At 45.0% G+C, this 144,179-nt stretch overlaps 2 protein-coding genes across 4 annotated transcripts; both read right to left on the reverse strand.

Annotated features, from left to right (window-relative positions):
* Window positions 1–13,530: 13,530 nt before the first annotated feature.
* On the reverse strand, window positions 13,531–110,273 carry PAX3 (paired box 3). Of its 3 annotated transcripts, none has more exons than XM_037521908.2 (9): window positions 109,806–110,273; window positions 108,329–108,564; window positions 106,676–106,802; window positions 105,418–105,552; window positions 46,363–46,568; window positions 34,944–35,109; window positions 33,786–34,000; window positions 15,530–15,776; window positions 13,531–15,054 (listed from the first exon to the last, which is right to left on the reverse strand). In XM_037521908.2, exons 1-9 carry the CDS (start codon window positions 109,888–109,890, stop codon window positions 15,020–15,022), a joined length of 1,452 nt encoding a protein of 483 aa, XP_037377805.1. In that variant the 5' UTR covers window positions 109,891–110,273; the 3' UTR covers window positions 13,531–15,019. The 3 variants fall into 3 exon arrangements, with proteins under 3 accessions (XP_037377805.1, XP_037377804.1, XP_037377806.1); XM_037521907.2 differs by having other exon boundaries at window positions 106,676–106,805; XM_037521909.2 differs by lacking the exon at window positions 15,530–15,776 and having other exon boundaries at window positions 106,676–106,805.
* A 20,917-nt stretch (window positions 110,274–131,190) lies between these two features.
* LOC129146600 (RING finger protein 223) lies at window positions 131,191–132,192 on the reverse strand. The gene has a single exon (XM_054699464.1). It carries the CDS (start codon window positions 132,190–132,192, stop codon window positions 131,191–131,193), a length of 1,002 nt encoding a protein of 333 aa, XP_054555439.1.
* Between the last annotated feature and the right edge of the window lie 11,987 nt (window positions 132,193–144,179).

The following is a 144,179-nucleotide window of genomic DNA, read 5'->3' on the forward strand; positions in this document are numbered from 1 at the left end:
TATTCACCAAATAAAGAGTTACATCTTAGGCCCCCGTTCACATTCTAATTGTTAATGAATTTTTTTGCATTTATTCAAAATGTGATTTGGCCTGTCTGGTGCCTGCTGCCGTATGTCCCCATTTGCCCCCTCTCATCTTCAAGAGTCTGTCAATGATGTTATTGGAATAAAATTCTTCCTCCCTTCACTCTTGTGCTGGAATCCCCAGTACCTGGCTGCAACGTAACTGAAGAAAGTTGGGGTTCTTTCAGGAAAGCTGACAGACATAGGAATGACCATTTGGTGGCCAAACAGAGCACCCCATGCCCTGACCCATGGGGGTAAAAGTCACAGACTTGTACCTGCAAAAGTCTATCCCCAATGATTGCTGCTAAAATTCAATCCAAAAGAACTAGAAATGCTTCTCTCCAAGAGTCCTGATGCCCCACAGGGGCTCCCCGGTACCATTCTACCAATGTCAGGACTGAGTTCTGCAGTAAGATATTCCCTGGGTGTATAATCACAGGGCTGTGACATTGGGGACCACCGCCTCACCCCACCCTTGCTGACTTGCTCAGAGCATACCTGTTTCCATGACTAACGCTGCAGCATTTAATAAGCCGCCCACAATGAAGATTCTTTGGAGCAGAGGTCAGCTTGCTATTTTCTTATTTGCAAATTTAGTCCCCTTATTTTTGGAACTCTCAGTGGTGGGGGAGAGTCATTTAAAAACTATGACCTTATAAGGCCAAAAATAAAGACTATGAATACATTTTCTCAATAATTTATATTCACACAGAAAAGCAATTCTGTGACTTCTCCATTCATGGTCATTAAAAATAATCCCTCTATTATTTTAGGAACTTGGATAAGTTAATGTGCACGTTTAAAATCAGAGGAACACATTTTATAATCTGCATGATATAATTAATGTGATGAGACAATAATATTAATCACTAGCCTGTATTGATTGCTTGTTACCCGTCAGACACACACAAGCTCTCACTTAACCCTCAATAGAGTTCAATTAAAAAACCATCACCATTTTTCCTCCTTTACAAGATTTGAAATTAGAGAAATGAGATAATTTATTCAAAATCACACAGCTGTTTAAAATGTTGCAATTGCCAAAGCAGAGTTGAAAACCTAAGGTGTGATCTCTCCAAATCTGTAGCACTAGACTACACGCTTTTCAGAACAGCACGTTCAGACCAATGCAGTTTTTACGGACTCAGATATGCAAAGGACTGGGAGGAGGGTTGTCTCCTAAGAATGTCACTACACTGGGCCTCCCTGGTGGCACAGGCAGTTGAGCGCCACACTGTGAAGCTGTCCGCAGCCTCTGCAGCGTAGGTTTGATCCCGGTCGGCTGGTGAGAATCCCACATGGCGCAGCAGACCTCTCCTTTCGCACCCGCTGCTCCCCTCAACAGTGTATTTCTTCAGTCTGCCTGTTCTGTTCTCTGCTCTGTTTCTGGTGAATCCTCTCACCCTCCCGTGCCATCTGGTCTGAACCCGGGGTCTTGCATAAGAATAAAAATCGTTAAAAAAAAAAAAAAAAAGAATGTTACCACACTTTGGAGCTCCATCAAGTCCAGCTGCTTGGGGTCCATCCTCAACATATCTGTAGAATTCCAGGCAGAGGGAGGGTCACCTCTTCTCTCGCAGGCAATGGGTCCATCTTGGTTATTCTCCCAAACACTTTGCGTTTCTGCAAAGTGATCTTTCCAATGGTATATTTTAGGTTGTGTTTCTTCTGCTTTAAATCCCTAGTCAAGCAAGGAGTCCTTGACAGTCGTCCTCAGACCCTGCCATTGTCTCCACCATGACATCTCCACTCATCCCTAGATCATTAAGGTGCAAAGTCCCCCATAGAATCAATCCACTCTCCAGCTTGCTCAGTCCCTACACCTGACCCACCATGGAACAAGCATGGGGGCCCGAGGTGGGGAATCCCACCAAAGTGCTTGCCTCCCCCCTGCTGCTCTCAGCTCCCAAGAAAATATTATAGAAGCCGCAGGACGCCCAAAATTTCACAGGTGCTTCTCTATGCAACATGCCTGTATTCTCCTGTTTCCATTATTTAAGGTAGAAAGGTTCAAAAAGATGGCAGTTCCTCTAAATGTGCCCTCCTTCACACCCACGCCCTTCACAATCTCCAAGGACTGGCTCTCATGGTCACCTGCCATCCCTGACCTTGGCTGCAGCTTCAGCATCTCACTGGGCAACAAGGCTTAGGAAAAGTACTTCAACTTTCTGAGTATCAGCTGTTACTCCATTACTGAGTTGCTGTGAGACATGCTCTAGATAAAACAAAGTCTCTTTCTTAATGTTGAGGAGGCCAGTATTTGCAAAAGCTCAATAAAATATAGCTATTGACATCACAAAATCATTTCCTAAGGTGCTAATCTAAGTTGTCTTAAGAACTGTTAATAGAGGCCTCCCCAGTGGCGCAGCGGTTGAGCGCTGGGCTGAGAAGCTGTCCGCAGCCTCTGCAGCGCCAGTTCGATTCCTGGTCACCGGTGAGGGTCCCACATGGCGCGCAGACCCCTCCTGTCTCACTCACTGCTCCCCTCAGCAGTGTATTTCATCATTCTGCCTGTTCTGCTCCCCACTCTGGCTCTGGTGAATTCTCTCACCCTCCCGCACTTCTGACTGTACCAGTGCTTGTATAAATAAATAAATAAATCTTAAAAAAAAAAAAAAGAACTGTTAATAAGGCTCCACTAGCATTTTAGTACCATTGGAATGAAATGCAAATGCTTTGAACATGATGTCATCCAAGGTAGTGGGGGCCTGGCGACCTCCCCAACTCTTCATTCTGTCCTACAGACAATTGATGTTACCTGTGTGGATACGTTTCAGGTGCAGCCTAGTCCTCCCTTCCTCCCACTCCCCCTGCTCCCCTCCACCCGCCATAGCTCATCCGTACTTACAAAGTAACTCTGGAACTGTCTGTACCGTGCAGTTGTATGACACAGCCAACTGGCAATATCTTAAAGTCTCCTTCTGTATTGTGTTGGAGGGATAGTCAATGACACATGATTCCTTGAAAAACTCAGAAAGCCAGTTTCTCTTAGAAGTTTTAGTAATGTGAGCAGAGGTCTAGCAGACAGCAATGTTAGACTTGTTTTTAAGAAATTGGGGCCTCCCTGGTGGCACAGGAGTTATTTTTTCTTACATTGTTATTCATTTTTATGCAATAAATGAATAAATCCCCATACATCTCCCGCCACTTCTTTTAACATATTTGTGCTTTGAAGCCATCACCAGCCTCTGCGGCATGAGTTCGATCCCCGGCCAGGGAGCTACCCACATGGCACAGCAGACCTGTCTCCCACAACCCCCCCCGCGCAAACACACACACACATATACACACCTTACACACCTCTGGCCTATGCCCCAGCTCTTCCATGCATAAATAAATAAAAATAAATCTTTTTAAAAACAAATGAAGAAGAACCCACCAAGGGCAAGTCCTTACCGACCAGGGTAATATGGAGAGAATTAATCTAAGGGCCAGAAAACCTGAACTGCGTCCCTGACTCACTGAGTGTGGCCTTGGACAATTACCTGACCTTCCTCTTGCTTAGCATCCTATTGCACAATGAGGCTAGTATTCTAGGGCAGCCTTCCTCAAGAAGCTATTGGGAAGATCAAGAGAATGCACTTGAACCTTCCTGGAAGTCTAAAGTATCACACCGACTGTCACAGGTACCCGAATGCCTCACACTCTTTGATATTTACAATTGAAAAAAAAAGTCCACAAATACAGAGGCTTTTTCTTGCTATCAATTCTCAAGATGATATATGACTTCCAATGTTAAATTTGAGAATAAGGACAAAAGAGAAGGGAAAAAAATAAATCAGGTAAGAGAACAAAGCAAATAAAACCAAAAAAAAGATTTCTGGGATTTTGAAAAAAAAGACTGATTTTAAAATTTGATTTCTTATTAATATTTTCTTCATTGTGAACTCCAGGCAGAGAATGCATCTGAGCACAAGGAAGAAATTAAATGCAATAAAAGGAGGGCTGAGAGATTTGTGGGGATTAATTTATTGCATAAAAATTAATAACAATGTAAAAAAATAATTTTTAAATATATAAAAAACATTAAAAGCTCTGTAATTCAGGCTAAATCATGAGAGTAACCAAACTTGTTGAAATTATAGTAAATGCATGAAGAATTTAGACACCACTATACGTAGGAATTGGTTTAAATGGTAACTTTTTTCTTTCTAAAATGCCCTTCTGATTTTTAAGTTTGAAATGTTGCTATTAACTGAATGTTATGTCCCACTCCCCAAATTCACACGATGAAATGTAATCCCAGGGCCTCCCTGGTGGCTCAAGGGGTTGGGCACTGCAATGTGAGGCGGTCCGCAGCCTCTTCAGCACAAGTTCGGTCCCCGGCCAGCCAGGGAAGCAACCCACATGGTGCAGCAGATCTCTCCTGTCTCACCCGCTGCTCCCCTCAGCAGTGTGTTTCAGTCAGTCTGCCTGTTCTGTTCCCCACTCTGTCTCTGGTGGGCCCTCTCACCCCCCACATCTCTGGCCTGTACCCCAGCTCTTGTATGCATAAATAAATACATCTTTAAAAAAAATATAATCCCAGTGTGAGAGTAATATTGGGAGATAGGGGCCTTTGGGTGGTGATTGAGTCAAAAGGGTGGAGTTTTCATGAATGAGTTTAGTGCCCTTATAAAAGAGGCCCCCCCAACGCCCCTTTGTGCCCTCGGCCTTGTGAGATACAGTGAGAAGACCATCACCTATGGCCCAGGAAACAGTCTCACTACACAGTGAATGTGTGGGTGCCTTGATCTTTGACTTTCCAGGCTCCATAACTGTGATATACTTCTGTTGTTTATAAGTCCTCTGGTCTATAGTTTTCTGTTACAGCAGCTCAAAGAAAAATGTAATTGAATGATAATAAAAAAAGTGGTATACTTGGCTAAAGACTGGGAGGAAGGCAACTCTATTCCTAAGACTGCCCACCTGTGCCTATGCAGGTGTCTCTCGTTTTTCCTCCTTTTCCTAATAAACCTGTCCTTTACAAATGTAAAAAGGAAAAAAAAAAAAAGACTGGAAGGAAATATGCAAAGCTGAAGATGTCCCTTACACCTGCAGAGCAACATAACATGCTTGCCACACTTTCTCTATTGTTGGGCTATTGTCTTTATTTTTTAGAAATTGGTACAAAAATTTAAAAACTTTTTTTTTAGGAAAGGAAGTTTTATTATGTCTTATTATGATCAAATACCTATTATCTTAAACAAGCACGTATAGTTCAATCAATCCTTTTTAAAAAATGCATCCTCCTCAGAAATATAACCACCAATCATCATGTACTTTTGTTCTTTTTTTTTTTAAAGATATATTTATTTATTTATACAAGCACTGGGTACAGTCAGAAGCGCGGAAGGGTGAGAGAATTCACCAGAGCCAGAGCGGGGAGCAGAACAGGCAGACTGACGAAATACACTGCTGAGGGGAGCAGCGGGCGGCAGGAGAGGTCTGCATGCCATGTGGGACTCTCACCAGCAGCCAGGTATCGAACCGGCGCTGCAGAGGCTGAGGGCAGCTTCGCAGCCCAGCGTTCAACTGCTGTGCCACCGGGAAGGCCCATGTACTTTTGTTCTTAAAGTATCTCTTTTGTCATCATAATTGCACCATAATTTTCTCAGCAACTGCTCTTCATTTTCAGTGCAAAGGTAAATTAAAACTTAGTTTTCACCATATAGCCTTGCAAACTGTATCAAAAATTTACGACTGACTGTGAGCTTATTGAATATAGGAATCATGATTTATTTTGTCTTTTTAATCTCACCAACACCTGAGACCCAGAGCAGAAGCAATGAACTCATTGATGCTCTGAATACCCTCTTTGTTTTTCCACTTGTAAGGGACAGTCAACATTACATTATCAGCAAATTATAAAGAGTAAAACACACAATTAAGGATTTGAGTATTTAAGTCAATTGCAACTGAAAACAAGTCAATCTATTATAGTCTGGGTATAAAGAAGTATTCATGTGTTGCATAATAAGTCGGCGTAAGTGCTAAACAACAATTTGACTCCATTCAATAAACATGTCTGAAACAGATTGACAAATGATCAAAATTGGAAACACAAGAAAAACCAAAATAACAAAAAAATACTGTCCTTATCTTCCAGAAATATAAACTATGGAAGTTATAGAAAAGTTTAAAACAGTTATGAAAACACTTACATGGGCAAATCTGATGTTCCAGACCTCCAACCGGGTGTAGACTAGAAAGAACAGTCTTGCTTCCGTTTTCATGCCCTGTTTCTTAGAGTGTAAACACTCACCAAACTGAACCCCAAGAAGCCCGATCTCTGACCAGATTCCTCTCCTCCAAAGAGCTCCAGGAAGCGTTGGGAAGTGTGGTATATGACACATGGAATGTGGCTCTCACTTGGCGAGCTCCGGCAACCATCTGGCCATTTGGATCCACTCTTCACCTTCAACTCCCAATGTCAACTTCCTCAAGCACATTTCCTGGTGCTTCCCCTGTGTCTCCCCAACATACGTGTGAACCCCTTCTTAACCCCCTTACAATGATCGCGAAGTCCTGACTTCTTTGAAGGGTTGGTGTAGGTGCAGGAAGGGCACGAGCAGGTTTTCTATGACCAGAGCAGATGGGGTGAAGGAGGAGTCCTGCAGCCTTTGGTGGCTTTTCAGGCTTTTATTGGGATTACCAGGTACACAGCAGGCGGGGGTGCTGGGGGGCCAGAAGGCTGGCAGGCCTCCCAGCCCCCAGCAAGTCTTCACTCTTTCTGGGCTCTCTGGCGTTCTCTGGTGGTCTCTGCTTCTCTGCTCTTCTGCTCATTCGCTGTTTCTCATAGTTGTTCTCTCTGCTGGCATCCCCGTGACTCTGCCCTTATAAACCCAGTCTCTCAGCCCAGGTGAATCCACCTACACATGCCCACACCCTACTCCAGGTGCCCACCATCAGGCATGCATTCAGGATGGCAGGGATCCATCATCAGTCCTAATGGCAGGAGGGCAGAAAAGCCTGACAGTTGGGAACAGCAGAGATGACTGCCAAATGGAAGCTCGAATCCCAGGTACAAGCGCGGGTCCTCCCAGGTCCTCTCCACCCCTCCTCACCCTGCTCTCGTGTAGGGGGCTGCTTTACTAATCCTGGGCCTGCCACAGCAGGACACCCCCCTCCAGGAGTTGGAGGGGGAGGGCCTGAGGCCAGGGTGGTTGCCCCAGGGATCCACCTTGCAGTTGCCTCAAGATGCTTGCACCCCTTTGACAGAGCTCAATCTCAGGGCCAACTGCTCTACCCTATACTTTTTTTTAATTTATTTTTGATTACATAATTGTTCATTTTTGTACAATATTTGATTTAGCCCCTCAGATGTACTCCCCCCACCATAACAACCATGAACTGTCACCGTAGTCCCTTGTGCTCTTCCCTCCCATTTTTTTTTAAAGATTTATTTATTTATGCATCAAGTACTGGGGTATAGACCAGAGGTGTGGGGAGTGAGATAATTCACCAGGGACAGAGTGGGGAGCAGAACAGGCAGATCCACTGAAATACACTGCTGAGGGGAGCAGCAGGCGAGACAGGAGAGATCGCTGCGCCATGTGGGTAGCTGCCTGGCTGGGGATCGAACTTGTGCTGCAGTGGTGTCTTAACCCCTTGTACCATCAGGGAGGCCCTCCATCCCCTGTTTTGACCCCTCTCCCACCCTCTCCCCTGCTGTAGCCTCAGATCTATGGATTGCCTGCAAGTTTTGTCTTTTTCCTGATTCTTTGTTTGGTTTCCCTCTATTCCCGCTGTAAGGGAGACCATCCATTATATTTATTTTTCCATCTGACTTATTTCACCCTCTTACACTGCTGTGGGAATGCAAACTGGTCCAGCCACCATGGAAGCTGTGTGGAGGACATTCAAAACACTAAAAACGGATCTACCCTATGATGCAGCCACTCCTGGGAATATGCCCAAAGGACACAAAAACTCCCTCCCCACTCACAGCAGCCCTCCCACTTTCCCTGCGTTTCTAAATAAACCTTGGGACACCCTCCACCCCTCCAACTTTGTAAATAGTCTCTTTATTAAAACCCTGCTCTAAATTTCCAAATTCAAGTGTGGCATCTGTTTTCTGTTGACCCTGACTGATACAAACCATGATTGCCTGAGAGTCCAGAACCCCCAGACCCAAATACTCCCACAGGGGCTCGCAGGCTGCCAATGTGTTTGTGGGAACAGCTTGCCCCCCTGGAGGAGGGCTCTCATCTTCCAAGCCCAGAAAAGTATAATTGGTTTCCTACCAGTAAATATAATCTGCGAACATAAAACTCCATCTACAAATAGGGCCTTTGACATCCTCTGCAAGCTGCTTGCCTTCTTGTCATCTGCATGTGCATCTAAGTGTTGTGCATTCTCCATTCCAGAGTAGGCTGTGTGTTTTCTCTTTACGTAACTAGGAGACCCACTCTGGAGACCCACTCTGGTGTGTCTGGGCAAGGGGTACAGTTTGCCCCAAAGAAGAATATAAATTTGAAACTTAAAAAGTAAAAGGGGAAAAGGCAGTTTTTCCCATACTTACCCATCAAGGTTGAGAAAAGGGAGGCCCCTCCTCAGCAGCGTACGTAACTCCTTGCATTCGGATACCTAGATAGGATAGATATTTCCGATCGGCCTTGAACAGTGGGTAGAAGTAACAAAGTAATGCAGAGTCCAGACCTCAACAAAGAGCTCTCACCAATGAAAATGAAAAATGGGTCACCAAGAGCTGCCATGATGCCCCCCCAAGCTTTTGGGTGTCAGTTTAAGAAGGTGTAATCATGATGGATGGATGTTCCTTCTCCATGAGTTTCCAATGGGACCCCTCAGGTTGAAACCCTCAATTCATATGTAAGCAAAAAGATTTGCTCTTTTTGTCTAATCTCAGAGCCCCTGAACCTTGTCAGTGGGAGATTCCCAAAAGTCTCTGGCTTGGAACCTATTCTAAGGAATCTGGGCAGCCCCTGTCTGAACTCAAAGGCTTCTTTAGTCTGGCAACCCCACAGCTGGCATCATATAAACATGGATCTGGCATCCCCTTCAACACTGCATCTGTCCAGTTGCTTTCTACTTAGAGATTCAGCTCCAGGGTCACCTCTTCTGGAGACTGTCCCAAATCCCAGTGGAGCGATGTCCACTCTTGTTGGGTTCCCAGGCCACCTCTTCTGACATAATACTTGGACTCAGCTCTTTCCTCACCGGTACTGCTCATTCTTCTACCCAGGGTGATTTAACATCAGGAATTGTGTCACCCTTATCGCCCTACTATCCAGCCTCGTCAGAGCGCAGTAGTATCTCCAAAATTAATCAATTATGAAATAAAAATCACTGCCAGGGCCTCCCTGATGGCACAAGGGGTTGAGCACCACACTGAAGCAATCCAGAGCCTCTGTAGCACGAGTTCCATCCCCGGCCGGCCAGGGAGAATCCCACATGGCAAGGCTGGCCTCTCCTGTCTCGCCCGCTGCTCCCCTCAGCAGTGTGTTTCAGTCAGTCTGCCTGTTCTGTGCCCCACTCTGTCTCTGGTGAATCCTCTCTGGTGAACCCTCCTCCCACCACCCCACCCCCCGCGTCTCTGGCCTGTGCCCCAGCTCTTTTATGCATAACTGGATAGATCTTTAAAAAAATAAAAACTCACTGCCTATCTCTCTCACTCTACAAAAGCAGTGAAGGGGCCTCCCTGGTGGCGCAAGAGGTAAAGTAAGCATCAGCACTATGAAGCTATCCACAGCCTCTGCACCACGAGTTCAATCCCCAGCCAAGGAGCTGAACCACATGGCGCAGCAGACCACTCTTGTCTCACCTGCTGCTCCCCTCAGCAGTGTTTTTCAGCCAATCTGCCTGTTCTATTCCCCACTCTGTCTCTGGTGAATCCTCTCACCCTCCACACCTCTGGCTTGTACCCCAGTTCTTGTATGCATATATAAATAAATCTTAAAAAAAAAAAAAGAAAGAAAGAAAGAAAGCAAGCAGTGAAAAGAACTGGAAATGTGTGGGAATTATTTTCAGGGCACAGCAGCATGGGGTAGCAGGAGCCAGGGAGCAGGTACAAAAGGCAATCATATTTTCAGTTCCATGATTAAAACTGTCATAACTTCCACAGCATCACAAAAACCTGGGGAGCAAGATGTCAGCACACATCCTGGAGAAAAATCCAAGCACTACGGATTTTTGTGGGGTAGGGCCCTGTAATCTTCCCACTGGGATAGGATGGAATTAGAGCTCAAGTTCCGGCAAACTAACACATTCCACACCCTCAGAAAGCATCACTGGAATTGCTGTCTCTTTGTGTGTCTCCCTCTGGCTCAAGGGCTGGTGGAGAGGTAGAGGGTGGGGGAGATAAGGCTAAAGTATCTCCATATTCAAAAAAGACTTTTCTCACACAGCTGTGCTGTGGTCCATGACTCTGACCACTAACTCAGACCACAGAGAACTGGTAGTCACTTTTGGCCACAAGTGTGGCCAAGACGGCAGTGCATTTGAAGGCTTCTGAGTTCTTGCTTCATCAACCTTCCCTGAAACAGCTCTGTGGATTCCAAGTCAAGTGATCAAGGCACTAGCTTTTCTTTCTTTTTTTTTTTAAAAAGATTTATTTATTTATATAAGAACTGGGGAACAGGTCAGAGGCGTGGGAGGGTGAGAGAATTCACCAGAGCTAGAGCAGGGAACAGAACAGGCAGACTGACGAAATACACTGCTGAGGGAAGCAGTGGGCGCGGCAGGAGAGGTCTGTCACGCCACTAGCTTTTCTTTTAATAATTTCTCAGATTACTATACAGTCAGGGCTGAGAAACAGTACTCTAAACTAGTAACCAGCTATTTCCCTTTTCTGTTCTAACCTTCCCGGTAGCAAATCCAAAAATAAAAGAGGAGAGAGAGAGAGAGAGAGAGAGAGAGAGAGAGAGAAAGCAAGGGATGGAGAGAGGGAGGAAGGAAGAGGGAGAAGTCACCACCTTGCGCTCTCTGCTTCAATTAGAAACATCATGAATATGGTTTTCAAATTCCTGGTTAGGTCCCCAGCTTTCCTTAGACTTTGCGCCAATCCAATCTCAAGACAAGTGTCTTTGCTCTTACCTGAGCCAAATGGCCTTTCCCCAACACCCCAGCGATCATTGCAGTATCAGACCTCTTCACCATAACTCACACTCCCTTAAGGCTGAGCTCCTTCAGAAGATCAACAGAAGACATTATAAGGGAGTCAGTCTTCACTCATTTGCTTATTTATTAAAGTACTGAGTACACATTATTGGTCAGACATGGCGCTAGACACTTGGGATTTAAGAATCAATGACAACAAAGAGAGGATCAATGAAAAAGACAGAATCAGCTTATGCCACTGGAATTTGGCAGCAAGTCTTGCCCTCCCTCTGTTTCTTCTTCTCTCTCATGCATCTTCTAACACTGATTCTGGATCCATGAGTATCTGTCTAGGGCTGAGGCTGGCCTCGTGGATTTCTTGGCATAAATACTGTCACTTTTTTGTCCTGCTTGTTCCTTGATGTTTGTTAGGACCTCACCTTAGCCGTGAATGATTATTTTTTTAGCAGAATTTTTTTTTAAAGATTTATTTATTTTTATACAAGAGCTGGGGCACAAGCCAGAGGCGCAGGAGGGTGAGAGGATTCACCAGAGACAGAGCAGGGAGCAGAACAGGCAGACAACAGAAGTACACTGCTGAGGGGAGGAGCTGGCACGACAGGAGAGGTCTGCTGCACCATGTGGGACTCTTGCCCGCTGGCCGGCTGGGATCTAACCTGCACTGCAGACACTGCAGACAGCTTCACAGCGCAGCGCTCAACCACCTGCGCCACCAGGGAGGCCCCGCATGAATGATTAAACACCAAAAATCATTTATTCATAATGGTTGAGACCCAAATCTCCATGCTCAAAATAGATTTCCTTCCCATAGAGATCCTGGTTCTAGCTCCAAGTGGACTATAGTTTGAGAATTGATCTTCCACACAAAGGGCATTAATGATCCCTCCCTTCCCCCACTGAAGAGTCTTTCTATACACATAACTATGACCTGATGTCTTGTCCATTACACTGGTTCTACATGCCAGAACTAACACAGACCCCTTCTAACACGGGATGCTGTCCAAAGATCCACGTGTGTGTGTGAAAATGCACTTCCAAATTGGACTAAAGGCATAAAATGATGCATGTTTCCACCACAAATGTGAAAAATGTTGTTTATTCTTAGGAACATGGTTGCCAAGGAATGACTCAGCAGTTGACATGACTACATCTATTATTTAATCATTTTAAGTTCTGATTTTTGGTTTTTACTTTTACCTTTTCAAATTAAATCATGTCAACATGAGCCATGGGGAACGCCTCCACACATAATCAGGTTCACTCAGTTAGCTGAATGCCATGGCTTCGATGTCCTTGGGATGGTTTGTCCCAGGGATGACAATAGGAACCCCAACTGGTGTTAGGAGAGTTGGGGAATTCAGATCCCCATTCCCCAGGAGAGGGATGAAACACCAAATTTAAAAAAAAAAAAAAGTCAAAGAAAAAAATGGCCTACAGAGACTTTGAATATGAGAAATATTACCAGAACACCTGACCTCAAAAACATGAAAGAATTAGAGAAGAGCATAAATATGTTTGTCAAAACCATACACAACCCCCCCCCACACACACACACACATGTTCTGAGATCAGGAGGGAAGAGAAAATGGTATGCAAGATCGGTTTCTGTTGTATGACTCCACGTCCTGGCAACACTTCTTCATGTAATGGGAGTGTAATTCCTCCTGCCCCAGGAGGAAGGAAGCTCCGCCCTGTCCAGCAACAGCTCAGCCAATGAGAGAGGTAATCTCCTCCTTCCTAGCAACAGCTCAGCCAATGGGCTCTTTGTTTACAACAGCCCCCTCCCCCCCACACACACAAGGTTATAAAAGTTGCATTCTTTCTTGTCCTGGGAAGTGTGTTCCAGGCTTCTGGTGAGCCTGCGTGTTCTGAATGCTTTTCCACATAGACCCATTTGCTGGTGGAATGAATGAATGAATGCTGTGCAGAGGGGGTGGTGAAGGAAAGGTGACAGGACAGAGGCAAGAACAATAAATAAAGTAGGAAATGATGTTTTTAATGAAGAGTGAAGAAGCTTCTAAAATAATACATGAGAGTTTCAGTAAAAATCTCAGTGGTGATAATAAAAAAGATGAAGCTGGAGATAGGTAGTCTGCTTCCAAATGACAGTGGGAGGATCTGATAGTTCTAAGATAACCAAGGAGACAGGAGGGTGGACTTGGGTTGTTGGTTGGTTTGTTTTTTCCCTAGAGTCCACATCTATGAAAATACAGACTTCCCCCCTAAAAGAGTGTTCACCCGAGATTCTTCAAGTAAATACAATTGTGGGTGGTGTCACCTTATTTGTCCATGGACTAGTCCAATCTAAAAGGCACATTGGAAACGAGCCTTTGTTTGGCTGGGCTCCCCATTTGCAAGTTTTGTGAATACTACATCCACCAGTTCCCAAAAAGAAGCAGTGTTGGGCAAGTTTTCATAACTGTTTATTCATTATAAATAGTAAATATTTACTGCACTTTTTACATGAAAGACATTTTTACAACACATTGTTGTTGGTTGAGGCTGCAACACAAAGATAGCACTTCTCTTGATTCACCACCCTCTAAGACCAATGTATGAACTAAGCTCGGTACTATGTCTAGTCTCACTAACTCGCTATATCCTAGTTCTCAACTCTAACAGGAATGTATTTGTGCCTACCTCGTTCATGGTTTGAAGAATAGAAAGAAATAAATAACACTGCCTTCCACCTTCTTGTTCCTCTGAACATCTCAAAAACAAATTTATTGACATTCTAAAATGTCACCACACAAGTGTATGTAAACCTCAGTTCCTATAATCTTTAATATTGGATATCATTGTATAATTTAAAAGTACATGAGAGCCATGTGGACATTTCTGTTCTTGCCCTGCCTTTCATAGAAAAGAGAAGAATGTAAACGTAGTCCTTTCAAAAGCATTATTCTCAAACACGGCCTCTAATGAAAAGGAGCAAGCCGGGTGTTGGTTGTCCAGCAAATGGCAAACATCACTGCATTCTACCACAATGAATCATGGGCTGCGAAAATAAAGCACCTGCAAAAATATAGTTTTGATTCTGTTATATGGCCTTGGCCATTGCCAAAGCACTGGTGAGGTACACAGTATTGCACACTGATAAGCAGCTGTGGGCATGCATGTCAATCCTCTCCGCCATGCCCTCCCCCGCCCAGGTTGGTTTCCAAATGAAAATGAATTGGAAAAATGTCATGCCCCGCTCCCACACAGGGAAAAAAAGCAAGCTTTTCTTCCTGCTATCCCATATCCTATTAGCAAGACAGGTCCATTGAAGACATTTATTGACAACTGGATTACAAATAAGGACACGATAACAAATAATTTATTTGGGAGGTCCTTTACATCTAGTCTACCTTCCTAAAAATGGTAGCATTATGTTTGTATCAATTTCCAGTGTGTAAAAGTTAAGGGTTCCTCCATTTCTGCTTCATTGAGTGAGCAGTTTTAAAGTTGTAGAAGAATCAGCATTGGACATCAAACATGTTATAGTTTAGAGTATTCTCCCACTATATTTGAGAACATTCTGCTTGCTCAAACTAGTCCAGGTAAATCACACACACACATACACACTCACACACACACACTCACACACACACACACGGAATGTTTTCTCTCTCGATCATCAGCAATATAGTGCTGGGATAATTTGATATTGAGCCATGTCAAACCACTGCCTTAAAATGTTGCATTTGTCTTTTATTGTCCCGGGTCTTCCTTTTCTCCTTTGCTTTTGTCCAACATGTTCAAAAGTATTTGAAACCAACTACTGGAGAAAGCAAATCAATCACTCTCCTTGATCTCCTGTTGAGACTGCCCCATCAAAGGATGATTTTTGTTTTTTTCTGAGAAGATTCTTCATGGAAACAGGGCCAGTTTTAGCTCCTAGTGGACAGTTCACTTATGCAATATCTGGCTTGAGATAATGAAAGGCACCTGGAAGGAAACACACACAGCTTTTTAGGTCGTGCTGAGACAATTCACAGCAAGGGGCAAAATCAGCTACAGGCTGACAATGTCATATTTAATATTGTGGTATCAAAGGATCGAGGCTAATATTTTTATTCCTGAGACAAGTTTGACACAACTCTGTGTCCTTGGGATTATACCCCATATGATCCTTGAGCTGACCTCATTAAGAACATGTGTTTCTAATGCCAGGGGTTACTTCATTTTGGCCAACCCTCATGTTTTACCTAGTGGCAATCAGGTTTCACGTCTCAGAAATTAATAACCGCAAGATGTTGTTGACATCACTTAAGAAAATAATCATACAAGGGAGCCCTTGCTGGACCCATCAGCTGGCTTCACCACAAAAGTGATCCTGGAACATAAGGCTTATTCGTGTCACCTCCTCCCCTTTCTTAAGAAAGATTTGAAAATTTTCACCCCTAGAAAGTCTGAGGCTTACTTTGTCCATACTGCCCGTATTGGTAGCCTGTGACGGGGTCCATACTGTAACCCGTGGTGCTGTAGGTGGGTGGACAATAGGACTGAGATGTGGGCAGACTGTCCAAGCTCTTCATATGGTCTAGTCTCTGACTGCAGCTGGCCGACACCGTGGTGGTGGGTTCCAGGCCCCCAGTGAGAGGGGAGAGAGCGTAATCAGTCTGGGGCTGATGGGGTACCCCACCATGGTTGGTCAGGAGTCCCATCACCTAAAATAAACAGGCAGATCAGGAAGCATTAGAATGCAGGGAGGACCAAGTCATGCTAGAGTTGAAAGAATAACTGGAAAAGACCAGATTTTAGTTCCACAGAAATCTCCCACTAAAGAGGTACCCAGAAGTCAGTGACCTCAATTCGGCATGGAGATATGACATCACGCAATGATAGCCTCTGGCAGCTTTGCATAAGGAAAGGAGGAGGCAAGAAGATGGGAGGATGGGAAAGAAAAGGGAAGGGAGAGAGTACACCTTGCCCACAGTGATAAAGTCAACTAGAAATTCAAAGGAGAGGGAAAAAAGGAGGTACAGAGTGACACAAGGACAGGAGGACAAAAGGACATGGAGACAGAGATGCAGGGACAGAGAGAGAAATTGTATCTGTTCACAGAGAACAATACCTGATCATATATTACATCTGGAAGATTCAGGTATGATTTTAAACAAACATTTGCAGGGCCTCCCTGGTGGCGCAAGGGGTTAAGCACAGCACTATGAAGCAATCCGCAGACTCTGCAGCACGAGTTCGATCCCCAGACGGCCAGGGAGCTACCCACATGGCGCTGCAGACCTCTCCTGTCTCACCCGCTGCTTCCCTCAGCAGTGTATTTCAGTAGATCTGCCTGTTCTGCTCCCCACTCTGTCTCTGGTGAATCCTCTCACCACCCCCGCCCCATATCTCTAGCCTCTACCCCAGCTCTTGTATGCATAAATAAATAAATCTTTAAAAAAAATAAACAAACATTTGCTTTTTTTTTTAAAGTGAATGCAAATCAAATTCTGTATTTGAAGCTCTCTGTGTCTTTTTTCCTAGCATTGCTAAGAAAGTTCCCCGCCCTATCATGATCATCCTTCAGAAATTAGAAAGAATGACTCCCTCCCTCCCGGCTTACTCATTCCCACCACTGGAGAATCACAAGTTAGATGACCTACTTTGAATTGTGAGCGCTTTAGGGGAGAACCTACTCATCTTTTTATCCCCAGTGCTTAACACAGCGCGTGGCATTTCTCGGGGAATGAATGAAGGTATGAGGAATGGTTCTCCAAGTGACCTCCTCTATAACCTATCCTGTCTAAACTAACATTTAAACTAAACTTTCATTTCCTTTCTAAACTAACATTTCCTATAAGAAGGGTTAAAAGGAAAGAAATGCCTGAACTGCAAAGGTGTTATGAAGCATCTATCTGGTTTTATAAATAACCCTGGAGAGCAAGACAACTTTAAAAAAAAGTGATAACAGAACAATCTTCAGATTAGCAAACTGACATGTTTCTCCCACTCAGGCTCGCTGACCCTTGCAACTCCCGGGGATGGAAGTAAGTGGATAATTAATTTTGCAGCTGGAAAACTGCCACAGGCGTAAGGAAGTGATTTTTCTCAACTTCATACAAGTCAGTGGCAGGGCTCAAAAGGCATTCGAGGAAGAAATCCACTGCTGAATGGGGAGCCTTCACAAAAGATCACCTGCTTGTAAAGTATTTAATTGCAGGGGCCTACAATTGCCAGCCTGTCCCAATAGTGCTTCTGTGTTTGAGGACTGGTGAGGCACGTGGAGACTGAAGTGCACAAATAGAAGCGAGGAATGGAACTGGAGCTCTGATTCTATCTAGATCTTGGGCTGTCCACCAGAGTAATTCAGGCGAGAGGGTCTTGGATCTAGGGGGTCCCGGCAAGGCAGAAGGGAGGGGCTAGTCTTGCATTCCAGAAAGCTTCCTAAATTAGATTCTAAAAACAATGAGGCCACAATCCCCTTTGGGCAGAGTTTGCATAATCCTCAGAGCTAAACAAAATCTTCTTGAAATAGAGCTTTAAACTGATCCATCTTCAATTAGTCCCAGGGGATAATAAAATAGAGAGGCAAAATCTGTTGGCCACCTTCTCTGGGTTAGCATTTCTTCCTTCTTTTGAACCAGCCACTGACGTCCTTTGCCTTACCCGAGCGCCCCTGTGCCCCACTTCCTTGTCTGCCTGCCACTGAGCTGTTGTGCATGTGAGCTCTGGGGAAGCAGACCGGGTTGGGGAAAACAAATTGGTTATACCTCAATTTCCAAAGAACACTCCAGGGGATCTGAATGTTCTGAGCTTTGTAGTGAAATCTCTTTTTTTAATCTCTAGATATGATTTATGTTCCCAAAAAAATCATCACATGTGACAGAGCATAGTTGTGTTTTATTGGGGATCTAGGGAAGGTGAAAGTCAAATAAATTAATATAGTCAGTTGTATTCACAACTGTAGGCGACTGGAAGGCCCCCAGAGCAGGGGGCCACATAGGTTCCACCAATGCTGTTGCCTGAAAGTTAATAAATTCACTTTCCCATGTGAATCCCTTGAACATAACCTACATGCACTCAGCTGCTTCCTGAATGTTCTACCTACATGGGTTTTTCCTTTTCCCTTTTCTTTGGCCTTATAACGTTGATTTTACCGTGTACACTTGGAATATTCATAAACTTCAGTTGGCATACTAATTTATTAAATATTTTATTTATTACTCATGTCTATCAGAAGAAAAGAGAGATTGTTCCAGGCCAGACACACTTCTTTCCAACCAGCGGTATCTCTTTGTGTACTGGCCTGATGGGCAAGAATGGAACCAGGAAATCAAAATATAGAAAAAATGTGATTTTTTTTTTTAAATGAAAGGGGGATAATGGCACAAGGCACAAACTTTGTGCTGTAAATAAGTGGTGCCAAGAAAAAAACAAGCACTTAGGAAACAAATTTTGTAACTGTATTGATTTAGAGGGGGAAAAATAAAACGTGCAGACGTACTGGGTAAAGGGATATAGATTTTAAATGAATAGCGTCCTTCATGGAAATATGGCTGGGAACTCATTTGATAGTCTATCACTTTAAGGAAACATGGGCTACTCTATATGCAGTTACAGCTGAAGAATAAGAGCAGAATTTTATTCAAAACATGCACACTCCCCCATGAGGTATATGTACATTTTTGCGATAAACTTTTTTTCAATTCTCTGCCATACATTTCTTGTTTACATAACTTTGAAGGCAGCAATAACTTTGTTCATGATGGGGGCAGAAAGGGGGTGGGAATCCATGAAGATCCTAAAAGAGAAAAAAATGAGGTCTTCCTATAAGCAAAATTGGGTTTGTGATGTTATTCATGTAGCAACTTTTTGCAACAGTTGAGTCAGAAAATCCTTTAGGACAGGATTTAAGTCCAAGACCTTGCAATATATCTATGAGAGGATGGAGGACAGACAGGATGGTCTGCTAGGACCATATTCCAGGCAATAGAAAGATGGTTCCTCAAAGCTTCCAGGGCACAGTATCTGTAAGACATTCCAGAACAGGACCCAACGGGGGAATGGATGCTGGATGAATGGGAGGCGAGAAGCTGTCATAGCAAGGAACAGCCCAACACTCACATTGGCTAATGGGAGAAGAGAAAGGAGATCAGAGGCTGTTATCTGAGGTCCCTTTGATGTCACTGATAAAACCCAAGAGACAGAGTCACATTTTGAGACTGTGTTCTCTTTCTCAAGAGCTGTATGAGGCTTTTATATGTTCCTGTATTTAATATGTTCCTCCCAAAGAGGCTTTAATATGTTCCTGCATTTGATCTGAAACTGAGATTAATAAGTAATTAAAACTACTGTGATTTATTTCACTATTTCACATTGAGAAACCCTGAGAAATACACATCATAACTTTTCATTTAAAAAGGAATTCTGTGTTGGGGAAAAAATAGTGAATCTATCGATACAAAATGCATTACTTTCCCCAAACATAATTTAAAACCTCAAATCTCTGTGGAAGGGTCACATTACACTTTTATGTACATTTCTTTAAAGGCTATTGGGTATTTCATGTGGTTCAAGAGAAGCTATGGAAATTTCTTTTTGCTGCACAAAGAAATTGGTAAACAAACTTCTTAGACGCCCCCAATATGGTTATGGCGTGTCTTCCAGTCATATTTTCTTTTTAAGAATACTGTTAGCCTTTCTTTTCTACATGATCTTCCTACAGCAATTTGTAATTCAAAGCCTAAAATAAAATACTTGTTGCAAAGTGGGTTCCCCCACCCCGCATAAACCATTAGTGAACTATTTTTATGATAAGGCTGACAGCATTTTTGCTTGATTTTTTAAAAATTTGAGTTGGGGAGAACCCAACTGCTAGGTTTTCACAAACAAATTCAAAAGAAAAGAACAAAATTCAAGGCTACAAATTTCTAAGGAACACCAATCCCATTCTTATTAAAGACCAGGTAAGGGCAAGAGATTCAATGACCAGGAAAAGAATTTTTCTTTAATAAGATCTGTCTCATGGGGATGGGATATTGGGAGAGGAATTTCTTTTCATTTTTGGTTGAGTACAACTCTTAGATGAGGGATCTAAGGGATCTGGGAAGAAACAAATATCTAACAAGTATATTTATAAATTATTACCTCCAAAAAACATTTCCTGGACATGGCTGCTAAATTTTTTATGGATAACCTTGAAAAGTGAATTCAAAGCCTTAGAATAGTGGTCCAGCACGGTTCGCATTATTAGAGACATTTTCTGAAGATCTCTTTAAGCTCATTCTCAAGTTTCAGAACTCTAAATAGGTTGTTTATATCTTGATTGGAAGATTATATGGTTCAGGAAAAACTAACTCTTTACAATTGCTTCATGCCATATTTCTCTTGAATTAATTTTCCTATTGTAAGATTAAATATAAAAGATAAAAACCATGGACCAAATTAAGATTTACATTTAAAACAATGTGTCTGGAAAATATTTGTCTTGGCAGAAGTGTTATGGTTTTGCCGCTCAGAGCTTATCAGAAATCTGAAATGATTTAGCAAATTAGGATGTATATCGAGGCGCTTCATTTTTCCTTAGAAGGAATCCTGGCTCATGTCTTTATTTTCTTTTTGTTCTCTAGTAAACAGATGTTCTTCTGATTTGACATTTAATAATAGACATTTAATTGCATTTTAGAAATCCATTGTGAATTACAGTTTGGTATGATATAAAGAGTTTGTATTTTTTACTTCTTTCCTCCAAAAGTCTATTGACTATCCATATATATATTTTTTTAATTTGGATATCATTTATTTCCAGAACCAAAGAAAAATATTTCAGTGTTTCTCCAAATGTATTTTGCCCCGTATGGGTACAACAAGGGTCATGTAATGGTTAAACTTCAGTGACTATATCTTGGAGGCTGAAAAGCCTAAACTTGAACAGAGGAGATTTCCTCAAAATGTTGTCTTCAGATTCAAATGCCTTAGGAATTATCCTGCAGTTGATTAGCATCTAAATAATTAGATTTTTGGTCCTGTCTGTTTGAAAGCTGTAAGAGGGAAGTTGCCTGAAGGGAGAAGTTTCTCTTAAGGTAAGAACGGTGACCTTCTCACCCAGACCAGGAGTTATGGAAAGGGCATGACTGACCTTCCCCTAACCAGCTAGAAAGCCAGTGTGTGTAAAATGTCCAGCTAAGCACGTCCTTCTTTTGGCTTGAAATCCTTAGCGCCCATTTCACAAGTAGCTATGTTTAATGCATGATGAAAGCGCGTGAGTGTCAGACAAGTGTGATTCATGTGCTGCCTATATTTCCAAGTTTTACTTGGAAAGAGCACAGTTAGTACTTTCTCAGTTAAACTCTAAGTGATAGATAGGTTTTAATCTCCAGTCCTGGGATCATTGACAGACTTTTATCAATTCCTTAAAATACTTACATCGCAGCAGAGCTAATCTGTCAAATTAATAACACTGTTCTTTAGGGACTGATGACTAGTCTAAATCTAGGCAAAGAATTAGCATAGAAATGGTTTGCAAGAGGCCTGGAGACAGAGTTCACATCGAAGTAATGATGAACCATCACAGCATGCCCATTTATTACCAGTAAAATAAAGTCCATTAAGAAAAAGTTATTCCACCTAAATGAAAAACAATGCCAGTTAATACAGTTGGTATTTGACTGTTCTAGACCCACCATGGGCTGTAATAAAATTCTCATATGTTTTAATTCATTTACGCATGCCTGCATTTAATATGCTTTGTGACCATGTCTACAATTAATATGATTTATAAGAAAAGAACATGTGCAATATTGGGGGTGGGTGGGAGGGGTAGCATGCATATTTTTTTCTTCTATGAATGAAAAATATAACGAAACGGCTCAAGGAAAATTGTTGGCCCTTAGCATATTAAGATGGACTGACGGAGCCCTGAGTAAACTTGGGAGAGTTAATGATATCCTCTTATCTGACCCTGACACATTTGCAGCATGTAATTTACAGAAGCTCTGTCCAGGGAATCTTGACAAATGCTCCTAAGGATGTCAGGGCAATGTTCCATTCTAATGTAAAACAGATGCGGGTCAGATACCCTCATTCATCACTTAACACAAAGAGTCTCAAACTCTTTCTGGGAGGAATGACATTACCTGCTGTTAAGTCTTCTCATTTCAGGAAATTTCTCCCCACCTCAATAGCCTGCTAAAGGATATGCAATCAAACCTCTCACCGTTTCAAAAACCTGTCTAAAAACATGACTGTGGAAAATCAAACATATATCTTGGTTTAATTTCATGACTACTTCAGGACATGTTTGCTAAATATGAAGTGACCCTTTGTGACCTGGGATTCCAAATATAGAATGGGAAAAACTCTGTACTTGAACATCCCACTACAGTTCAATGAGATGGCCTTTAAAACTTGATCTCTATTTGCCAAAGATAAACTTGCATTTAAGGAAAAACAAGGCTGGCTGATTCACCCTAAAAAATCATTTGTAAATGCACGCCTTATTGAACTTTAACTGCCTGCTCTGTCTGAGATTCACAAAAAAAAAAAAAAAAAAAAAAAAAAAAAAAAAACCCTCAAAAACTAGAAATCAGCTTTGCAATTTAGAAGAAAGCACCCTCCGGGGCAGATGGATGTTGAGTTACCTCTACTCCCAAGCCCCTCAAATTTTCCCTTCCTCCCAGTCTCCAACCACGTGGAGAGCAGACATTCTAGCTTCTTGGGGAGTAAAACAGTGGCCCAGCTCCACCAGGAAATTTCTTCTTTCTTCCAGACCATATGTAATGTAGGCAAATATTTCTGCGGCTTCCCAAAGCCAATGGCACAGACTCCATTCCTGAATGCCCTAAGATCATAGAGGAGAAGCTTCCTTACACTTCCCTTCATGTGAAGGAAGGCATGTCCTTTGATAAAGAAAAGAGCCAACTAAAAAGACTAAATGATACTGATTTAATGAGTAGATATCAAGAACGAGCGTATCCTTGAGGAAATGTTTTCTGGTCTATTTCACAGGCTTTGTGATAAGACAGAATAAGCCTTCATTTAAAAAGGTATAGAAACTAGTGACTCTGAAGATCTGTGACACCAAAGAACACAACCTGGCAAGGACCAGAAGCTACTAAGCCACTAAACTCAAATCCCACCTACCTTCATTCCCTCCCTTTTTCTACCTGAACATGTCCTTGTATCCTTGATCAAGTAGCCTTGCCTCCTGCTGCACAGGCAGCTTCATGGAGGCTGGCAATATGCAGGGCCCACAATAAAGCCACATACACAGCTCTTTGATCTAGAGAAATTAAATCTGCCCCTGCAGATCTCAAGAAAATAGAGTCTGTGCAATTTGGTGATTAAAAGAAAGTTCCCCAAATGGTTAACTCAAAATTACTGAGATTGCCTTGTACTTTCTCAAACTTGCTATTGCGCCTGTCGTCTGAGCTACCTTTTTCCTTTGCTGGTGAGAGAAAAGCAAAGCATTTGTCTGATTCTCCAACCTTTAGGTAGGTAGCAGGCTTCTAATGTATCCAGTTATCTAGTATCCAAGAAGCTGGGCTGTGTCTTTTTTAATGCATTCATGACAATAATATATTGCAGAAAAAGAAAAGGAAACAATAGGATGACTCTGTCCCCTCCCCACTCTTAGCCCTACGGAGGACCTTTGATTCTTGGTTGTTGCAGTGGATTCTCGATGTGACTGTGATCTGAACTAATGGAGCAAAACCAACTTTGTACACTGTCTTCTGAGGACTATTACGCTCCATGCACATTACAAACACTGCATTCTGAAGGGACACTAGCATTTGCCCTTAGTTCTTGAAAAAGTTTTAGCAGAATACTTAAAATTTCTCCCGTCTACCAAGAAAGTATTTTTTCCTTTGATATTATTGAGTTTCCATATTAGCCTTCATTGCCAGGGACAAATATTGTCAGGGATTCAGAGTTTCAAGGAGATTTTTAAGTGAACAATGATAAAAGCGCTGCTGTCACAGTATTATTACTGTATTAATAAAACATTTAAATTTCCTAAGGACTGTATTTCTCAGAAGAGCTCTGTAGGGCATTTCTTTTAAAAATATCTTCAAATTTAACAAGAATATGAAACAAGCTGAGATAGTTTAAGTAACTTGCCTGAAGATGCACAGCAAGCAAATGGCAGACAAGTGCTGGAGTCTAAGATGGTGGGATTCCTTTCTACAATCACTGAGCTATATCTACATGACAATCAACCCACTCAACAGGAATTCTCTTTCTCTCCTGCACACCCTTCTTTGTCTTCTCTAGACATTATTAAGCAGTTTATAGTTTCTTCTTTAAAACTAGCCTTTTCCCCCCCCCCCCCCGCTTAGTTCTTATAAAAAGGGTTGACAATGTGTCCAAGATGACATCAGACACCAAATAGAGAAATTCATTTGTGGAAAAATCGAGGGAACCATTTTAGAAGTGGAGGAATCGTGTTTTCTTTCACTCAGCACTTCCTTGAAATGTTCCGTAAAATTCCAAAGTGTGTTTGCAAAGGCATAAAATAATATTCTGGAAAAGGCAAAACTATGGAGACAGTAAAAAGATGAGTGGTTGCTTGAAATTAGGGGAAGAAAAGGGATGAATAGGTGAGGCTCAGAGGATTTTTATGGTAGGGTAAAGAAAAAATCCTGTATGGTACCCTAATGATGAGTATATGTCATTGTACCTCTGTCCAAAGCCATAAAATGTGTCACGCAAGAGTGAACCCTAATATCAATGATGGGTGATGTGTCAGTGGAGGCTCATCTGTTTGGACACATATTCTGCTTTGGTGAGAAGAATGTGGCTGATGAAGAGGCTCTGCATGTGTGGGAGAGAGGGGTAGGTGAGAAATCTCTACCTGTTGCTTGATTTTGCTACCAACCTAAAAATACCATAAAAATAAAAACTATTAAAAAATTCAGACAACAAAAGCTTGGGAGTTTGAGCCGTAACAAAAGGGCTCCATGGTTCAGTGGGAAAACACTGACCCATGTGTCAGAGACTTTACAAGGCTACTGTACAACGGGACTTGGAGAGATGAAGGGATATAATTTCTAACATTTACCAAATTATGGATTCAGGATCCTCTGTCCTTAAACCATTGTTTCAAGATGCCCACTGGGTTTTTGGATGTTCAAAGTTGACTGTAATCTAGTGTTCATCCTCTAGAAATTCCTAGTCCAAATGCAGAATGGATAAGTTTATAATATATTACAAGGTGGTAGGTGTTTTAGCCAAGTATGAGCACATGAATGCAGCATTCGCGGAGGCTAAAAAAGAAATTCTGCCTGGAAGAATCATAGAAGAGTTGACAGTGAACTAGAAATTTTCCCATGGAGTCATACAAATGGAGGATCTGCTCTCTAGGGGGTTTTTAAATTTCAGAACAGATGCAATAGTTTAATTAGCTTTTTAAAGCAAGCTGCCCCAAATGAGACATGAGTTATGTTTTGATGGAAAAAAAAGATATTTACTTCTTTAAAAAATGCTTGCCTCCTTTATTAACTCAGCACTGAGGACTGGCTACACAGTCATCTCACAGTAAAGAAATAATTCCCTTCGATGTGGAAACTCTACCCTGTGATTCTACAAAACGCACTGTCTTAAAATTATCCCAGCTTGCTATCTCTTTCCATTCAGCAGGGACAATGCAATCACTAATCTCAGCAACTCGAGTTTACTGAGCTCTAGTGAAATGTCAAGAGTAATTTTTAAATATTATACTGTACATTGAAAAATATACACCTCTGATGAAACCCAGACTGTTTTGCAGAGACAGATTCTTTAGGAAAAAAAAAAAAAACAAAAAAAATAGTACACAACTAATGACTGAATCCAGTCTTCTGTGTCTGCAGCACAAAGCGCACATTCAGCTCCTAATTGAATAAATATGCAAGTATTCAGATTTCTGTAGATATTGCCATTTTGCAAATGCAGTAATAAATTAAAAGCTTTACATTGCATTCCAACCACATATAAAGGGTTGATTCAGACCATTGGCCTCACACTAGAATCCAGCACGGCTTTGCTGTGTATTACTGACTACAAAGAAAAACTTTTTATTCTAGTAGTTTAGTTATAGACTAAGCAATCACACTCAATTTTTTCTCCTCAATGGCTAAAGGAATTCAAATGGGCCTAAAAACCCTGGGGTTGTTGCATTTGACTTGCCCAATATACAGGCGAAAATAGCTGATGGAGTTTCTATTTAAACCAATTCAACAGACACACAAAAAAAATTAATTCAGCAAGAAGCATTTTCTTGGAGCTTCTTTTAGTCACACGGTGTAAAATTCAGTCATTGGCTGCTGTTCCCTACATTTCTTTAAAAAAAGAGATTTTAACCAAGTTGGTTGTATCTCCCATAATTCTTCAAATCTGTAGCTAACTCGAGAGGCTGTGGCTGGTGCTGACATAAACCAGGGCTCTCCTCACAGTCTTGAAGAGTAGCAACCACAGCCTTCAGAGAAAAACCCAAGGCACCAGGTCAATTACAGGCTGCATTGATTCAACAAGTGGATTAATAGTTGTGTCTTCAGCACAAGCAGAAAAGTTCAAAAACCTAACATGGCAGAATGGAAACCTGCAAGTGGTCAACGGTTATTCTTGTGTTGCTGAAATGTGCTCATTAGTGATCACAAACATCCCTGTGCCTTCACAAACATGAAGGCTTCTACAGGTCTGGCTTGGAGATCATGGTCTACTTTAGAAAAGAAACAGAGGCTTAAACTTTCAAGAGGCTGCCCCCTCTGTACGGAATGTCTCTCTGCCCGAGCTTTGTTGGACACCCAACCAATCTTTTTCATCAAAATCACTCCTTTTTCTTCCACAGATGAAATTCTGGAAAGTGGAGAGAAGAAAGTATCCCTGTTGGGAAGTCAGTGGGTGGCAGGCCACCTGTTCTGCATTGTTCTGGAAGATGAAGGTAGCTGAAGGCACAGGATCTGCAACCTGTGTGTGAAATACACAAACCAAATGATGTGGCAATCATGTTGTGTGCCTGAAAACACCCAGAAAAAAATAGCTCTCCTGAAACAGGAGCTGGTCCTGCTACCAAGGTAAACCTGACTGATATTTCACACATTGAGACAAGACAAGGTCAAAACTGCCCATGACAGCCTGAATGAGATTTTCTCCCCATATGAAAGAGAAAACTTCCCATCACAACCTTTCTCAATGGCAGACCCAATCCACATAATAAGTGGATCCACAGTAGACCTTGCACCTTCAATGGACAAAGAACCATCTTCTTGCCTGGCAGCTAAGGAATTTGAGATAATTGTGAGCAGTGTGGTCTGAAAAATGACAAGCAAAATCAAAAGCAGTCTCGAATTTTGTGTACACATATTAACACTTAAATGCTTCTCCCTAATAAGTTTCAGGATTAACAAATGTTTGTCAAAAGAAACTGTGCTGAGCAATTGAAATCTAATTTGAAATGGAACCACGACAGTCTAATACATATATGCATGAAATGGAGAAGCTGCCTAATAAGCGTAGCTGACACCAAATATGCAATTTACATACATTACACACTAATAATCTCAATTTTAATATTATTTTTTAAAAGCAACTGGATGGGTGGTTGAGTTAAAGCTTCTCTTTTGTGAGATGTGAATAAGAACTAAAGTTGATCCTGGCACCATCACTATTGACCACAGTCCCATTAGTTTAGAAATCTCTCGGCCCTTTCTTAGTCTGTTTCAGAGACAGTATCTCATCTCCACAAAGCTATGATGATGCAACCAGACTTCACAGAGGAGTGGCTGATAAACCTGATGAGATCTGCAGACCTACTCTTTGTTCCTGAGGTGCTAAGTGTTGAGCAAACATTCAAGCAACTTTGAGCCTGGTACACAGAGCTTTATGAGAATTTTTTCTTTCCTCAATAGATTATCCATGAAATAGGACAGGTGTACCGGTTATTCGATTACATCTTACCCAGGACCTGGACAAAATTTGAAATGAGGCCTCTGAGCATAGTTTTTTACCGTGGGGATTTATTAATAACAGTTAAACATTCTCTAAAACAAAACTTTTTTTTGTAATTTAAACCTATTTTCTTATTTTGTCATTGGTTTCACTCATAAACCAGAAACGAAAATCTGCCCATCTGCTCTAAACATAAAATGTGTTCATAATAAACCAGATTTATACCAAATGTATTTAAGTATTGCTGAATTGAGAGAGTACTCAAAATTTATGGCCTCTGAGGTTGCAAAGAGGACTTCCTCTTTTTAAGGAGGAAAATGCTTAAAATGAACATAGAAAAGGCTCAGAAAGCTTCTTGGATATCAAATGGCTCTGTAGGAAAAAAAAATGTCAATGATATAAGAGTAAATGAATCAAAACCATATGGATCAAATTTTCCCTAAAATACACAGTTTGAAAAATTAAGGAGGAAAAGTGCTGGGCAAAAATGTGTTTTAGGTTTTACCAAACCCAAAACATTTGAAGAATCATTTGCAATGGTTGATGAACCCTAAATGCAGCCAAGTTGGTCCATTTCTGTATACTGCATAACAGTACAAAAAAGCTTCCTAGAAGTCATCTGACCCACTGATACTGTACTTCACTCAAGAAACCATTAGAAGCTGTCACCAAGGACGGTGGGCTGAGTAGACAGCGGGTAGGGCTGGCGTGAAATGATAAAAGTTTGTTCGTTTAATTGGCCTGGTTTTGGGGGGTTTGGCTATGTGTATTTTGGAGGTGGGGGAGCAGTAAGGGTAGTATTTCTTGCAGAGGAAAGTTAATTAGAAGAACATGGGCCAAATGTTAATTAGTCTCACATCTCAAGCATCTGGTAGCACTCCGTATCCCAAGTCAGCATTCCTTCCTCTCTCCTGCACGTGCAGGAAGGTGCTGGTAACATCCCATCTGGGTTTAAAGGGGAAACTCACAGTTTCTGTTTCCCTGGATTTTTTCCTTGTCTCTATCACCCAGAGAACACAACCCTTCAAAAGAAAGCAGCTACTCCTGGGCCAAGTCAAGCGCCCCAGAGGTTTCCTTCTCAGAGAGAGTTTTGTCATTCACTTCATACGCCCCATCTCCTAAAAGGGTTATGTAGCTCAAATGAAAAGCAATTCAGAGACAGTAGAAAATATGGAGGTGACTGATTCTCCTGTTGCCCCTTTCACGGACCATGAGAATCTCAAGTTCCCTGACAGATCCAGCCAGGAAGGGCATGAGAAGAGCGTGGCCAACAGGAAAATCAAGGTTGGATATTGGTGCCAGAGCCCGGGGAAAACTTCTTAGAACATGATGCTTCTTCAGCAAGTGAAATGTGTAATTTGTGTTTATAGAAGAATTAGTAACAACTGGAAGGAAGATGGATTTGGCTCTTAACTCTGCCAGTAAGTCATTTAGATGATTGTGTTGCATAGGTCTTGTTTTTCCGTAAGTAAAATGGGACTATTCCCCAGATATGGTTACTGATTGGCCTCAAAACAAAATTAACTCGCCAACAATTAAATCGGACACAATCCCTTTCAGCAGCTTGAAGAAGGATCTAACTAAAATTCTGAAAGCTGTGCCAGCATTGTGAGACTGGAAAGTCACAAACACACATTAGTGCATTGCTGCTCTCATCTGAACAGCTGGGCAAGTGTCACTTTCTGCTTCACACCTGCTCTGCACGAACCTAAGACCTTCCCTGAGAAAAGGGGGGAGGGGCATCTAAGAAAGACCATTTGGCTAAAGACTCTGACTCCAAGTTTTTAAAAGAATCTTTGCTGCAGGGAATAGATATGTTAGCGACCCCAAACAAACACTCACTAAAATCCAAACACATACACAGGCATGACTTGCTTATCATTGTGGTGTCTTCTCATTCTTTGACCCTAAACTTGAAAGTCCATTCTACAACACCTCAAATGTGTTCTAAAAGTCAGGATTTCCAAATGTGAATGGCAGGCAACACATCAGTTTCAATGACACTCAGGAAAAAGATCAAATAAAATGCACAAGTTTTGTAAAATATCCAATAGCCACTCCTGAAGAAAGGTACAAGGAATGGACCCTGTAGGGTAAGGAAAAATGTCAGGCTTTTCTGCCCTCTGCCCTCAGGATCGTTGATGGATCCTTGCGGTCCTGAATGCATGCCTGATGGTGGGCACCTGGAGTAGGGTGTGGGCAGAGGTAGATGGGATTCACCTGGGCTGAGACTGGGCTTTTAAGGGCCGCCTCACGGGGACGCCAGCAGAAGCCGAGAGAGAAGGAGAGCCATGAGAAGAGCAGAGAAAAGCAGAGAGGAGGCCGAAGAGCCCAGATAAAGTGAAGACCTGCTGGGGGCTGGGAGGCCTGCCAGCCTCCTGTCCCCCCAGCACCCTTGCCTGCTGTGTACCGGGTAAATCATAATAAAAAGCCTGCAAAAACCACTGAGGACTCCGACTTCTCCTTTACCCAGTCTGCTGGATCATAGAAAACCTGCACTGTGGCCATTCCTGACTCTACAGACCCCACCACACAAAAAAGTTTAGGTCCAATTCAATTTAAATGAATAGAAGGCAAAAGGCCAATGGAGAAATGTAAAGGTACAAAAAAGCCGGAGGCAAAGTTATCTTCACTAACTCTCCTTAGTTATATTTTTTTAAAGTCCTATGACCCCCAACATGCAACAGTATTTCATAGTGATTGCCATCAGGAATTTTCCCTACTCTGAATACACTCAATTTCCCCCCCATTTTCTACATAAGCATGCAGTTCTTTTATTATTAGGGGAAGTTAAAAGACTGATAGAAATGTGTAGAAAGCCAAAAAAAACAAAAAAAACAAAACAGGAGTATATCAGCAAAAGGAATGTAAATTAATGACCCAAATGTTTAGAAAACTAGCATCAGCAAAATGATTTTAAAACCTGACGAAAGCTCCCTGCCTCTCTCTATTTTTCATGAAGGCTGTTTCCTCTTCACCCAGCTGTGAAAGGATTATAACAGAGATCCTGGACTGGGAACCAAGAGTTTGAGTTTCTACTCCCAATTCCTCCCCATCGTGCCTGGGCCTTCAGCAGATTTCTGAGCCTCCGTTGACGTATCTGCATTTTGAATGTCCAGCTAGGAGGCAAGGCAAAGGAGAAACGAGGAATTCCACATTCACTCTCTGATCCAGTATATTAACAAGCACTCCGACCTAAGAAGCAGTGAAACTGAGGTTCACCGTGCTCTTTCCGCTTGTCTCAAGTCAACAGGTAAACCAAGCAGCGAAGCCTGGACTCTGAACCATATCTTACAATTTTTTTTTTTAAAAGTCCGACTCCCAAAGGTAGGCACGCCTCTCTCCTTGCTTAAGTGGACCCATTCCTAAGAAGTGATCAATCCAGCAAGCGATAGAAAGTTCTAATTCCCAATACTCCAAGTATTTAGTACCACATTTATCAAGATACTGATTCACTCAACTACCTTTCATTCTCCAGCTTTGCCAGAGGAAATAAGGCGGAACTAACACACTCTTTTCTAAGTCATTGGAAATGCTATAAGAACCAAGACAAAATGGAGGTGGCCTGAGGAGGAAACGTGTGGAAGAAAGGCAAACTATCCTGGATATTTGCAGTGTAATAAGAATGGAATTAACATAATATGTAAGAACGTACTAAAGATATACAAGAAAAGTCGCCTGTGGAATTTTCCATTGCTTGATATTGGAGTGATTCCCAATCTACCACCAACTCTGGAATCACAGCCAGGCTTCTTGAATCAAGGATTAACAGTTTCAAGATCAAGTGCTAGTGATGCCGCTAATGTGATACTTATATCATGCAATATAATACACTTACTATAACATACAAGATAATACACTAATAATAAAGGAACTAGCAGTTTCACTTCTAGAATGCAGATTCGAGTTGTTATTTTTATTATGATTGAACCCTTAGAAATGCCAAGGGAATGAATCCCAGGGTCTTGCCTTTTAAAAGCCGTGAGGGTTGGAATTAACTTATACTAAAACTCTCAACCAAATCATATTCATAAAAAGCTTTTCTATGGCCCCAAACTACATGCGTAAAAATCCGCAGAGATATGACAACTTCTGATGTGACTTCTAAACTGTGGAAGCAGATTATGTGCTATATAAATCTGGGCATTTTAAAGATGAACCTATTAATATAAGTCCATGATTTTCAATGCAAGATCATGCTCACACATGCCAGCACTTAGAAATTAAATTTATTAAAGTCCTGTAGGAAGCGTATGCATTGTTTTCATGTTGTTATTTTTCGGTTGAGGTTTAAAGCTACCTCTTATTTTTTATCCCAGGATGTGCTATAGGAATCTATGAAACTTAATTACATTTACTGTTACAAAAAAGGATTTATGAACTTTTGCCTTTAGGCAGAAATGTTTATTTCATTGCCTTTGCTATTCATTCTTTTCAACTCCAAGGGCTTTGAACTTTTCAGCTGCTCGGAGTTATCACCGTTGTGCAGAGCCCAGGAACCCCACTCCCAAGACACAAACCACAAGTTGAAGAAAACGAAGAAGGCGAAGATATATGAGTCGTTATTTTGGCCACCCTTTGTGCCATTAAAATCTCATTTTCTGCCTATTAGAATGCCCTCTTGGTGCTTAGGCAGCGGTGATAGTCAGTGATTAGTGTGTAATTGAGTATAATTGTCTTTTCACTTTTCATTTGTGTCATTCTGAGCTTCTCTCTGTTTTTCTAACCACCAAGAGGAAAAAGGGGGTTAAGAAAAGATAAAGCTGTTAAAACTCTCACTCTCAGCCCTGAAGAGATTCCCGATTGCAATTATAGATTGCAGCCCCTTTGTGACATTTCTCCAAATTTAGCGGGCAGCTACCCTTACCACCTGGACCAAGAGCTCCCTAATAAAATCAAGTGATCTGTATTTAAACAACTGCTAACAATGTCAACCTCAGACAGATGCCACATGTAGGAAATTTAACCAACCCTCTGACATGCAATTATCAAGGCAATTTATTAATATGATCTCTCAAGAAAAGCTCATAGTCCAATGCAAATTAGAAAAACAATTACAGCATTCAAATATCTGTATATTCCCAAAGAGCAGTCATTCTCCTAATTTGAGCATTTATCACTTATTTTCCCAGGATTCTGGAGTCATCTGCTGGTTCTCCTTCCATACAACTTGTTTGCTTGCTTCCACAGTTGTTTTGTAAAAGCTTTTGTGCTTTTTTTTTTTTCTGTAGATGCTTTTGCTGCCTCTCCCACCCCACCACAACCCTCATCAGCTGGCCAAGTGCCATTTTAAAACCAATTGTGAGAGATCCTCAGAGTCCAGCACAGGTCTCCCCATCAGTGCTGTGCTGGGTACCCAAGTCTAGCCTTCCGCTTTTACACATGACGGTGCTGCCATTCTGTTTTAAGCTAATGGATTGAAGGACTTGTTTGCCATGCAATATTTTCCATTAAGTCCTATATTTTCAAAATAAATAAATAAAACTTTGGAAGGGGTATGTGTGTGTGCATGTTTCTTAATCAAAGCCCAGCCCTGGGCATAGACAAACACCTTGACAGCTGAGTAGGAACCTAAAATCTCTGTGATTACATTAAACAAGCACTTGAATTTTAAGTCTAGGCTACCACTTTTGATCCAGCCAGTAGGAAGGGTAGAGAAAAAGGAAACTAGAAAACTGAAATCATGTGGCTTGTATAAAGAATACATTATGGTTTAAATTTGGCAATTCATTATAGGACCGCCTCGGGGAATTGACTATTTGGTTCTGGTATACAGCAAATCGTCTGTCTGGAAACACAGAACTGACCTGAGGTGAAAGGCCATTGCCGATGGCGGGGTTCATAGGGTTGGAGGGTCCGGACGGAGGCACAAAGCTGTCTGTATAGCTGGAAAATCCATGCCTGGTGCTGGGCAGGCAGTAGGCTGAGCTGCTGTCGGGGTTGGAAGGAATAGTGCTTTGGTGTACAGTGCTCGGAGGAAGCGGCTGAGGTCTGTGGACGGTGCTGCTGGGGTCCGAGACAGCTGCAATGAGGAAGACTGTCAGCCATAAGTTCTCGGTAGGCCAGCAAGGTTCAGAGCAAGAGTTCACAGCCACCGAGCCTTGCAGCAGTCACTTGGCAGGCCCTAAGTTAGTTTCAAACCGCATTTCTTCACATGCAGTGTAGAACCACCCCCTAACAAAGCTAGCCACATCTCTGCACATATGTGCAAATACACAACCTGGATATACCTTCATGGAATATGCAATGATAGACCCAGGATAGGAATTCAGAGACCAGATTAGCAAGGCTGGCACACCTCTGCTGGCGGAGAATGGGACTCATCAGCATGAGGACTAACCAAGGTAAGAATGGCAAGTCTCAAATTTCCAGTTGAATAGATTCTCAAGGCATCTAAATAATGGGGTGATCGGATAATTTCGAACACCCAAAATGCTACCTTTCCTACTCCAAAAAACTTAGTCTCGTCTCTGCTCCCAGCACCGCCATGTGAGTCTGTCAAGGCTTACTCTGCCACTGCCATGTGACCCACAATCGCGACCTGCAGCTCCTGGCAGGCAGGAACACCAACGGAGAGGTGAAATTTTAACAGAAGAAAATCAAATGGCTTATTTCTTTAGGAAGGTGGTTTTGTTTGGAAATACTGAAATGGTCTTATATTACTACAACACAGTTTATCTAAAGAGACTCAGCTACGTCACAGAACAAAGTTTTTTTGAAAAGTGACAGGTACATTCAGGACAACTTGGTGCAGTGCAATTAACACAGACATGAGCATACACACACGAACACACACAAGCACACACAAGCACATGCACACAAGATCACACACAAGCACACACGTGCACCCATGAGCACAGCATCCAGGTCACAGCATAGCAGACATCTCAGTAGAAAATAAGCAGCGAAGGCAGTGATTGGCGAAACACGTTAACCTCTTCCTCCCTCCCGCCCGCCCTCTGTACCTTGTGGGATAGCTGTGGGCTGGTAAGAGGTCTCCGACAGCTGGTATGTTGGCAGAGTCGGCATGGCGGTGGGGGGGAACCCCCCCGGAATGAGATGGTTGAAAGCCATCAGTTGATTGGCCCCAGCTTGCTTCCTCCATCTTGCACGGCGGTTGCTAAACCAGACCTATGGATTTAATTTAAAATTTGAGGATTTCACTGATGAAATAATAGTACATTCTTAATGAATTTTTCATGCTAAAACAGATTAAAGGCCCCTTACTGACAGGGCAAATAGGAGCAAGGGCCCTCCACCTTCTATGTTGTGTTGTCAGGGGAGAGAGGAGAGTTAAATGTCAGGGGTCAGGAGAGGGGCTGCAAGGTCCAGCAAAGCCCCCAGGAGCCCCATGATGACCGTGGCCAGGGGGGCTAAGAGGAGTGGAAACAGCAGGAACTCCCCACCATTCTCACCCTCCCACCCTCGTGGAGTCCAGCGTTCTCAGGACCATGCTCTTAACTCCTAACCTGGCCTTGCCTTATCACGCCAACACTTGTAGTTGATGTTTTTATCGGTCGGTCTCTGACTTACTGTGGTCACTACAGGCACAGAACCTGAGCATCCTGAACACTGATCAGGAGGATAAATAGGGCCATCCCTTTCAAAGTGTAGGACGTGGCACTGATCTCATTAGAAATAAATAAATACCAGAGTGGTATTTCAAGAAACGAAGACCATTTATCTAAGAAGATCCCGTAAGTCATTATTATTTCCTTCAACAGCTTTAAGCACTTATGATATGCTGTGTCCAGCACTATGCTAAACAGATCCATTCAGAAAAACCACAAAATGCCTTCCAGGGATTCAAAGCCCAAGAGTTGTACGTGGGCACCTGCAGAGAAGTGGCAGTAGCAGCAGCAAGAATGTAACTGAACATCTAAAATGTTGAGAAATTGTGACATAAGGCCTTTCAGGGACCGCAAGATCTTGCCTAATTCTCCATCTGCAGGGCTTAAATGTAGAACTTTGAATGATTTTTCCAGAGTGCATATGTGATATTTCCCCCCAAATGAGAGAGGATCTCTACCTGAAGGTATTCTAATTCGTATACCAAAAGTGCATTGGTCATAGCATCTAGCAGACAATTAAGTCCTAGAGACCTAAAGGCCAGTGCAGAGATTACAGACAAAAAAGCTGGACTGTAAACATTAAACATCCTAAACTCAATCTTAACTGTTCCCAACACCAGACAAAACTGATAATTACTATATAAGTGTTAGCTAACTGATGACAAACATGCTTGCATGGATCAAATAAGCCTGTGGCACACCTAGAAGTTACACAAGATTGGATGCCAAATAAATCTCAGTGATACATAGGCAGTGCATAGATAAATACAGAGTAATATATTAAAATAATACATAGATAAAATTTAAATTTTTTTTAAATGTCTATTGAAAATGATATGAAGAAAGCACTGTTCTTAGGGTCAGAGGATAAAAGGATGACTAAGACTCATTAGGACAAAATAGGATCCTGCACTAGAAGAGCTTAAGTGTTGTCCTCATAGAATTCAGAGTAGTCAGGGCCTAAGGATTAAGCCTCAGCTCTATCACCACTATGACCTGAGTTCAATCCCCACTCAGGGAAGAACTAACCCATATATAGCAAGCAGACCTCGCCTGTCTTGCCCGCTGCCCCCCACTCAGTCTCTGGTGAATCCTTTCACCCCCTGCACCTCTGTCCTATACCCCAGTTCTTCTATGCATAAGTAAATAAATCTTTTTTAAAAAAGGATTCATAGTCATCAAAGCAACCAAAATAATTGCTCCCTGCAGAATGAAGCTCCATGTTTGGAGATGCATAGAATCAGGAAAAATTTAGAGTGGAGAAAGAGTTTCACCTCACTTTCCAGTGTAGATATGATTTTGGAGAGAAAAAAAAAAAAACCTTCTCTATATGGAAGTGATACCAAAGAACAGTGTCTCTAAGAAAAGACAAGAGCTGATTTCCTGAAAGAACCACATTAACAATTAGACAACTTAGGGCCTCCCTGGTGGCGCAGGGGTTAAGCACCGCGCTAAGAAGCAATCCGCAGCCTCTATAGCACAAGTTTGATCCTGGCTGGCCAGAGAGCAACCCACATGGTGCAGCAGACCTCTCCCATCTCGTCCGCTGCTCCCCGCAGCAGTGTTTCAGTCAGTCTGCCTGTTCTGCTCCCCACTCTGTCTCTGGTGAATCCTCTCACCGCCCACATCTCTGGCCTATACCCCAACTCTTGTATGCATAAATAAACAAATCTTTTAAAAAAAACAATTAGACGACTTAATTGAGATTTTTATCTCACAAAATTTTAGAGAGTGGAGGGCAGAATTTCTCCCTGTTGGAGCGAGAAAGCCCAACTTCACAAATATTTTGCTAAGACAGCTGCTTAAACTTGTGTTACTCACCCAAGCATTTGTCTGAAAGAGAGTTTGGTCTTCTCTGGCCATGTTGCAAGATATTGGTAAGAAAAGCTGTTTGAACTTCCTCAAAATACTAACATTTAATACTCCTTAAGTTTCCAACAGGAAAAGAAGGTAAGTCAATATTTTCCCATGTTGATACATAATTGAATTAGAGTCTTACTTAACTTAATATATTGCCACCTGGGATAATAGAACCATGAGCAGCACTCAATTTCAGTTCTGAATCAATTGTGTTTTCTCACTGCAAGTCTAAGCGTATGTTACCACGACTCCCAAAGGTATTGGGGTAAAAAACCTCTTGTCAGGGCAGTGCTTGGAACAAGCTGAGCTGGCTGGAGGAGGCTCAGGGTAAGAAACCAGACTGTATTCACAGCAGCGTGCACTGCACCACACCAGACATGCAGTCATATTTAATATTATACATCCTCAAGATTAATGATGCTCACCTGGCTCAGGTGAAAGGGGACCCACACCTGCCTAGACCAACTGTGTACAGTCATCTCCTGTTTTATGGACTAGACTGAGAAAAGTTGAATTTCCAAATGGTCTGATGTGACTTCACTCCTTCAGGCTTACTATCCTCAATTCTACTGGTGAGATAGATCCTTTATGAAGAAAAGTTTACACTTTTGTTATTATCCAAGTATATTGCCAATTTCTCTGTGCCAACTTCCCCTGAGACCTTTAGATAAGTAAACGAAGTGTGATTGATCCAGTGTGTGGCTGTGCCTGATCACTCCGTCAATCTCAACCTACTTTTTATTTGACTTCATTCTAACTCCTCCATAACCCAGTTTTCAAATCAAAAGTGTTCTGTTCAAATAACAAACAGAAACATCATAATTTTCTGCAAATACCTTCAAAAGACTGAATCCAAAGAACTCCAAGTATAAGGTTTTTTGGTTTTTGTTTTTACTTTTCCAAAATGATACAAATAAATATTTAAGACATTGAGTAAACCCACCAGGAGTTGATTTTAGAGTTCTAATGTTTACAATATTTCCAGTAAAAAAATGAAGAGCAAATCTTCACTGAAAAATAAACCTTCAAGAGGAGGAGCATGAAGAGTTTTCCAAAGGAAAGAATATTTTTTTAAAGATTTATTTTTTATTTATTTATGCATGCAAGAACTGGGGTGTAGGACAGAGGTACAGGTGTGAGAGGATTCACCAGAGACAGAGTGGGGAGCAGAACAGGCGGATCGACTGAAATACACTGCGGAGGGGAGCAGTGGGAGAGACAGGAGAGGTCTGCTGTGCCATGTGGGTCAGGTCCCTGGCTGGGGATGGAACTCATGCTGCAGTGGCTGGTGATAGCTCGATAGTACTGAGACTTAACCCCTGCGCCCCTTTCCACCAAAGGAAAGAATTTAAATGTTGCTTAAATTTAAACAGAAAAATTCCAGGGGGTTATTCCTGAGAGAACTTGGGCTCACTGAGAACTGGCCTGCCTGTTTCTAACTATTTACCCAGATTTTTCTATCATCTTCCATTCTTAGCCTTCTGCATCTCCTAGAACCAGTTGAATCTGCCAAAAGGAACATTAGAAGAAAATGCAATGAGGTTGCAAATTGAGAAGTAGGCCTTGTCTTCTTTATGCTCTGAAACTCATAAAAGATATATCTTACACTTTTAATAGGAAAAAAGATGCCCTTGAAATAACCTTCATTTTCAATACCCAAACTGTCCAAGCATACTGATCCTGGGAACGTGTTGTTATCCCATCTTTAACCAAAAGACTTTCCCTGGTACTCAGAAATGTTAAATAATCTTTCACTATTGAATCACTAATTCTTCACAGATAATCAGTGTGTGACACACTGAATGACAGGTGTGAGCCTCTAACACTGACCAAGTGTGTCTAAAATAGGCGAAAGGCATTTAAGACTCATGGTTACAATTAATAGAAACTCCTCTTTGGTTTGAAAAACATAATAGCCACTAATCGTTCTAGAAGAGAAAATGAGTGTTTTATGACTTCCTACTCAACAAGATAGAAAAGAACAAGTTTTACAAAGTAATATCTGTTATATTGTTGACCCTTAATTCAATGTAGCCTTTTTTTTCCCACATATTAACTGGCCTTCACGCCACTCTTAGCATAGTAAGGAACTGGGGACAGAAGGCATACTTCAGTGGGTAACTACTAAGGACACAGTTTATTGCCTACAATTGCCTGAATCCAATCACACTACAACCAAACTTATCCTCATAGCAACTTTTTACCTTACTTGCTGAACCACAATATGGTTTATTTCCATTTGGCCACCTGGATCTTTCCTCAGAACCCTTCCACAAAGCTATCTCCATGCGTTTGGCAATGATCTTAAAATCCACTGTTAGAATAATATAAAGTCCAATGATTTTTTTAAGGAAAATTTAAATTGATCAAAGGAACCCCATAACATGATAATTAGGGGGTAAATGCTAATGAGTCATGAGAAAATAAGGTTTTCATAAATTTTTCTCTTCACGAGTAAAGAAGCCAATTTTCTCAACAACTTGGGGAAAATGATACTATAAAGATAAAGTACTTAGTATTTTATTTTTTTTTATAGAGGCATGTTTTATTTATTTGTTTGTTTTTGTTCATACAAGCACTGGGTACAGTCAGAAGCACGGCAGGATGAGAGAATTCACCAGAGCCAGAGCGGGGAGCAGACCAGGCAGACTGACGAAGTACACTGCTGAGGGGAGCAGCGGGCGGCAGGAGAGGTCTGCGCGCCATGTGGGACCCTCCTCCGGTGGCCGGGGAGCAGCCGGGGATCCAACCAGTGCCGTGGAGGCCGCGGGCAGCTTCGCAACCCAGCGCTCAACCGCTGCGCCACCGGGGAGGCCCAAGTACTTAGTATTTTAGAAGGTACTTTTCATTCATATGGGTACCATACAGACCAGGCAAAATTTGACGTCTGTGACTTCAACAGTTTGGTTAGTATCTGAGCCCCTCTGTTCTCATCTGCTAACTAGGAGACATTAAAAAAATACTTCACAAGATCGTTGAGGCAATTAAATGAGACAACACAGTCAAAGTCCTTAAAAGAATACCTAAGAGATACTATGTGTTCAATAAATGTTAGCTATTAACTAGAAATCTCACACTGCCATCTCTATCTGAAAAAGCCAAGAATTAAAGCCTGGGCTTGTTTTCCTACTTCCGTGGTCTATAGCCACAGCCTTTGTGCCCATGAGCAAGCAGAAAAGTGCCAAGTAGCACCTCAAACAATGGAAAGCCAGTTTGGCTTCAATGGAGGCTCAGGTCAAATTTGCTTCCAAGTTTCATGGATTAGTGCTAATTGCCCCAGAGTGTAAGCCTAATTTCGTCTATCAATAAATTACTGGTTCGCATTTTTGATGTGGTCCTCAAAGGCAATCTGACCTACATTATTCCAGATGGATTATTCCGAATGCAATTTGGAAAATGGGGAGAGAGTATAATAATTAATCCTTAGAAAGAGAATTCCCAAAAAGATTATAAAATGCTTCATTAAACACTAGGTGATGGCTAATACTATAACACCAAATACAGTATTTCCCAAGTAGGTAAATTCACAACAAAGCTGCTTGTGCCCCTGGATCTCCTCACACGCTCTACTCCTGCTCTCTTTCTACCACACTCTCTCCAGTCCCCCCACCATTGCCCATACCCAGCTAGGCCACAGTAAGAAGAGCAGGCTGGGCAGAAGAGGCGCAAGATTGACAAGGTGATACTCCAAGCTCCTCTGAATGCCAAAGGGGTGTGGCCACTCAGCACACTCAACTACAACTTCACATATCCCCAGAGCCTGTGCCAGCAGAGAATTGCTGGATAATATGTTCCTGCTTCATTGTGGAGTACAAGGTCAAACATCCCCTACCTACCCTAACTTCTGACCTACACAGATGTGATAAATGATTTTAAATTGCTCTTGGGCTTCCCTGAGAATTGCAAATTACTGGTGCTAGAGGGGTCTGTGAGATCATGCCTCCTAGTACTGCTTAATCGGGTGACAGGATAGAGGGAGGGAGCACTTGAGAATATGATAAAAGCCCTCTCCCTAGTTAATACTCATGTACACACACACACACACACACAGGCACAAAATTTTGTGGTCAAATCTCAGCTCTCCCAGAACTCCAGTCCCGATAATCCTCGCCATCCACAACCCCAGACCTCAATCATCTGATCTCACTCGCCCCATATTGTAAATTAAAAAGGAAACACCTGGAACCCAGCAGTATTACAGCAGAATCACTGCCTTGCTGAGCAAAACACTTTTGGCAAGTCTAGGCCAAAACCCTATCTTCTGACTCCTAGCCACAGGCTGTCTCCACAAGCAGTCTCCTTCTGGTCTTCCATTGTTGGTGGGGGAAGAGGCTATTTGCCTACTTCATGGAGCTCTTAGATGGAAGATTTACGAAAACTTTGGTACATCATAAATATTTGCAAGTCACCCTTCCCCACAAAACTTTAACACGTGCCATTATTTGCATAGTAATTGTCTACCCAGGAGGAAAATGAAACAAATAGGTTTTGGGGTACAAAAATTGATTGTGTACTCAGATGTGTTTATGACAAACACAACATTCCTACAGTCCAAATATTTTGCCGAAATACTGCCCAAGGCCCGTGTTATTAGAGCTTTAGTCTCATCTCCCAAAGAGTTTAGAAATACTTTTTCTCAGGAAAAAAAAAATGGATATAGACAGTGTGGGGGGCGGGGGGGGGGTTTCATTTGGTGTTTGGTTTTCCCAGGTGCCCCAGATTAAACTAACTCACACTTTCTGGCTATCACTCAAACCGAGTTGACTTTGCTACTGCTTTCCCAGATCCTTCTAAAAACTAAAGGATTTTGTTCTGGCATTTTAATCAGTGATTAACTACTCCCTTCTTTTTCCTGCTGAGTTAAGTAAAAGATCCATATGCCGGGTGTTGTAGCGAATTTGTTAGGCTGTAGATCATAGCTGTGGTGCAAGACAAGATGTGTCTCAAGGGAACTAATGAAGCCATAAGGAATGTAAAGAGTCACCGGGTTAAAGCCACATTAGGACAGCTGTGAGGTTAATGAGGGCCCTGCTTGAGAGAGGAGGTCACTATATAGAAAAATATGAACCAGTCTTTATTGGATTGGTCCCATGTCCTCGGAAAGTTAATGGGCCATCCTTAGTCTCCTGACATGCACCGCGCCAGATGTGAACGCTGGGCACTGTTCGAACGGCGCAGGCTTCGTGGACAGGGATTCTGTGTCCCAACCTCATTTTTTAGCAAAGGCAAGAACCAGAGAGCTACAATGCACACTTTCCAGCTCCCCTCACTCTTTGTTTGATTTCTCTAAAGTAAATGTTTATTTTTGACTCTGCCTCCAAGATGATCTATCTTAGGAACAGGCCAGTAGGTGGGCCAGGGAATAGAGGGTCCAAATTCTGGAATAAAGCAGGCACTCCCTGATGAAAGAATGGAACTTAACTTTGTACTTCAACCAGGTGATCACAGAACTGTAACAAAAGCAAAACAGATTTAATGCATGTAATATCAGCAACATTGTGCTATAATGTTACAATGTAATGCTTTACAATGTTGTATACTGCCCGATGGGGTAATATGTGTACTATATTATTAAATACTAATATAGTATTTATATAGACACATTATCCTAATAGTGGGTAGTGGTAGTGATTCCTGGAGAAGAACGCTGCACCCCAACATAACATAGTGCGAAAGTCCACAGTTCCAAGTATAAAACACCTGCACTCCCTTCCACCCACCTCCAGCTTACACAATCTGTTGCCTCCATTCTGCCTCTGAATAACCTTTGGCATCAATCCTTCCTTCCCATTCCTACTGCCGCTGACCTATTTCATACCCACAGCCTCCACACACCCAGTGCCGCCCCCCAGCCTGAAACCCAAGTCCTCCTCAGGATTCCGCAGCCCGGATTTCCAATCATTCCTTGCAGCCACCCCACCACTCCTACCCTCCAGCAACACTGAGCATCACTGTTTCCTCAAGAAGACTTAAGGGACAATAAAAGGTCACCTGATAAGTGACTCATGTGCACTGAATTCTCGGGGTTTTCTCCTCTTCTTCCCTCATGGCTGTACCCTTCCTAACTCTTATCCAGTGACTTTTGAGTCTCAACGTTCATCTAAATCTACCTCATCCTTTCCTCTTCTAAACTCCTCTCTCTCGCTTCGTCTTCCCGTAAGGGGCCTTAGTGAGCTCTGAAAATGGTTCGCTACTCACTTAACCCAGAAAACCCTACAAAGTCATGCAAACCAAGAGGTTCAAATCTCCGTGTTCATTATAAGAACACTCATGAAGCGGCCCAGGCCATCAAGGGTATGCTTATCCGAAAAGCCACCAACTGTCTGAAGGATGTCACTCTACAGAAGCAGTGCGTGCCATTCCGTCATTACAATGGTGGCGCTGGCAGGTGTGCCCAGGCCAAACAGTGGGGTTGGATGCAAGGTCGGTGGCCCAAAAAGAGTGCTGAATTTTTACTGCACAAGCTTAGAAATGCAGAAAGCAATGCCGAATTTAAGGGTTTAGATGTAGATTCTCTGGTCATTGAGCACATCCAGGTGAACAAAGTCCCTAAGGTGCGTCGCACAACTTACAGAGCTCATGTTCAGATTAACTCATGCATGAGCTCCCCCTGCCACACTGAGATGATCCTTACTGAAAAAGAGCAGATTGTTCCTAAACCAGAAGAGGAGGTGACACAGAAGAAAAGATATCCCAGAAGAAACTGAAGAAACAAAACTTATGGCAAGGAAATAAGTTCAACTTAAAATAAAAGGAAACAAAAGTAAGAGCAAAAAAAAATAAAATAAAAATAATAAACTCCTCTCTCTCTCGCTCTCTGCCCCCCTCCCTCCCTCCCACCCTGTCTCTCCTCTGATAACATACCTGCTTTTTTTAAAAAATGATTTATGTGTTTCATTTACTACCCCTATTACTCTGAAGTTCCTTAATCAACTGGTCTTAATTCATCTTAGCATTCCTTCACTTTCCCAGCATTCTGATGATCCTATGGAAAGTCAAGTGGAATAAAACAATTTCTCGGACTAGTCTCTGTAGCCTGGAAGAGGCTGTTTCTGTAAAATTCTGTAATCGGAGAAGTAATTAGCCACAGCAGAGAAAGCTCCTTAATCAATCTGAAACCATATCGTCTGACGAGTTCACTGCTGAGTCGCCAGCCTTACTTGACCATGAAAGTCAAATATCTGGGAATAAACAGCATTTCCAGATACTGTCACCTAACTGCAGGAGCAGAAAGGAATTCCAGGAGGGCTTCCCTGGTGGCACAAGGGGTTAAGCACTGCACTATGAAGCAATCCGCAGCCTCTGCTGCACGAGTTCGATCCCCGGCCGGCCAGGGAGCAACCCACATGGCACAGCAGACCTCTGTCTCGCCCACTGCTCCCCTCAGCAGTATACTTCAGTCAATCTGCCTGTTCTGTTCCCCACTGTCTCTGGTGAATCCTCTCACCCCCTGCATCTCTAGCCTGTACCCCAGCTCTATAAATAAATAAATCTTTTTTTAAAAATTAAAAAAAAAAGAAAGGAGTTCCAGGAGACCCTAAGGCATTTGTATTCTTTCAAAGAAAGAAAGGAAAGGAAAGGAAAATCTCATCATTAAAATGGCAAAAACATTATTCTCAACAGAAATATATTATACCAAAATAGGCATTTACCAGGGGTTCAGAGAATTTCTAAGAGTTCAAAAGATAATTCAAATGATTTTTGTCATAAAATACTTTGTCAAAGTGACTCCAGACCATAAAATTATTAAAGTAAAAAACTTACCGTGTACACCTTTGCACATCTTCACCACTGCAAGACCACAGATGTATATGACCTTTTTTTTATTATTTATTTATGCATATAAGAACTGGGGTACAGGCCAGAGGCGTGGGGGGTAAGAGGACTCACCAGAGACAGAGTGGGGAGCAGAACAGGTGGATCTACTGAAATACACTGCTGAGGGGAGCAGCGGGCCAGACAGGAGGGGCTGTGCCATGTTGGGTCACCTCCCTGGCCAACTGGGGATTGAACTTGTGCTGCAGTGGCTGGTGATAGCTTGAGAGCGCTGTCTTTAACCCCTGAACCACCAGGGAGGCCCCAGTATATGACCTTTATCTGTAGAAATCACCCCTATCACTTCCTAGCTATGTGACTTTCAGCAGTGACTTAAATAGTCTGAGCCTCAGTCTCCTCATCTCTACACTGGGGATAGAAATAATACGAACATAGGGTTTTTAGTGATGACTAGATGTCTTAATTCATATAATGCACGTAGAAAAGTCCCTGCACAGAGGAAGCACTCAAATTTTCTTTTCTGTTATTCTGTGCATCCCCACAAGTCCTTGTAATGCCAGGTATATAATAAGGATTCCTGGAATGCTTAGTGTGTTATCTCTGAGAGAATCATATTCTCCCAGCAATGATAAACAAAGACTACATACAGTAAGAAGGTACCTTTTCACAAATATCAAAAAATATATACTAGGAATACAAAGAAGGCAAATTAGATAGATGACATTTTAAAATTGACCCATATAAAATACTTAGATCACCATGAAAGAAAAAAAAAACTAAACATAGCCACCCTAGCAATAAATTTCATTGGACTTACCAGCATATTACCAAGAGAAAACTTGGCTAGGAAAGTAAAATACACCTGTAAACAACAGGCATATGTAAAACAAGAGATTCGTGGGGAGGGCAGTGTAGAGATAGAACCACATAAATGCAAATGGTAAAAATAGAAGAAGTTGTTATGTTGTTGGGACAAGGTCACGTTTAAAGAAAGGGTGTTAGCAAGAAGGAGGAGTTTGTAATGCAAGAGACGAATTCATGATGAAGTGCCTTCCTAAGGCCTAAGTGCCTTCCTTAAGAGATTTATGTTCTTGGATTAAATATGCTTTGGGTGAGAAGATGCTTTTTGGTCTCCTGTCTGGGTTCAAGCAGGATGTGGATGCTTGGACCTCAGTACCTGCACTCGGGCCTCGGTGAGCTTCGCCCTCTGTGCCAGCTCCTCCCGGGTGTAAATATCGGGGTAGTGGGTTCTCTCAAAAGCACGTTCCAGTTCTTCCAGCTGTTCCGCCGTGAAGGTGGTTCTACTCCTGCGCTGCTTCCTTTTCAGGGGCAAGTCTGGTTCAGAGTCAATGTCAGAGCCTTCATCTGATTGGGGTGCTGAGGCTAAGGGCACAGGAGGAAAAATCACAGTAAAATGTGAATCCAAATGTACATTTGATTAAGTCATAAAGATTCAAATTCCTATTTATAGTAATTCCCAGTCTCTTCCCAGGGACACCAAGTCCCTCTGTGCAATGTGACATTATTAACTGGTATTTAATTTCTTCCCTTCCCATCTCAAGCCACCCCCCCCTCCACCAGGCAGAAATAATTGCTCTCTCTATCTGTCATTCTAGGCTTATTTATGATGAGCTCTTAGGGAACAGGGACAGGTCTCCTGTCATTTGTATGGTCTCACCCTCGGCACTTAATGGATACTCCAGTGATATCTAATGAACGAATCCCATTTAATCTGGTTCCTGATACATTTTCACCAACTTTGACACCAGGAAATCCATTAACAAATGTGATCCTTTTAAAAACTATATTGCAAAATTGACTTAGTATATAAAAACTATTGCAGAACTCTTATAAACTTCTACACTCCACTACTCCTATAAGAAATAACATGTCTAAATTTAGTAACTTATTTCCAGGTATTGGGAAATGCTTTTTAAAATTTTTGTACTGAAGTAACATTGCTTTATAGCATTATATAAGTTTTAGGCAAGCATCATTACTAATCAATACGTGTAGATACTACTCTAAGTTCACCACAAAAGGGAAGTGCTTTTAGGAGTGTTTAGATACTGTTATTGTAACTCTCTAGAATGTTCTCAAGAAAACGTAGGCATACTCCGGTAAAGGGTCCCTAAACTGAATTTCGGAGTCTGGATCTCTGCCAGATTGCCAATATGAGAAACCCAGTGCAAAATGAAAAGGGGAGGGGGGTGGTTCAGGTGTTGAAAACTTATCATGTATCTCAAGATAGTGACAGTTGAACATGAAACCAAGCACAGGACCCTTCTGCATGGGACCCTGGTGACTGAAAGGCCATGGGGCCAAGAGACAGTCCTGTTGCAGCCTCCTCCCCACCAAAGCTTAAATTTGCCTGAATCAATATGCATCAGGGAAGAGACCTTCCCAATGAAGTGAGTAGGTACGTAAGGAAGAGAAGCAGGCCTGGGAATTAGACAAGAACTGCATTATTCATACAACCTGGCCCTGTGAGTCGTGACAGTGGCAGGGCAACTGCTCACTTATTGAGGTTCTGAGGACAGTTCTTTCCTAGAGGCCCTGACCATCGGATGGTGGCAGGAGGCCCTGGGAGAGCTGTCAGGCCACAGACACGGAGAGTGGGGCCAGTGCCTAAGCAACCTTGCTCCTGAGCACATACAGGGGCGCTCAGAACATTTCCCCAAATAGCTAAGGAATCCTCTGGGGAAGCAGCAGAGGTGTGCTACCCACAAATGAGGAAGGAAAGGCAGAAAATTGTAAATTATTAATGTCAATGTGAAGGTAACTCCTTTGCACCCTGAGGCTGGTAGGACCCAGGGAAATGCAGGTGGCGCTAGAAGCTATGTTAAAATGCAGTGTGCCCATGCGCTCCATCTTACACTCCAATTCTGCCATATAGAAATCTAAAATTTCACTCTATTTCAGTATAAATTAAAAACTGTCCCAAAAGGTGCATATCTGAAATAACCCATAAGTATGATTTTCGGTTTCCTAATATTTTAATACTTCTACAATTTATTTTCATTCAAACACTATGAAATTGAGCGAATTAATAATATATATGACAAATTAAAGAAAACAAATACTTGTGCACAAGAGGGAACTGTAATATATAATGCATCTACTGTATGTGAGCCATTATGCTTAGCTTTTCAATTATGTTATCTAATTTAATATAAAATGGTCTAATCTAATATAAGAATATTTTAGGATGTTTTAGTATAAACTTAAAAAGAAAAATAGAATTTCTTTAGCTATGGGAGAAATGTCTTGCATTGCATTATGTGTATATTCATTTGACAAACATGAGCTAAATTAAATAAGCAAAGATTTGTGCAAAACGAGGTAGCAGTGGTCCTCAAACCATTGGGGATTCAGAAAAGCTTGATAAAGCACAGACAATTGTCCCCTCTTCTGGGGCTTCTAGTTTTTCTGATTTCCTAAATCTGGATGGACTTTGAGAAGTTGCATTTCTAACACACTCCCAGGTGATTATTGCTGAATTTTTCTGATCTCAGGGGACATTTTGAGAATCACCCACTACAAGAATCCAGAGTAATTCTTTTCCCTCTCAAAATTCCCAAGTATATGAAATATTTCCTTCCACATTTATCAAAAAATTACTTCCATATATGTTCTTAATTATAATGTACTCCCCAAGAAACAAATCACTTATTCTCCCAAAAAGACAATAAATTTCCATAAAATGTTTTCCTTCCACGCCCACGGTTTCTGTTGCCCTAACATTTCTGTGTAATGTGAATTCAGGTGAAAAACTCAATAGTATTTCAGGACGGAGCTGAAGTGCACTCTGCCTGTGAGAACCTTAAATCTCTGCTTACACATTCTATTACTGTGATCCTTGGGACCAGGGTATGTGGAAATTTTCATGTTTCCTTTGGGAGTCTCTAGGGTTATTAAATCCTCCCAAGTAAATATGATGTGCCATGCACTGTCAGGTCAATTCATCAAACTCATCTCTGGTTTCCGAAGAAAAAAGGGCTGCTTCGATTTACAAGTACCAGCGAGAGTTAATGCTGAGGGTCAAGACCACTAGGTTTCACCTTGACAATCAACATCTCCCAGAATGTAAACTCTATGAGCTCAAAGCCCTTCTCTACCTTGTTCACTGCTAGAACCCTTGGAACATAGTAAGTGCTCAATCCACATGTTGACTGAATAGAAACGCCCAATAATTTAAGTTTGGAACTGGCTGCCACCATGTTACATCTCTACAGTGGAAATTCTGGACTAGGTCTCACACACCAGTTCACAAGAGCTGGGGTGGGGTGGGGGAGAAGCTGCAAATTGTACAAAAATTATTTGGAAATCTTTGTGAATATTTTGCATTTTGATAGTGACTTATTAAAAAACTGAAGAACCACCAACAACTAGTTGCTGTTGCTCTCACTATAAAAACCTCCATATAGCAACTTTTCAAAAGGCGTGAAAGAAATGATATGCCTCATTTTTTGCTGGAAAATTATCTGAGCCAACTGATCACTGTTGGCAATATGAAGCCACAATCTTACAAAAGTTAATTCTAACTTTCCCCCATCTGTAAGCCCCAGAAGGATGTGGGCTTTAAAATATGTTAAGTCAGCAACCCAAAGTTTAATCTACCAGCTAGGAAATACTAGCTATTTCTAAAGATGGAAATACTACTATTTCTTATATCATTCAATAGAAACAAAATTCACTATTTACATAGACCATGATTCATAATAATGTCCTGATTTTGAATCATTTGAATTTAACCAAAAACACATCTAAAACTTAAATTGCATTTTAATAATACAAATGCAATCACTCTGTCAAAAGTTCACTTAAGATACTAGAACAAATTAAACACTATATACAAAGACTCTAATCATGCTAAATATTACACCAAAATGAAAACAAGTTTTTTTCCAATGGCTCAAAAGAAAGACTTTTTTTTTTCTGTACAGAATATCTAATGCTATAACTTAGAACTTGCAAGTGGCATTAGCAATACAGTTCTCTAAATGAGTAAATTGTCAAGTGTAGCAACTACATTAAATACAATCTCTTCGGTAATACAATCTCTTTAGACTATTTCTACTTTCCAACCTTCATATTCAGAGGAGATTTTCAATTGCATTTAAGTTGCTCAATCTTATTCTACACGTGCCTTCACAAACTTTGCTATATTACTCATTAAAAAGAGATACTGTGCCCCAATTTGAAATTCTGGAATAGCTCGCATAAGATGATCCATATAATACATAATACCTGAACTTCTAAATGGTAATTTTATTGCTTTAAATTGCATAAAAATTCTCAGATTTTATCCCAATCCATAGTCTTATCAGATTTTACTCTATTTTCAAAATCCCTTCATAATCTGTGACTTACTAAATGCCTCCAATGAACCTGGAGGAAACCTTACCAAGAAGATAAGGCTTTTCTCCCTTCTCCATGCAACTGCAAGAAAACTTGTGAAGTACTTACCCCATTGTACAGAAAATTGAAAATGAGACTCAGAAAGTTACTGAGGTCACACAGTCAGAGAAACTAAGATTTGGCCAGTTTATGAAACTTCAGAAGACAAACTGTCTTTCAATATCTTTTATCCTAGAGTGTCCTAAATAGGTATAGAGTTCATTGATCACACACGCACAGTTCTTTTGAACAGGATTATCAGAAACCAACCAAAATAGGAATTTCAGCGTAAATCATTTTCATTGTTTAACACTGTTATCTTACTTGTCCCAAATTTTCAAATACTTCCTCGAATCAAATTAAATTTACAGAAATACAGGGGTCTGGTTAATACTAAATAGCCAGACAAACAATTTTCCAATTCAATTCAGTAAACATGTATTGAGTTCTTTATACTGTCAAGGTACCATACTACACAAGCACTAAGACATGAATTAATTTGCCACAATATTGAATGGATTTAGGAAACTGAAATAGTCTAACCATTAGCAGTTTTCATTAAGAATCACTACAGACCCTTAGTGCTAGGATCCACAGTCAATCTGGAACATTCTATGCTCATTTCATATCTTCATTAAGCCTTCCTTCTGGTATTAAGGACATCTGAGTAAAAGGATACCAAGAGCTGTAAAATAACCTCAAATTCTTTTTAGACAGAATTACAAGAATAAATGATTTGCAAGAAGTTATTCAGGGGCAGCCCCAGTGTAATCCTAAGAAAATGTCACCTTTCATGAGGTGCCTGAGTGATTCAACCCTGTGGCTGATAGGAAAGCTCATTTTTTTTTTTTTTATCTCAAACTAATGTTAGCTCTTAGCATACAGATTTTTTAGGCAACAGATTTTAGTTATCCCAATGATTTCACACTAACTCCCAAGATTAACCTTGGGAAAATGGATATTGTCAATTAAAAGGGGGTTGGGGGGTGGGTCAAGTATAGGCAACAATCATACCCCGGAGGATTACAAATTCTTCCTTAGGAAACAAATCAAACTGGGAGGAGAAGGCAGAAGTATTACCACCAGTGGACCAACCATGAAGTTTAATTAAAGAAGGAATTACAGAATTAGAGTACTTCTTTGTCAGTTAACCCCTGTGACCTCTGCTGTAGCCTCAGGAAACATTTCATCCTAGTTAACGCTATTATACATGAGATATTACCTCAATTTTATAGGGATTTAGTCACATGGAATTCTATAATTATTGGTTTCCAGGCCAATATAATTCAGAGATGGGAGACAGGCAAAAAATGGAGAAACAAAATAATTCACAGGCATGAATTTGGCACACTTTCTACTCAGCAAGACCTTTCATTTGAATAATTAAAGAATCTAAACATGACAGCTATTGAAACCCTATGTTTGCCCGAGATCGAACACAATGCGATTTACAGGCTCAGGAGGAGGCTTGGGGGTGGGGGGGGTGTCAGGGCTTGGAGGCCGAACTTCCTTGGTCCTTGGAAGACCACCTCCGACCACATCAGAGGGTCTTTTCTCTGTCCCCATCTTTCTGAGCTAGACCTGTCAGCGTTCTTACTCCAAGCTGGGCTGCACTGACAAGGAACACGATCAAATTTAAAATCATTCCGGAGAGCTACTTGAGGCCAGTTCCCCAGACCAGAACTGGGTACTTCACAGGAGCGTCCCTGTGGCCTCTAACCGGCTGACTTAGTTTGATGTACCTACTTGGCTAATGGCAGAAGGTTCCCCTGTTTGTAAGTTTTGCCATTCACCGTGAAGGCTACAATGGGACAACTAACTGTTTTCTGATCTCAAGTAGCCCTTTTACACTGAGAGAGATGTGAATGACCTCTCTCGTGTTTACTCGGGTGAAAGCCAGGAGGAATGAAGCAAGACTCATATTCCCTCACAGACCCGGAGTAAATGACAAATGACATTTTCCCTTTGTGATCTTTGGGATTTTTGTTGACTTATTTGGAGGCTTTTGTTGGATCCCAAGAAATGGCCTGTGGCTGAGGCCTATTCTACCGATTTCCACGCTCCATCTGTGGAATCCATCAACGGGGCATTTACCCTCATTCAAGGCTCTGACACCTGCCTGGCAGGGAGCAGCAGACACAAAGAAAGCCGGGGTGGATGAGAAAGGGGAGGTTGGGTTGTGTTTTTTTTTCCAGAGGAGAGAGGAGGGGAGAGGTTGAAATGGATGCACAGTAGGGGTTAATCCAAGCCAGTCGAGAGACTTCAGCACCTGGAAGCTTCTCTTCCACATGAATTCACAAGCCAAGAAGTAATCGGCCACATTATTTTTCTAAGCGTGTTTAAATGGTCTATACGGCAGGAACGAAAAGAGAGAGACACCACAGCAAGGAACATGCCAAGGAAGACCCTAAGGCGGATCTAGGATGCGTGTATAACCTATCAAGCAATAAATGGAACTTTCCAGAATTCCTCGCCCAGAACTAGGATATGAGGAATTGTTATTTTGTTTAGGGATAAACTCGGAAAGATGGTTTATAACCTAATCCCTGGTCTTGGCAGGGTGGAGGAGTCTTATTTAGCTTTTATGGCCTGTCCATCTCCCCCAACGTGCCAGCCCAAGGATCTTTATCGAGGGCAGAAACAGGAGGACCATTTACGGCGAGGATAAGTCCCGGGCTTCCCGAGGAAAAGGTTCTTTAAAGAACATGCAATCTAATGAAGACCCTCCAGCCATTTACCTACTGTGGCTGCGGCCCAGCGGCCCGGGTGGGGGCTGCAGAAATGTAACGCTATTCCCTCCCCTGTGACCCAAGTTCTTCCTCGGAAGCCGCCTTCTCACGGCATGGGGTCATTAGAAGGAAAATAAGCTCCTGCCAGGTTGGTGCTAATCAAAATAGCACAAATAAACCCTGACACTCAACAACTCCCCGAGTGCCCGCTCCCCGGAGGAGAGGACAGATTGCTTGTGAATATGAGCGGCCGCGGGGCAGTGCCCGAGGCCCGCGCGCGCGGTGCCCTCGCCCCGGAGCTCGTTTCACCGCGCAACGTGGACCATTGGGTGTTCATTTAAGATCGGGGCCGACCAGCTGAGAAAACCGGCTCGCCAAGCCGCCTCCGACGTGCTGAGCCTCGCGGCCCGAAGCCCCCGGGTCTGCTGAGGTCCCGGGAAGCGCATTTCAGGTGCGCGGGGTCCTCACCGCTCTGCAGCGCGAAACCCCACCCTGGAGGGAGTTCGCGCCCCGCAGCCGCCACCTTTCCTTTCGTCACTTAAAAGGCCTCCTTTGTAACAAGGAAGCTAGGAAAAAAAGCTTACTTCTCCTTCTTTCATTGCAGCCCAGCTCGTGATTATTTTTAGTAGCTGGATTCACTGGGAGGTTTAAGTAAAAACACGCTGCACCCCCTTTTCATACACACCCCCCCCCCCCCACACACACACACAAGCAACGTTTTGCTTCAGGGAACCACAGAATCCCCACCAAACTATCTGTTTCGGCACCTCCTTCCAAAGGCTTCCAGTGAAGGAGGAATCAGGAGTGGGTTAGACACCCTGAGGCTGACCCAAATTAACCCAGTGGCTTCTTAAACCCTTTATTGTAAGGATTGAATTCCTTCTAAAACCTGAGTGTCTCTCATCAAGCAAAGATGAAGTCACTGTTCCCTACCCCACCCCGGCCAGTGACTTCTATTTGCAATTTTTTTAATGGCTTTTTTAAACTCCATGGTAACCGCCACCAGAGCATTTCAATGAGAAAAAAAAAAAAAAAAAAAAAAAAAAACACAGGAAAGCCCCAAGAAAATGTGTTACTATTCAATTAGGATACTGATTAGTTAACTAATTAATGAGCTAACAGCTTTCTAAGAATAGTCTCCGGTGATAAGAACTTTTCCCCCCTCTAGAGCTTAAAAGTCAGTCATAATTAAAATTAAGAACCAGACTCTCTCTGTGTTCCACCTCCGTGATTCTCTAGCAAGCTGTGTGCTGGGTTCTGGTTTACTAGGAGTGGGTTGCTTGGAGCAAAGAGAGGTAATTCGCACACTGAAGGGGAACAGGAAAACAGGAGTTCTCCTGAAAGGAAAAGGGCCAAGTGACTTTTATTTACAATTGCCAAGAGAGAGGCCATTATTGACCAGATGGGCCACACTTGCCCTCTCTTATCACGGGCTGGCCATCATGTCCTTTGGGAGCTGTTAATGAACTGGGTAATTGAGCTGCTGACATGTGTTACCAAAACAAAACAATAGGAAGAAGAGACAAATGAACATTTTATTTGCCAATCAGAGTAGCTTCAGCTTTTCACCGAGCTGCAGCTAAGTAACTGAATACATAAAGCAGAGCATTAGAGCAAGCAGATGCAGACACAATAATAGTTAACTGACAGCTTATGGCCCATCTGTGCTTAACATTTTGTTAAAGAAATTACTTGACTTGCTAAAGAGACCAATCATACAGCTGCCCGAGTGCTGCATTATAAGAAATAAATCATTAGCTAAACTGTTTCATGCTTAAAATGACAATGCTTATTAACAGTTATGTTGGGACATTTTGTCAGCACAGCTTGACACAGTTATTACTTACTAAAAGTGTGACAACTAAGAGATATTCAATGGGATGGAGTTAGGAAGGAAATCAGAACTCGGCAAACAATGTGAAAGAACAATGGGCATTATTAACCTATCTGGATTAAATATGCATTTCTCAGCCGCTACAAATGAAAAAAACAAACTATGAACTAGAACATAGATCATGTTCCATGGAGTCGCCATAGACCTTTCTTCCCTGCACACCTTGTTAATTCGCATTTGTGGGATATTAGCAATGCTCTCATTCTGGATTGATGATATTAATTTCATCAAAGTCATCAGAACACTGGAAATAAGGAAATAAACAGCTTAAGAAACAATTGCGTCTGGCTACTTCGCTTTCCCAAACATACTCACCTTCCTCCTTTGGAAAAATATTTCTTTAAGAGGGAAAGAAAAACCATGTTGCAAAAGACTCTCTTTATAAGGAGATTTCGCTGATGTTTTTGTTACTGCATCTGAATTGAAACCACATTTCTTGGTGCAAGTAGGGCTCATCCGCTGCCATGTAGAACAACTTAGCTCTGAAATCATTTCTATGTAAACTGATTAACTAGAGGCTGAACATGGATCTCTCAAAGCCCTTCTTGTGAGGGTTCCTTCACCATTCTGGGCAAAAGTAACTCACTAATAGCAATGGTGATCTAAGAAAAGCAGCTATTCAAGACTCACTGATGACTTACTGGAACCAACCCCTGCTTCCTGTGTCCTTAATGTGCATTTTCTTTCTTCTTCACCAAACTCTATGAGGAGTAGGACTGTCAGGCCCATCTCCTTATGAAACAATAAATGAGGTGTAAAAAGTCATGTAGCTGACCTGATCCATGAGAACTCTGAGAGACTCCCCAAATAAAAGATATCAAATATAAGGCCTTGTTAGCATTGCTATTTGAGGAGTAGGACTAGTGTGACTTGAGAGAAAAACTGTGGCCAACCTGGTCGCATTGTTTTCTTCCTGGTCTACAGTGCCAGGACTCAAATGTCACTGACAACCTTTCACAGTTGTGAAAACACAGGGCATAAAGGGGGTGGGATACCTAGAGTGGTGGTTGGTGTATGTGAAATGATGTAACGTCCAGTTACTAAGACAGGATTCTGGCTATGAAACATGAACTGTCCTCATATTGACAGAGCTTTAAATAAGACACAATTGACAAAGAACCTTCCCTTCATCTTTATTTTCCACTTGCAAATAGTTTGGCTATTGTGTATATCAGTCATTTTAAAGTCACCAAATAAACTAAGGTGCAATATAGAAAGAGCCAACAAGTTACACAGAGAGCTTTTCAGGGGGTAGAAAACAAAGAATGCCTTTGCCACCCTTATTAAGACAACCCAAAGATGCACAAAACCTAAACAGCATTGTCCGCCACTGACCTTTGCCAGGATTAGCATGACGGGAGATGTTTGGTAAATAAAAGAAAGGCAGGTTTAAGGAGAAAGTTAAATACTACTTTTTTGTGTGCCAGAAACATGTCTAAGGAGGTAAGAAGATCAATGACGAAGAGGCCTGCGATGCCAGGACAGAGTATTTATAGAACTGCAGAATCATGGGAAGAGACTTTCGTCTAATCCCAGGCATTTTACAGCAAAAGAAAGAAGGAGAAAGCAGAGAGAACTGGCCCAAATCACACATACCTCAACAAACACTACTGAATGCCCAAGATGTGGCTGATGTTGTGCTTGGCACCAGGGATACAAAAATGAATCATGTATAGAGCTAAAATTCAGAAAGGACAACTTAAATCACCAGACTCTAAATCCAGTGCTCTTTCCACAGGTTGGTATAGAGAGAAACTAGTCCAGCCATAGCCTGCAGCACCGGAAAAATTAAACAGTGTCTCAAGGCTGAAAAACCCAGATATATTATTTATTTTCTAAATAACAGAATCAGGGGCCTCCCTGGTGGTGCATGGGGTTAGGCATCAGCACTATGATACAATCGCAGCTCTGGGAGCTGACCCACATGGCACAGCAGACCTCTCCTGTCTCACCCGCTGCTCCCCTCAGCAGTGTGTTTCAGCCATTCCGCCTGTTCTGCTCCCCACTCTGTCTTTGATGAATCCTCTCACCCCCTGCACCTCTGGCTTACACCCCAGCTCGTGTATGCATAAATAAATAAATCTTTAAAAAAAAAAAGAAGAAGAAAGAAATTAAATAACAGAATCACCGAGCCCATGACAATGTGGTCTTTAATGTAATCAAATTCATTCAAAAATACTTTTACTGGCATCTCAAAATTGTTTCTGTGATTTTCATTTTCTATTGGGTTCCATAGGAAGAAAAGGGTCAGTCCAGAAAGCTTGTTTTGAAGACCCAAATCTTATCTGGATCAATTATTGCTTGTTGGAAGAGAGAAAGAATAATAACTGAACCAAAATGTTAGAAACTCTTCCTGGAGGCAACAGAGAAAGGTGACCTTAATTCTTGCTGACAAATGAGTAGCAACATCAAGGTCATCTCCAGAAATCATTGCTGAGATACCTACGTTGAGAAGTATTTTTTGCTAGAAGTGGGGCAGGAAGGAATATTGAATAGAAAGAGAGCACAATTTCTCACCCTTGTCCTGCAAAGGTGGGAGGCCCAGGTCCTACATTTGGCTTTCGGATTATCATCATATCCATCCAGAACCCCAGGGGGGTGGGGAATTGGCAAAGTGTTGAGATGACTAAGTGGATAAGGTGAATGATTTCTATCACCACACTTATAGGTGGGGATAGTTGCTATTTGAAGTCTTGCTTTCCTCTCTGTGTCTAAGCAATTGTTTCCTTTAAACTTAGAAGAGATACCAAAGGTTTGGACAAAGCCATGTGTTATAGGACAAGACCTCCAGCTCTAGAAACAGACCGATCTACTTCCAGTGCTCACTTGGCTGGGGCAGACTGCTTAGCCCTCTGAACCATGTTTTTAAATCAGGGAAATGTGGGTTAAAACACATGCCTCAAAGATTAGTTTTAGCTTGTAAAGCACAGCACATTTCAAGACACACAATAGTTTCCTTAGCAAAAGTAACCCTTCTTTAGGGTCTCAGCACTATGAAGCTATCAGCAGCCACTGCAGCATGAGTTCAACCCCCAGCCAGGGAGCTAACCCACATGGCACAGCAGACCTCTCCTGTCTTGCCAGCTGCTCCCCTCAGTGGTATATTTCAGTCCTTCTGCCTGATCTGCTCCCCACTCTGTCTCTGGTGAATCCTCTCACCCCCCTGCACCTCTGGCCTGTACCCCAGTTCTTATATGCATAAATCAATCTTTTTTAAAAAAGTAACCTGTCTGCATCCTTTCCCCTTCATGTTATCCAACCCTATCAGAAATAAAGGAATAGCATGAGGAAAATGTTCTCAAGACTGAGAGAGAAAATGATCACCAAAACCATGAGGATGTCTGCAGAAGTTCCCAAATTTGTCAAATAAGAGCATTGTCCGATCCCTCATCCATTTTCACTTCTGAAGAGCCTGCCCAAAATCAGCCAGCATATATGGATCCACTTGAAAGGACATTCATCTCTTGCTCCATACCTAATTCCCTTAAAAATCCAAAGGTAAGCTGAAGTTACTCTACTCCACCTGGCCCAGAACATGAGTCTGCGCTGTGGGATCAATGATTAAGGTAGCTATGAAAGTAAATAAATTCTGTGCTCCCAAACACCTCAAGGCCTAAACAAGAAGACTGAGTTGAACAAAAAAATCAGGCAACCAGCCTAAAAGAAATTAAGTATAATTGGCCTCTGCTTTATGCCAACATTCATTTTGGTTTCCATTGGTAAGAACTTTGAATATGTTTGCTGGGGGCAAATTCTTGTCTTCTTTTATATCTACTGATATGGAACTAAATAGGCAAAATGAAGTCTAGTTTTGAAAAACCCACTAGTGGATTATTTTATTAGTGGTTTCAGTCTATGTAAATGGGTCAAACACCAACTTTAAAAAAAAAAAATCAAGAATTTCTTCAGTAGCAGGGCAGGCTTCTACCTGGACTTTTGGACAATGCCTTGCCTCTCCACATTGCCTCTTCTAGCACAATCTTGTGAAAGATTTCCTTTCTAACAAAGAAGAGCAATAATGTAATAAATGGGTTAAGAGACAGTGGTTGAAGCCAGTCTCTAGAAGACTCTAATGACAAGATTTCATGAGTTAGAAAGCCCCACTCTAAGCGACTAGAGTGTAGTGTGAGGTCTGAAAATGGATCCTGTTCCTTGGCAACCTGGAGTAAATCAAGGACCCTCTTGGATACAGACCAAAGCTAGACCTACTCATCCTTCCACTCACACCAACTGGTGATTTTCACTGGGATTCAGCCCCATGTTAGGACAAATGTCAACATTTAAAGAACATGTTGCCAATTCAGTTCAAACACAAGCCCTACTCTTCACCACCCAACCATAAGTACATCCCTAAGAAATGTTTCTTGGCAAAATGTACTATATTTCTTATTTTGTGTGTGTTTTTGTTTTTACATTATAAAAATACATTACATTACAAAATAAACTTGACTAAAAATAGCAGTAGTCCCAGAATCCAAATCAATTCTTACTGAGAGATTTCTAGTCTATGGATGAATGCATTGGTAGGCACAGCAATGGAAAGATAACATACAGATCGAATTCTTGTATTCTTTTGGTCTGTGTATATTAGCAACACAGATCATTCTTTTGGTCTGTGTATATTAGTAACACAATATAATTTATCTTTCTTGATTAGCTACACATTGAAAAAGTAAATAAAATGCTTCCTCCACCAAGTATCCAAATGATAAATTCAAATGAATTTATCAATTGTTTTACTAATAACAAAATTCTTTGGTTGATAATTTGGTTGATATGTAAAAATTTCACTGAAATTCTAAAAGGCTGTAACACTACTCCCTCCAATTTGCTCATGAACACCAGTAATGCATTTGCATGTGCAAATATAACCATTGTCCATCCCTATATATAAGCACCCAGTAAATGACATGTATTCACACTGCTTTTACATAATGTGGGCTCAGCATTTACCCAAGCAAGCACTAAAGCCTCTCCTCTTCATTCTCACAGTAAATGAGTCACGGTTTTAAGAAAGCTTGTCAAAATCCAGAGGCATCAGAGGAGACTGTCTTTAGTTACCATTCCTCCGCCATGCTCATTCACACCTCTAACCAGGTTGCAGCTAAGAAAGAGAGGGGTGGTCTTAAAATGCTTGCTATTTCCCCGATAGAAAAAACTGGAGCAAGGCAGTGTTTTGGATGTCTGAGTGTAAAAGTGGGCATAGAAAGAGATGGTGGCTGGAGAGGTAAACCAACTAGCATGTAGAGATGACCTCCCAGGTCATGAACTTAGATCACAGGAGGCAGGGTAGGAATTAGGAACACATCATCACTCTATTTATTTATTTTTAAAGATTTATTTTATTTATTTATGCATACAAAACTGGGGTGCAGGCCAGATGTGCCAGGGATGAGAGGATTCACCAGAGACAGAGTGGGGAGCAGAACAGGCAGATCTACTGACACTGCTGGGTCTCCCTGGTGGTGCAGGGGTTAAAATCTCAGCGCTATCAAGCTATCAGCAGCCACTGCAGCCTGAGTCCGATGCCTGGCCACGGAGCTGTCCCACATGGCACAGCAGACCTCTCCTGCTTCTTCCGCTGCTCCTCTCAGCAGTGTATTTCAATCAGTCTGCCTGTTCTGTTCCCAACTCTGTCTCTGGTGAATTCTCTCACCCGCCGCACCTCTGACCTGTACCCCAGTTCTTGTATGCATAAATAAATAAATCTTAAAAAAATAAATAAATAAATAAATAAATTTAAGGTTAAAAAACAATAATGTGTTTAAAATGGTTTGTTGATGGTAGAGTTAAAACTCAAACCTAGATCTCTCAATTCTAAATTCGGCTCCTTCCTCTTTATCACAATTATAAACTTGTCTGTCAGTCTGTGACTGAATTGACTTCTGTTTTCCTGTGGTCTGTGGTAGCCAGAATCCTCCTCCTACTGAATCCAAAAAAGAATGAAATAAGAGGAAGTGCTCTGGACACCAGATTGTTCCAGAGAAAAAAATAAAGTTTAGTATCTCAACAATTCTATGCACGTCTAACCATTATATAATATGTTCTTGTTCCTGATTTTTAAAATTCCTCAGCTCATTACACCGTTCTGACAATAATGTGATATATTTATACTGTACATATATATTTATATTTATATACATATACACCTTGTTTTAAAAATGAAGTTGACTTTCAGAGTGTTTAACAGAAGTTGCCTAGAGTTTCAGCAAGCCAATTAGATGTCGGAGTTAAGGTGAAACTCACCAGTCTTCACTCTGAAAGCGCTAATAAGTCTTTTTAATCATCTATTTCTTAGTATCATTCAGAACTGTCTTTACTCAAGTAACATGTTTATTCAAGTATTGATCATCAATAACCTACTTTATAAGAAATTATGATTACTTTATTTCTGAGTGAATAGGATTTAAAATGTAGAAAACTTTTAATTAATGTGAAGTTGAACATATACACAAAAACCTGCTAAGACTTCACTTCAAAGCTTTCATTGGACTGGAACAAACCACTTCCCAGACTCCCCTGTGCTTGCCAAAATGGACCAAGGTTGGTCATAGCTCGCCCTTCCCACCTGACTCACTGCTCAGTCTTCAATGCCCTTTCAACGTACCTTACACAACTTTGGGTGCAGCGCCAAAGAGCCTCCCCTGAAACTCTGTCACCAACACCTCCCCCCCTTCTCTGAACTGGAAGAGCTTGTCACACCTGCCAGATACTCAGTACTTCCCTCTTCACTGAATTATCAAATTATCAACTGAATGTTCAGGGCAACTCCTCCGCAAACACACATTTCTGTGATTGGTCACTGCCTTGAATTTGTTCTAGAAATTCAAGTTTCTAAATTCAAATTGAGAAATTCAACTAAATTTAGAAATTTAGTTGTGTGTCCCTGAGTCCTTTTTCATTTAAAGGGTCAGAAAGTCAGAGGTCAGCAAGCAAATAGTTCATGCAGATGAATCTAACAAATGCAAATTCTGCCTGACTAAGAGCAGATTTTGAGGGGACTTGGTTTTTTCTCACTAGTGGAATCATTTTGCAAGGGACAACCCAGAGGCCATTCTAAGAGTTTGCCTGTTGAGTTTCAGTGGTTATTTTGACCACCACGATGCTGAAGAATTCACCAAAGAAGGCAAACTGGCTGGTGCTGCCACAGTCTTATAAAAGAAGGAAAGAACAATGGAGAGGCGTGTGGAGACTCTTCTACCTCAATCTTCATAGGATTCCAGTTAATTCTGAAGGCATTCACAGGCCATATAAAGACATCATTTCTTGGCATTAGTAGTTGCCATTGAGAGAAAATACTATAAACATTCCTGTGACATACAGCTTTTATCTTCATTGTCACCACCATATTGTCATTTTTACCATAGAGATGATGGGGCATCAATTAAAAAATTTTAGCCAATATTAAAGAGAAATTCTGTTAAGTCTGTCACTTCTTATAGAAAATAAAAATATGAGTGCATCAGGATCTTCTCTGGTCAACTAAAGACACTTGCCCCCCTTTTTCTCAAACGTACTGAATTTCTTTGAATACAAGACTGACAAACAGTTGCCTTCCTCTCTCAGCTTCATGCCTCTTTCCCTGAGAAAATCTTGTCTTTCCACAATGTTTTCGGTGGTCTTAGGTCTTAGGGGAAATTCACTCTCTACTTCTAAGGTCCTACATATCTATCAACAAAAATATTTTTCTTTTCTCCTTCCAAAAAGGCTTAAGTAAGACTCATTTTTTACAAAGATTTATTTATTTATGCATACAAGAGCTGGGGTGTAGGCCAGAGGTGCGGTGGGGGGGGGGTGCGAGAGGATTCACCAGAGACAGAGTAGGGAACAGAACAGGCAGATTGACTGAAATACACTGCTGAGGGGAGCAGTGGTTGAGACAGGAGAGGTCTGCTGAGTCATGTGGATTAGCTCCCTGGTCAGGGATCCCTGCCAGGAATCAAACTCGTCCTTCAGTGGCTCTGGACAGCTTCATAGTGCTGTACCCTAACCCCTTGTGCCACCAGGGAGCCCTCGAGTAAGTCTCATTCTGAGAGTACAGAGCCACAAACAGGTCCATGTTTTGTGGGTCCTGAAACTTTTACTTTGGGGGTAGGAAACTCTTTAAAAACAGAACACAAACTGGCCTATTTCAGCATATTTTGCAAAATCATATGACCATGCATCACACTGTTTGAGCTGTTTGCAGAGATCTGTAAAGAGTCCTTGCCAGTGAGGGCTCTGAAGTTAGCTTCATTGTAAATCCACTTCCGCTCATGAACCCCTGGTAAAACCAAGTGCAAGGCACACGAGAAAGACACTCTCCTTCCATATCCACCTTCCTGGCATGAACACAGTATAAACATCCCTAAACAACAGAATGACAACCCATTCAACCTGCCCCTCCAAGGGGCAGGACAAGTCAGACAAGTCGAGCAGTACCCCACAAACATAAGCCACCATGAGAACACGGGTTTCTCCCCCAATTCCAGTGCCATCAATCAACCCTCAGAGGCAGCGCTTTCCTCGTCTATGGGTACAGCCATTCTATAAGCTCTAGGAGACAGACAGATCACAGAGAGTTCAGAGAGCCTCCTGATAAATCTGGAAAGTCATTTTGCTTAGTTTTCTAAACTTAAAGACCTATCTTGGGAGCATGGAACATTCCATGAGCGCAGGGCCAGCCCCAGAAATCCCTGCCAGGAGTGTGGGTCCTTCACATGGATGTTCCTCGCGCTCATTAGGACTCAAGACAAACATAATCAAAATGATTTGTGAAAATCTATTTTAAGTATTTTTTTTTCAATGAATATGTTTTACTTCTCAATGATTCCATTATAGGGAAGTACCTCCAAAGCCTTGGATATTTTTAGGGGAATTTTCAGACAACCCTGAATCAATTCAAGATTTTACCACGTGACAACTGAAAGATGACATGACAAACATCCTCCTCAACTTGGAAAAAATCAGAGCAATAATCATCAACACCACTAAAAGTTCTATGTGTGTTAACTTCTAACTTGGTAACTTCTTTCGTAAGAAATATAGCATCACTGAAACCTAGAAAAATATTTTTATGAAAGAAGGATACAACCGGACATCATCTAGATATAATACCCTAGAAATTGAAGTGGAGGAAATGGGACAATTAGAAAGTTATAAGGAATATATTTTTCTTAAATTGGTTCATTATTTTAGGCACAAGAGTTTCAACACTGCACTTACCAAAATATTACTGTGTATTTCTTCTTTATTTGCATCTAAAGATGTGGCCTTTTTTGAGATTCTTAAATTCTGAATATGATATAGAATGTCACTCAGTTTTTGCCCAAGTGACTCACTGGGGGCTAAATTTTGTTACATTTATTCACACTTTTAGGTAGATCAAACACTAATTTTCACATCTCAACAGCTCCAATACATTATCCTTTGAGAAAGATTTATGAAACATCAAAGTTTGAGCTGACATCACCAAGACTTCATAAAATTGAAAATACACATTAGCATTTAAAGGACCATCTAACCCATTGTTTCAATTGTCTTCTGGAAGGCTCCATTTTGGGGGCATAGCCAATCTCCAGTGAATGAGGAAGACTATCAACAACACACCCCATGCTTTGCTGCATCACCAGACCATGCCAACCAAACTCTGACGATTGAATCAATGAACACATGCATGGTGCTAAGAAATAAAGTATTTCCTGATTGAAGATGTAAATATCCAGACCACAAGTCAGCTAAATGGGACCTGCTGCCTGTCTTTTCATGTCCTGTGATCTAAGAATGGTTTCTCTTTTTTTTTCAGTTTACCAATTTTCTTTTTTTTAGATTTTGATTTATTTTACTTATGCCTATAAGAACTAAGGTGTAGACCAGAGGTGTGAGGGATGAGAGGATTCACCAGAGACAGAGTGGGGAGCAGAACAGGTGAATTTACTGAAATACACTGCTGAAGGGAGCAGCCATTGAGACAGGAGAGGTCTGGCCAGGGATCGAACTCAGTATACCATGGAGGGCTGTCACAGTGGTAGAGCACAGACTTAACCCCTAGGCCACCAGGAAGGTCCCCTGAAGAATGGTTCTTACATTTTTAAATAGTTGTGAAAAACTCAAAAGAAGAATGTTATCAACATAAATGTCAAATGAAATCTTAGTGTCCATAAATAAAGTTTATTAGAATATAGCTATTCCCATCCATCTATGTATTTTATGGCTACCTGCTACACTGGCAAGTTGAGTAGTTATGACAGAAACCAACGGGCCACAAAACCAAAACTGTTCATTATATAGCATCTGACAGAAAGAAATTTACCTGGTCTCTACAACAGCCCACGTTTTATGGGTACTTACTGTGCACCAGGTACTGTGTCAAACACCTTTATCTGCTTTCATTCATCTAATCTTCATATTAACACTAATCAAATCCCCCAATTTACAGACAAAAAACTGAGGCACAAAGAGGGTTACATAGCTAGTACGGAGTAGGGGTGGAAAGTGCCATCTTGTCTCACTCATGCAGATGCTGGAGTTTAAGGATTTTGTGTCAAATTTGACACCATGCTCCCCATCACCACCAAAGCCCATCACCACTACCGTTGTTCAATATCTGGAGTCAAAAGTCTTATGATCCATGTAGGACACAAGTCCCAATCCTTCCGCAGTAAGGATGGAGGGATGCTTTGCCTATCTCCTTTCTGTCGTGGTTATCCCATGTCGGGAACTACTACAGGGTATTTTTCCCCACAAGGTCCCAAGTCTCTGTACTGTTACTCTATTTTATAGAGCAGATGCCAAATGTAATTCATGGATTACTTATAACTGAGAACCAGCTACTGCTCAGTTCACAAAAAGGTAGAGAATCAAAAATCTTTGAATGGCCAAGAGCTTCCCAGGTGGGCTTCAGTCTTGCTGCTGTGGTTACTTTGGTCTGCCCCTTGTATCTCTGTGCTATGAATTCAATGACCTTGAATCTGAACCACTGGCTATACCCCCAAAAATGCTTCATCATCATTGTCCTGCACTCCCCAGTCCTCTTCCCTGATGCCCCACACTCTACCCCTACCCTCTCTGTCCAAATGGTCACCACCGGAACAGCCAGTCGACATGTCTGGTAAACAAGGAAGCTAGAGGCAGCACAAAAGAAAGTATCTTGCCGCACAAGGATTCTATCCTAAGCCCAGTCACCTGGAAATGTATGTCTCAGAGTCCACATCCGTAAAGGAGTAATTAATAACAAGCCACAGGTGACTGGAAAGAATAAATCCACAAAAGCATGAATAGATCTGGGAAAATGCAGAGCACTGCAGAAATGTAAAATAAAAGGAAGTCATGTGTTGAAATACAAAATGTACTTTGGGGTCCTCCCTGGTGGTGCAGCAGTTAAAGACAGCGCTATCAAGTTATCGCCAGCCACTGCAGCATGAGTTTGATCCCCAGCCAGGGAGAAACCCACATGGCACAGCAGACCTCTCCTGCCTCGCCTGCTGCTCCCTTCAGCAGTGTATTTTGGTGGATCTGCCTGCTCTGCTCCCCACTCTCTGGTGAATCCTCTCACTTCCCACACCTCTGGTCTATACCCCAGTTTTGTATGCATAAATAAATCTTAAAATAAATAAGTAAACTTTTAGAAAAAAAACTACTTTGACCTTAGCATGCTGACAGTCACAAAAGCCAAAGACATTTTGGAATGTGATTCAGGAGTCAAAACTTCATACTAATCAAGACTCAGTGTGCAGGAATAAACCTTGATGATGTACCACCAGAAATAGCAATAAAACAAATTGTCTAAGATACAAATAGCAGAACATAGGCTACACCTTCCATGTTTAGACATATGGTTTCTTTTCCGGGGGTGGGGGTTGGGGAAGAGGTCAACGTTTTTAACAATCTCATCACAAAATTTTTCTCTAATTCCACATTTGTTTAATCACCAATTGCTTATTTGGTGTCCAATCTCTGTCCAGTTCTGTGCGAAGCAAAAAGGTGACCAAAACAGAGATCAGAGTCTAGCAAATAACAAATTTTTAAAAATCTGACCTCCAATCTCCAGGAAATGCCAATTGCAAATGTTTTTTTAAATGGGGAGTTTCATTTTAAATTTTCAGCCAGAGGGCCTCCCTGGTGGCGCAAGGGGTTAAGCACCGCTTAACCGCTTCATTGCTATGAAGCAATCCACAGCCTCTGAAGCACGGGTTCCATCCCTGGCTGGCCAGGGAGCTACCACATGGCGCAGCAGACCTCTCCTGTCTCGCCCGCTGCTTCCCTCAGCAGTGTATTTCAGTCAGTCTGCCTGTTCTGTTCCCCGCTCTGTCTCTGGTGGATCCTCTCACCCCTGCATCTCTGGCCTGTACCCCAGCTCTTATATGAATGAATGAATGAATAAATAAATAAATAAATAAATAGATTTTCAGCCAGGCATGTTAGATGGTTAACCAGATAATAGTTGGACTTCTAATCCCATTTTGTGTTCAGTGGACACATTATTTGCCTGGGGATGGGTGGGGAGTGAGGGTAGCTGTCACTGTCTTTCTCCTTACATTTTGTCTTTTCTCACCTTTTAGATGGGTTTTGTTGTACTGAAATATGCTTGTCTGTTACATGCTTCCTCTTGCAATAAGTATTGTTCAATTATTCAGACATATACGGTTACCCTGAAGGCCTGAAATTCAGGGTTTCTTATATACCCAGAAAGGACTTTGGAAATCTGGGTTTCCCAGAGTTTCTGAGAGTTATTGATCACAAAGGCATCTCTGAGAGCCATCTCTGGTTCTGCCCCTTCACTGATGTCTCCATCAACGCCCCAATCACTTAGGATGCAAGACAGCATGGTGGCCAGCTGAGCACCCTGGAAGATCTCTTAGAGCTCTTACTTTCTTGTCACTCTACAGTATACGCATGCCAAACAGCTCAGTTAATATCAACATGCATTTATCACAGCCGCTCACACACTTAAGGTTTGCGGTTCAGCTTTCTGTTCTTAACCTCAACCATCTCCAGCAAGTTGCAACACTGATAGAAATGAGATTTCATTTCGTTCAACAGCTAGACTCATGCACAGATTTCAGTGGGGAAAGAGGGATTGTATAGCCTTTGAAAATATGAGTCATAGGATTTGATTTTAACAGAGAATGAGGGAAGCAATTTCACTGCTGAGGTATGTAATAGAAAATGTCTGTCCTACGAAACCTAGGCAAAATCTCATGGGGATGGGGGAGGGAATTGGGGACCTACTAGCTGGAGAGTCCCCCATTAGGTGACAACCTCAGCATAGCCATTAAATGGAGATATCCTTGCGGAGCGCCTACCAGCATCTGCGTCAGCATCACCTGAGATGTTTGTTTAAAATGCTTTGAGCTCCGCACTGCTTCCCCCCTCCCCCCACAGCTGCAAGATCCAAGTCACTTGAAGTCGATTCCCAGAAATATTCTTTGAAGCCAGGACCTTAGAAACGAATGGAAATAATACTGACACCATCCAGCATTTACCATGCCTGGCGTGAGCTGAGCATTTTGCATTTCCTGCCTTACACTCTCTATGTGTGGCTGATTCCATGAAGTTGGTGAAGTTGATGAAGTTGGTTAGATGTGGGGTAAGAGTCAAATCGCAGATCTGTCTTTTTGCAGCATAGGACCCCACTTAGAGGTTATTTAAGCTCCCCTGCCGGCGGGGATCTCACGTGTAAGACTGGGGTAACAGCTCCTGCCCTGCGTGGGGTTGTGAGGAAGGAATTTCTGCTCCACTACCCCTCCTGACCAGCTGCCGGCTGGCTCGCGGGGGGCTCTCGGTGCATTTAAGAAAACAGCCATCCCCAGCAGCAGCGCCGTGCTCAGTCCTATTCCTGACTGCCGCCGTGAGAACCCACCTTGAGAAAGAACAGCCCCTCCCTCCGGCCGGTGCCAGACGCTGTCCTCGGATGCCCCAGAGCCCAGGGGCTCGTTGCTCCTGGCGTGCGCACTGTGCCAGAATCAATCACATCCCGAGGGGGGCGAGCTGGCTGGCAGGCAGAGCCTCGTAAGCGGTTTCAGAGCTTCCACAGGGACTTTCCTGCGCACAGAAAACCATTCTTCTCCCCAAGCAGCCCTGAGCACTGAGCTCGCCATCCTCGCCCGGGCAGAGTCCTTGATCCGGGCCGGACCTCCTCGCGCGCGCTCCCGCCGCCCCTGCTGCCCCGAGCCCCCCGCGGCCGGGCCTTGATCCCGCGGAGCAGGCGCTTCCTGACCCTTCCCGCGCCCGCCCCGCGCCCGCCGAGACAATCCCCCGGCACAAAGACCTCCTAACCTCCTCCGGGCCCTCCGCCCGGGCCGCGCGGGAGCCGCTCTTTGATTTCTCTACTGCAAGGAATTAACTTTTCTTCCCTGCTAGCCTGGAAGCCTCATTTTCTCATGAATACCAAATTAAATACTGTACGGGGGCGCGCCGTGCAAGCGAGCCATCTTTGCCTTGCCTGCTGGCGAAGACCAGAAAGGCACAGCCACTGGGGCGCTTTCAGGTTGGGCTTGGAGAACGCAACCAAGCTTAAGGGGAGAACCCCGACTCGGCTCCGAAGGCAGTCTTGAGAGTGATGAGCTGGCTCCCCATTTTGCAATGACCCTGTCCCCAGGACCCAGGAGATCTCCGAAAAGTTACAGATGTGGCCATCGTGGAACTGGAAACGCTGGCTCAACCTGCGTTCTGGAAGTGGATCCTGGAGTTGGGAGGGTTTAGTTTCACCATGCAAATTAGAGACTGTTACTATAGCTGGGAATCGTTATGACGGAACAGAAAATACAGGCTGGTAAAATCTGGAAAATAGTCACAGGATGGGTACCCAGAGGCACATCAGGACACCGGCTTTATTTTTTATTTTTTTTGGTAAGGAAAAGCAGTATTAAATGGGGTGGGAGCGTGACTTCCATAAAGAGAATACATTTTAAACTGTCTACACCTAGCTTAAATGTCTCCAGGAGCTTCTCTTAAGAAGGACAATAATATTTGAATACAGCTCAGCATTTTTAGACCTTCAGATTAATTCCTCACACACCTACCAGATGACTGAAGTTTTCATGTCATAGTAATTCAAGGTGTGTTTTGTTCTCCTTTGCTTTTAACTCATACAGCCAACAGGAACAGCCAGTTGATGATACACTTTTAGGTTTTAAGCATCCGTGGTAGGCTTGAACAATGTTTTGTGTATCTCAGCAGCTACCAGAAAAATTAAAGCCATCAGGGTTTGAGAATTTTTTAAATAATTATTTAAGGTTTTACCACGTGACTTAGAGACACTCCAGTTCTCGATGACTTCCACTGAGAAACTGCCTGTTTCCCCCGGGTATTGTTTTAAAAACAAATATCCTTCACTTTGTATAGATGTATAGATGTATAGTGATCTACCTGTCTGGATTCATCTTTTTGAAAACTGGTAAGTTACTGATCAAAATGTCCTGAAATTAAGATGATGATGATGATGATGATGGTAGTAGTAGTAGTAATAATAATAATAATAAAGCAGTGAAGAGTCCCCAAGACTCCAGGACCCTGGGCCTCTGAGGGTCAAGCATTTGTCAGTGAGGCTGGAAGGCTCTCAAGCCTGGCAGGAAATGGGCCCTTTCATGCCCCTGGAGGCCTGGGGCCTGCAGCTGTGCCTTCGGCCTCTCCTGTCCCCCACAATGTCCCACTCCACCAGGGCGAGGCCGGGACAGAGGGACCTTTGTCACCCTAGCGACATCTGACCCTTCTGGGGAAAAGGGAAGACAGAAAAGCACCACTTTTTGGAGAGACACCCCCCCCCCATCCTGAAACTGACTTGATCTTCTGGAATGTTCGCAACACGTTTATAATTTAAGTTAAATCAAATCACATCACAGGTGAAGACAAACTCATATTGCAAGATCCAGCATTTATTAGAAGGAGCAATTGTGGTGGAAAGAATCACTTAGAACTTATTTAGGAGAGGTGATCTTGTGTCTGAGGCTTCATTATTTCATCTGCAAAATGGGAATTATAGCATTTACCTTTTTATACTGTTGTGGGAATTAAATTAAAAGCTGTGAAACTTTATTACTACTTATTAATTTTCAATGAAAACAATTTTCTTATTTAAGTATTAAATGATTTTTAGTAACCAACTGGGGTTAATTTTTAAAAAACTGAATACCTGGCCCAAATTTTACTTAAATACAAAGCTTATATTCAGAGTAGTTATCTGAATAGCCCTCCCCACTCCTCACTGACCTACAGATAAACTTTGACCTGTTCTTTGATAATCACACTGTTTCTGAAGATGCCTTGTTCCTTTTAGGAGGACAGACAACCTGACCCCAGAATCTGGAAATTGACACGCATCAAATCTACCTCTTTCCTCCCTCCTTGCCTGGCCAGCAAGAACCTTTAACCTTTGAACTTGATTCCTAAACCTTGTATATTGTTTGCAATTAGAAAAATATTTGGGGCAGATGGAGGATTTGTTTTCACTCTGAGTTTCATTGGCTGCTGCCTCTATCTAAAGGTTGGACGTGAAATTCAGTTCTTGAAAGCAAAAGGTTCTTCTATCTGTAACACAGATTTTTTTTCCTGAGTCTTATTCTCTAGGGTCAAATTTGGGATTAATGGCAAGACCCGGATTTAACACACACTATAAAAATCTCCAACCCTGAGGCATATGGTGAAGTGAGCCACTAAACTGGCCTTCATGAGAGAAATGAAATAAGGAAATTTCCTGCACGTTTGTACCTCTATGGCTCCCTTTCCAAAAAATAATCTTCAAATTTCAACTTTCTTCAACTAAATTAATCTATAGTTTGCCTCATCTGGAGCAATAGGGAGTTACTTTCCCAGAGTGTTTCTTGGTAGAGGAAATACCTACTCTTACACACACACACACACACGCACATGCGCGTGCACACACACACACACTCACACGCATACATGCTTAGAAGAACCCAACACAGCTCATCCAACAGTACAGCATTGTTGAATAAACTCATTCCCCACTTCCTGATACATTTTGAGATGTAAATTCCTAATTCCCAGAATCGTATTACATTAAAGGCAGGAATCACATTGCTTTTTCCTGTTTTATATCTTACATCAAAAGGTAAAGCCAAAAGGTTGTACAAAGCAAATAAGCACTCCGCAGGTAATGTATGATGTTTCAAATATAAAGATGAGGCAAAGCATTACGCTAATCAACATTTATTAAGAACATCACAATAAAAGCAGTTTATAACTACTAGTCCAAACAGAGAAATCATACTGGATTAACATTGCATGCAGAGAAAGGAAATGCTAGTGTCCATATTTTGTTAATATATTGAAGCCAGAGCTGGTGATCCAGAATTCAGCATTTCTTAATTTATTTTTGTTTTAATGAAAACAATTAACAATATATCTAATAACTTTTTTGCCTTAGAATCAGAAGTTCAGTACTTTGGGATCATCCTGACCATTTTCTCACAGATATATGGTGGGACTATGTTTTATCAAAAAGTAAAATACTATGGCAGAGCCTGGAGAATGCAGCCTTCTGATCTACCACTTACTACAAGCTCAGTGGCCTTGAATCAGTCACTGCGTTTCTGGGCGCCTCACTTTCTGTATCTCCAAGATGGGAAAGCAGTGCTTTTCTGTAGTACAACATCTACATGACAAATAAAAATTACATGTAAAAGAACTGAAGAAAAGTAAAGCATGTTCATTATCATTGCTGGGTTATGAGTGTTTTACTGAAGTATATTTTAATTTGTTCCTTAGGAAACCAAACAACTACCTTTCATTTGCCCCATGGCTATATTTCAACACCATAAGGTCTTGGCTAAGGAATAAAAAAGTATTTGAGACAACACACATTTTAAAATAATGCTTTCCTGGGAACCACTGAAGAATCACCTAGAGCCAACTAGACTTTGTACCAGTACTTTTTAATGAGTTTAAGTGGCAGCGATTTTCGGCATCACATCCTTCAATGCAGAGGTACAATGCAGAATTCCTAGAACTATTTAACTGATAAATTGTTGCCTTAGATAATGATCTCGCTGTACAGTTTTTGGTTTTGTTTTTTTTTTTAAGATTTATTTATTTATTTATACAAGCCCTGGGTACAGTCAGAAGCGCGGGAGGGTGAGAGAATTCACCAGAGCCAGAGCGGGGAACCGAACAAGCAGACGGATGAAATACACTGCTGAGGGGAGCAGCAGGCGCAGCAGGAGAGGTCTGCATGCCTTGTGGGACCCTCGCCAGCGGCCAGGGATCGAACCAGCACCGCAGAGGCTGTGGGCAACCAGGCAGCCTCATAGCCCAGCGCTCAACCACTGCGCCACCAGGGAGGCCCATCACTATACAGTTTTTAAGGTAACCTGAAGTAAGCAGACTTTAACCCAACACTTCCAAAATTAAGTCCACAAACAGCTATTCTGGCAGGTGTGGTGGGCACATAATGAGTTACCAAGGTGTTCGAGAAGACTGACTATACCAGCCTCCCTCAAAAAGCTGAGGGTTTCATAGGCCATTTCTTCCAAGCTTGAAATTTGCCTGTTGAATTCTCAATTATCTTTCAAATTCATTTTCACAATGCTTACACTAACTCTGTAAGTGTGAAATTTGAATTCTATTCAAAATGTTAGAAAATAGGTAGATAAATATCTAGCACACATCTCAATCTATATAGATATTAATTAGTTCACTGCAACTTGGCAATGAAATCTAGACTAGGAAGAAAAAATATCAAGAGACTGTAATATCGTTTTAGTTGTCCCCTTCGGAGGTAGAGCAGGAGGTAGATGACTTTCTTCATTCAAAGCAGAAAAAGAAAGTAAAACATCCTATCTTCTACTTCCCTTCCCTAAGTTTCTGAGATTCTAGTTTTTCATTCAAGGGCCAGAACATTGGCCTGGAAACCCTATAATATTGCACATTTGCAAATGTTTTCAAAAGGACCCAAAGGCTTAAAACTATATAAATTAAATAAATGATATAAAAGCCAAGGGCAGGTTGACCTGTTCTTCATGAACATACATTAAATGTTTCATGTATGCCCTCCTTGTTCTCCGAGGCTGATTCTGAAGCTGCATGACAAATGCGGAAAGCAGTTGAAACATGTGCGGTGATTCAAAGTTTCTATCTCTGGTGTAACTGTAACTTTGCTCTCTGACTTATAGCCACCTATTTCACTAACAACAGGCAGTTACATCAGGAAGAACTTGTAATAGAATCACACCCCTAATTTGATAGATAATTGTGTTAATTTTGCCTGTAATAGATATTGATTCATTGTATCATCACTCTGATTTCTAGAACTGTTCCAAACCAAAACACCTTTAAAATAAATTGCCCCACCAGGATTTTTTTTTTTTTTTTGTAGATCTAGACAAACTGAGTTTAAAATGTTTTTGGAAAAGCACTAGAATGGCTAAAAATAAATGGAAAAAGAAGACTGAAGTTGGCAGAATCAGGCAACTGGATTTTAAGAATCACGAAAAAACTATAGTGAATTACTGAGACATTGAGTTACTGGCAAAGAAAAAGGCACATAAGTCAGCGGGAAAAAAAAGAGCATTCAAAACTGACCCACACAAATATGACCTGTTGCTTTTGACAAAGGTACCAAAGCAATTCAATGGAGAGAGGATAGTCTTTTCAACAAATGGTGTTGGAACAACTGGACACCCATATGTAAAAGCTAATCTTGCTTCCTAAACAAACAAACAAAAAGCACCTACATAAACTAACTGATAATGGAGCACAGATCTAAATGCAAAATCTATGGTTTATAGGAGAAAAATATTATTTCTTATTTTTGACCAGGGGGGTAGGCAAAATGTTCTTAGACATGGTACTAAAAATCACAATCACAAATTAAATATTGGCAAATTGAACTTCACTGAAAGCAAAATCTTTTGTTCTGCAGAAGACATTGTTGGAAAAGAAAAAATACAGGGAGTGAGAGAAAATATTCAGAAATCACGTGTGTGACAAAGGACTTACATTGAAAACATAAAAAGAACTCTCGAAACACATTAATCAGAAAACAACTAAGAAACGAGCAAAAGGGTTGAATAGACACTCCATCAGAGAGGATACGTGGATGGCAAATAAGCACATGTAAAGATACTCAGTATCATTAACCATTAAGGAAATGTGAATATTAGATATCACTACACATCTATTAGCTGAATTCTAATAATAACAAGAACAAGGGCTGGCATGAATACTGAGCAGTGGAAACATGCAGAAGGGTTCAATCATAGTGGGCAACAAGTTAGCAGTTTCTTACAAAATTAAACATGCATTTAACTTAGGACCTCAACAATACCATTTTCCGGCATTTATTCTAGCAAAATGAAAACTTGTGTTCATAAAACTTTGACACACATATTTATAGCAATTCTATTCATAGTAAACAAAAAGTGGAAATAGCTCAAATGTTTCTTCAACAGGTAAATGGATAAACTCTGGCACATTCATTCGATAGATGTTTATTGCTATTCAATAGTAAAAAGAAATGAAATATTGACATAGGTAACAATTGGATGAATCTCAAAATAATATCACTGAGTGAAATCAATTTAAAAAAGTTACATACTCGATGGTCCCACAGATATGATATTTTAAGAAGAACAAAACTACATTGATGGAAAATAAATCAGTGATTTCCAGGAAGTAGGGGTAGAGGGAGGGTGTGATTTCAAAGATATAGCCTGAGGGAGTTGTTTGAGGTGATGGAACTGTACTATCTCTTAATTGTGATAGCACTTACATGAATTTATACATGTGATGAAACTGCAAAAAAGAACAAATACATGGACACACGTTCCTTGAGCGACCATTCATAACAGTCAAATACTGACAAGGTAAAAACAGCCCAAATGTCCACCAACAGAAGAATGGATATGCAAACTGTGGTGCCTGCATACAATGGAATATGATTCAGCCCGGAAAAGCAATGAAGTATTAATATATGCTACAATATGAATAAATCTCTAAAACATTGTGCTAACTGGAAAAAATGTCAAGACAAAGGTTATATTTTATATGACTCCGTTTATATAAAATAATGAGAATAGTTAAGACCATAAGGAGAGAACATAGATTTGTGGTTGCTGGGGAAGGGGGAAGAAAAGGGAGCAATTGCTTAAAGGGTATAGGATTTCCCAATGGGATGATGAAAATATTTTAAAATAGCTAGAATTGATGGCTGTACTACATTGTGAATGCACAAAATGCCAATAAATTGTTCCCTTTAAAATCATTAATTCTGTTACGTGAATTTCACTTCAATTTAAAAAATTCTCTAAAAGTCTATTTTACTCAAAAATTTCAAAAAATAAATTAAAAGTCACTATAAAAAAGAAACTGGGGTGGGGTCCCTGGTGGCGCAAGGGGTTAAATCTCAGCACTATCAAGCTATCGCCAGCCACTGTGTTGTGAGTTAGATCCCGGACCAGGGAGCTGACCCACATGGAGGGGCAGACCTCTCCTGTCTCGCCCACTGCTCCCCTTAGCAGTCTATTTCAGTAGATCTGCCTGTTCTGCTCCCTACTCTGTCTCTGATGAATCCTCTCACCCCGCCCACACACACACATCTGGCCCACACCCCAGTTCTTATATGCATAAATGAATAAAAATAAATCTTTAAAAAAAAAATCTCAACTCTTCAAGGATAAAAAAGAAAAAACCTTGGAAAAAGTATAAGAGTTTGTAACCCATGCTCAGATGACCTCCTTGAACAAAGCATATAAGAAGAGTTAAGAGTTAAATTGTTTCTTACAAAGTTAAACATGCATTTAACTTAGGACCATACAGTCCCATTCCTGGGCATTTACTTTAGCAAAATGAAAACTTGTGTTCATAAAACCTTGACACACAAGTCCTCACAATTCAGAGGACTTCCTATTTCTGTACATCAGGTTCTGTTCTCAAAAAATATTGCTACAAAATGGTCTCTCATAGTGGAAGAAATTGTTGTCCCCTAAAAAGAACCCAAGAATATGAAATTCATTGTCATTTCAAACAACATTTACTTATTAACAAATGTTAAAGTGACCTACCTATTGCAACCATATGAATGGAGCTTGAGGGCATTGTACTAAGTGAAATAAGTCAGAGAAAGACAACTAAGGTATGATCTCACTTATTGGTGGAATTTTAAAAAGTCAAGCCACACAATAGAATGATCGCTCCTAGTAGGATGGGGGAAAGAGGAGAGATTGGTCAAAGAATTCTGTAGAAACTTCCAGTTATAAGATGAACAAGTTCTGGGAGCTAATGTACAACATGGTGGTTATAGCTAATAATAGAGTGGTTATAGCTAATGTAATGCATTATTATGGTTAATATAATTGAGTATAATATAGTTGAAAGTTGCTAAGAGTAGATTTTCCACATTCTCACCACAAAAAAGAAATATTAGTTATGTGATGTGATTCAGATGTTAACTAATACTGTGGAGTAATCACTTTACTGTTGCCTTTCAAGATTTGTTCCCTCAAATTTGTACAATCAAGTTATCATGTTGTATACCTTTAACAATTATACTATAATGACAATTATAATATAATAATATAATGACACAATGTTATGTGTCATATATCAATAAGGCTGGCAGGGGGTAACCTATCTAGCCTTTTCTAAATGTTGTTGAGGGGCCTCCCTGGTGGCACAGGGATTAAAATCTCAGCATTATGAAGCTACCAGCAGCCACTGCAGTACTAGCTCAATCCCAGGCCAGGGAGCTGACCCACATGGCACAGTAGACCTCTCCTGACTTGCCTGCTACTCCCCTCAGCAGTGTATTTTAGTTGATCCGCCTGTTCTACTCCCCACTCTATCTCTGGTGAATTCTCTCACCCACCCACCCTACCTTTGGCCTACACCCAGCTCTTGTATGCATAAATAAATGTCACTGAGTGTATTTCTTTTGTTCATTTTTAACACTGAACTCTGGTGACAGTTGCCCTTGTTGTCTTCAGTTGCCAATCCCACAGACACTGTGTGTCCACTCCTAGCCTTTCCCATGCTTTACCCTCTGCCTAGAATGCTTTCCCTCTCAACTTCTCGCTCTTGTCTACTCATAGTTATCCTCCGAAACCTCAGTCTGGAGATCTTCAACTCTAGGAAGTATCCCTGAAACTGGGGATTGGATTGGACTGGCCTTACCCTGTCGTGCCCTGGACTTCAAAAGCACTTCAACACATTGGATTGGCATGACCTGCCCATGTGACCACATTGATCTCAAAGACATAGGCTCCCAGGAAGAAGGGGTGGCTATTACATAATAGGCATCCAATAAGTGCAACTGGTTTGTGCAGACTGTTGTCTATTTCTCATAACAATCTGAACTGATTTCTGGACAAGTCCTCGAGTCACCTTGTTTACACAGGTTCTGTTACTCTGGCTTGACAACAAATTCTGATTCCCAGATTCTATGCCTTCCCAGTGGTTGTCAATCGCCGGCCTCCTGTGGATGCATGGAGAAAGCATGTTCCTGTCTTTCAGGATGCTAAGCTAGACTTCAGACCATTCCAGAGTGGACTGGTGGTTTTGTCTTCTTTAGTTCATGGACATAGGCATAGAAGCTGACAGCTCAGCTCGAATTCTCAGTTCTGCCTATGATGGTGTGATAAACTATTAGTCTCCTTTTGCATGTCTCTCTTGAGGTCACTTGCTGAGAGTGTTGCATAGATACATGTTCTGATTGCACCCGGATTGCCTCTCCCCATCTAGAACACTCAACAGCACAAAGCACACTCCCATAGCTCTTGGGGGTTCACACATGTAAGAGCCCTAAAACTGAAACACTTTTAGCTTTCTGGGAAATTTATCTGTGTCACAACCCACAAAAAAGATTAACAAGGATAATACCTGATGCTTATCAATGAATTATTGTTATTTACTGAATACTTACTGATGCTTACTATGTTTTTCTTCTAAATTTTTAATCACAATTTGATAAGGCAAATGCTACTGTTGGCCCCATTTCAGAGACCTACCAGCTTCAGAGGCTCAAAGCACAATCCCTGAAAACAGGTCCCCTCCTCAATATTTGCTTAATGCCACTTGCCTTCCCAGAAGCCACATACCAGGTGACACACAGTAGGTAAAAGCGCGAGTTCTAGAGGGAGTTGAGTAAGCCTGCATCCTTGCTCTGCTCTTGACAAGCTGCATTCCCTACCTTCTCTAAACTTCTGCATCCTTAGCTATAAAATAAGAAGTTGTGGCTTTATTGTTATCTGTCTGTCCCTTGAAGGTCTGATTGCCGGTCTAAGACCAATTTTTTCCAAGGGAAGTTAGAGATGGAGAAAATTCTGATTGGAGAGAACCATGAAAACTATATGATCACAAGGAGCATAAAGATTCCAGGGTTCCGTAGGTGTCCCTAGGAGGCAGTACCGGGAATGACCCACTTGAGTTTATTGCTTGTAAACCTGGAGAAGCCCTGAGCCCATGTGCAGCAAGAGCTACAAGTGTAAAACTGTAACTCTGCTCTGCAAGCTAGATTTAGCCACTGGATCACAAATTCACCAAAGTGATAAAATGTAGTTTGACTTCAGAACCACAGTCTCATTTAGAAGTAGCACCATTCTAACTGAGAATTCAGAAAAGTGGGCAATGTTAAAATGGGAGACAAAAAGGAACCACAAATGTTCTTCTTTTCCACTGTCCCCCAGCCCTCGCTCCTGGCATGGAAAAGCAGGGGTGTGTCTGGGAGAAAGTATGAGAAGAAAAGAGGCTAGAATTGCAAAAGACATTCCTTGAGGTCAAGAAATTCCCTGATAGTTTCAGGTACTATGGCTTTTATGCATCCTGGAAAAGGACATCAAATGAGCCATGCATTTTTAAAACTAAAACAATCTTTCAAAATAACTGAGAACAGAAATGTCTTTCTACAAGTGGCAGTTTCCGTGGTTACTACTGATCAAAACAGTCTAGCTTATTCTATTTCTATTGCCTGAGTGTCCCCTTATTTTACAATGGTCATTTAATTAGATTTTAATTATCATTTAGGGACTTGGGGGTCCTTTACTCCCTGGACACCCAAGGAAATTTGCAAATTCACAGAGTCGATTTCTGTTGGCTAAGCAGCTACCGCTCTGTTATCTGTAACAGAAGCTTCTGCTGACCCTCGGGAACCATCCCTTCTGCCTTAGCTTTAAACAGGACAGAAGAAAAAAATTATGAACTGGCTTTGCTAAGTGCTGAAGTTATTGATATGGTTCAAAAATTAACCATATCATTTGTTTTTCATAGTTTTGTATACAATTCACCCAGGGGTTACCCCAAATTAGGGTTTGTTTGTTTGTTTAAAGAAAATGAACATTCTCAAGAACCAGTATGTGGCTGGTGTGTAAAATGCAGAGCCAGTGAGCACTTCCTTCAATGACCGGCTATTTACAAAAGCAGGAACATTTATGTTAATAGCTCCGTTCTGGAACAGTCTGTCACAAAGCTGCGCACCAGATCCTTCAGATCTATTACTGGCCTCCAAACAAAACCCATTATGCACAAACTGCAACATCAAACAACAATCTGCAACAGCCCATGTTGCAAATAATCTGAACAGAGTCCTCCAGGCCTCTTTAAAAGTCATCAGGGTTCTGCAATCACAGACACCTATCTGCAGATATTTACATGGGTGCTGGGGTTGCCCCCCTCTCTTTCCCATACACCCCTCAGGATGCCTGGACGACTTTTTAAAAATCAGTTCGTCCACACTTTCAACGTAGTGCTTGGTTGATGTTCTTGGGAGTTTTTTTTTTATAATGACCAGTAAAAGTGGAATCCAGAAATACCCATCCCAAGCACACGAACAGAACCAGACCGAGCCTCCAGCCGGCCCTCGCTTGACCTCTCTCCCCTACTCGCCTCTCCAGGTAAAGTCTGCGGCTGTTGGGGGGTTCCTGTTCTGCGGAGGGCTCGTGGCTGCTCCCCCCCCCAACCCCACCCTACCCCCCACCCCCGCACCCAGGACACCCCAGGAGTCCAGCTGCCCGGGCACCCGCAGTCTCCCCTGCCCTGTCCACAGCGCAAGGAGAGCAGTAACCAGGTCCTGAACATTACTGGAGTACAGGTTTTGCAGGCTAACTTTTTTTTTTCCTAAAAAAGAACTTTTCTAGATGGGTAAGCGCGTTTGTCTTTAAGTGTTGTTACAGGAGAAAGCCTTTCAGCCAGCTCCAGATGAAACGAGTTAAGTGATTCTCCTGCATGCTAATGTTGGAAAATGCCATATTTGTGCCATATTTGGACTTTTTTTTACTAAGAACTCAACTTCAATAAAGCCTCCCAGCACGCCCCCCACCCTCCCACCCCCTCCGCCTCCTTTATGTATATATGTTGCATAATTATGGAGCAGTGAGTATTTATCACCTTTTCTGGGCAGTAAGCAGAAAGAAATACAATACCATTACTTCCAGTTACTGCTTTTCCCAAGATAATTAGGTAACACAGTGGAAGAGCCTGGGTAGACCTAATGCTGTTCAAGTTAAGTGATTGACATGGCCCTGTCTGGCTGCTCTATTAACTGTTTCATTTTGTTGCTATTTGCAGTTTGCTTGGCTAATACTCCGAACAAATACAGACTGTTTCTTTAGCCCCTTTTTTCTCTTTGACCTTCTCCTGCCCATTTTCTTTGACTCACTTCAAACTGCCTTGAAAAGGCCTGTTCAATGCGTACAGTCCATCAGAGGCCCAGGTTCATCCCTACCCTTGCCCTGGATGCCTGACTTCAAAGATGGGCCGCATTCTTTAATTGCCCTTTGAATTAATATCAAAGGGTCACAATGCGAGTGCCAAAAGAGAAAGGGGCTTTAATGAAGCAAAGAGCTGCCATTCATTTGCAGATAAGCACGGTTTTATGCCTGAATGGCCGCTGCTGCTAAAGGCTTGGGGAAGGGGCTGCAGCCCTGGGAGGACTCTCCTTAAGTAGTGATTAGTTCAAACAAACAAGAGTAAACAAATAAAAAAAAAAGTCTACAAACAGCGACGACATAAAATAAATAATAAGGTTAAATTGGTGAGTCGCTCATGCCCCTCCCAAACTTCCCTTTAAAAAAAAAAAAAAGACACTGCACTTAATTAGCAAATCCATTCACCATTTTAATCCTGTACTTCAACACTGAAATTCCTAGGCTGGAGTTCAACTACATGCCAGAGATAAAGTTTTCAGTCTGAAATTTCCACGACGGGTAACACCTCTGTTAGGGAAATGTTATGACTTTAAAATGCAGGGAGACGTGTGACTTTTACCCAAAAAGAAGTCTCAGGACACAAGGCATAACTCTGGGTGTGCGCATGGGTGCTTAAACTATTGATGCCTCACTAACTCTTTAATACAGAGAATTTCGTTGGAGCTTAAAATAGTCAAACATCTACCTGCGTCTCCATCCACGCGAGCAATATTTTCCCTTTCTCCCGAACAAATCACAACTGAGTGGCCACTGTCCTCACCCTCCCCTGACAAAACTGTAGCTGCAGCTAAGCCAGCAGCACCCGAGGTCAATGGAAGGTAAAAATCCAGCTCAAATCATGATTACAGAGTGAAACAGTAAGCCACGCTTCCCCTCTTCATCACGCTCCCTTCGGAAAGGTTGGTGATTAAGGAAGGATTTCCATCCTGGTGAATTATCATCTAAGCTAGAGCTTAGACTACATCCTTGGTGCCCAACTCCAAAGGGGATGGTCTGGCCTCTAGTAGACATAACATTTGGCCCATGGCCTGGGCCTTTCTCTCTTCAGTGGCCGCCTTGGTAAACAGAGCTTAAGTTCCTCTCAATGACGTAACAAGGAAGGTCTTGTTTCCCTGTTTCCATCAGTGTCCAAAAGTGAGTGCCACTTCTGAACTCATGCACAGAAAATCGCTGTTGCTGTGTTAAAGGAGAGGGAGAAAGAGCTCTCCCTTATCTTTGAAGAAATCAAAGTGAAGAAAAAGCATCTTCTCTTCACTGGCCTTATTTTCCATGAGCTTGTCCATCTGGTTCAGAGTTGCCAAAACAGAGTGAGAAAAGGGCAGCAAATAAATGTCAGAGAGTCAGCCAATCTGCATAAATCTCCAACTCCTTCCAGAGAAACTCCTTCCTGGCTTGCTGGGCCTTCCCATCTTGTGACATGAGCCAAGTGGGCATTGGAACAATGTGGAAATCAAAAAGACTTATTTTGCCCAAATCTAAACCCTTACAAGCAGTTTCTCCCATTCCACTTTTCCACTAGTTATGCACCCGTGTGCTGCTTAGCCACAAAGCAATGTAAGCCCAGCAACAAGGCCCCATACATGCGTCCAGATACAGAGCAATCTCATTGTCTTTTGGGCTGCTCACTGGCCGATCCACTTGATTCTTGTGAAACTGTACTCTGAGAAAGCACTGAGGTCAAGCAATCAGCTACCAAATCTCGTACAAAAGCAATCAGCAGATTATAAGTAACCAGCCCTTGATGTTTGTCCCGAACTACAAATATGTTCAGCGCCACCAAGATATCGCAGGGATCCTTTGAGGAAGTGCAACAGGAATTTTCAGTCCCTGAGAGGGAACCGGCTCAGCATGGCTAAGTGACTTTACCAAGATCACACAGCTACTCAGAGAAAGAACTAGGCCAAAAACCAAAGTCTTTTCGCCTCCGAACCCTTCACAAAACTACGGTTCAATCTGGTGCCCCACTCGCTCTGGGCAGTCCAATGTCCCAGGGATTCTTTACCCCAACCCACAAGTAGAATAAACTTCAAGATACTGCAAATCCACTTAAATAAGCCCAAGAAAAGTGTTTGGATTATCTATTTCTGGCTTCCAAGTTATCTAAATGCAACCACGAGCTAGCTCCTTTCAACTCTAGCAGCCAAGCTGTAAGGGCGTCGTTGATGATAGTGATGATTATTTCTTGCATTTGTCTAGGGCTTTACACTTCTTAAGGTGTTTTCGTACTCACTCTCTGATATAATTCTACAATTCTTTGAGGTGAATGGGGAAAATGTTTTCACTTTATTTCAAGTGCCAAAGAATAAGGCAATGTATGTCTCTGATATGCCTTGATGTCAGGTGAAGTGGAGAAATATGAAGCTTTCAAGTCTGAACAGCCAAGGCACTGAAGTTACCCAAGTAATAGCTTTCTTATTTCCTATGTAACTCAATAAAATTAAGGGGCATCTGATACCCAAGGAAAATTTACACTCCCCAGGGACACATCTTGCCTTCTCTTCTTTAGGCACCTTTCCGTGTGCAGTCTGGAAAAGGTGCTTCTGAAATTTGGATTCATGTGAGAGACCCCTGTCTTGGGCTTAAACCTGCATGCTGCAAAAAATGCAACAGGAACTGTGTTCCCACTTCACAAATAGCTGTTTTATGAAAGAGCCTCCCCAGACTTCAATGAAAGCCTTGTCCCGGGCGGCTGGACCTCTCCCCTGAAGGTTTTCACTTTCTCCATGTCATCAAGTCGTGTAACCACAAAGCTGCTGGCGCTGCCTGCAACCCTCCTGCCAGACAACCTGGATCTGGGATCTGATGACCACGTTGTTCAGCAAACGTGGCTTCGATGCCACCGTGGTTGTTCCGGGTGGGGACTCCAAGGCACCCTGGGAAGGAGCGCCCACCTTGGGTGAAGGAAAAGTGGAGCAGGTGGTCCTGAAGCGCGTAGGTGTCCAAAAGTGCCATCAACTTGACTTCTTCAGAAACGTCCGCCCACTCGTGGGCGGTGTGGCTACTTCCCCCAGGACCAGAGCGCAGCCCAGGCTCGGAGTAAGTGTGATGTCAATTCGACTTAAAGGGGAAGAAAATGTGATCTAAACAAACCTCGAGGAGCAGACATCCTGCTGTAGGCTTCAATGGGAAACATTTGTTATGAAGTAATAAGAATTTGCATAATTTGGGGAAAGACTTTGTTTTCAAAGTCATTCTCTTTTTCACCTGCTTAGGCCTTTGCCGGGTATGGCTTTGGTTAAGTTTTGTTGATGGAGGCTCATGTTTAACCAACTGTTTTTAATTTACAAATTAAACTTGTCAGAAGTAGAAATCCTTCCCTTGGAACTCTTCCAATATGTCAAGAATTAATTCTAATGAAAACGGCATTGCCTAAATGCAGGATGGTCAGTCACTTATTTTATTTACACAAAGTCCTTCTCAGTTTCTTTGATAAAAGCAGCTAAATCTTTTTCCTCTTTCATGTTTTGTCAGCACTTGATTCCTTTTGTCCCTTGGCTATTTGCCTAGCTGTGGACAATAAGGCAGGAAGAATAGAAGCAGATTGTTGGAATGGTCCTCAATAAACCTAATTATGACATGTTCACTGCCCTCACCATGACACAGGCAAGGGACCCAGGCTTATTCAATTACCCTTGCCAGGTTTCTCTTTCAAACCTAAAGTTATCCTTTGACTGTTTGTATTTCTGAACAGTATTCATGTTCACTGTGAAAGAAAATCCCCTGGACTTTGAGGGGTTTTTAAGTTGATGCTGTTATTGTAGCTAATTTTTATTAACTGAATGATAACATGATAAAGAAATAGACTTTTGTTATGTAATAAGAACAAATCAGTGTGTGCTTAAAGTTACACCTTTCTTTCCTTTCTCTTCCAGCCAGCCTGGCAGGATGTGTAACCTGAATGAATAAACAAAATAATTTCTTCAACCTGTACGTCCCTTGCCACATGACACTGGGCTTCAGGAAAGGAACTGGAGCCACACTGCCATTCTTCTTAACTTAAAAAATCATCATCATCCCATGATTTGGGGGTGTGCCTATGTGGTGGTGTTTTTCCTAACCACGAAGAAGACTCTTTGCCCTATTAACACCAGAGAACATAAGTTCATTGGTACCTTTACGCCAACAGCTATTTCTTCAGCTGTTTGAGATCGACAGGATGAACAGTATTTAATTAAAACTCTGGCTGCTGGTTGGAGGAGACTTTTCCTCCTCCAACAGATTGTTCAGCGATCACGCCAGTGGTTCCCGCAAAGCCAGTGTATAAAAGCTGTGTGTCAAGTAAACAAAAGGGTGGAAAAATGAAGGAATGCCAAAAATCAGCTCCTGATCCATCCTAGCTTTTAAGTCAACGAGGTCTGATAGAATTAATATTCAATTGTATTTAAAGCTGCACAGAGCTTAGCAGGGAGGATTGTTTTGTAAGTTGCAGCATCTCTGGGTAATTTTTTTCTGGAGAAACTCATTGTTCCCTTTAGGTAATTTGACAGCTCTTGGAACTATAATAGAATAAAATTCAACTGCCATGGAACAAAGTGGGTGCTATTTTTTTTTTCAAATGGACTCCCCAATCCATTTTCTTCATTAGCACATTACCGTCATTTGAATAAAGGTCAATCTAAATTGTTATCTACCCTGCATGTGAGTTTGGACTTTGGTATGTTTTAGTTTCTGTGGAAATATCTTTTTAGTCCTAACGCAAGAAAATTAACTTCACGAAGCCCTTGTGAATATAAAACACACAGAGTTCTTAGTGTGTGAAGAGTGTTTGGGAAAAGTACTTCAGAATGTGTTGTGCCCTGCTGCTCCCTGGTCTCGAAAATAGCAATAGTTTCATTTTCTCCAACTTCTAAAGGGATATTTTTAATCTCAAACATCCAAAATGAATTATACAACAAACTCTCTAAGTGATATTAATATGAATACCCTTCAGTGGAATGTCATATTTACCACATAGGATGCCATTCTATGGTTTAACATTTGTTGATTTCATTTTCTTTCATGCATATAAATTTATATTTACATGACTTTGAAATCCTGCTGAACAAATGCAGAAATAGTCATAACAGCACTCTACCTATAAGTAAAAAACACCTCTTTGACTAGCAGGGTGAGAAACGGTAAATGTCTCACCTCTAGAAAGTTGAAGTGTCCTTCCAAAGTGTTCAAATTACTTTAATCAGCAAATGTAACCTCCTGGATAAAGGAAGTTAAAAAAATAAGTCTGCTTTTGCTACTTTATAGTGGAAATGTTATTAAAATAGCCAAGATGTCTCAATATTTTAACCTGAAGCATATGTATTTTTGCATTCCCTAAAATGTTTTAATGTTTTTATATAGTTAAACAGAATAACAACTCTTCTTCGAATCTCAACTAGCACTTCCCTAAGAAAACATGAAAAAAAAATAAGTAGAGGAAATCAAATACTCAGATCAAGTACTGCTCACCACCCCAAAATTGGCAAAGCATTATAAATGCCTGCCGTTTTCAAAGTTACACGGTTATCTTGCTGTTCAAACTATATTAAACAAATATATGCCATAACTCTCACAAACTCGACTTCTTCAAAACTGCTGCAGCCCAATTCACGTGGCCAAGTAAGTCAGAGATTGGCTTGTGGATACAGAAAGGGGAGTCAATAACTTGAATTGTTTTGATTTGTATGGAGTTACTCAACAAAAATTCTAATGTTGACTAAAAGCTAAGATCAGATTTCTTCTTTAATCTATAGGTCAAGGAGTGACTTTCTCTCTTATCAAATAAAAATTTTAATTTGAGATTCAAGGTTCAAAATTGCAATGCATTTGATCTGAGCACAGGATAATCGCTAAGGAAAATAGAAACAAACTCTTTCATATGGTAAACAGTAGTTCTTATTATTCTACACGTATAAAGGGGGTACAGATCCTCCTCCTGAGATGCTCATTTTATAATGTTCAGATTAATATTTTAAAAGATTAGTAGATATTTTGTAGCAATATTTGCTTACATGTGTTTTACAAACCTAATTTTTTAGGATCAAGAAAATGACAATAAACTTTAAGTGATAAATATCAGATACCTAAGGAAAATTATGCAGCCAATTATTTGTTTGGTTATTTTACATGCTCTAAAAATGCCTCAAAAAAAGACATATTTTCGCCATGCATTTTACATTGTTAATTTGATCGTTTGGTCTTTGCAATTCAGGATTACAGCATTGGAATGAATCATCTATTTTCAGAATCCATACCTTCAAAGTCAATATGTAGCTAACATCAAGTAATTTTCCTCCACAAAGACAAAAGTAAAAAGGTGAGAAAAAAAATTATTAAACTCTCCTCTTGATAGGTTATGCGTCTTGCTCTGAATTATGTTCTGTATAACAAAATAATTCTTATGTTCTAAGTTTTTGAAATATTGCACAACAAAATCCTCACCAAAAAAAAGTTTTCAGATTGAAATTATCTTCTTTAACCTTTACTCGATTTCTCTCAAAGTTTAGCAAGGAGAAATTGAATTGATTTAAATAAGTTTTTTTTTCTCAGTGGAGCATATATGTACGTATTTTTAACTCAGAGACCAGAAAAAAAAGAATTGTGTTTATCCCATTCAGTTTCTGAACAACTAACGGGGGAGCTAGTTTCAGATCTGACAGCAGAAACAGATGAAGTACATGCACCATTGTCCCCTCTGCTCGCTCCTCAAGCCCAGCCAGCTCCTACCCTCGACTTGGTCAGCCACCAGAAATCTCGTGTGTTACTCTCTGCCCACACAGAAAATGCCCAGGCCCAGACAATTTGAAAGAGGGAATGTTACTTACCATTCTTCTTAAGCAACTCTAATTTATGAGGAAGCTTCCTAAACAATCCCCCTAGAACTTTCCAGTCTCTTCTGGAAGCCACAGCTTAGACAGAGGTGCAAAAAAGCCTGAATCTCCCCACATGAATGGGGACAATCCAGTCCATTCACGGGTGCAAGAGCACAGTCAGCTTCTGTTCTACCCTCACTCTTCCAGCACCCAAGGGCATCCTACCCACCCAAGCCAAGACAGGTAGGAGCTGCTTCCCTTCTAAAATTTGGAGGAGCCTCAGCCTTTCCATGCTTGCCTCGATTCCTCAAACAGTCTCCCTGGGCTCCCCAGAGTCAGGGCTGGCCATAGCGGCCACAGCAAGCAGAGCGGGGAGACACCATGGCCACCCCCTCACCCAGGGCTTCAGAGGAAGTGGAGTGGCGTCCAGAGAGGGAAAGCAACCCAGTCACAGTTACAGTGTTAGAAACGTGCAGAAACATCTAAAACGTGCCTCATGCAACCCCTACAGCCGAGGGAAGTGGAATCCCCAGATTAAGGCTCTTGCCTGCCCGCCCATAGCCCATTGCAGGTGAAGATGTTCCTCCCTTTCTTTTGAGATGTTGGTCCAGGATGCCTCTAAGGTTTTCCCTGCAAGGACCCAGGGTGTAAGGGTCACAAGAGTAATATCTCAGCAGCTCTGGGCAGCCAGACCCAGAGAGGGCAGAAGAAATAGGGAGTCACCCTGCACACTCAAAAATGCAAGACGTGAATGAAGAGTGACTGGGCAGGCGTTCTTATCATTACTGTTTCCTTCATTATCGTCTAAGTCTCTCTTTATCCCCACATTTCCCATCTTAAACTGACCAAGGTCAAGTGTAGGTATCATTTTGTAGGACCTGAAGCTTTTATAATTTAGGGAACCCGTCTGGACAAATAAATATCAACACATCTTAATTTTGCAATATTTGCAAAAATCTAATGGCTTCAAGACAGGGTGAGTGGGAGGCAACCACACAGGTAGGGGGCGGAAATGGAGGCTCTACAGTAAGCTCATGCCCATGAGGACTCCTCCGTCATCCTCCACCTGAGAGGGGCTGGGGGGAGATGTGGGCTGTTTCGAGATGCATCTATCCACTGTCATTACCTACAATTTAGAAAACATCAATCAAGTCTAAGTGCCAAGTTTGGAGACTTAGAAATCTGAGATCATTTAAACCGTCCAAAGACACGGCAAACTGTTCCTGAACCCCAATTATCAGGGGTACAATAGATCTCTGCAATAGTTCCACTGGGACCCTCCTGGCTTACATCGTTCAAAGTGATGGATTTCTGAGGCCCCCCAGACCCCCAACACTGAGAGTCCAGGAATCCCTGGCTTTCCAAGCACAGAAGCCCTCCCAGCTAGTGGCCCCATCATGAACGGGCCGTGGTCCTCTTGAGGAAAGGAGCCTCACTTCCTCAGAAAGCTGGTAACTATCCTGGCCCCCCTGGGCTTGGTACTGAGATCTGATGTCTGCTTCCTGGGGAAGCTTTTGAGCTCTTAGGCTAGGAGGGCTCCACAGCACCCTGGCCATCTTTGTCTCCAGACCAGAACAGACCCTTCCTGCCCTGCTCTTTGCCCAAAGAACACAAGTCAAGGCCTGTCCCTGGCACCCAGGAAGTGTGGAAAATCCCCAAGGCGGAAAGTGTTCTGGACCCCACCTGGCCCTGCCTCTTCCGGGATACCTCCACAGGCACCATGCCCTGGCAGGTCTCGCCTGCTCGCACTGGGTCCCCTTATTGAAGAACTAATCCTGCCCCTTCACAATGAAGATTCAACCTCTGGGGTGTGATTTGAGGGGGGTCAGACACCTATCTGTTGCCCCCATTGAAAAGCTTTCTTACATGGAAACCTGGAATTCTGCCATTAGGGATTCATTCCTCTGGCTACATTCTCAGCTTCCAGGGTCCTTTCCAAAAACACAAACACCCCTAAGAGAGGATAACCAGTTGAGTCACCATGTGATGGAGGCAGAGCTGGGAAAGCACATGTGTGCAGAGAAGGGGTGCACAGAGGAGGATAAGCCAGATGCAAGCAGGACAGGGATGGGGGGCAAGATCAGGGGAGGGACTAGAGGGGAGGGGGCAGATGACATGGGAAACTTTTCCCTCTCTTTACCTCAGGTCAGCCCACTGAGTGCTCTGTAAGAAGAAAGTGGGGGAAATATCTTCAAAGGATTTGGGGGAGGTGGGTGGGGACAGGAAGAGTGTCAAACCCCCCTTTGAAAAGGATGGTAACATCATTTCCAATACACTAATTTGGAATGACAGTTCTTTCTATTTTTTCCTGAAGTTTTTCCAGAAGGATTTTCCAAGTACCAGAAATTTCAATGTGAAAGATAGTCATTGTCTTTCCTAATGAATTTAATGTGGGTTTTCAACTTTAAAAATAATAATAAAAAGGATTCATTTCAGGGGGAAAAATCGTTAGTTTAAACTAGTAACATTAAATTATAGTAATTCAATAAAATGATGAAAGTGAGCCAGCAAGCAAAGACTCAGACCAAATTTGGGTTTCTATGTCATTTGTATTTTGTAATAAGGAAATTGTTCCTTATCTTCCCAAGGTGCAAGCTAGGACTCGGGTAGGAATAAAAGGGGGTGCAGAGTTAGGGTCAATGTTCTTAAACAAGACATCATCATTGGAGAGTGCCCGGGGAGTGAGTACTTTTGCCCCCCCCCCACATCTGTAAGATGTGGACCCCACACGCCATTATCCACTTCCTGAGCCTTGGATGGAAACAAGATGAGGTGGCCTCCGAGTCAGCAAATAGCTTTATGTGCAGGAAAGCCCTAGAAATACCAGATGATACTTTCTACTGACAAGAAATAGAGAGATGGTGAGACCCTAAACACTCACTGAGAAAAGGCTAGATGCTGCACCCAAAGTAGGCAGCAGGCCTGGACTTTCTACTCTGGTCTCCGACTTCCTGTGGAGTAGCGGGGGAGGCACATCCTTCAGCCCCTGCCCTCTGCAGTCTGACTCTGCTGTTTCTGGCCTCCCCAGTCTTCCATTTGCCTTCTTGCAAACTAAAATCTAGCAAGTATTGGGCCTCCCCGGTGGCACAGAAGTTGAGAGCTGGGTTGCGAAGCTGCCTGCAACCTCTGCAGTGCCGGTTCGATCCCCAGCTGCTCCCCGGCCACCGGAGGAGGGTCCCGCATGGCGCACAGACCTCTCCTGCCGCCAGCTGCTCCCCTCAGCAGTGTACTTCGGTCCTTCTGCCTGCTCTGCTCCCCGCTCTGGCTCTGGTGAATTCTCTCACCCTCCCGTGCTTCTGACTGTACCCAGTGCTTGTATAAATAAATAAAAATAAATAAATCTTTAGAAAAAAAAAATAAAATCTAGCAAGTATTCAGAGCTTGCCAGGCCCAGTGATCACAAGCAGACCTTGGTGCCTAGTGAGAAACTATAGAAGTCACTGTCTGCCGCCCTCTGACAAGTGTGTGCTGCACACACAGCTCCGGACATGCCCGTCAGCACAAAAGCCACACCAGCCAACACCTGGAACATCTCCCCGCTGGAACGCTTCCCCAGGCCTACCCTGTGCTGGTGCATTGCCAGTCCGCAGGCGCTGGGAAGAGCCCCCCACGTATTTGCTCTATAGAATGGGGCCCCCAGTCCCCTTTAAAAATGGCCTAAGGGGCCTCCCCAGTGGAGCAGCGGTTGAGCGCTGGGTTGCGAAGCTGCCCGCAGCCTCTGAAACACCGGTTCGATCCCGGCTGCTCCCCGGCCACCGGAGGAGGGTCCCACATGGCGCGCAGACCTCTCCTGCCGCCCGCTGCTCCCCTCAGCAGTGTACTTTGGTCCTTCTGCCTGCTCTGCTCCCCGCTCTGGCTCTGGTGAATTCTCTCACCCTCCCGCGCTTCTGACTGTACCCAGTGCTTTATAAATAAATAAATAAATCTTAAAAAATAAAAAAAATAAAAATGGTCTAAGGGGACTCCCTGGTGGCGCAAGGGGTTAAGTGTCAGCACTATGAAGCTATTGATAGCCACTGCAGCACAAGTTCGATCCCCAGCTAGGGAGGTGACCCACATGGCGCAGCAGACCTCTCCTGTCTCACCCTCTACTCCCCACAGCAGTGTATTTCAGTAGATCCACCTGTTCTGCTCCCCAATCTGTCTCTGGTGAATCCTCTCACCCCCCGCACTTCTGGCCTGTACCCCAGTTCTTACATGCATAAATAAATCTTTTTTTAAAATGGTCTGAGAGATGTTAAAAGTTCCAAAAGTTTCCAAAGTCTAGCCAACATATCCAAAGGCTAAGATTCCGTTCACTTGAAAATCATGAAATAGGAGATTTCAGCATCACCCCCAGATAACTTCATGGATTTCTTTCCACGTCAAAAAGTCACAAATAGACAAATCCTACCCAAAGCCCAGAGGCTGACACTGACCAGTTCCCTGGAAAATAAGTCTGTCTGTGACTCCCTCACCTGCAGGCGGGAACAGCAGGAGAATCTGAAGTCTGCTTACCCCACCCACGCCGGCCTGACAATCACTTCTTTTCCAGAGTCTGAGTTTCGGTGAAAAACATAATAGCAACCTAACCAACAAATCAGACTGTTCCTCATGGGGATTAGCCCTCCCAGGACCTTCCTATGTGGAGACAGCTGCATGTGCAGGTAATAATCAGATGTCACAAATGATGGGACTGATTCAATCCAAATTATGCACAGAGCTGAGAGAGAAAGACGGAAAAAAAAACTGGTTTTTATTCTGCTCAGTTCCTTGCAGATGCTCTTAATGCCAGGCCTGTTTACATCTCCAAACCAATTCCTGTAGATTTTCCTAAGCAAGCAAAAAGAAAATGCAGCGAGCCCAGCACCGCCCAAGTTCTACCATTAAGACAAGGCACCTCTCTGCCTGGCGGTGGGGGGACCGTGGCCACCACACGCTCTGGTGTGGGGGGGTTGATGGCGGGGGGAGCCGTCAAGAAAGAAGACTTACTGTTGTTTTTCTGTTATTTTTTAAAACTGAATCAAGATTTTGATATTCAAAAATAGATTCTGAGCCCCTAACTTGGGCTTCCATTTCTGAAAGGCCCATTTCTTAAGAGGAATGACTTGAAACATTTGCTTGATAACATTTATTGGCATCCACATGTCCACTGTTTTCAGGAGGGTTTGGAGAGGGTTGTTTTTCTCCTATAGTTGGAACATAGTTCTTTCTGGCTCATTTCACAGACTTGAACTTCCAGCTTTGGTAAGCCAGGCACACAACAGCAGTGGCAACAACTGAATTCCCGAGCATCAGATTTAAGGGAAAAATAGGCTGAAATGATCTGAGGGAGGCAAGGTATGTGAAAAAACATAAAAAGGCTTTTGTGCATAGAAGGGACTGGATACAGACTCCCTAAAAGTTTCGTAAAATTAAAAATCAGCCATTACCAAATTCAAGAAAGCCCTGGAGTATCAGGCCGGCACTTCTCAAAAAATTAGAAATACAAGACCATGTTTTATTATTCCTAATCTGCTCTCCTACTAGTTCAAACCTAATTCAATGACCCTGAAAGACAATTTCTCTTTTGTAACTAAACAATCAGAATAAGTTGCCTCTAGATGGTTCTAAAAGTATCCATAATTTTCTGGCACAGAAAAACAAGTAAATACGCTAGGCATAAAAATACACTTTTGGATGGGGGTAAAGTAAAATGAGCAGTAGACAGGAGAGCGGGGCAGGAAAGGATAAAAAGAGGAACAAGCAAGTCAAAGAAACTCCTTGGCTGAAGACAATGTTCCTTTTGGGAAAACAACAGAATATTGGAGGGACTTCCAGAGGGTGGTCACTGAAAGCAGAGTAACTTCCTAAACCGAAATGCCAAAACCTATGCTCGTGTGTGCACACAGTGGTGGCGGGAAATGTCTCATTTCACTTGTGCAAATGGCCGCAGGTAACACACACCTGCTGCAGCTTCTCAGCTTCCCCATTTGCTCTCTATACAGAACCCAAACACCCCCAAAGTCATCAAAATCACCATTCTCTTTGCCCCACCACAGAGGAATTATTTTACAAATAAACTCACATCTGTGCCAAATGGCTGTGTTAAGTTAGAAATGATCTAACTGCCCGGGCCTCCCTGGTGGCGCAGGGGTTAAAGACAGTGCTATCAATCTATAGCCAGCCATTATAAGCACGAGTTCGATCCCTGGTGGGCCAGGGAGCTAACCCCCATGGCCCAGCAGGCTTCTTCTGTCTCACCCACTGCACTGCTCCCCTCAGTAGTGTGTTTCAGTAGATCTGCGTGTTCTGCTCGCTCTCTCTGGTGAATCCTTTTACCCTCCCACCCCCAGCTACACCCCAACTCTTGTATGCATAAATATTTTTTAAATAAATGATCTAACTGCCAAACTATCCTTTATCAATATAATGGAATACTATGCAACTAGAAAAAGAGGTTGAGGAAGAACATCAGCCCCTGATGCTCAGCTACAGCCTAAGTGAAAAGGAAAAAAAAAAAATCCAAGCACAGAAGAGTCTACACAGTAGGCTACCTTGATGCAAAGCGGAAGGAGAGGCATTTGTTTGTTTGTCCCTTTGTTTGTTTAAAGATAGAGATGGAATTGCTTACATGCAGACCCTAAAAAGAGAGTCGAGGTACTAAGAGACAGGGATAAGAGGAAATCTTGTCATGAGGCATCTTTTTTTCTTTCAAGTTTTGTACAAAGTGAATGTTTTACCCAATCAAAAATAAATATGATTTAAAAATATAATCTGACAGAGCATGTATTTCACTTCGAGTGTTTGGAGTTATGGGATTACAATCTTTGAAATTAAAAAAAAAAGTGCCCTTTTCAGGCTAGGAGTTGGCCCCCCTAATCCAGGAGTCCCCTTGCATCTAAAAGCCTTCAGGGGGCCAGCTCCTTCCAGAAGGAAAGCCCCAGGACTCAACAGCGAATTTTGATCAGTTCACGAGGGGCCGGCTGGCCCAGGAGCCCGGCTGCCTGCTGCGATGCCTAAGCCGCAACAGCTGCATAAACTGGCTGTGCCCCAGCCTGACCTATTTCGGAGACAGGTCAGACCAGTGCATGCGGGGATAAGAAAACAACCCTCCTGCTCTGCAGTGGCTGCACTGGCAAGCTGTTCCAGCAGGAGAAGCGGAGAAGCGGGGGCAGCAGCTCTCTAGTCCCCAAAACCTCACACACCAGGCTGCCTTCGCTTCCTCCTCCACTGTACCCCAGTGACACAAGTTGTGGGGACAGGCTAGCAGGAGATCAAAGGGAAGGTCATCGAGATATCTCCACCAGCACAACGAATGCAACTTGGGAAAGTTTCCTTCCTATTTCTGAACTCCAATTTTAAAGGGGAGGGATTAAGAAGAATCACGCATAAAGCAAGGAGACTGAAGGCAGCTCATATGCACCCGGACGAAGACGTCTCAGAACATGCAATAGGCTGATGGAGCGTCCTAAGGAGAAATGGTACAAAGCCAATCGCATAAAATGAAGGACAGCAGCGGGATGTCTGCAGGAAGAATGTACATGCGAGATCCACTTTCAAAAAGCAACTTGTTCGTCAATCTCTAAGTTGGCAAAAGAACTTGTGAAAAAACACAGAAAAGTTAGATTGGGAGAAGTTTTTAAAGGGTCAATTAATGTAAGAGGAAAAGAATCTTTATAGGATCCGGAGGAAAAGTAATTAAGAAATATCTTTTGACATCTCAGTGAGTGATTTTTAGAATTTCATGATTTTTCCATATCTGTTAATATATTAAGTAATTGCTCAGGAACTCAATTTTTTTTTTGACTAGTGGAGGTGGACTTTGGGTGTGTGTGTGTGAGTGTGTGTCGATCTTCATTGTTGCTTCTAAGCCCTGAATTAAGCTTTTATCTGCCCTTGGGCAGAGCCCATCTGCCAGTTTGTAGACTGGTCACTTTCTGCATGTTCAGAGTTCCCCACCAACACCACCCCTCCCCCCCCCCAGTTTTACTACAATAGGTTTCATTTACACACAACTTGGTGTCTTCTCATTTCATTCTCATACCACCCTGGGATGTTGGTGTGATGTCCCCATCTTACAGACACCAAAACTGAAACCCAAGGGGTGACACCTTAAATGTGCCTCATCTCCGTTTTAGAGGTTTTAGAGCAGGATTGGTTATGTCAGAATGGACCACTTTCCCTGTGGGCACGGTGCTCTCCTAAGCAAGCAAAGACGTGGAAAAGGACTTTGGAGTGTGCTTAAGGCAGAGCAATTAAGAAGACTCAATTGGTTTTAGAGAACCTCAATCAGGAAACTGGCCAAGTGGGAATTCAGAAAGAAGAAACCTGTTGCTTTTCTTATAATAAAATGAATTGGACCAATTAATTTTCCTTGGTTCAGGTTAAGCTCAACCATGGTAACTGAGAGAAGATTTACTTAATCATGATAATATTTTGAATATGGGAGAAATTTAAAATACATGCTTGAAAATAGACTGTGAATCTGTAATTTATTTCAAATTTTTTTAAAAAACACTGAAATATGAGTAGCCCGATAAAATGCTCGGGAGCCCATAAAATGACAGGGTGAGTTATGGTTATACTAGGGTTGCTAAACAAAATAAGAAAAAAAGAAGGGTCTGAGGAGTGTACTTCGAGCATGCCTACATACCTATGAAAAATCACAAGCCTACAAATGTAGGCTTTCTGGTAAAAGTACAAATTTGTAGGTGACCATATAAGCAGTCACTTCATATGAAAGATACAAAAATGAACCAATTCCATGTTGCAATACAAATTGCACAGCAATTAAATTTCCTTTCTTGATTATTCTACCCTAACTTACTCATTTCTGTCTGATGACATAAGGCCAAATACATTCAATTCTGCAGTTGTTTCCAGAAATATGCCCACCATCCAATTAGAAAAAGTTTGAAACTTTACATCTAAGTCTCCATAAAACTAACTATTTGAGTTCTCAGTATGATCCTGGAAATTTGTAAATGCTGAAAATCAGTGGTATTTCCTCTCCCTTACCCTTATGTTGGTCAGCCAAGAAGAATCTCCCATCCTTGTCAGAAAGCATTTTGATCAGCTATTTTAAAGTGAAATCTGTTGGAATTAGATCCAGAATGAGAAGGAAATTGGCTTTTAGAAGGGAGAATTTATATTAATATACTATTGCTGCAGTAAATCTGGCCAAGTGAAAGTTCCTGAGAGTCAACAAATCACTAAAGGGGTTTAAGGAGACTAAGATACAGCTAGTTTGTCATGAATTCTAATTTGCTTTCTAGGGAAAGATTCACTTCCCAATCATTGTAATGTAAGAAGGAGGACATAAAAATTCAGACTATTTTGATCAAGTTGCTTCACCTCAAATAGAAGGGCTCTTATTGCTGTTATTTAAAATTCTACAGCAAAAATGTGAATTTTTTGCTTTGTGCTTTGTAGATGAAATGTGCAAGGTAAAACCCAAAATGTACATCAAACCAAATATTAAATCTTATACCACTGCCTTTTATTAAAATATAATTTCCCTTTTCAATAAGGAGTGGTCAATTCCATAGCAAATATTGCCAGTCTTTTCTTAGTTTGTGTCAGGAAGGAAAGAAAACAGACAATGAAGTAAGAATTCTTAAAACCTACTCCTCCTCAAAGGTCTTCAGTAATTTCCATCTCTCTTTGACAGTGGGGAAGTTTCTAACTTATCTTGCTTGAATGGATATTTTAGAATGTTGATGGACATTTTGACAATTGTGCACTTTCCAATTAAAAACTGGAGATTATAACTGGGGTTAACCTTTGGGAGGTTAACCCCAACACAGATCACTTGAAATAAGAAAGCTTAGAGCTTTCTTAATGTTCTGTTTCCAGCGGAAAGTTCAATGTCACTGGAGTTCAGGGTTTGGCTCCATACCTAAAGGGAGAGTTGAAAGCAGGGCTGAGGGACTGTCTACAAGAGACTGGCATGCGTGCAACAAAACAGCAAAAGAGGGTCCTCTGTCTCCAGTTTGGTTATATCTTTTAAGAGAAAGGAAGCAACTGAAATTCCCTTTCACTTTCTCTGTTCCCTTCAAGATCACAGTACCCCAGCTAAAGATAGTCAGCCCTTGACAGTTTTTTTTTTTTACAAAAATATCAAAAATGTTTTACTTTCGTCCCAACTTTACTGAGATGTCCTTCACCTAACCAGCACTTGAGTCAGTAATTACGCCTTGCAACTGAGATCAGACCCAACTTAAAGCTCAAATCTTGTTTCCCTGGCAGTATAGGACACAGTCTGCCCCCAAAGGGAATTAAGTCATTTTAACTCCATATGCATATGAAATATACAAAGAACTCTCTAGTACTGCATCTGGACCCAGGACAAGGGAACCATAAGAGACCGGAGCTGACTCACACTTCCAACTTGATCTACGTCAGGCAGTTTTTCTACACAAGATATACTTGTCCAGAGCTAGATTCATTAATTGGGAGATTATAACAGAAAATATCTGAAAATCTCCAAGAACGATTCTGACTCTGTATTCCAAGATTTACCTTGTTCAAGCTTGAGTAAAAAAATAAAATAGCAATTTTTAAAACTGTGCACAATTATTTGATATTGACAATCACAGTCAAGAAAAGGGGTTGAGAACTCGCCTCACACATGCACACACAGATCCAGGGGCACAGTTGAATATCCACAACCTGAATCTGGCATAAATTTCACAACCTCAGTTAGAGTGATTTGTTGGAATTTGCAAATTAAGCACAAAGATGGTATTTTCCAAAAAGTTCTTGCAGGACTTTTACTCCTAATAAAAGAAAAACCTATCCAATAATATTCAAATCTTAAACCAAAAAAAAAAAAAGTCTAATAGTTCATCTAAAAAATCAGCAGCCAAAAAAGTCATGAAATCATTCAGGGAAATGTGTTTCCTTGTGTTCAACAGCAGTGCTGAGTAAGAACTGGGAGGCTTGCTGTTGCCTCAAATTCTGATGATTCTAGAAAGTGTAATCTATAGGACAAATAAACCATTATTTTGTGCAACTGGGTATAGTTTACTGCCACCATAATTTATAGTGAACGATTTATAAATAAACTTTAACGATGTACAAACTATGCACACAAACACACACATATTTACTCCGACATTGTAAGGGATTTGAAAATATACAGAAGATTCATCTAACCATCTATAAACACAAAAACTATGGAAACACATGTAGAGAAATGTACTCAGTAGAACTCCCAGATTCCTGTGCATTTCACTCTATCCCACCTCATTTTACATAAAAATCTGACATCTTTCCTTTAGAGCATTCCTGGGTGACTTCAGTGCAACTTCCCTATTTAGAAATTTGTGAGTTTGCCCTATAGTTGCTACCTACCCCAAGCCTCCCTCCCAGCCCATATGCCAATCCCTCCCCAATGAGAATCTATGTGATGATACCATCACCATCTTAGCCTGAGTTCTAAACAAGAAATCACCCTAGGATAATTAAAAACACCCCATGAATCTCTTCTCTGCAAACCGATGACTTGTAACTGGTTTCAGTTCCTATTTCTTAAAGAGAATTTGCTCAATCCTCCTTAGAGGTTTCAGAGGAAAAGGAGGATTTTCCAAGACAGATAAGTTGAAATGATCCAGCTTTGATCTCTGTGGTTAAGAAACCCTCACAATGGAAGATGGCCACTGAGGGGCCGCGATCCCAGCCTTTTAAAGCCTAACAATGGTACCAACAAACAGCTACTTAATCAATATTTGGCCAGAGCTGCTGAAAACTTCCTTTTCAGATTTTAAGTCCTGGTTGTAAAACAACCCCAGAGCAGCCAGTGAGATAAGGCATTAAACTGACTGCTTAATTGCCTTTTAGTGTCTTGTTAGTTATATATGTACATTCTTAATGGTTCTTTAATCTTTATTTACCCGCATAAATAAGTTACCTGTGGGTAGAACCCCACCGATCTGGACCTTCTCCGCCCCTAGCCCGGGAGAAACAATCTCTCGCGCCGTGTGTTTCTGCAGTTAGGGCTTTTAAGTTTCTTTGGCTATTTACCGATGGACGACTTAAACATTTAACCTCGGGGTTTGGAAGAATTTTTTCTTCCCTTCAAAATGTCTATATTCACGGATGCTGAAGCGGGGTTCGGGGGCAACGCTTCTATTCACCTGACTGATTTCCACGTCGCCCAGTCCCTGAACCCACGCGCACTGGCTGGTTCCGCCTCACCGCCCGGCTGGGTTTTACGCGCAGCCCTGGGGACTCTCCAATGACCCTTCAGTAATTATTACGCACTTGAAGCCCCCACGTCCTCGTTCCGGTGCTATCAACCACCCAATCAAACCCCAAAATAAACATACGATTTCAAGCATTAACTAGAAAATCTGCACGTTTTCAAGGAGGCCAGAAAGGCAGCAGGCAGCAGGCGAGCAAACCAAACAAACGGAAAAAGAAAAAGCTACGATGCGGCCGCCGCTGCTTCCTTGGAAATCGTTTCAATAGGAAAATCGCTGCCCTGCGTTCTTGAAAGGGGCGCAGCGTGGGTTCTAATTGAATTCCAATCCTGATATTTCCAATACATTTTTTAAGGGGTGATCTGTCCTGGTCGATGGTTCCAAGGGTAAATACGAAATTTACTCTGAAGACCAGAGAACGCACTGGGCTCAAATGCGTGGTTCTGACACAGGGACCCGGAGAGTGGGCTGTGCGCTTTCATGAAGGTTCCGATGTCACAGATCTCACGTCTACACCCCATGATTTTAATCTGTGGGAAAGTTCCTCCTCCCGCCTCCCCCCACCCACCCCAGCCCTTCGCCTCGCGCCAAAACGTCCTGCCCTGCGAACTCCGGGGGGAGAAGCGGCTCCGCGCGCCCCCACCCCGGATTTCAGCCGCGCTCCGGGTCATGATAAAGTGCACTTTCCACGACTGCGCGGGAAGTGAAATACTTCGACTCCTTTTCAGACTTTCTGCGTGTTTAATGACTTTGTTTTATGTGCTGTTGAAAAGCTGACGTTGTCCTCGTTCCTATTACAAAAGCTCACGAGTTTACAAAAATGGGACTCCAGTAAAACTTTTGTCACTTTTACTTTCTCAAAAGGAAAAAAAAAAAGCCGAACTGCTTGTTGTTGTTGTTGTTGTTGTTTTATAAATGGCAAATAGGACAGGAGCGAGACGACAGGCGCAGGGGCGAACCCCCCCCCCATGCTTGGGGTCTCTTAGGCCAATCTATGCAATTGCTGCAAACTCCCACGCGCACTGGTGACTTTCAGGGGGGTTAGTCCTCCCAAAGTGTATCTGCAGCCCCAATCAAAACATCAATTTGGCGATCTGGCCTCTCTCCCCCTGAACTCCCCAGTTGCCACTTCAAAGCCATCGCAACAAGTCGGTAATTGTAACGTCGCATCTAAATATTTAAGCGCGAGTCTTGCTGTCGCGTGTCCATGCACAGCCCTCATCTGTCCTCTAATTCCATTACGGCACAAAGCAAAAATGTTTCCCAAAACTCACAAACAGGAAAAGCGTCACGCAGCAGCAGCAGCAGCAGCAGCAGGAGGAGGGGAAGAGGAGGGGAGATGATGAAGGAGCAGTTTCTATTGATTAGTCACTGCTTTTGTGTTAAGGGCTTTCTTTAAAATAAGAAAAAAATGGGGGGAGGTTGCAGAAATTTCACTAATGTGAGCCTCAGGCAAGGGAGAAAAAAAAAAGCAGGAGAAGGGGGGAGGCGGGCTGTGTCTAGATGAAAGTGAGAAGGACATAAAGGAGGCAATTGAGTCGGCTGCAGCCCGGCGAGCTAAGCTTCGAGCCGGCCGGAGCACAGGGGAGGGGGCGGCGCGGCGCGGCGCTTTGGCGCAGGGCGCAGGAGTGGGGGCGGCCCATTGTGGCGGCGCCCGCGGGCCCGCTCGGCCGCGCCGGGGGAGGAACAGAGGCGCCCATTGAGTGGCCGCAGCGCAGGCCGAGCCCACAAGCCCAGATGCGGCGACGAGAGCTTTGCTCCTGGGTTGCGCCTGCTCCAATCTCGGTGCCGGCAGGGAGCGGAGATGGTTGGTGGGGGGTGGAGGGTAGGGGTGGGGGTGGGGAAAGGGGGGGGTCCCCTGGCTGCCCAGCCCTCTCTCTCCGCTCAGGCGACGCAGCTGGGTAGATGAACCCAACGGGGGCGCACAACGTCCAGTGCGCGCCAGGGCGCACTGGCCTGAGCGCACCGGGTAGACACGCTGCGCTGTTCGTGGATTGGGCGAGAGACTGGAAAGTTGGGGAGGTGCCAGGGGCCAGCTGGAAGAAAGGGCGAGACCCTGGAGCTAGGAACGAGGGTGGTTCTGACCTCTTCCAGAGGACCTCTCTCTCGGGGTGCCGAGTCTTACTAGCAGAGATGTCTCCCCAAAACCAGTCTCAGCAGCACCCTCCAGCCTCAAGGAAACTGGAACCTCCGGAGAACGCAGCACACCGGACAGGACATCCAAAGGTCCCTCCTTAGCCAGCCTCTGCCAGGGCGCACAGAGCCCTTCATCAATATTCGTTGTGTTTTACAAGCGGAAAGTTCTGTGATTTGGATGCCCAAACAACAGAGGAGATTTTTTCGAGGTTTCTAAACTTCCCTTCAAACTCCACTTCACTCTGTCCTGTCTCAGGGGGGCCTCTCTTGCCCTCCAGGGCTTTTCTGGAAAGGGAGCTAGAGTGTCTAAAGAGACTGAGCTGGATCTTCCTTGACAACCCCAAATTAAATTAGGCTTCAGCCTCGGAGGTGTGTGTGTTTTCACCATATAGGCCCCGCTGGGGAGAATACTCTGATTTTTAAAAACGGTAGCAATTGCCCTTCAATGGCCGTCGGCCCAGCTAGACGGCCCAAAAGACTAGAAACATTTTGTAGGTGAAATGGCCACTTTTTCCACACTGAAGAGTCCATAAAACTTCCTGGCGCAGCAGCTATTGGGGCTCATTGAATAATTCATCCCTCATTGCAAGCCCATAATGTCTATTCTCGGCCCTTTGTGGGGCTGTTTTCTCTTCTTTTCTCCTTGAATTATAAAAAGGTTGCCTTCCTTTGTTCACATCAAGCTGCTTCGAGCTGGAGCTTTGTCTGGGCCGAGCTAAAGTGTGAGTTTCAATGGACTCTCCCGGCTTTGTCTCCCAAGTTCATCTCCAAGTGTAGATTGTGTAGAGAAGGCCTTCTTTGTAAAAGCTGGAAAAGTTGTACAAATGTTTGACCAGCTCATTTGGGGCGTTTTGTCTCCTGGGCCTCGGTTGCCTGTGCTTCCAGAGAACTGCTGATCTGCCTGGCTGGCGCCTCCAGCAACAAGTAGCAAAATCACACATCGCTGCCCCCTTCCCAAGCCTCTCTGACCACTCAGGCCTCCTGCCCTACCCGCCCCCCCCCCCCCAGGGGCCCATTAGGTTTGGGATTGGCTGGCTTCTACCCTTTTTCCCTCCCCAGCACCTCTATTACATACAGCCCTGGAATAAAAGCCTGGGGTACCTTCTCAGAGACTAGAGTAGAAATGCACCCCTCCAAAAGGAGGGACTAAGGCTGAGTCTTTGTGGGGTCTCTGCTTTAAAGGGAAGAAAGCAGCCTGGTCCATATCTCCCTTCCAATCTGCCATAGGGTTTAGAGGCGCTCCTTTGGTGCCATGTGTGCCAAAGCACCTCACTTCTGTTATCCCTGAAATCAGTCATTTGGCTTTGTATGTCTAAATATCAGTGGCTCATGGAGATGGTGTAGAGATTTTGCATTGGTTTGTAAGGCTGCTGCTCCCGAGGGCTAGCAGGTCACCCCCAGGGAATGAAGGTAATGGGAACAAACCACAGTCCTGCCCTGGACATTACCTGACTGGGGGGGAGGGGTGCAGCTCTGGCTGGTTTCAGGAGTTCCCATACCAAGCTCACCTGCCCTTCTAGGGTGACACAAAACTCAAATCAAACCAAGAAAGTACTGGACACAGGAGAGGCAACCCCAGTGGTGGTGGCTCCCCAGCTTTGAATATTTTAAGAGGTGCAGCCATCTCCTGAGAAGCTGCTGGCAGTTTAACTCCCACAGGGTTGATTTGGAGGGGGTTGGGTTGGTACCCCTGGAGTCTGAAGACCCCTCCCAGCAGGGAAAAGGGAAGCAGCCTGCACTCCTGGCTCCCAGGGGGAGGCTTTCTCTGGATGCCTACAGGTGGTCAGCACCTCTGGGCAGAAAAAGGGTGCCAGCACTGCAGGCCCAAGAACCCAGATCCCCTCGGTTTTGTAACCCTTAGCTTAGCTAGTTTTACTTTCCAGGAAACCCAACCCTACCACAATTGAAAACCAACTTAGAACAACAACAAAAAAAAAACCCCAGCCAACTCACACTCACTTACAAGGCAGCCGAAGTGGTACAATTTGGGGGTCCCACTGCCAAGAGTTTTGGCGTTTGGGGTTGACTCCCCCTTCCCTTTTCCCTCTCCCCCTCTCCTGACGGAAACTCTCCGGAGACCCAGGCCTGTCCTGAGGGCGAAAAAGTTCTTTCCACCTCCGAGGGCTCACAGACCGTCCGCAGCCTCCCCCACCCCCACCCCGCCCCGAGTTGCTCAGTGACCCCCAGTCTCCCTGCCAGAGGGCCAAAGGGTAATCCTGCACCTAAACCATTAACTCCAATTCTCGGCCCCGACGGGCTGGGAACAGTGCGGAGGAAAATGTCATAAAAAGCAAGCAGAACAGAGACGACTCCGGGGCTCGTGGCAAGTGCATCTCTAGTCTTTCCCTCGAACGCCGGACGGTGGCTACGAGCGAAGAGGGGTCTTGGCCCGAGCCGGGGCTGCGCGGCCCGGGTCTCCCCAGGTCTCGGCGCCGCCGTGCGCCCAGGCGCAGGCCCCCCGCGCGGCGCGCACGGCTCGGCCACTTACCTCGCTCGCTCAGGATGCCGTCGATGCTGTGCTTCGCCTTCTTCTCACTCTCCTCCGCCTCCTTCCTCTCCAGGTCGGCCTCCTCCTCTTCGCCTTTCCCGAATTTACTCCTCAGGATGCGGCTGATGGAGCTCACTGGGGCAGGAGGAGGGAAGGCGCGCGGAGAGTTGAGCCGGGCGGGTCTGGGCGCCGGGAAGCCCCACACCGGCCGCCAGGGCCCTGGGGTGGCTGCCCCGCGCGGCTCGCCGGGGTCTCCGCCTGCCCCTGGAGGCTCGCTCAGCCCCCCAACACCTCCCACGCGCCCACGCAGCCCCCACCCCATAATCCCGTCTAGGTGCCGGGAGAAGAGAGTCTGGGAAGTTTGCACCCGCGACGGCCGGGAAACATCTTTGCCCTCTTCCCAGGAGGGAGCGTGTCCTTTCTGGACTTCAGACGGGCCTCTGGGTGCAACCTGGGAGACTTCTCCCCCCAGCCCGTCCCGACCCCTCCCCTCCTGAAGGCTTTGCGCCCCGCAATTCGCGTTCAGGGAAGAAGCAGCACCGCGGCCCCGTCTCTTGCAACTCAACTTTTTTGGAGGCTCTAAAGGGTTTAAATTTCAGCTGCAGAATCGTTTCCTATTGTAAAAATCAAAAGAAAATGCACTCTCCCCCATTTATTTTTTCCAGATTCCAGACTGGTAAACAAATCCATGCTCTGAAAGATCGCGTTCTCGCAGGGGGAAAAAGGGAGTTTCCTTTTAATTAAAAACAAACTCTCCCGCGCGCCCTCGCGCCGGCCCAGCGCTCGCTCGACCCTCCCGCCTCCGCCCCCCGGGCTGCCGGGGGCGCCGGATGGTCCCTGGACTCTCGGGGAGATCTCGGGCCTTCGCCGAAGCTTCCCCTCCTTTGCGTCCGCGGCAGAGTCTCGGCTGGCGCGGCCTCATCTCCCTTCGGTTGGGGTTACCAAAACATTTGTTTCTCTTTAAAAGGGAACATCAATATTAATAAACGCTTGGCCTCCGCCTCGCGTTTCCTGCCCTGCCTCCTCGACGGAAAGCCTCTTTGGGGAGCCCTCTGCGGCGGTCTCGCCACCTCCAGGACGAGCCGCGCCCCCCTCCCGCCGTAAAACCCCAAGAATATTCGCTTCTGCAATGTTTCAGGCCCCGGAAGGCCCTGAGAGCCCAGGAAGACTTTTGGGGTGATGAAGGCTCGAATGGCCACTCCGGGGAATAGGGGCCGACGGGCCGCGCGCCCCTGGAAGACACGAGCGGGTCTGGTACCTGAGGGCACAGTGTTGCGATCACAGACCGCGTCCTTGAGTAATTTGTCTCGAATTTCCCAGCTGAACATGCCCGGGTTCTCTCTTTTGTATTCCTCGATTTTCTTCTCAACGTCAGGCGTTGTCACCTGCTTTAAGAGAACAGGCAGGTCGGTGCCCTGCGTCGGGAGTGGCCACCCCCAATGCCTCTGGGCCTGGTCAGGTTCTCCTTCCAGCACCCCCTGGAAATGTCCCCCTTGTTAGTAAAAGGTCCCAACTCTGCTGAGGTGCTTTACTTTGGACAGGGGCAGACAGGAAATCATCCCACCCAGAGCAGCCTGGGGGCCTCCGAGGATGAGCTGCTCCCCGGATGAGCTCCCAGAATCAGGATTAAATCAAAAGGAGTTATAACCTGGGGGTGGGGTGGGGGAATGTGCTCTCTGATTCCTAGAAATAAAGAAGGGCAAAAGAATCTATGCAGAATAAGGTGAAAATGAAACTAAAAAAGGAAAGCTGGAAAGGGGCTCAGAAGTCAAGTTAGATTTGCCACTTGTGGCTCTCAAGCTTCAGAGCACAAGATTTTAGTTCAAGTTAAGAGTGGCACAAAAGGTCAAAGTTGAAAAACTAGGTTAAAAAAATATAAGTTAGCATGGATAGCAAGTGTGGGTAATTTGGGGTACTGGGTCCTTCTTTTTCTCAATAAAAGGAATTTTCATTTATGGGTCTACTTGGGTGGTGGGTGTGGTCTTGTGACCTATCTGAAGAGGTGTGAACCTGTATGTGAACCCTAAATCATCCGCAGTGTTGTAAGCCAAGGTTACCTCAACAACAAAAAAATACAATATTTAAAATCTTCATAACAACAGCAACAAAGGATTTTTAGAGCGTCTTAGAACGGCTGCAAAGGAAGCTGAGGTGGGAGAGCAGAAAAATGAGGTGTTTGGAAGCCTTCAGTTTACTGGAGTTCTTCTTCTGATTTGCCCTGTGGCAACTAGAAAATTACACTGGATTTCCCAACTTCCAGAAGAAAACTCAGCCCTAATCACTGTGACTTTTCTTTCCTTATTTTAAAGGAAACCAAAATAATTTGAGGATAGCACCAAACTGCTTTTGAGAAGTTCAGTCCTCCACTCATTGTGAGGAAAACAAACCAGGCTAGCTTTTGTCCCCTTCCAGACAATTTTGACTGGAGGAAATTGGGGAAAGGAGTTGGGAGAGAGATCACTAGAAACTCCAAAGGGGCTGCTTACATTGGTTGGGAACGCTGGTGCAGTGGGTGGGAGCTGGGAAGATACTTGGGAAAGAAATCAACAGGTGGGCGCGTGAAGTTTACCTGCTTTAGGTACTTCCCTATCAAACTAATCTGATGGAAAATCTAGGATTCCAGGGCATAAAAAAACCATGTTATATCTTGTTTGCAAAAAGACTGGGGTTTTTCTTTAGTATTTATCAAGCAGCAGGCCTCAGGCAGTTACCCAGTTCCCTCACCACCCACTCCCAACACACACACACACACACACACACACACACACACACACATACACACACTTCTTTGGATTATAAAAATAACTTCTCACAAAATCCCAAGTGGATGGCAGTCCTTGACCCCTGCCCTGTTCCCTAAACCCAGAGACCGCAGGTGGGGAGGCCTCCAGGGCCCAGCTGTGCCCCTCACCTTGGGCTTGCTGCCCCCGATGGCACCGGGGCGGATGGAGCCTGTCTCCTGGTACCTGCACAGGATCTTAGAGACGCAGCCGTGGGACACACGTAGCTGGCGGGAGATGACGCAGGGCCGGATGCCATGGTGGGCCATCTCCACAATCTTGTGGCGGATGTGGTTGGGGAGCGGCCTACCGTTGATAAAGACACCACCAAGCTGGTTGACACGGCCCTGGCCGAGGGGAGTGGAGACTGAAGGAGAAGGTGAAAAGAAATACAGAAAGTTATTTGGGGGAGAATAAAGCACAGTCTCCCCAAAGGAGCCCTTCTAACCCTGCATTCATATAGCCAGCCTGCATGTTGCAGCCTCACCACGGAAAACACTGCACCTCCATCCCCAGCCAGAGACTCTTTTTCAACCACATTTGTTCAAACTGTTGAGCAATTCAGAGGCGACCATCATCTGGTCTATAGAGAGCAGCCAGGGCAAAAATAATTCGCCCCAGAGAACCTGTCTTCTCTTTAGATCAAGGGCAACTTTGGCAACTTTGGGGGACCAGAGCGAACCGAGGCCTGCTACAAAGTGTGCTTTATCTAGAAAGAGCCTCCTGATAGAGAAGTTTGGGTTGCAGCAGGCTTTCTCAAACTCTGAGGACATCAGCTCGGTCCGCTTGGGCAGCCCCTTTCTAAGGGGGAGCCCACAGGCCTTGGGGTTTGTGGCTACGAGTGCAACAGCCAAAGGTCAAAGAGGGTCTCGAAAGGAGGCCGCAGGTGGCAGCACATGTCACCTGTTACATGTCGGGACAGAGACGACAGGCGGGCTTGTCCGCAGGCCACCTCGCCTCCACCCAAGTCTCGGTATTTTATTCTGGCCCCAGAGCCGAGGGCGTGCGCCGCTGATCGCCACCCCCCGCTCCGGCGTCTCAACCTCGAAAACTGCCTGGGACTCTGCTTGCGAATCTTCCAGCGTCCTTGGCATTTCCAGAACCCGAAACTTCAGGGTAGTGGAAACTCCCAGATGTATGGAATTCGAATGAATTAATCAAGTAAAACGAAAAATTCCCAGCACCAGGCCGCGCAACTTTAAGCCGCCGCAGCCTCGCGCCGGCCTGGAGCCCTTCCGAGCCTAGCAAGAGTTTTGCAAATATGCGCGCGGCCAAGATCAATTTTGAGACTCCTTGGGGCGGACAGAAGGCAGAGAAGCTGCTTTCGGACGCTCGGAAGCCGCTTCACCCCTTCCCGGCCGCGGCATCTCCGCAACAACAGCGGGACGGGGACCTGCCGGAAGCAGGCCCAGGCGCGCGGCTCCGCCAAGGTTTGCGCGAAGGCGCCCGGCCGGTTTGCAGAGAGAAAATCGAGCAGGATCTCGCCCCTGCTGTTAGCTCCTGGGGTGAGGGCGCCCAGGCCGCGCCGAAGGAGCCGGCGGAGACCCCGGGGAGGGTGGAGCGGCGCGTCCCAGGTCCCGGGCCCCGGCGGCGCCAGCCCCCGCTTACCTTCCAGCGGGAACCCGCTGCGCGGGTAGTTCTGGCCCGGACCCGGCCGCATCATCCTGGGCACAGCGCCGGCCAGCGTGGTCATCCTGGGGCAGCTTCGCTTGGGAATTATATCCAGGTGAAGGCGAAATACGACGGCGAGCGCGGCGCTGGAGACCCTCGGGAACTCCCCGGAGCGCGGAGAGCCCCTCCCCAAAAAGGCTGGCGAGGGAGGGAGGCGCGCGGGGAGGGGGGCCGCTCGCTCCTGGTCCTGAGCGAGGCTGGAGGTGGAACCCGGGAAAGGGGTAGACAGGGAAGCCCCCGAGTCCCGGAGCCGGAGCCCAGGGCGGAAAAGTTTGGCTGCGCGCGGGCGAGGGCCCCGCGGCTGGGGCGCTGGGGAGGGGCGCGGAGCGGCGCGAGCAGCCGGGGACGCGGGTGGGGGCGGGAGCGCGGCCGGCCGGAGTCTCCTCCCGTCGTGACACCGAGTGCGGGGATCCGGGCTCGGGAGCATTTATTAGTTCTTTCACCCAAAGCTTGGTCAGGAGCCCTGAGCTGCGATTGGCCGACGAGGAGACCGTCCCGGGTGGCGGAGACACGCGCTGATTGGGCGACAGCGGCCACTTTCTCTTCCCATCCCCGGCGCTGCCGAGGCCGCCACCGACCCCGAGAGGGACCCGCGCTGCGCCCCTTCCCCGGGAGAAGAGCGGCAGGCCCGTGGAAACTGGGGGAGACTGCCCAGGGAGCTGGCCGCTGCCGAGAGCGGAGAGGGGCCCCTGCGCTCTGACCGCGTGGGTCTCCCTCCCTGCCTTTCTATTTCTCTGCCTCTCTGTGCATCTCTGTCTTTTGCTCTTTACTTCTCACTCTATTTGTCTGTGAGTTTCCCTCTCTCTCTCTCTCTCCCCTTACTGCCACTGGAGGGGGGTGCAACTCCAATTCGAAGGCATTGGGGAGCCCCAGATGTGTCCCACTCTCCTTTCGCTGGCCAGTGCCCCTTGGCCTATGTATGTTTCTTACGGGGTCCTCCCTGTGGGGTTCTCCCCACTAGGAGGTCAGGGTGTGCTGATAAGTTCCTTTGTTTTCTCAGTCTGGGGGCAGGGGAAATGTGAAGCTTTATGCAGCCCAGGGGAGGCTGGAGCTGGAGGCTGAGGATGAGAAGGCGGAGGAAAAAAAAAAACAAAACACCTACTCCTCTTCTTGATTGCAAAACCCACTCTGGGAAGCCCCCAGCTCTAAATCTCAACTTATAGATTCCCAATGCGTAGGCAGAAATGCATCTATAAGTTAAAGTTTTGCCCGGCTGCAGCATTTGTTCTCAGGAATTTATTATGGTATTCAGACTAAACTGCTGGAAAAATAAAAGGATCGAAGTCTTGGCTAGGAGCTGAAGTGTCCCCAGCAGGATATGACGCCAGGAGTGTTGTAAAGACTGTCTGTCCTTAGAGAAGGTGCCATTGTGCATAGGCTTTTATTTATAACTTGGTAAGTGCCAGCGAACTAGCCTCCTTTACACCCCCGAGTGCCAGCCCCGAGCTCTGCACTTCGCTTTATTCGCTGGAGTCTATTCAGGGACTGTCACTCCGGGGCTGCGAGGTATTCAGGGCCTTAATCAATCAAAAGGATGAGAATCGGGCAGGTTTTCCCCTTTGAAATAAAGGACACAATGACTTCTGGGCTTCAAGTTCCCCCTTTGCTTTTACGATTTTTGAATTTTTCCTGCACCAGCATTCCCCACCTCTCCATCCCGCTGTCTTCCAACTCCTTTGACATTTTTTAGGGGAACTCAGACTCCAAAACCCACATACCCACCTCCCAATTAGGGTGAATTCAGAAAGTAGCATTGTTACATCTAGGCCTGGGCCCAAAGTCAAAAAGCTTGGTTGACTCTCCAAGCAGCCCCGACAGGCCTCTGGAGACACCTTAAAATGTCTGGACGTGCCCCCACCCACGTCCTGGGGGGGTGCCCCCAACTTTCAGTACAAAGGAGAGGTACCTATGTGAAGGACACCCGCTTAGCCTGGGTTTAGGTAACACGAGTCAACTTTTCAGGGAAAAGTGTTCTCATTTTCCTTTTTGCATACTTGGGGCCACCGAAGTCTGGGTTCTTGTTTCCTCAGCCACTTCTCAGGGATTCCATCTAGGGAGCTAGACTTTTCCCAGATTTTCTGTCTCCAGAAGAATGTGTGGAGCAGACAGAGCACTGGGGGGAGGGGGGCACAGTTGTTGCAGGAGGGAGGTACTCCAAACCCAACTCAACAGGGTAAACGCAGACTTCACCGCCGCTCGAAGGCAACGGCGGCTAAAGACCGTCCAGGGGGTTGTTTTTGAGCCCAAGAATCGTTCTCCAAGCCCTGGCAGCGCTGACCCGGCGCTATCGGCCGGGTGTTCTCTCGCGCGAAAGCTGGCAGATCCGCGAAGAATGCGCTTGTTGCAAACTTGTTCTCCCCGGTGGCGCGTCCCGGTGCAAGCGGCAGGGAAGCTGGGGGCGAGAGAGGGCGCGTCTGAATGGAGGTACTGGCGGTGGAATTGGGTCTCCAGTGCCCATGGGTCCCATTCAGCACGCGCATCCACAAAACGAACCAATACCACTACAAATGTACGCATGGAGGCCTCCAGGCTGTGTGTGATTTGGGGGCCTGAAGCCCCGGGTAGGAAGGCGATCCGTTTCTCTCCTGACCCGGCCAGAGAGCTCTGAGGTTTATCAGCCGAAGGAGGATTGACTCAGCCTTTCCCTAACTTCTAACTCACCCGGGCTTCGGCCAGAGGACCCCGAGACCGATTCCGGGCAACGGGGCGCGCATGCTTGGGGGAGGTGGGGCACTTCCAAAGACCACGGGAGTCCAAATTCCCTGAGGCTGCTACCCCCGAAGTTCCGCCCGAGAGGCTTCCGGATCCGAGGCGCGCATTCGGAGCCGGGTCAGACCAGGCCCAGAACCGCGAGTGCGCACAGCCGGGCGCAACAGGTTGCAGGAGAGCAAGAGGCGGGTACTTCCCTGTTTGCCCGGCTGGTTTCGGGGACGCACGGGGTTCTACACTCCAGCCACGCTTTTCTTAGATCCGAAGCTGCCACCTCGCCTCACATCTTTCCAAGGTCTCTCCGGAAGCCGGAGCCTTCCCTCTCCCCGCTCCCGGGAGCCGGAGGGAGTCTCCACCCAGGCCCTTTGCTCCGCCAGGAGTCTATGGGCCACCGAGTGCCCGAATCTGGCGGCGATACAGGCGCTAATTGGCAAAGGAGTGACCCCGCTGTGGGGCTTGGAAGGCGAGTGCCGGCGCCCTGCAGTCCTGAACCTAGATTTGCGGCGCAGTGTCATTTTCACAGGCTGACAAATCACCCAGATAACAGCCAGGGGGGTCTCTGCGAAGGAGCGGTGTCCACCCGCGCTCTCTGTGCAAAATGAAACTGAAGCCCAAGGGGGAAAGAAGATAATTTGACAACAAAGAAAAAAAAGAGGAAAATAACTTGCCACTACGCTACCTCCTGCCCTCGCTTTCACTTCAGGTGAAATTGACAGCCGCAGCCTATCCCAGGGCGCGCTGGGTGGGGGGCGGGGAGGGAGCGTGCCCGGTTCTCTTGAAGACTCCCCTCCCTGCGGCTTGGACGCCGGGGTCTGCGGTCCAATCGCGGTGGATTAGCGTCCGCTCGGGACTCGCGACACCCCTCAGCACTCAGGCCCGAGTTTATGGACCCCAGGGGACAGGGTTTCATTACCCACAGACTTCTGGGGCCTCTGAGGGAGGACCCCCTTTCCAGCCAGACACAGGCCTTAAGAGAAAATTACGATCCATGTCAAATATTGTTCCTGATCTAGTGGGGCAAGAGGGCAGAGAGTGTCTGCCATGCAGGTCTTTTTCTTTTTTCTTTCTTTCTTTTTCTTTTCATTTTTTTTTTCTTTTTTTTCTTTTTTGGTCCCAGCTGCAAGGCTGGGGGGTGGACAGGCAGAGCCGCTCGCCACCCGCTGTCCCAGGCTTCACTCTCAGGCTGCAGTCGCAGGCTTGAGCAAAGGCCACGCACGCAGCCCTCGATTGCCAAGCAAGTGAAGGACATCCCAAGGCCAGACCCTTGGCCACCGGCTCGCTGTCCGGACGCGAGGACGCCGTGTTAGCGAAAGCTCGGGTTCAACCCGCGGCGCTTCTCAGCTCCCCGCGTCCCCGCGGGAGTAACAGCACCCCCCACCCCCCCACCCCGCAGTTACTTGTCAAAAGCATTGGCGCCGCTATTCTCTCTCTCTGGAAATCAGCCAGGATGAGGTCGGACCGAGAGACTAGACGGGAGCCGGGCGCCCACTGCAGCGCGCTGCGGGCCTGCGCGGTGGGTTTGCCTCTGCGTTGCCCCTGAAAGTGGGGAGCGGGCCGAGGACTTGTGAGTGAGTTCTCAATAAAGAACATATGGTGTGCGGGAAGAAAAGAAGGAAAAAGGAAAAGAGGAAAGAAACAAGAAAGGCGGAGAAAGAAGAGAATTATTTTTAAAAATCTGAAAGACAGTGATGGAGGAAGAGAATTTCTCCACAACTTGTCTCCTACAGACGTTCATTTGTTTCTGCAAAATATGTGTATATGCAAATAAAGGAGACAGATGGGGGTGGGAGAGGAAGCAGCTTCTCCTAAAAAACTATAGTAAGAAATCCTCTCTAAGCTTAAAAAAATGTTCTGCCCTGCACAGTAAGATTCCATCGGGAATTTGAAGTCTAGAAGGGACGTTAGTATGTTATAAGCATGCGCATGTGAAGGGATCGTGGGTGAAGGTTGAGGGGGCTCCGCTGGGGGTTTGGCTGGTCTTGGGGCCCGCCTGGGTCTTGGGGAAGAGACAAGGTGTGCAGGCCAGGCCCAGGATCTGAGGTGAGGACAGGAACAGAGCTGGGGAACAGGAACCAGGAAAGCTGGGGGTGCAGCGCAGTCTGCAGGGTTTCTGTGCTATCTGCAGCTGATAGGATAGCAAATGACCACTCTAGGAACTCCTACCCAGAGGGGCATATCTGGACACAAAAAGCCCTGACTGCGGGTTCCTCGCAGGTGGGTAGGGAGTGTGGGTAGAAAGAGGAGAGAAGTGGACAGCGGTCAGTTTGCTCTCTCTCCAACTCCATGTGGCCCTGGCACCTGAGTAGGCGCTCTGAGTGGCTGCCACTTCTCAGTCTCAATTCCTTCAGCCCTTTCTGGAAATTTCTCTCCCAGGTGCATTTCCAAGAGAGGGATGGAAGGCAAATGAGCAAGGAACGAGAGGAGAGAAATTTGGAAGATGGAGGTACAACCCTAAGGTTTCTAGCTTAGCCTGGATGTAGGCCACTGGGTGTCCTAAGGCAGCAGGACTGGTGAGTACAGGATACTCCACCCCAGTGTTTCAAAAGTGCAGGGTTGGTGAAGACGGAGCTGCCAGCTGAGCCGAGCAAGCTCAACAGGTGAAGGAAGGTGGAGGAGGCTGGGTAGCTGAGAGCTGGAGTGTGATTTTTCCAGAGCCCGCGGGAGCATGAGCTCAAGGCAGCAGGGAGAGGTTAGGAAGTTTCTAGCCCACACCCTGGCCCCTGGGATTTCTCAGTGTGGAAAAAAGGAGTCCCCCCTCCAGCCCCCACACCTCCTTTCCAGCTTTCATTGCCTTTCAAAGAGGTGAAGGAAAGAGAAGGTGAAAAGGAGAGAGAGAGGCTATCTCAACACAACCACAGGAGACTCAGCGCTTCCACTGTCTGCACCTGAGTCACATTAAATTTCTTCCTAGACCTTAAACTTTCTGCTCATCCTTCTTCCCCCAGAAAAACATCTATTTCTTCTTTTACATGAAGTTCCTCTTTCTGGAGATGAAATCTTTAAACTAGTCTTGGGTTCAGGTAGGAGTGGGACAATAATTTTGATTTGGAAGCTTGGAAACGAGAAACTGAACCGGCAGCGGCGCAGACTCAACAACGAAAGCCAGGCCGAGTTGGCTGCGGGCGGGTGGTTCGGCTGGAGGGAGCGCCGGACAGACGTGCAGACGCGGCACAGCCGTCGGCCACGGGCCCACTCCCAAAACACCGTCCCCAGTGCCGGCGGTCGCCCCCTCCAGGCAGGCCACCCTGGAGGTCTCGCTTCTTTCCCCCAGAAAACCCCTGGAGAGGTCCCCCAACTTCCAAGCAGGGCCAAGAGTTAAGACAAGTAGCCCCCACCCCCAGAGGAATGGTCTTCAGAGACTCGTTTTTTTCCTTTTCATTTCTAAACGAAATCTAATACTATCTGGCTGCAAAAATATCTATCACTGGCCCGGAGTCTGAAAGATTAACATTTGGATATGTTGGAAATGTAATCTGCATGGCTAATTGATTCCCAGCATATCAGTTTAAAGGATAAAGATCAATATCTACATGATGAATATTGTATTAATAGGGGCATAAATAAAGGCCCAAGAGTCGTTACCGAAACCTTTGAAGCCGCTTCCCGGTGCCTGAGCTCTGCGCTCGGCCTCTCGGCCTCCGGGCCCCGCCCCGCCCCGATCCCGCCGGGTGGGAGGCCCTCGCTGGCCCCGCGGGGGGAGGCTCCCGGCAAAGAGTATTTTTTAAGGCGGCGACGCTCTCTGCGGAGGTAGCGCCTTCCCCCCGCGGCGGTAGCAGGTGGGCAGGGAGGCGGGAGGCGGGTGGTATTTTCGCAAAATGCACAATCCAAGCGCTTGGACACACAGATACTCACCAGACCCAGGGATGCGCAGGGCCCCACGCGTTCACACACGGTCACACGCGCACAGGCACGTTGGAAAGACACAAAAACAGAATAGTCACATCCATCCAGACTCATAAACATCCATCCTCACACACGGTCCCCCGCAGGTGCGCGTCCTCACAGATTCCCACGCAGGGGCTAAGTGCCCATGACCTTTTGGGGACGCGGAACCTTGCTTTTCTTTCCGTCCCGAGGTCCTTAAAAGCATCCACGCAAGCCTGGGCTGAGCCCAGGAATTTGTGGCCCTGGATTCTAGAGCACCCCTCGGGAAGGGATTGGGGCAGAGCGGGGAGCGTGGGGGACCGGTCACCCCCCCAGTGCCCTAGCTTCCTTTAAGGCGGGGAGTGAGGCCCACCTGGAGCCAGGTGGCTGCTGACGGAGTGGGAGTCCGACGTGGAGTCATTTCGGGAGAGCGCGAGGTGACGGGAACAGGACGCAGGACACTTGGATGCGCACAGGAGCGCCTCAGCCGAGCGGCGGCCAATTAGCCCTGGGTGCCAGCAGCCGCCTCGGCCGCGAAGCCTCTGCCGCGGAGGGAATTTTCCAAATGCGAATAAATCACCCTTAGCTCCCTCCTCTCCATTAATTAAGAGAGACGTCTGAACAAAACTGGCGAAATCTTTATTAATTACGCGGCCCTCCGCGCGGTGCGCATCAATCATGCCCGAAGCCAAAGCACAGGGGGCGCCCGATCCCTTCCCAGAGCGCTTTGGCAGCACCGGGCGAGAAGCCGGCGTCCGCCCCCAGACCCTCACCCCACCCCGAGCTCCTTTCTGGGCTCGAGTTGACATCCGGAGGAGACTTTTATCCGGGAGACCGTCCGTCGAACCCCGAGTCAGCTGCGCGCCGGTCGGACGGCTCAGGGAGCTCGGAATTAGCCAGAAAACAAGCCCGACTCACCTACGTCCCCCTTGGGCACTCACTCTTGCGCGCGCGCACCCACCCACCCCCTGAGAAACTCACCCCAAGGCCCTTTTCCTCCGCCTTGGTTCCCCCAACTCTCTCTCCCGTGGGGCCCCCAGCGCCGCATCCTCTGCTTCCCTCCAAGGCTTCGAGAAAGAGCGGGACAGAAGTCTATTCCGGGGAACATAAATCCCGGCTGACCAAGGTCCTGAGGGGACTCAGTTTACCTCCAGGGTGTAGGCGACAGGGGTGCAGAGCAGAAAACCCACCCCAGAGGACGTCCCGGAGCTGAGAGTTGGGGAGCAAGGGGGAGCTGTCCAAGCAGCAATTCGTTCCCCAGGGTCAAGGTGCCTGAAGACACGTGGGTTGGTTGGGCCTAGGCTGTCTGGGGGATGGGGGCAGTTCTTGGCAGAGGAATAGGGAAAGCTCAAAGCTTTCCTGTGGGGTGAAACTAGCCTGCAGTAGCTGTCACCAAATTCGGGTTCCCTGGGGCAGTGCCCCGGCACTCCTTGGCGGGGAGAATTCTGGGCTCAGTCCTTCTCCAGACAGAAGCATCCTGGTTAGGTGTTCTGTGCCATCACCCCTCTCCACCTGAGCTCCGCTCACCTCCATGCCTCCAAGGCCGCCTAGGTGGTCCTAGGTCCTATCCTCTCTGAGTCTGAGTCTGGATCCTAGGGACTGAGATTTTTTTTTTAAGATTTATTTATTTATGCATATAAGAGCTGGGGTACAGGCCAGAGGTGTGGGGAGTGAGAGGATTCACCAGAGACAGAGTGGGGAGCAGAACAGGCAGACTGACTGAAATACACTGCTGAGGGGAGCAGCGGCATGAGTCAGGAGAGGTCTGCTGCGCTTGCGGGTTGCTCCCTGGGAGGCTGGGGATCAAACTCTTGCTGCAAAGGCTCCAAATTGCTTCATAGTGTGGTGCTTAACCCCTTATGCCACCAGGGAGGCCCCAGGACCTCATATTTTTGAATGGAGCCCCTTACAGAGATTCTGTGGGATGAGAGCTGAATGAGCTCCAGTGGGCTTTCAGTACTGGGACAGTGACGACCTTACCCCAAAGGGCACTGGCTACACTCGCACTTGCCTCTTTTGGTTTTGATACCCTATTTTAAATGCATTTAGACCCCTAAATGTCTTAGAGCCCTTGGCCTGCTGACCTTTGGGAGGCCAGCTGGGAGGTGAGAAGTCATCCTGCCCAGCCCTGGGAACCCCAAGGGGGAGCCAAGCAGTGTGGAAAGCAGAGGGTGCCAGAACCATCCTTCCAGCTTTAGCAGTTCCTGGGGCACCACCCTGTTCTCCACTGTTTCCTTCCTGCCCAGGTTGGACACAGCCTGAAATTCCACATTCCTCCATTCATCTCCTTCATCACCCCCTCCCCAAATTCTCATTAGATGATCAGGTGCCTTTAGTCATGGGCCACCTCCAGACCCTCAGGCACTTGCAAATGTGGCTCTGAATGCCTTTGCCCCAGGTGGTTTTGATGATTTTGTTCTACTTCCTCCTCCTTCTCTGGATGGTCTCAATTGGACCTGCCTCCCAGCTGCAGCCCCAGGCAACCACAGCACTGGCACTCAAGGCCTTTTGGTCCACATGTGCAATTGAGCTTCTACTGCACCCTGTTCCAAGTGCTGGAGCCACACTAGTGGTGGACACAGACCAAAGTACTCTTCTGGACAGAACTAATGTTCCAGAAAATATCACCAAATAATAGAAATGCCACCTGTCAGGAGATTAGTTGTAAGGATGAGGCTGTCTGCTATGGAGAAGTTCATACTCTAAGAATTTGGGCAAGGCCAGGGGCTGAGGGTATGCACCCCTGGGGCAGAGGGACTGGCTGTCATTACTTCAGCCAGGGAAGTCTGGGCGGCTTCAGGGAAGGCAGGTTACTGCAGAGAAGGGAGGGTAGGAAGAAGCACGAGCTGAAGGAAGGAAGACAACAAAGGAATCATGAACCGGGACAAGACTGTCGTGGGCTAAGGCTGCCTGGTGGGTGGCAAACTAAGCAGGGCCTGGGCTGCAGACCATCAGGGAAAGAGGGCGCTCCTGGATCCTCTTGGGAGTCATAGTCCCTTTGGACAGTTTCCACTCTCCTCTTTTCCTCTAGAACAATTGTTCTGGCTACAGAAGGGGTGTCAGAGGGGCTGACTTCTCCCAGGAACAGGGGAAGCTTATTTGAGGCCACCATTCTCTCCATTCTGGGAGACAGGAAGAGGGCACTGGTGGAGCTCAGGGGCTGGGATGTTCAGTCCTTCCTTTTCTTGGGTGTTGGCTTAAAACTCCAGCCTGGGGCCTCCCTGGGGTTGCAAAGAGGTTAAGACGCAGCACTATGAAGCTATCCACAGCCACTGCATCAGGAGTTCTGTCCCTGGCCAGGGAGCTACCCACATGGCACAGCAGACCTCTCCTGTCTCGCCCCCTGCTCCCCTCAGCAGTGTATTTCAGTCAGTCTGCCCGTTCTGCTCCCCACTCTGTCCCTGATGAATCTCTCACCCCTCCCCCACCCCCCCCCCCACCTCTGGCCTATACCCCAGTCCTTGCATGCATAAATAAATAAACCTTAAAAAAAAAAACAAAAAACTCCAGCCTGGACTTGGCACCTTCTTCTCAGCCCTCATTGCCTGCAAATTACTTTTTTTTAAAAAAAGTGAGAAGACCCAGCTACCCAGCCTTGTGGTGTCCCATGGCCAGTCACTGGGCACGTTGCTCCCATTCCCCAAACAGGAGGAAATTCCTGGGGACAAGGGAGATATACTTTTGGGGGTGGGAGCAGGCAGGTGTGCCCACCTGAGTAATTCTGGGCCACTGCCACTACCTGGAGGGGAGGGAGAGGGGTAGGAGCACTCTAGGGGAGCTCAGGATCCCAAAGAACACTCCCCTCCCCTGCTGGTGCTGTTGGGGAGAGAAATGGCAAAGAAACTAGTGGGGACAGTCACCCTCCACGAAGCATCAAAAATTAATAGACCGAAAGCACCTTTGCCTCTGGAGGTTTGGGACCCAGGGACCCAAGAGATGACTTGGGGACGACGTGCAGAAACACTGTTCCGCCCAAGGGAGCCGTTCTTACTCATCACAAAAGCTCCTGATGAAGCAAAGTTGTGCTGAACTCTAGAGCTACTTAGGAGGAGAAAAACAGAAACTGGGTGGCAGCTCTGAGGTGAAAGGGCCCATTTGGAAAAGAAATCCCCACAGCATTTCCAGATCTGTTTGCTCTCCACACAGAGGACACTCTCAGAAAGCCCAGGCTGTCGGGTCTCAGCGTGACTTAAGAGTCGCCCTTGTAATAGAAATGATCCCGTTTGGTCCTTCAGACAAGGTCAAGGGGGAGAGATTGCACTCTGCTCTTCTGACTTTTGAGGAAACCCCAATTTCAGAAGGGCAAAGGGTGTGCTTTCTTTGCGAAGAATGACCAGGGAGGGTACAGACCCTGGGGGTACTCAGGAACAGAGTGACAGGTCATCCCCGGGAGGAGAAATCAAAAAAGCTTTCTGAGTTTAAGAAACAGGAAAGTGTCCTTAGAATGGAAGGTTTTAGAGGCAGAAGAAATATGAAACCCCCTGGAAAGATAGATATTGCTCGAAAACTGTGTGAGAGGGCTGGAGGGGAGGGGAGAGGAGCAGAGAATGGCCGATGCTGCAGAAACGCTGTGTCTATGCTATTTCTGATCAAATGAATCCTAATTGATGTCAGTCAAGGGGGAGTCGTACTAGATAACAATGAATGACTGTCTCTGATTTGAAGGACACATTTGTACTGGGAGAAGTGATCTGAATCTACACTTCCCTGTTCCAGAGTACGGGGGTGTGGGGGAGACACTTGCATGTTGTATGGTGGCAGGATATAGGGGGATGATGATATCAGGAAGGAAAATACACATATACGTACATACCCTTTCTTAATGTGGTCTTAAGAATAAATCATTTGATTTGCTCTCAAGGTTTTCAATTTATTTGTTAAAAATGAAGTGAAATAGAGATTGAACTTTTCCAGTTTGCAGAAGGGCAGGGTGATGAGAGAAAGGGTGGATGCTGATAAAATCATACTTGGAACAAACTCTTTCAAAGTATTCAAAGTATTAGTTATGGGGCCTCCCTGGTGGCTCAGGGGTTAAGTCTCAGCACTATGGAGCTATCACCAGCCACTGCTGCCTGGGTGCCATCCCCTGGTGCAGCAGACCTCTCCTATCTCACACTCTGCTCCCCTCAGCAGTGGATTTCAGTAGATCTTCCTGTTCTGGTGAATCCTCTCACCCCCTGCACCTCTGGCCTACACCCCAGTTCTTGTATGCATAAATAAATAAAATAAATCTTAACAAATATATATAAACTGTACGTTATGGATGTGGGGGGAGGTAGGATGCACCAGGCTCTGCCTACCATGACACGTTGCTAAACCATCTCCCCACAGCCTGTTACAGCCTCCCTCCCTGGGAATAGATGAAGTTCCAAGAAACTTCTCCCAAGACAGCTCAGTACCCTGGGGTAGGCAGTATGACAGCTCAGAAAGCATAATGCTCCCTGGACTAATAGCTTCGACTCCCCAGTTTGGAAAAGCTATCTTGGGAGACCTGGGGAAATCAGTTGTGTAATGACAATAGTACTTAACGATACTGGCACATTGTCACCATATAATTATGATAGAAATATAATATGATATAATTATATTATATTACTATTCTTTAGAGAATCTGTTACTACTAAATTATATTGCTATTATATAATGTTATATATTGCATAGTATATTATTATGTATTACTACATAGCAATGGCATACATTTTTTGAGCACCTCCTAATGCTGGCATTGTTCTCAGCACTTTACAAATATTAACTTACTTTCCAAAACAACCAGACTATAACCTGGTTAAAATGAGGGAAAGAGGACCCTTAATTAACCTTAATTAACCTTCCCTAGATCACACAGCTATAAAGTGCATAGCTAGAATTTAAACCCAGGACAGTGTGGTGTTGCCAATCCTGTTCTCCCATTTGAATCAGACCTGAATGGAATTAGATCTGGGAACTGCTTCCATACTTTACCCTTTATATACATACCTTGTTCTGGCTGAAAATAAGTTTCAGGGCCTCCCTGGTGGCGCAGGGGTTAAAATTTCAGCGCTCTCAAGCTATTGCCAGCCACTGCAGCACAAGTTCTACCCCGGCTGACCAGGGAGCTGACCCACATGGTGCAGCAGAGCTCTCCTGTCTTGCCCACTGCTCCCCTCAGCAGTATCTTAGTAGAAGCACCTGCTCTGCGCCCTACCCTGTCTCCGGTGAATCCTCTCTCATACACATCCCCACCTCTGGCCTACATCCCAGTTCTTGTATGCATAAATAAAATAAATCTTAAAAAAAAAAGAAAATAAGTTTCAATAAATGTTACCTGTTACCTCTAATGTCTCTCCCTGGTACTGATCTACCTTATCTGGTTTGAAGGTAATTTGGAAAGTTATTCCACCTCAGTCCCCTTTTAAAGGGCATCCAGTAACATAATCCCACTTTAATTTTTTTTTTGCTTATTTTAAACGCAACATTTTTGTTACCCCCAGTGAAAATTCATTGGCTTCTGTTTCCATGCAGAGAAGTTGTGACGTGTTACCATCACTCATCCTCTCTACTGCCTGCCCAATCTAAACTAGGAGGCAATATACTTGCAGAAAGAATGTTTTTGCAGAAAGTTCTCCTGCCTTCTTGTGAATCACTCTGCACCAGAAAGTGTCCTGGCCAAGGCTTCTAGAGGTCCCCCTAGGCTCCTTGCTTGTCCTCCAACTTCAAATTGTTCTGACGACCAGTTGTCCTGAAACTCTGAGAACCAGAACGTTGGCTCTGTCCCTGCTGGGAAACACTGAGGACTTAACAAAGAGAAGCGCCAAGCCCCCTAAGGAGTTTCTGTGCCTCCCTGCCTGGGTGTCCAGAACAGTCTGACCAAGGAAAGTGTAGAGTATTTTTTTGCCTCTTTGAAAGCTGTGTGGGAAGTGGAGAAAGGGAGAACTGGGCTCCGGAGGGGGTGGTGAGACTTCCATGGGGCTAGGATTCCCAGAAACCCGGGCAGGTGCACCCCAAAGCACAGGAGAAATGAAGGACTGAACTAACAGGATCCCCGCCCAGGGAATCAGCGGCAGCCCCCACACTTTGAGATTCTTCTTAACCTAAGTGTTTGGAGAAGGCTCTGCTATTTTTTTTAAAAGATTTATTTATTTATTCATGCAAGCACTGGGGTACAGGCCAGAGGTGGGGGGGAAGGGGGGTGAGAGAATTCACCAGAGACAGAGTGGGGAGCAGAACAGGCAGACTGACTGAAATCCACTGCTGAGGGGAGCAGGGGGCGAGACAGGAGAGGTCTGCTGTGCCATGTGGGTAGCTCCCTGGCCGGGGATTGAACTCATGCTGCAGTGGCTGCGGACAGCTTCATAGGTTGCTTGTCTTAACCCCTGGCACCACCAGGAAGGCCCAACTCTGCTATTTTTAAGATTAGATGCCAACATCGAGCTTTAGTGAGGCCCGTGGATACCCAGGGATAGTAAACACGAGGGATCATAAATAACATATCCTTCGGGCCCTGGAACCCAGGGTGGAGGAGGGTTTGGGAGGGTTTGTGAGGGTGGCCTCACAAACTCCGGAGAGTGAAGGCTGTGCACCATACGGAAGACTTTAACAACACAAGCCACATGCTCCTGCGTGGACAAGGCTCTTCCCAGCTTCTTCCACCCGCAGCGCAACGAGTAGGTCGGTGCCTTGATTCCGCCTTGGCCCGCGCTGGCCCTTCCAAATCTCCATTGCGGGACACATTATTCGATTTGGAGATCTCGTAATGCAGAAAATGATTGCAAACGGAGGCCAAATTGTCTTTTAGTTTCTCCAGCGGCTCCATCGCGGAGTGTAATGCACTCAGATTTCACTATAATTGGGGGGATTGGACAGGGCATTGCGAAGGGGACAGGCTCCGTCTTCGCCCAAATTGCTAGGGGCCAGCGCGTGGGAGCTGCCCTGGGTCCCTGTCGCGGTGGCTGCTCCCGGGGCGACCCTCGTGGAATAGGCGGGGGCTGCTATCCACGCCCAGGGGTACCCCGCTTTCCCCTGCGAGTTCTTTCCCGGAGTTCCGAGCCCCCGCGTGCGCCCGCGTCCAAAGGCGGAGAAATCGGGGTAATCCCGGGTCCACCACTGGCCGCTGGCCGCTGGGTCTCAGCGTAAACCCTTTTCCACTGGATTTTACAGCGCGGTATTAATTTTCACCCCGAAGGACGACTCGGCGGGGCCTTCTGCAAGAGCCCGACCGCTCTGCCAGCGAATCTTCTAAGGCGCGGCTCTGGCCGGAGCTGCTCGCGCGCCCACACCTGCTGGCGGCCAGCGGACCCGCGGAGGGCGCCCCCTCAGCGGCGGCGGGCGAGGTTCTGTTCGCTTAACCTGGAGCCTGTCTTAGTTATCCACGTAATCCGCCCTCAGAGCCCCACATGGTCGCTGCATTCTGATGACTCACGGGGGTTGGGGAGCGCTCGTCTGTTTTGCAGGGCGCGGGGAGCCCACGGGAAAGCCCTGTAATGAGAGGGGAGGCTGTCACTCCAAATGGGGGTGCAAATATTTGCTTAACTTTCCTGGGACTACAAGGTCGGCAGGAGTGTGTGTGTGTGTGTGTGTGTGTGTGTGTGTGTGTGTGTGTGAGAGAGAGAGAGAGAGAGAGAGAGAGAGAACAGCGCAACGACTAAATAACTTCTTTACTTATCCAAGTTAAGCTTCTCCAGACTTCAAGCACTGCTCCCCATCTCCCAGTTTCTAAGAAGCCCAGCGGCCTTGAGTTCATTAAAGTGAGATTAGTGATAACGTGGTGAGAAAAACGTTGTGCAGGGTAATGGCTCTCCAGTCTCGTTGCACAGTAGAATCACCTGGGGTGCCTTTTCAAAATGCTGATGGCCTCCTCACTGCACCTCACCCCCAAGCTCCCCTCCAGACCTATTAAGTTTGTCTCCTGGGGACAAAAGGGTGCTTCCGCATTAAAAAAAAAAAAATTCTTCAGGTAATTCTAACCTGCTGAGCATCCCCTTTCAGGCTCACCTCAGGAAATAAGTTCACTGTGTGTGACTTGAATAAAAGTGGGGACAAGTCATTTGGCTCGAAGAACTTGGCTCCAAATTTGCTTTCCAAGCAATGACTGTCTAATTGCTGTCTTTTCCCCAAAGTACAAATCAGGAGCAATTGTTGTCTGCTTCTCAGGTCTGGCAGACTATTGTTGAATGCACACGCATAATGTAGACATAGAAGCCAGATAAATGTATTTTCTTTGTGATGAAGAGTATTCGTTGTCCTCACGGTGATTGCTGAATCAAATGTGTGGATCCTGGTTCTTGCTATTGAAATAAAAGTGTCTTGTTTTTGCAGTGAGTGAACACTTCCTGTTCTGTTTATCTTGGGCTGTGTTTTATAATATTAGGAGCTAGGAAAACTTTTTTTTTTTACCTAGCTTCTCTCTCTTCTCTTTCTCCGCACTTCAGCATTCCCCCATTTCCACCCCATGGAGATGTGGTATTTCTAAACCAAAGATAATCCAATTTCACATGCAAAGACAATTTTTTTTCTAAAGGAAGTGCACAGTCTTCCTCAGCTCCTAGGAATAGTCTTGGAAATTGAACTTTGAACTTTCTCACTTCCATGATGCTTTTTATTCTTTTTTAAACCTTTATTTATTTATGCATACAAGAGCTGGGGTGCAGGCCAGAGGTGTGTGTGTAAGGGGCGGGGGGTGAGAGGATTCACCAGAGACAGAGTGGAGAACAGAACAGGCAGATTGACTGAAGTACACTGCTGAGGGGAGCAGCGGGCTAGTCAGGAGAGGTCTGCGGCACCCTGTGTGTTGCTCCCTGGCCAACTGGGGATCGAACTCATGCTGCAGTGGCTGGGGCCAGCGTCTTAACCCCTTGCACCACAAGGGAGGCCCTGAATGCTTTTTCTATCAACAATGATTTTGAACTTACCACAGAAACAAACTTGCTTCTCTTGGTGTATTTTAGTTTTGCCAAGAGAACAGAAGCCTCAAGTTTGACTGATGGATGGAGACAGTGATGATCACTTATTTAAAATGATTTAAAAAAGAAGAATTGACAGAATTAGGAATAACAACAAAAATTAGTGTATTTGTGGGACATTTGACTGTGATGTAAGCCTGTGCCTGCTATGCTGCCAGCTCTGGAGGGGGTGGTGAGAGGTGCTTATGAAGGCTGCAAACCCAAAGCATCATAACTTTAAATCTCATAATGCAGGGGCCTCCCTGGTGGTGCAAGGGGTTAAGCACAGCACTGTGAAGCTCTCCACAGCTTCTGCAGCATGAGTTTGATCCCTACGCAGGTCAGAGAGCTACCCACATGGTGTAGCAGACTCTCCTGCCTAGCCCTTTGCTCCCCTTGGCAGTGTATTTCAGTCAATCTGCCTGTTCTGCTCCCCACTCTGTCTCTGGTGACTCCTTTCACCTCCCCCCCATGTCTGGTCTGCACCCCAGCTCTTGTATGCATATAAAAATAAATCTTTGGGCCTCCCCAGTGGCACAGCAGTTGAGCGCTGGGTTGCGAAGCTGCCCACAGCCTCTGCGGCGCTGGTTCGATCCCCAGCTGCTTCCCGGCCACCGGAGGAGGGTCCCACATGGCGCGCAGACCTCTCCTGGCGCCCACTGCTCCCCTCAGCAGTGTACTTCGGTCTTTCTGCCTGCTCTGCTCCCCGCTCTGGCTCTGGTGAATTCTCTCACCCTCCCGCGCTTCTGACTGTACCCAGTGCTTGTATAAACAAAACAAACAAACAAACAAACAAATAAATAAACATGCCTCTATAATAAATAAATAAATAAATAAATAAATAAATAAATAAATAAATAAATCTTTAAAAAAAAAAGAAATCTCATAATGCAGAAAATGATCGCAAATGGAGTCCAATGTCCAGCCAATATAATGTAGTTAGATTTTCACTATAAGAGTGCTAATCTTTCTCAAAAATTCTTAAGAAGTCTGGAAAAGCCAATGGTTACCTTGTCCTCCAAGGTCTCAGGAGCCACTGAACTACAGTGTAAGGGAGAGGGAACTAGATGCTTAACATTCAGTCCAGAGTTTTCCTTTCAGCTAACTCAACAAGATATTTATCAATCACTCACCATGTAGCAAGAAGCCACTAAAGTTTTGTGAATAAAGTGGGTGGCCAGGTTCTTGACCTTGTTTTTACATTCTAGTTGCAGGGGATTGAGATCAAGCGGGTAACAAACAAATAAGATCATGGCAGATAATAACAAGTATTGGGGGGAAAGGCTTTAATAGATTTTGCTTGGGATAAAGTGGTCAGTGGAGATCATTCTGGAGAGGTGATATTAGACCTCAGAGGCCTGAATGAGAATAAGCCTGCTGATCCACACAGAGCTTTAGTTTCCAAAGTACAGATTCTCACATCAACCCACAAGGTAATCAAGGCTGATACTTTTTGCTCCCATTTCACAGGTGAGGAGACTAAGACTCAAAGAAGTTAAGTGATTCACCAATATCTTTTTCCAAGGGAAAAAGAGATCCAGTATTCAGAATCACAGTTTCTGGGTACAGATACTTGTCTTTAGTTGGCAAAATAATAATTTTATTATTTCTAAAAGTGGACATTGTTCACGAAATCAATCTGCATTCAACAGTGGAGCATTGAATCCAACATCTACAGGATGAGTTTCTTTCACTCAAATCGAGACTCTCTAGAGGCATAATGATAACTCCAACCAGTGTTCCCAGAATCTAGGCCCTGGGGATGGTGAGCTGCTGAGTAGGTGTGCAGGCCAGACCGGGACTGGCTTTTTGCAGTGACTTTGTGATCATTTACACTCATGGGCTGGAGATGTGTCCAGCTTTGTGTTGAATTGTTCCAAGGATATGAACATTTCCAGGGGCAGGGAGAAAAGCACCACCTCCCCAGGAGCCCTCCAACAATTTCCTGGTCATTCCAGTAATTACTTCCTAAATTGCTGCTTTGTCTAAGGTGTTGGTTTGCCAGCACTTTCCACAAGAGGCGGGTTTGATTAAATCACATCTGCAGGCTGGGGCTGGGGGGAGGGACCTGAATGCTAGAAAACCACTGGACACCAGAGAAATGTTTTCCATCTCCTCATCCTGCCACTCAAATCCTGATAAGGAAGTGAGAAATTAGCAATAAACAAAGTCATCCAAGGAAAAAATAAAAAACCTCTCTGTGTTTAGTTAGGTACTGAGTCATTAATTATATTGATTTGATTTTAAAGTATTCTAACTCAAATTTCTCATAAGAAACTTACACCTGCAACCCATGGAAGAAGCAAAATGTGGTTTATATTGTGACTGAGGAGACTCAAAGATGTCTTTCTCATGTGTGAGAAATAATTTGTTTATGTCATTGGCGTACCTTCTTCTGTGGAACATAAATAAACTCTATAAAAAGCAAGCTGGTCCTGAAGTAACATTAGACAGACTTTGGGTTGCCAATTTAAGGGAGCTAAATAACAAACACATGTTTTGTGCACACATATACACATGGTTACATACATAAAGCTAAGTTCTGTTATATACACAAATACACACAGAGACATATATACCTATGTACACACACTGTACATGTGTAGATGTGCAGTGAAACAGTTGTGAATGCAAACAGAATTTCAGTGCTGGAGATTAATATAAAGGCTACAAATGAGAGTTACTTAGTGGAGGTATAAATAAATTAAACCCAATCTCTGCAACGTGACTCTTAGTATTAGGAACCTGAAAACATTGCAACAGAAACTGAGAACAAAATCTGAAAACAGCTTAGTTTTAGTGGATAATACAGCAGTGAATTATCTGCTTACTGAATGGGATAGGTTATGCTGCTCCTGAATATTGTAGATCTCAATCAGGCTTCAGGGAGTCCTGTTAAACTCTAGGAAAAAATTCCATGAAATACCCACCCTAGCAGTATGCCATCCCATTTGTAACCTCTTTCTTTTTCAGCTCCATTCAAAATGTGAAATTAGTGTTTGGACAGAGTATTTCAGAAAAAGAAGGACCAGAAAATAACTTGGAACAATTTGCCCTCAAAACAAATGTCATAAAAGTAGCTTTTTCTATAAATACTTCTTGATTTTATTAAGACAATGCAAGCATACGACACATCATATTGCAATTCCTAAATTGCAGCCATGCCATTTATCAACGGCCAGTAAATTACTTCACTCTTATGATAGTTACAAATGCTTCATTCAAGTTCAGTTAATAGAATAGTGTCAGGATATCATGCAGACAGCTTGCATAAATACATGAGGAATAACAGCATACCCTCAGCAGCTTCTGTAGTTCTTAGGCATGAAAACTCTGTCTTATTCTAAATTTCAAAGGATGGAATAAAGAATGTTTTCATATAAAATGCATTCTCAACAGTTGGGAGGTTTTTTTTTTTTTTTCCTTTAAAAAGGCATCTAATCCATCTGCAACATACAATTGCAATACGTGTTTTCAGTTACAAAATCAGAGAGGACCTAGTCTTTTTCATGTAACGTGACCGGGTATGCACATTTCAGTGATTTCCAATAATATCAAACAGCTTAATTCAAAATAATTTTCTGATAAATGTAGTATATATTTGTAATCAAAGGAAGAAAGGCTTGTCAGTTTCGTGTCTGAGCACTATTTTATCAGATAATTGAAAGTCACCATTTGTTTCACAGTATAAAATCTTGAATCAATTAACAACACACTTTCGTTTTCTGCTTCTAATTTCGAAATGTATTTGGATTGGAGGACCGGGAGAAAAATTACTGCTTATCAAACAACTGTTCTGGAAATGTTAATGCACATTTCCATATTCATATATTCTAAAATAAATTATTTTAATAGGAAATTAAGAAAAAAGGCGGGAGAAGCCTACAGTTTATATTCTGCGTGAATAGCTTTCAATATCTTCCAGGTGGGGGCAACAGTCAGTCAGTTTTGAGCGCAGAAGGGAGAACGGGCTCTTTAAGCTCCCTGAGTCCTGCTACAGAAGATGAAATGACTTCCTGGCACTACACCGAGAATAAAACCACCACTTTTCCAGGAGACGGGACTTCTGGGCTCTGCCGGGCGGTAGACTGCAGGATCCAGCGACCTGTGCGCGCCGCCACCTCTCCGCGCGCACACCTGAGCGCGCACGCGCGCTGCGCCCCAGCCCAGAGCGCGGGGGGCGGCAGGTGGGTCGGTGCGGCAGGTGGGTCGGTCCAGCCGCTCCGCTCGGAACCGCGCGGGGCCCCGGGGGAGCGTCCGCCACTCCCTGCGCCCCTGCTCACTTACTTTCCTGTGCCGCCAGGGCGCAGGAAAACCTTTCAGGTTTCCGTCTCATCATTCTTCCTCCCGACAAGTGCAGTCCACACACACCTGCGCGCGTCCGGGCGCGCACGCACCTGTCCATTTAAAGAAACTCAGAAGTCACGGCAGCCAGAAAACGCAGCTTTCAGGCGGGGCGGCGGGACCACCCCCTCTCTTTCCGCCTCTCTTTGCAGATCCTCGGGTTCTGGGGAGGTCGCTGCACACTCTGGCCAGGAGGAGGGTGGTGCGTGAAGCGGAGGTTGCTCGTGCACAGGCCGCAGGGACCCGGCACCCCCTCCGCCCCCCAGGATCCCCGCCTCCTCGGCTTCCCGGTAGCCCATCGCGCAGGAGGCGGGGCGTGGGAAGGAAGGCGCAAAACTCAGGCCCCGCAGTGGCGGGGCGCCCAGGGGGTGCGCGTCCGGGGGCCGCAGGGAGCGGGCGGAGAAGCTCAGCTCAACGAACCACAGGCCCCCACCTCTCTGGTCGCGCGGGGCTGGAGGTGCCAGCGGGAGGCCCGGGGTGCGGTGCCGCTACGTGTCGCTTCTCCGCGCGCCGCCGGCCGCCAGCCGCGCCCTGGGGCCGCCGCCCCCCGCCGAGCCCGCGGCCGCGCCCTCGGGCCGGTACTTGAGCCAGCAGATGACCCAAGTGACGACGACCGAGAAGAGCGCCAGGATGCTCGCCACCGACAGGCAGATGGGCCCCACGGGCGAGGGCGACCCGGCCGCCGCGGCCGATCCGGGGGGCGCGCCGCCGCCTGGGGGTGCCCCGCCGCCGGCGCCGTAGTGGTTGACGAAGATGAGGCCGGTGAAGAGCAGCACCACCATGGCGAGGAAGGAGAAGACGACGCACACGCAGCCGGCGGTGAGCGCCGCGCGCTTGCAGTTCTGGCAGCTCTCGTAGTCGCCCGGGGCGCGCAGGCCGGCGCGGGCGCGGGGCTCGCGGGCGGCGTCCGGGGCGGGCGGCGCGGCGGGCGGGCCCGCGGCGGGCGGCGGGGCGGCGGCGGGCGGCGGGCGGCGCGCGGGCAGCGGCGGGAGGCGGTCCTGGGGCAGCGGGTCGTGCGCGGCGCGCAGGGCCAGCGGGCAGGCCTCGGCGAGCTTGGTGTTGTTGGGCAGCCCGTGCACGCGGCTGTCGGGCAGCGGCGTGCGGTGGCGGCACACGGGGCAGGCGATGGCGCCGGGCGGGCCGTGCCAGGGCGCGGGGCGCGGCGGGCGCTCGGGCGCCGAGGCGGCCGCGGCCGCGGCGCGGAGCTGCAGCTGGCTCAGGCACTCCTGGCAGAAGGTGTGCAGGCACGCCAGCAGCTTGGGCGCGCGCCGGTCGGCGTCGAAGTAGTTGTAGCAGATCTTACACTCGTAGTCCTCCAGCGCGGGCAGGACGGGCACCGGCCCCGCCGCGCCCCGCGCGCCCGCGCCCCCGCGCTCCCGGGCCCCCGCCGTGGCGCCCCCGGCTCCGGGCGAGCTGCCGGTGCTGCCGGACGGGCTCCGCTCGCCGCCGCCGCCGCTCCCGGCGCTGCCATGGCCGGATCCGCCCCTCATCGGGGGCAAGGTGAGGTGCGGTCCTCCCCCGGCGCCGGCGCCTCGGCTCCCGGCGGGGAGGAGGCGCTTCTGCCTCCCCCACCCCGCCTGCGCTGCTGTCGCCGGGCGGGGGCGGCTCCGCGGGCCGGGCCGGGCCGGGCGGGGGCGCAGCGGCCACCGCCTCGCGCGCGCTCCCCCGGGGTGCGGGCGCCGGGGCGCGCCGGGTCCGCCGGCGCCCCTGGAGGCAGCTCGCGGGGCTCCTTGGAGATCCGTAGCGCTGGGCTTGGAATGGAGAGTTGATGCTGGCGGTGGGGGTGGGGTGGGAGGGCGGTGGTGGTGATTCGGAGCGGATTAGGGGTACGGCTGCGTGAGGCTGTGGCGCGGGCGCAGCACCCTTCCCCGTGGACTCCCCCATTGCGCCCCCCACTCACACACTGGGTGCGGGAAACTAGTCCTGCCTCTTCTTTCTCTCTCTCTCCTCTCGCCCCCTCCCCCTGACCCTGTGGTTACGTGTTTATCCGCCAGGCGAACCCCCTCACCCCCCCAGCAGGAAGGAGCTCAGGAGCTCTGGGGTGATGTAATGCGGGGCCGGCGCGGCGGGCGGGCCGCGGCCTCAGCCTCGGCGGCGGCGCTCACTGTCCTTGGTGAAAATCCGGATCTCCTGTCTGGGTCCAAGGGCGAAAGTCAGGAATCACCCAGCCCCCCACGCACTTCCCAGCCCCCCCACACGCTCCGCTTCTATGCGCAAAGCCCCCAGGCGGTGGCATGTTCCCTTCACCACTTGGAGGAAATTTTGGGGTGAACAGTACCTCCCCACCCCTGGCGCCCCCCAGTTAAAGAGGTAGGAGGACGGACAGGGCTTGCTCACCACAGCAGGTGGAAGTAGCTCTTTTCTGGGTGCACAGGCCTTTCCGACTCGGAGGGAGGGGGTTATTGTTAAGTTCACAGAATTTCAAGTCCAGCTTTAACCCAGCCCCCACCCCTCGCCCCATCTTCCACGTAGCAGGGACCCGGAGACACCCCGAGGAACGAGGAACGGGGGACAGCTCTTCCGCCCTGAAAAACTGGCGGAGCCCCACTGAGCAAGTTAGCAAGAAGGAGCTTTTCTTGAATAAGGCAGGTGAGTCAAGTGCGGGAATGGCGGTTTTGGGGGCCACCCAAAGGGGTGATGATCAGGTGTTCCTAACCAGGTAGTTCTGTCCCCCTATTTCCCCAGGTTGGGCCTCACCTCAGGAAGCGGCACACTCCACCTTTACCACAAGGAAGGGAAGAGGAGGAGTTGCCATCAGCCCGGACTGCTGCCTCTCGCTCTGCAGATTCCTTCAGGGGACAGTAGGATGAGGGGGGGGGGCGGGGGGATGTTTGTGCAGAGGATGAATGACTGGAAGGAAGATGAAGGAGGGAGGAGAGACCAGTCAACACCAATGTGCAGACCAGAGGAGGAATCTTCCTGGACAATTTTAAGTTTCTAGGACATTTGAAAATTATTTGTCCTTTTTTTTTTAAGATTTATTTATGCATATTGGAGCTGGGGTGCAGTACGGGAGGGAGGGGGTGAGAGGACCCACCAGAGACAGAGCGGGGAACAGAACAGGCAGACTGACTGAAATACACTGCTGAGGGAGTGTAATACAGGCAGAGGCTGAGACAGGGGAGGTCTGCTGCGCCATGTGGGTAGCTCCCTGGCCAGGGATCGAACTTGTGCTACAGAGGCTGCAGACAGCTTCAGAGTGCTGCAACTTAATCCCTTGGGCCACAAGGGAGGGCCCTACTTTTCCTTTATGTAAAAAGTGAATGTGATAGGTGTTTTGAACGTGAAGGACCTTTTTGAAGCTCTCTACAAACCCTAGACAGCTGACTGCAGGATGAGCTATGAGAGGGATAAGATGGGGACAAGGAGGCCAGTGGACTAGGGTAGAGGATTATGGGTGCTATAGTGGGTACCGTGTGGTGATAAACATCTGAAGAGTCTTGAGTGTGTGTCTCTAAATCATACACAGTGTGTAATCCAGGTACCTCAATAAAAATTAGTATGATTTTTAAAAAAATCACTCCATTTACCAGTTTCAAATTTTGTGAGTATGATTGGATGTAATACCTGTTTTTTTCTTTTTTAAAATTGATTGATTGATTGATTGATTGATTTATACAAGCACTGGGTACAGTCAGAAGCGCAGGAGGGTGAGAGAATTCACCGAGCCAGAGCGGGGAGCAGAGCAGGCAGAAGGACCGAAGTACACTGCTGAGGGGAGCAGCGGGCGGCAGGAGAGGTCTGTGCGCCATGTGGGACCCTCCTCTGGTGGCCGGGGAGCAGCCTGGGATCGAACCAGTGCTGCAGAGGCTGCAAGCAGCTTCGCAACCCAGCGCTCAACCGCTGTCCCACCGGGGAGGCCCGATGTAATACCCGTTTTATGTTTTTATAAGTATATCATGGTGTGATGGGGCAGGGTCATAGGACATCTGGAGAAGGCCCTAATCTGTCCTTGGAATATTACAAAGGTGCACAACTCTAACCCTAAGCAGGGGAACAGCTTTTAGTCCTTTTCTCTCCCCCCTCTAGAGATCTGATTGTGAAAACTTGAAATTGGGCATTTTATGCATAGTTTTAAGCCTTAATTAGTCCTGTGCTAAGAAGAGGCACAATGCTGATGTAGAAAACAATTGAAAAGCAGCACAGGGTGGGGAGTTTGGGGGAAAGAGAAACCCAGCAGCAGGAGGAACTAGTGGGAGTGAAGGTTCTCATTCTTCCCGCCATGCAGTTCCAGGACACATGCAACCTCCGTGCCAGAAGGGGACTGAAGAAAGTCCTGAAGTCAGCATGTGTGCATATGGCAAGCATTTGGCCAAAGCATTTAAGATTGTGCAGCGCACTCTACTACGCGATCTCACCATTGAATGGAAAAATGAGAGATGGCTCTTGGGGCCGCCCCTGTTTTCTCAACTTCAGCACTGTTGACATTTGGAGCTGGGTAATTCTTTGTAGTACACGCTGTTCTGGGTCTTGTCAGACGCGTGGCAGCATTGCTGCCTCTAATCATGGATGTCACTAGGAATCCTTTCCCAGTGTGACAACCGAAAATGTTCCCCAAATCACTGCTGGGTGAGGATCACAGGGATGTACCACAGTCAGAGCTTTGGTTCAAGTGCAATCAAAAGCAAAAACATCTACCTTTTTTTTTTTTAAGATTTATTTATTATTTATGCATACAAGAACTGGGGTACAGGCCAGATGTGTGGCAGGTAAGAGGATTCACCAGAGACAGAGCGGGGAACAGAACAGGTGGATCCACTGAAATACACTGCCGAGGGGAGCAGCGGGCAAGACAGGAGAGATCTGCTGGGCCATGTGGGTCACCTCCCTGGCTAGGATTGAACTCATGCTGCAGTGGCTGATGATAGTTTCATAGTGCTGCGTCTTAACCCTTTGCGCCACCAGGGATGCCCCCCAGAACATCTACCTTTAATCCAGTGCAAGCAAAGACAGCATCACCAGTTAGTCCTTCCTGGCTCTTCCATAGCTCACCGTAACCCAGATTCCCCTACACCTGCTGTAAGAGGACCACATACACTTGTTGGGTGGCAACCTCAGGAGCTTCCAAGGTGTACTCTGAAACTGGCCCCTGTACAGGGAGGGCAGAGTGAGCCCAATGAGCAAGGCAGGCTGCTCCATATTGGTAGGTGGAAGTTTTAATGATCAAGGGAACTGAACTTACTTGTGAGGCTTTGTCTCCAGTGGCTAAAAGACAAGTACTACTCTGCACCTGCCCCCCCAAATCTCAAGTTTATATAGAGTCTTCAGCTGGGATTTAATTACCTGTCCAGATGGTCTCAACAATACAAAACTATCTCATGGCCATGTCCCTGGGCATTTCTGAGAGCACATTCCAAGAACAGGCAGGTCATATTCTCTTCACTGCCAACGATGGTTTTTAGCAATAATAATAATATATTCTGTTGGTGGGGTCTTTGCACCAGAATTTGCCTAATCCTTGTGTTTGGATAGTTTTTAGGGGAACTTGGCATCTCCAATTATTAAGAACCAGTCACCCATTTTTAGAATGCATGAAGGTGCCACACAAGCTTCTGTTAGTGCAGTGACGTTGCTGAAGAGTGTTGACGTTTGCTCCAAACTGACTGTCAGGTTCAGCGCTCCCAGAGTCACCACCAGCAGCTGTATCGGGGTCTGGCCATTTGGGAAGAAGTTAGGTGAAGGATGTGTTGAGAGGGACTGGAGTCAGAAATAAGTCAGTATTGACATCAAGATTCAAAGCGGCTTAGCAAGAGTCTGGCTCCTGCCCTGGATATATTAAACAGTATACACTGAATTATTGTTGTTGTTGTTGTTTTTTCCTTTGAGGCCTTGTAAATCAGAGATGGTCTCACCTCTTGCCCCTTCATCCACCACCTAGAGAGAGAGAATATTTTAGTTTGCAGGGCAGCTGTCTCCCAAAGAACTTAACAGGGGACAGGTACTCCAGTGAGTGTGGGCTGACTGTCTTGAGACCGAATTCAAGGTCTACTCCTTCTGTGCAGCCTATGACAAGCTCCCTAGTCTGCTCTGTGCCTTAGTTTCCCTAACTATAACCTGGGGGATGAGAGCAGTTATGGCATAAATCTATTGTAAGGATGGGGTGCTGTACACACAGCCAGAGAGGATGCCCAGCCCCTTTAACACTCGTTTCTCTTTTTTTTAAAGATTTATTTATGCATACAAGAATGGGGGTACAGGCCAGAGGTGGGGGAGGGGGCAGTGAGAGGATTCACCAGAGACAGAATGTGGAGCAGAACAGGAGGATCGACTGAAATACACTGCTGAGGGGAGCAGCAGGCGAGACAGGAGAGGTCTGCTGCGCCATGTGGGTCACCTCCCTGGCCTGGGATCGAACTTGTGCTGCAGTGGCTGCGTATAGCTTCATAGTGCTGAGGCTTAACCCCTTGCTCCACCAGGGAGGCCCAATACTCGTTTCTATTTATGTCAGGGCCTTCTGTCCCCCTTCTCAATGATCCCCACAGACACCCCATGAGAGAGGCCCAGAGGGTTGTGCAGCCAGCCCCCAGTGGCGCAGCCGAGTCACAGAGTAGTGCTCTTCTACTGTTTCAAAGGTAGAAACACAGGCAGCATCACAGACAGACCGAGGGGAGCCCTGGCCTCTGCGTGCATTGTGGTTCTGTCAGCTGTAATAAATAAAGCACTATATGAGATACCAGGACAAAGTAAAATCTCACTGGTAACTGGAGGGATGGACTTATAAGCAGATGATGCCAGTCAGAAGCAAATAGTAAATGAATCTGTCAAACTGTTGACATTTCAAAATAGAAACTAGGTTGATTCAATTCGACATTTATTGAATTCCTTTTTAGGAGGCGTGGGTGCTGTGTGAGAGACACAGGCCTCAGGATTTTAATAGTGGATAGTAGCGTGTGCAGAACTCGGAGGCACAAGGAGGCTGAGTGTGCTGTTAGCAGGTCCGGTGGAGCAAAGAGAAGCTATTTCTGTGTGGGGGTGTGTACCCACCCTCACAGCCCGTGGGTCGGGCTTCAGGATGCTGGAGACAGGGTGATGGCAGGAGCCGAGGGCAAGTGCAGGACCCGGCCCACTGCAGGGGGATCCCGTGTGCCGTGCTGCCCTGGGGACAGATGCGTGCTCGCAGGGCTGGCGCTGTTCTGCACACAGCTGGGCTTCATGGTTGAGGCATGGCTGGAGTTCCCATGGGGTGGGTGGGCTGAGGTTGGGATTGACTATCTAGGGGGAGATACACCATGGAAGAGGTTGCTTTTGGAGCTGGAGCTCCTTGCTATTGTCTGCAAAGATTATTTTATTTTTTTGAAGATATATATTTATATATGTATACAAGAACCAGAGTCCAGGCCAGAGGTGCAGGGAGTGAGAGACAGAGTAGGGAACAGAACAGGCAGAAGGACTGAAATACACTGCTGAAGGGAGAAGAGGCCGAGGCAGGAGAGGTCTGCAGCGCCATGTGTGGGTAGCTCCCTGGCTGAGGATTGAGCCCAGGCTACAGTGGTGATAGTGCTAAGACTTAACCCCTAGGCAAACAGGGAGGCCTGAAACCTGCAAAGTATTTTATGCCCCAGAGCTTATGCCAGCTGGCAGCTTGATCAGGACTAGGGTTGGTTTTGTGGCAGCCGACAGTCGCCAAGGCCTCTCAGTGTCCACACGCCAACGCTAAAGGGAATCAGGTCTAAAGAAGGTGGGAGATAGATGAGACGCGGCAAACTCTTGCGTCTTAAAATGTTTGTTACATAAGAAATTTTTAAGAAATTTCTGTTTTTAAATTAGCAGAGCTCACAGCAGTATTTTGCAATTCCCTTATTTTTCTACTCCTGTTCTCTGATGACGGTGCTAAAACAACATGAAGTTCCGACTTGCTTACTCAGGGCCAAGGGTAAGTTCAGCTGTCAAAAGCCAGAGCCTTCTGAAGGCTGGAGTCTGGGTGGACGATCCCGATCCCGTTTCCTTGCCTTCTTCAGCTTCCAGAGGCTGCAGCTTCCCTGGCCCGTGGCCACGCCCCGCCAAGCCTGCTCCTCTCTCCTGACCCTCACCCCTGTCTCCCTCTCTAAGGACCCTGGCAGCTGCATCAGGAGGATGATCCAGGATCCTCCCTGTCTCAGGATCTGTAACCTAATCAGTCCCGTCTGTGAAGTCCCTTCTGCGGGCTCCCAAGGTACGGTATTCATAGGTGTCTGGGACGAGGATGTGGCCGGCTTTAGAGGCTGTTGTTCTCTTCACCACACAAGGCTGCTCACAGTTGAGGTGATCGGCTCTTAGGTTGCAGCTGCACCAGACTCTGCTTGGCTGCAAAAGGAGATTAAAGGGGATCAGCATTTCCCAGTGTATGATGACCCGCTAGTCCCCCAGCGGAGAAACTTCAGCATGGAAAGCATGATAATGTGAGCGCAGATAATATGAACCGCCAGCAGCTTCTTTCTCTGAGAACTTTCTCCTGCAGCCAAAGCCTTGGCTGCCTGGGACTCTTAGACATGAACAATCCAGGAGCAGCCCCCGACCAACGAGTAAATGGAGTTGGTGTGTATGTGATCAAGCCGCCTCATCCCCAGGTGAGTGAAGTCTGAGGCACGCGTTTTCCTCTTGCGCTGAGCTTCCCAGCAGAATTAAGCTGACTCAGGCTGTGGTAGCAGATCTGACTGGTGCCCTTTAGCGACTATCTTCCGTTCCCTGCCTCATGTCTGTGCTCCCCACTGGTGTTCCCTGGGGATCCCGTCTTTCCTCAGGGTGTACTTCTGGCTTGCTGTGTGCAGAAAAGCTTTGAGAGGGAGCACAGAAAAAGGATGTGCAGGCACATTGGCAAAAGCATTTTTTATCGAACCTCTTTTGGAGTAATAGTGATCCATGGATATATTTTAGGGGTGTGCTGGTTTATGTATTGGGGAGATTCCAAACTTCTAAGAGATTGTACACCAGGGCCCCCCGAGTGTGGAGTAGCCAGGGCAGTGGGGCAGAGCTGGTGGAATCGGGAAGCTCATCCCCCACAGCATCTCTGGCTGCTGCAGAGACTTACTCCTGGAGAGGCCCAGCTGGGAGGGGAGCTCCTGAGAGCCTCTGTGGGAGGTCATGGTGGACTGCCAGGAGCCCATGGGTCAGAGAGTGGCTCTGCATGAGGTGCGGCAAGACCGAGGGGGACAGCAGTCACCAGAACAGAAGCAAGCGGTGACCCCTGGCTCCTCCCCACCCTTGCAGCTGCCCCCCTTGAAGCAGAAGCTGGCCAGAGAGAAAGGAGGCAGAAGAGGAAGAGGTGGCATCCTGGAAGGAAGAGTATTCACCCCTAAACTGGAGAATTTTATTTTATTTTTTTAAAGATGTATTCATTTATGCATATAAGAACTGGGGTACAGACTAGAGGTGCCGGGGGTGGGGGGCGGTGAGAGGAGTCACCAGAGACAGAGTGGGGAGAAGAATAGGTGGATCTACTGAAATACACTGCTGAGGGGAGCAGTGGGGAGTCAGGAGAGGTCTGCTGTGCCATGTGGGTCACCTCCCTGGCCAGGGATTTGAATTCAGGCTGCAGTGGCTGGTGATAGCTTGATAGCACTGTCTTTAACCCCTGTGCCACCATGGAGGCCCTGAGAGGATTCTTATTGTGACTTTGAGTAGCATTTGAACATCTTTTCATATGCTTATTGACCACAGGGATATCAACTTCAGAGAAATATCTGTTCAAGTCCTCTGCTCATTTTATTTATTTATTTTTAAACATTTATTTATTTATTAATGCAAGCACTGGGTACAGTCAGAAGCGCAGGAGGGTGAGAGAATTCACCAGAGCCGGAGCAGGGAACAGAACAGGCAGAAGGACCGAAGTACACTGCTGAGGGGAGCAGCGGGCGACAGGAGAGGTCTGCGCGCCATGTGGGACCCTCGCCCCGGAGGCTGGGGATGGAACCGGCGCTGTAGAGGCTGCGGGCAGCTTCGCAGCCCAGCGCTCAACCACTGCGCCCCCGGGGAGGCCCCTTCTGCTCATTTTAAAATTGAATTACTTGACTTTTGTAATTGAATTGTAAGATTTCTTTATATATTCTGGATATTAATCCCTTTTCAGATATATAGTTCACATTTATTTCTTCCTATTGTATAGGTTGCTTATTCACTCTTGATTAGAACCTTTAATGCACAAAAGTTTTCAATGTTAATGGAGTCCCATTTGTTTATTTTGCTATAGTTAGCTATGGTTTTGATCCAATATTATGAAGTCCTAGATGTGTTTAATCACCAAGTCCGGTATCATCAGGATTTCAGCCTTTGTTTTCTTCTAGGAGTTTTATAATCTTAGGTCTTATAATTAGGGTTTTAATCTGCTTTGAGTTAACTTTTTAAAAGTTTTATTTTATTTTTATTTTTTATTAAAGACTTATTTATTCATGCATACAAGAACTGGGCCAGAGGTGCGGGGTTGGGGGGGTAAGAAGATTCACCAGAGACAGAGCAGGGAACAGAACAGGCAGACTGACAGAAATACACTGCTGAGGGGAGCAGTGGGTGAGACAGGAGGGGTCTGCTGTGCCATGTGGGTAGCTCGCCATATGGGTAGCTCCCTCGCTGGCCAGGGATCGAACTTGTGCTGCAGAGGCTGCGGATAGCTTCATAGTGCTGTGCTTAACACCTTGCACCACCAGGGAGGCCCAGCTTTTTAAAAATTTTATTGCGGTTACATTGGTTTGCATTGTATGTGCTTCAGAGTATGTTGCCACACCACAGCCCCCAAAGCACCCATAGCCCTCCACCATAGTCCATTGGGCCCCTTCTCAACCCCTCCCCACTTTTCTCTCCACCTCTTCCCTCCCCGCTCTCTAGGAGCCTTAATTCTACAGTTTTCTAAGGCTTGTTACTGGTTTTGTTTTGGCTGACCCTATGTTTTGTTTCTCTGTATTCCACATACAAGTGAAACCATGTGATGTTTGTCTTTTTCCTTCTGACTTATTTTATTTAGTCTGATCCCTTTCAGTTCCATCCAGGTTGTTATAAATGGCCAGAGTTAATTTTTGTATGTGGTAAAAGATAAGGGTTCACTCTTTTATGTGTGCATATACAGTTTTTGCTGAAGAGATTGTCTCTTCCCCATTGATTGGTCTAGGTATCCTTGTCAAAGACCATTTGACCCTATACATGAGTTTTACTCCATATTCTTTTCCTTTGGTCTGTGTATCTGTCAGTCTGCCAGTACCACATTGTTTTAATTAATTGTAGCTTTGTAATATGTTTTGAAGTCAGGAGGTATGAGTCCTCCAACTATGGTCTTTTTCAAAATTGTTTTGGCTATTCAGGGTCCCTTAAGATTCCATATGAACTTTAGAATGGATTTTCCTATTTCTTCACACAGTGTCATTGTGGGTTTTTTTTAAGATTTATTTATTTATGCATACAAGAACTGGGGTATAGGCCAGAGGTGGGGGGGATGAGAGGATTCACCAGAGACAGAGTGGGGAGCAGAACAGGCACATCTACTGAAATACACTGCTGAGGGGAGCAGTGGGCAAGACAGGAGAGGTCTGCTATGCCCTGTGGGTCACCTCCCTACCTGGGGATTGAACTCATGCTGCAGTAGCTGCAGATAGCTTCATGGTGCTGACGCTTAACCCCTTGTGCCACCAGAGAGCCCCCTGTCATTGGGTTTGGTAGGAATTGCACTGACAGTGACTGTTCTTTAGTAAACACACCGAAAGATCTCAATAACATAGTAAGGTGACTGAGGCAGCAAACAGAAGGGGAAATTATATAATTTTTCTCAACTTTGTAAAATAAAACTATCACAGCAGAAAATTATGCAAGTAAATACATTGTCTGAGTATGTCTTTTTCTCTGACTTCTACAGGATGTTTAAGTGGTAGGAAACAAAAAACTGATTCCTTTGAGTGTAGGGGTCTTAATAATTGTAGCTACTATCATAGTTTCATATTATTGGTTTAGTTTTTATGTTATATGAAGTATTTTCATTCGATTACCTCATTTTAGTCCAAAGTGGCACTTCCCAAAGTAATGGTGCCTGGAATACTAGTTCTCCCTAGAGTTTTGTGACCAAATATTTGGAAAATATTGTAAATTACATTCCATACTCTTCATTTAGAGCTTCATTATTAAAAGCTCTGAGAAGTCCTGTTGCAAATACATATATATGTATATATTTGCAGTAGCTGTAGATAGATATATATGCAGATACATATATATGTAAAAATCAATGTTGTCTAAACCAGAGTTTGCCAAGTGTTCACAGCCATGCACACATACACTTTTCTGAATGTCCCATGGATGATTAAGGTATAATTAAAGGCACTTGAGGGCCTCCCTGGTGGCACAGGTGTTTGAGCGCAGTGCTGTGAAGCTGTCCACAGCCTCTGCAGCATGGATTCGATCCTGGCCGGCCAGGGAGATACCCACATGGTACAGCAGACCTCTCCTGTCTCACCTGCTGCTCCCCTCAGCAGTGTGTTTCAGTCAGTCTGCCTGTTCTGTTCCCCGCTCTGTCTCTGGTGAATCCTCTCACCCTCCTGCACCTCTGACCTGTACCCCAGTTCTTGTATAAATAAATCTTAAAAAAAAAATGAAGACACTTGAGGCAGAGCATTTAAATGAACAATTTTAATTCTTCATTGTATACTGAGATTGTTAAAATGGTGCAGGAGAAAGGTGTATAGGAGAAGGGAGCATGTTTGTCAACATAGGAATTGATTTCTCCTTTAATGCCTAGGAGGCACTAGAGCTAGGAGTGTGATTTGGCGTGTGGAGACTCCAGAGTTTCATGAAGAAACTCTACAATGTCTTCCATATGCTACTCACATCATCTGCACAACCATCCTGTTTGCGGTGATGCCCTTGCTGAAAAGCAACAACTAGCTCCTGGGGTTATATTGAGCCACGCCAGATGGGTTCCAATAGACAAGATCTGCTTAGTTGCCTCTTCACCTGAGGATTTTGTAATATTTCCTATAAAGCAAAGCAAGAGATAAACCACCTTACATTTTGCGTGGCTAATCATAATCGATCATTTATGTATTTTTCTCCCTGGCCGGGATAAGTCTTCCTTCCTTATTTCTTATAAAGAATGACTTCTTCCAAAACACTGGGAGAATTCAAAACTCTTTAAATGATGTATTATTTATCTGTCTGGCCACACAGATTTCTTCAGAGTCATTACTGACTCATTCCTACAGAGTGGTTAAATCTATCAATGGCACATTCGCTGACTTAATAATAGCAGATTTGGTCTTCAGGAGACTGAGGCAGCTGTGAAGGGCAGATCCATTAGATTTGATCACATCCACTGCCACAGACACAGGGTACTCAGCTTCACAACAGAGACAAATTTATGGGCCTGAAGATGAAGTAGTTTTAAAGGTCCTTTAAGAAAAATAATTCAAATTATTCAATATTAGATAAGAAACTAAATATTCACTTAGCATTATAATTTAAATCCCCATAAAACAGCAAAACATGTAAAGCTGACAAATTCTGCAAAGATCTCAAAATCTAGAAAATA

Source organism: Talpa occidentalis, unplaced genomic scaffold (genome assembly GCF_014898055.3).
Source record: "Talpa occidentalis isolate TD23 unplaced genomic scaffold, MPIMG_talOcc4v2.1 talOcc4.3, whole genome shotgun sequence".
Lineage (NCBI taxonomy): Eukaryota > Metazoa > Chordata > Mammalia > Eulipotyphla > Talpidae > Talpa > Talpa occidentalis.

Excerpts from the sequence above, each read along its gene's own strand:
- PAX3 (XM_037521907.2), bottom strand. The coding sequence starts at position 109,890 with ATGACCACGCTGGCCGGCGCTGTGCCCAGGATGATGCGGCCGGGTCCG. Across the intron at positions 108,565-109,805 it reads CAGCGGGTTCCCGCTGGAAG|TCTCCACTCCCCTCGGCCAG; the intron begins GTAAGCGGGGGC and ends CTTCTCCTTCAG. Across the intron at positions 46,569-105,417 it reads CGGCATCCTGAGCGAGCGAG|CCTCAGCACCCCAATCAGAT; the intron begins GTAAGTGGCCGA and ends CTGTGCCCTTAG.
- LOC129146600 (XM_054699464.1), bottom strand. The coding sequence starts at position 132,192 with ATGAGGGGCGGATCCGGCCATGGCAGCGCCGGGAGCGGCGGCGGCGGC.